Source organism: Aulonocara stuartgranti (assembly GCF_965226115.1).
Source record: "Aulonocara stuartgranti genome assembly, chromosome: 16".
In the NCBI taxonomy this organism is placed as follows: domain Eukaryota; kingdom Metazoa; phylum Chordata; class Actinopteri; order Cichliformes; family Cichlidae; genus Aulonocara; species Aulonocara stuartgranti.
The window spans coordinates 23,486,389-23,615,157 of NC_138952.1; the positions used below are offsets into that span (position 1 = coordinate 23,486,389).

The 128,769-nt window shown below is 42.1% G+C and overlaps 2 protein-coding genes and 1 long non-coding RNA gene across 5 annotated transcripts; 1 reads left to right on the plus strand and 2 right to left on the minus strand.

The window, feature by feature from the left end:
• Nucleotides 1–7,380: 7,380 nt before the first annotated feature.
• On the minus strand, nt 7,381–115,027 carry LOC309691292. 2 transcript variants are annotated; one of them, XR_014271942.1, is made up of 4 exons: nt 114,874–115,027; nt 110,307–110,427; nt 12,687–12,751; nt 7,381–12,376 (listed from the first exon to the last, which is right to left on the minus strand). It is a non-coding gene; the product is annotated as an uncharacterized lncRNA (long non-coding RNA). The 2 variants fall into 2 exon arrangements; XR_014271943.1 differs by lacking the exons at nt 7,381–12,376; nt 12,687–12,751 and adding an exon at nt 75,811–75,869.
• On the plus strand, nt 15,735–108,181 carry dachd (dachshund d). 2 transcript variants are annotated; one of them, XM_082508914.1, is made up of 11 exons: nt 15,735–16,898; nt 62,699–62,814; nt 69,206–69,358; nt 82,660–82,832; nt 82,978–83,113; nt 83,276–83,407; nt 99,125–99,270; nt 101,396–101,543; nt 102,249–102,392; nt 103,500–103,568; nt 107,621–108,181. In XM_082508914.1, exons 1-11 carry the CDS (start codon nt 16,342–16,344, stop codon nt 107,656–107,658), a joined length of 1,812 nt encoding a protein of 603 aa, XP_082365040.1. In that variant the 5' UTR covers nt 15,735–16,341; the 3' UTR covers nt 107,659–108,181. The 2 variants fall into 2 exon arrangements, with proteins under 2 accessions (XP_082365040.1, XP_082365041.1); XM_082508915.1 differs by lacking the exon at nt 103,500–103,568.
• A 9,027-nt stretch (nt 115,028–124,054) lies between the features above and the next one.
• gpr18 (G protein-coupled receptor 18) lies at nt 124,055–127,711 on the minus strand. The gene is made up of 3 exons (XM_082508917.1): nt 126,474–127,711; nt 125,699–125,748; nt 124,055–125,408 (listed from the first exon to the last, which is right to left on the minus strand). Exons 2-3 carry the CDS (start codon nt 125,731–125,733, stop codon nt 124,397–124,399), a joined length of 1,047 nt encoding a protein of 348 aa, XP_082365043.1. The 5' UTR covers nt 125,734–125,748; nt 126,474–127,711; the 3' UTR covers nt 124,055–124,396.
• Between the last annotated feature and the right edge of the window lie 1,058 nt (nt 127,712–128,769).

Below are 128,769 nucleotides of genomic sequence, written 5' to 3' on the forward strand. Positions count from 1 at the left end.
TCCATGCTCCTGTGTTGGAGGAAAGAAACTTCAGAACCCTGATTTACCTCCGATGACAGCCACGCGGTCCCCGAAACAATGTTTCCAAGGCTACTAGCGAATGACGAGTGGTCACGTCTGTACAGCCGTCCCCATTGGTTTGATTTATGTGACCAGGATCCAATAAAAATGGCAATCAAATCAACCCAGCCACTTTACAGGTAGAGGGCTGTCTGATTGAGTTGTCGAAGGCATGGCTGAGGCTCAGAATGATTATGCTAGGAAACGGAGAGGGGTCCATCTCTTCGCGCCCAACAAGGACACCATACATCTCCCCATGCAGCTTTCCTACTCCACTGTGAAATGTATCCAAAATAACTGCACACCTACTGCTTGCCTGCCTCCTCTCTCTGAAGGTTATTTGTCGTCTGAAGGACTCTCCCTGTCAGAGTATGATGAATACCATGTACACAGACAAGAGCAGCGTCAGGTCCAGGATTAGCCGGAAAACTCACTGATCTGTGAATAACCTAAAAAAGAGGAGCTGAAGATTAGCAATGATGCTTTTAGGAATGATCCATCAAACTCAACTACCTCAGTCACTCAAATGAATCATCGCACTTGATTCTTTAACCCAGGCGAAGTACGAGTGACTGCCGCACTCCCTGCAGGTCACAGAGATCATTTTGAGGATGTTTATTAAATCAGTGCTATCAATTTTCTTACTGATCATCTTTTATCTGTCCTGTCCTTGGGGATGATTCAAGCACACAATGATGTTAAAGGTTGCGGTATTCAGCTTATGGCTTTCCCATTCAACCTCCAGAGTTCCGCCGGCAGTATTGAATTAGAGGCAATGCTGCAAGATAAAAACCGATACCTGAAATATCCCCCATATTTAGAGGGCTCACGTTAGCTCACTTCTGTTAACAGAGTTACTGTACAAAGGAGAGCAAAAAAGAGCAAACAATAATCATGTGAACTATTTACCTTGACTTTGAACTAATGACAACTTAGGCAGGCCTGTTTACTGTGCATGAGGAAGCACACATTCAGGAAGTAAATTGGATCAAAGTACAAGCAGCTGCTTAAGTACTTACTCGCTTCGATAAGCAGAGTGAAATCACCATCATTGTTGCATTAGAGTGACTTGCCTCAGTCACCGGCAGGAAAGCAGGCAGGAAGAGGAGAGGGGAGCTGATAGTACCAGCTCCATGTGTCATGAAGGAGCTGCTGGCTAACAGCCAGCCCCAAAGAGAACAATTGAACATCACTGTAGAGTCTTTTTGTGTTGGAAACACAATCACCTTGTTGGAGAACAGAAAGCATTGTGCAACAGGTACAAACACATCCTCTAGAACAATAGGTAAACATGTGGAATTTAAAAAAAAGAAAAAAGAGCCCACACATTTCAAGATTTTTATTATGTTTTTCCTTTGTGGTCGTGATGGCAACATGAGTGTTATTTAACTCTTTAAAAACCAAAAACTCTGTCTACCTTGAACTTTAAAAGATACGATAAGCTTTCGATATTTTCTCTTTAGGGCGGCTGTAGAGAGGTAAAAACAAAAAACCCTCCAATCCAAGGCCAATTTGAAATGACATCATCTTATGTTTCCACTGAACTCTGAAGACCTTTCCTCTCCCGCGATGAGGACACAAGGAAAGTTCAAGGATTGAGCAAGTCAGTTGGACTAACATGCCACGGAACAGGAAATAGCCATTCATTGATTTTGTGTGTGTCCAGAAAGATCAATTTTATTCTTCCTTTGTTTTCAGACTACAATGCACTAAAGCTCCTGCAGCAGCAGGATGTTTTTCGTACAAGCACGGCCCAAATGAAGCTATAAATCAAGTGTTGGAGCAGAAACACATAATGTCATCCCCCATAGACCCCGCTATAGTACCACACCTCGAACTCCTTCTCCCTGCTTTCAATCCGTCTGTACAAACAGTCAGAGATCGTCCAACAGCTGCATTAATACGACTGCTGGATTAAAGAAAAGGTAGCGCGGTGGAGTTCTATTTCGAGAAGTTCATGTTAAGACCGCGTTGTTACATTCACTCCTTTATGAGGGTTCGACAGGCGGTTAGCTGATTAAGTGTGTGTGAATGTGCGCACAAGTGTGTGTGCCTAAACTGACACTTTAATTGTATTGCACTCCTGCTATCTGGTGCCGGAGTTAACTCGTAAAAGTGAAGTCTCAAGCAGATTCCCAGCATCTGCCTATTTAAGATTCATAGAAAAGACCATCCACCCCAATCAATATCTACTTGAGATTTAAGTTGCATTATGTGTCCCTTTCATAGGCATGATTTAAAACATCAGCACAAAGTATTCTTAATTTTATTGCCTGTCGTAAATTAAAATTAATGACGCTGACATCCACAATTAACAATGAAAAATGCAGATTCTTATAATTACTTTAGCAGTAATATTGTTTTCTAGCTCGGGCTCAAGGTGCTCCTCACACGCTCCTCAACATTCAGTAAAACACAAAAAGACAGCTTCATTACATTTTATTTGCTATAGGAAACCAAAAAAAGGGTCTAACAAAAATCCACAGCTCATTTGGGAATATCTCGCCATGCATAATTAAGCAAATTTGATTGGAATTAAGCATGACTTCTTTTGGTTGGGTTTTAATGAATGCAAATCAGGCATCTACATCCCTAAGATTAATTTCAGCCAATTAAAAAACAAAGCTTGTTGGAAAGTGTAAAAGTGTTCAAAGCAGGGCAGCAAAGCAGTTTCTCTCTCCCTCTCCCTTTCCCCCTCTCTCTCCTCATCTCATCTTCATAACTTGCACTCAGGAGAATCCCACCCCCCCACCCCCAACTTTGATCATTAGCATGAAGTTACAGGCAAACATTATGAATTCAAATGTGGCAGAAACGCACTGCCAAGATCTTCGTGCCTTTTTTAATCTCAAAGTTGCACCCCTTAATAGTTTTTTTCCCCTCCACAGTGATTGTTTGAGGACCGAGGCTTTAACGGTGACAGGACATTTAGGATTAGCATTTTTGAGAAAGTATACAAACACATGAACCTGAGCGTACTCAAATCTGAATTCATTTCTCGCCTGTGACGCGAAGGCACACTTTAGAGCATTAAATATGTCGTCGTCCTGGCTTTTGACAGCAAAAAATATGATAATTATTCTGCATTAGTGTGCCCACAATAATGTTGGCAGAACCTAAAATCAACCTTTATCAGCGCTCAAGAGCATTCAATCCATCTGACTTAAGCACTCAGGAGATCTCATTGTGGCATTTTCCATGTGAAAGCACCATTGCACACCAGACCAGTGACAAATAACACAGCTCACACCAATAATAAATGCCAGTGTCAAGCAGAGTCTGTGGCTTAGGTAGGTGTCATTATGACAGCCTCACACTACCCTTCATCTCAAATGTCTTCAAATGTTTTCTTCTCTTTCTATTTTTGCACCTACAACGTCACTGAGTACATCCTGATTATTTAGAGAGTTGCACGTAAACGCTAATGATTGAGTGTAAGCAGGCACCTTCGGGCTAATGCTAATCTGCCTGCACATTGCTCGGAGACAGGCGTGTACATTGATTTGATCTCTCACATCAAAAGACAAACAGCGGTGCAAGTCAGCACTTCCCCAGTCAATGTCATTCCTTGAAGTGATTCCCCCACACGTGCATCTTTATGGGCCTGGGGAGGAAGGGAGGGAATAGTGAATTAGGCAATCAGATCTATTGGCATTTCTTTAAAGGAGATTCATGGTGAGAGGAAAGGGGGAAAGTGAGGAAAAGTGTTTCCTCGTTCACCTGCTAGCCAGAGCCAGTTCTGAGAGGCTTGCTGTGTTTAGATTGCATTAATCCCTCTGTCTCTACCTGTTACAGAGCTTTCATTAATGTTGTCTTTTAACATCAAGTCTCCTGCAGAGTGGGGAATAAGTTGCGAGTGCTCAGAACTCTGCAGAAAGTTCAAAGCGCCACAAGAAACCCTTTATGTGTTCCCTTAATCATTCAAAAGCCCATCCTAGTATGCTACTTGTGTAGCTCCTCCATATGACGAGAAGAATTAATATTTGGCCTCTGATGCATTCTTTTTGAAAGAATAAAGGAATGTGAAGGAAAGCATTATCTATTCAAGGAGCGCAGGGAATACTCTGGCTGCGTCTCAGTTCTGTTGTAGCTGCTGCGTCTCATTTTGTCTGTGGCAGATCACAGGGCTGCAGACTGCTACATTTCTGAGGGAGAGTGGAGAGTGGGAAATTGTACTGTTTTATTAGAACCCTGTGGGAGAGTTTTGTAGAGGCAAGCATGTCATTGAGCCCATTTGCATCATGCCAGCAGTGAATAGATATCACAACATTGTGATACTTAGAATGTGATAGAAACACTCCCACTAAAGTGTGATGATTTTATTCTCGGAGTAAAAGCCCCTGGCGCAACTGCTCGTGATATTCTTCCACGCCGAGGCTCCAGATTCACCAACTTATATTTGGATCATCGCTTGAGTGCGGAAAATATAAGCCATAATAAGCATTATTTCACTTCCACGCTAATCAGTCGTCCTTTCACTTCTTTGTATTTCTTGTCTGTTCGTCGTCCCCTTCGTTAATGTATTAACTCTGACGCCTCTGGCTTCCCCCCCCCTCTTTTTTTTCATTCAGTAAAGCCTCATTGCTATAGAGCTGGCCTTATGCTTACTTTATGCACCAAGGACCACACATTCAAGTTCACTAGAGCAGACCTACGTGCCTTTTGAAACATTTGGACCGCGTTATTATGAAAGTTTAGTGTTCATACATTTGTAACTGCAATTGCAACTCAGCCATCAGTGTAAAATTTGCCATTCTAAGTTTCCTGAATGCAGCGAGACACAGAGAGAGGGAAAATGTGTGTACCCTTTGTTTTCACACATGATAACACAACCGAGATTATTATTCAGGGGTTAAACCCAGTGAAAGGCTGATTCAGAGCTCTTGTTTCTGACTGTCCTACTAATAAAGAAAGAAGGAAAAAAACTAGAATAATTTGTATTAAGTATTTAAAAAAGCCTTTTTTTTAAAGGCATTTTGATTAATTTTCCTTAAATTGCATTGAACTATTTAAAAAGAGGGTACTGTGAAAAAAAGTCTGTCTGATAGATGTAGGGATAAATTGTAAGGAGTGAAGAGATGTTACTAAGAGATGGGAAGCCCAAGGGACAAACAGGAGGACAATGCTGTCTCTTGGGAGAATTTTATGCTGCTGAAGTGAATTTGAATACATAAAGGAGAACTCGGGTAAGAAGAAAAGGGGGGTACAACATAGCCTGTGTTCTCCCGGTCCCTTGTGTGGGAAAAGAGGCAGATTAGCCTATGTGTTTCTTTTTTCCATTCTCTGCCTGGTCTCAACTACTAATTTAGCATTTTTTATGTCTCCAATTGTGCCATGAGTACTTTAGCTCAAGAGCTGCATATTTAACCCCCACGGACCGTTTTTTTTTTCCTCAGATGTGTTGTTCCTTAGTGATAGTTCATTTCTTTCTAATCAGAGTATGCGCTTCTGCTAAGCAACTCTGCAAAAGGAATTATTGCACTAAAAGAGCTTCTACTAAATAAGTTACATATTTCTGCTAAGTTAGAGTTAGAGGGTTGCACTTTTGTCATATAATGACGCCTTATTATACCGTTTACACCCTGGTGATACATGCTAAATTGGAATATTTCCAGTCATTACTGCAGTAAACCCCCCCAAAAAACACTAGATTATACAATACACCAAGAATCAAAAAAGGAATGCCATGTATTCATATCAACACATTTCCCTGCACAGGCAGGCAACGCCCCGCACATTCTCCCGTCTTAGTTTTCCTGTTTGGTCTGCCCTCTTTACTTTGCCCCTTATCTGAGCATCATTCATTCCTCCTCTGTGATCCTGCACTTGGCTGAGGTCTGTGTGGCTTGGCACCCACCCGTTCTTCCTCTACGCTACCAAAGACACTGATCGGCACCGTTCTTTGTTTTGGGCTAAAAGAAGAGGGATTGGAATTCGGGAGGCCATTAATTGTTAATATGCAGTAAACTCACCTGTTTGCGTTACACCTTTACTCTTACTTGCCTTGGTCCTGGCTCATCCACAGGGATCCAGTGGCCAATAAGCAACAATAATCTAACTTCTTAGTTGTGCCATAAATGCAAATTTCTAGAAACTACTATTGCTCTTAGTTGTTGGTATTTGTAATAAAACAAATATAATTCTGTACTCTATTAGAAACAAAGATTGTGCTTTTGTAGAACACAATCAGGTGAGTGCAATGTTTAATGTGATCATTTTGGGGCTAATGTTACAGTAGTACAAGTAAGCATGAACTGGAATTCACTTGATTTCTTCTATTCCTGTAGAGGTCACTGTTGTGTGGTGTCTTTGTGTCAGACTGGGATACTACCAGCAGTAGTAGCACCTTCCTTCATGAAGCCTCCACTAAGTACTGTGACATTGAAAGAGATCAAGAGAGCATAAGTAAGAGAAGGATTACAAAGTCAATTCTGTTTTCCAAGCCATAATGTCTACTACAAACAACATGATTTTAAAAGGGAAAAACTTATTCGATGCTTAATCTGTGCAGCGTTGAACAGTAATTATTTTTGGTGCCAGTATTAATCACGCTGTACCCGCAGTAAGTTAATTTGGACCAAATAAAGAATCTTATGTACATATGTCTGAAGGCATCTTAGAGTTGTAGGATTATTTCCTCTATGGAAGAAACACATTATGCTAATCACAAAATCCCAATATTTGTGTATCTGGGAGATGATTGTACCAAGCAATTATGTGCAGGATTTATTAGAGAGAACACAAATTAGATACTATGAATGAGTTCATCCCGAGCATTTGTATGTGCCATTTAACTCCCAAATCCATGTTTATTAAACTCCAATTGCACATATGAATCAACTCTTTGGCATTAATCATGAAGTACAAGGGCCCAGATGGTACAGTCTTAGCCAAGCTTGAATTAATACGAAAGGTTGAATCGCTGCTGCATCAAGCTTCTCTCAAGGACCTTTGAAGAATGACATGAATAATCATTGTTGTTGGATGCATAGTTTAAGTCGGCAGAACACGGTGACCTAATGCAAACTGAGAGATATTAAAGAACGTGGCGGTGCCATGCCAAGAGTTTCTGATGTATTGCATTTTGGATACTAAAAAGAGAAACGACTTCTCGTATTTACTCACAAAATACATTCTAATTATTATATCGCACACTGTAGAAGCACTGACCTACTGTGAAGCAAACACGTGGACAAAGAAGCACACTTACTGCTACAAATTGCCGATTATTTCCATGACTGATGGCTGTTGATGCTGCTGGACTGGCAAGCAGCTTCTATTTGGCTTGGCCTGCTCAGTGTAAGATGTATTGGTGTTCATGTTAATGACACAATGATTCAGTGTGAATACCGCCCTTAACTTATTGGGCATTAGCCAAACATGATTCCATTAAAAATGGTTTCTTCTCTATTACTACAAATGTTCAGCTGTGTAGTTTTAGCTTTATGAAGCTGTGGGAAATTAGGTAATTTTACACAAACCTAACCAAACCTCATCTTGCATTACACACAAAATAAGTGTAAGTTATATAATGTTTCCTCTCAAACTGCCTGCAGTTGTCTGTTACTTAAAAGACAATTGTATAATTTAACGTTTCTGTCCTATTGTTCATACTTTAAACATTGCACTGATAAGCTGGTTAGTATTTAATATACACTGCTTCATACTAGGACGTTACGCTGTAAGTTTGGAAAAATTACATATTAAATATAATATGTTTAATAAATCTTGGCCTGTATAAGAAGACTCTTCTGCACACTGAGGAGCACACTTCAAAGTTTGACAGTTTCTTAATGTAAGATACAACTTAAAGTGCTGTAATTTAATAAATAATGAGTGTTTGCTTTGATGCAACTGCACACAACAGCTTCAACATGACATTAGTAATAGTTTTAATCTCAGTTAATGCACAGCATTCATACATTTATAGTCCGTCTCTTATATAAGTTTCTGCTCAACTGCTCATTACAGCAAATATCTGTTCTTATAAACATGGTTAATAGGATTTGCTGAAGTTCAGTCAATGTATCTGAATGGGGAAGAAAGGTAATGTAAGTGACTCTGAGTGTGGCGCGGTTGTTGGTGTGCAAGAAGCAGGTTGAATATTTCCAAAAACTGATGATCGCCTGGAATTTTCGTGTATGATCATCTCAGTGCGTGGTCCGAAAGAGAAGAAGGAAAAACACGCAGTCAGTGCTGGTTCTTTGGATAGAAACTCTTTGATGACAGCAGAGGTCAAAGAAGAATGGGTAGACGGCTTAGAGCTGATAGAAAGGCAACAATAAAAAGGTATGCAGAGAGGCTTCTCTGAATGCACAACACGTCAAAGCTTGAAGCAGATGGGCCACAGCAGCACAAGACCACACTGTGTGCCACTAATGTCAGCTAAGAAAAGGTAAATGAGGCTATGGTGGGCATGGTTTCAGCAAAATTGAATTAGACCGGACTGTAAAAGTGTTGCTGGTCTGATGAGCTGCACTTTCTCTGTGGAGCCATTCCACCTTGTACCATCAATTCAGGTTGGTGGTGATGTAATAGTTTGTTTGTTTTTTGGCACACTTTGAGCCTGTTAGTACCAACCGAGCATCAATTATTTGCCACAGCCTGTCTGAGAACTGTTCCTGACCATGTCGAGCCCTTTGTGACCACAATGTGCCCATCGTCTGATGGTTATTTTCAGCAGCTGAGTCACGAGGGTCATTCATGTCATACTGTGTTCTTCAACATGACAATGAGTTCACTGTACTTAAATGGCCTCATTAGATCTCAATCTAGCAGAGCACCTTTGGGATTTGGTGGAACAGGAGAATCACATCACGAAGGTGCCGCCCACAAATCTGCAGCAGGAATGTTTCTGGGACTGTTTTTGAATCTATGCCACAAAGAATTAAGGAAGTTCTGGAGGTAGAAGTGGGATCCAAACCTGCAATAGTAAGCTATAAGGATTAGCCAATGAGGGTAAGCTTCTCCATGTATATCAAGTAAAGAAGAAGTAGCAGGAAAGTGGGGAGAATCAGTACAAAACAGAGCAACAAAGGGTCACGTGAAACAGGTGTTTAAATGCTTAAATGGCATATCTGTATAATGATAATATATGTAATGTCATTCTCTTTTTTTTCCACTATATGAACATTCCTCCTCCGGTTTGCTTTGGTGTCTCCCTTAATGTATTCCCGCTTAGCTGATTCCCTGATTCCTGATTCCAAAGGACATTGCATCTCATTTCTTGTCACTTGTCTCCTAAATTCCTAAAGGTACAATTAGCATTTTGTTTGACGAAATGTTGAAAGGTTCATAGATTGATATTTGCAAAAATGTAGCGGGGTGTTTTTTTCCAAATGCAAATTATGACATTTATTAACGTTTATTACGGATGCTCTGTTTATGGATTGTAAAACTCTGCATAGATTTAATGGGAATAAAGTAAAATTACAACGTTTAAATACAATCAGTGTGGCAAACCAGCAAGTGTGTAATTTAGTGTTGTGTGGCAATGAAATGTTTTACGGGCCTTGATTTATGTCCTGTGCATGGCATTTCTAATGAGAGAGACTAACATTGCAGTACGCCTGTGTTCCAGGAAACTACATTTACAGCAGATCTTTTTTCTCAAGAGTGTTTTTCCCCTGTGAAATAATGTCAGCACTTTCCCACCTTCAAAGTCCTTTTGTTTCCAGATCTATTAACAATTCTAATTGTACAGGAACACTTGTTAAGTAAGGCTGGTAAATAAAGCAGGAAACGCATTATTTCCTTTTAGTGCAGATTAAAGGTACAGCTATGCTGGGTTGAAGCACATTAATGAGGTTTTAAATAAAAATGCTGGCAGGGAATTTACACCGCTGACTGGTTTAACTGCAGTAAGCAGTTGATTTTCCTTGATGTTAAAGGGGAACATTATTTTACCCACTAATGAAAAATACATCTTTCCACTTTCCTATCTGTTAATTAACATGTTTGCGTTAAGGGAATTTCAAAAAGGGATACAATTGCTTTCGATCTGATTAAAGTAAGTGATACATAATAGAGAGGTTGTTTTCCTTGGGTCCTTCTGTTAATTGAATAGCTTTGTATGACTTGGAATGTTTTTCCTAGTCACAACAATTTGCTGGGACCTAGCTGCTCGGGATGCCCCTATCTTAATTACGGATCGCTTTCCAAATGTGGTTCAATTTCCTCAGCAGGACAGTTTCTGTTAACTGCTATTTTTAAGGCCAATAACAACGTCAAAGCTAGGGATGATTAAAGCAATTAAAGTTTCCCTTTGTTTTCCAAGCGCAGCGAGATAGGCCTGCCTGTTTGTACAACATTTATTAAACATTTACTAAATGGAATTGAATCTGTCATCGATGAAGTTTTCCGGGACAATTACCTTTTAGCATGGCAAACACTGTTTCACTCAGCTAACGTCTCTCAGCTTATGGCTGTGATTAGCCATTTGATTTCATCAAGCCAAACTAAAAATCCTCCAGCAGGAAGAGAGCGAGAGAGCGCGGGGTTTAAATATAATTTTACCATCGGAATTTCTCAATTAGCATACCACATTTTCTCCATTAGATAAACTGCCTTTAGAGAGCTGGCTGGTTTAATCTGTTTAATGTCCGTGTAAACTATAATCTCCTGATTCTAAAACGAAATCCCTTAAGGACATAATTCGCATACACTCTTCATAAGGCAGTTTTTGAAAGACATGATCGAGTGCGGCTTTTAAAGGGGGATTGAACGGCATGGGTTGTTATGCCTATCATGCTTTTCTTTTTCTCAGGCACACAGATTGTTCAAGTTGTAGTTTCATTTGCACGAATTTGGCTAATCGTTAGTTATTGTGCTTATACAAGCTTGTCCTTGCTCGATTCTCACTTACACACTGTATAGCTTCATGTGAGATTGTTCCAAGAGCGTAACGGTTTAGGTTATTCCTCAGCCGTCAGCTGAGTAACTCTTCTAGTATTGTGTAGTCTGGAGTCAGATGTTGCATTAAGTCACTTCTTGGCATTTCCTGCTCTGTGAAAGACAATTTGGAAGGGATACCTCAGTATGACTGCGGTGCAAACTGTAACCTCAGATTGAATTAAAGTGCAGGCATGTACACCACTGCCAACCACAGTGACGTAGAGCATGTAGATATAGAAATCAGAATTTGTTGTTATCCCGCTGAATGATGAGCAGAGAGAAATCTGAGTGTTTACATGCATATCATTGCTTTCCATCATACACTGCAGGCTGTATGAATTAGGGCCCGCAAACACAGCCTCATTCTCCTTGCATCACGCCAAGAGTCACTCCATTGATTACCCTTCTCCGCTCCCAGGAAATGGCTCATGCATCTCGTGTACATTATAACAAATGTTCTCTTTGCATTACAATTGAATTGTGATTGTTATGTTCAATCAATGGGGAAAGGTCACGGGATCGCTCCTGCCAGCGCTTTAATGGAGAAGTCGATGAGGATTCATTTTAATCACTGCGACTGTGGCAGAATGAGCACAACACTGAGAGACTGTCAATGGGCCGGTAATTACCGCTGTTTATACAGGTTTCTGCTTTAGCAATTTAGATATCCACAAATCTCTCTGTTTCTTGCACCCCAGTTATATTGGAAGCTGCGTGGCATCAAATGAAGCACTAGAGGATGTGGGCCGTGACTACTCTAATTGTGGTACTATTGGTGGGGCTGGTGCTTTGAAAATGAATTGAGCTCCATTTGCTCCTTTGAGCAGTTACATTACCAGAAAGCTGTTATTGCGCGAAGGAGCATTTCTATTAGCTCGGCTGAGTCCAAACAATTGGGTGAAGAGGTCGAAGACCGCGCATCTACAATACCCAAACTCTCAGCGCACGTCTGTCAAGGTTAAGTGTACACACAGCTTCTTGCACCGAATTACTTTGTTTCATATTGGCAGTGTTGTTGAAGAAAATTGCTGCAGGATAAAGAGACGAATTCAGTTCACCAAATCCTGGCCGATTGTGACGTTTTATCTTTCTTTTATGACTTTCAGAACTTTTCCGTTTATTTCTTTTATATTTCACCACTTTGGTTAACAATACTGACTTTACCTTCGCTTTATAATTCAATTCAATTCAATTTTATTTATATAGCGCCAAATCACAACAAAAGTCGCCTCAAGGCGCTTCATAGATACAGAGAAAAACCCAACAATCATATGACCCCCTATGAGCAAGCACTTTGGCGACAGTGGGAAGGAAAAACTCCCTTTTAACAGGAAGAAACCTCCGGCAGAACCAGGCTCAGGGAGGGGCGGCCATCTGCTGCGACCGGTTGGGGTGAGAGAAGGAAGACGGGATAAAGGACATGCTGTGGAAGAGAGACAGAGGTTAATAACAGATATGATTCAATGCAGAGAGGTCTATTAACACATAGTGATTGAGAAAGGTGACTGGAAAGGAAAAACTCAATGCATCATGGCTTTATACATAAAAGAGAGGTCAAAATAAAATTCTGTAAGGAAATCGTGAAAAAAAGTTTAAAGAGTTTCTATGTCTGATATCTGAACGAGAGCAAAAAAGTTTCAATTTGCTCTCATATAAAACAGACAAAAAGTAACAAATGCACAGATGAGAGGAGCTGAGAAAGAGTTGTGCGTGAAAAATGTAGTAAGTAATACCTCATTTGCACTCCACTGACTGGTTAATGAATGAGCCATTGTAGGTCAAAGGATCATATTTTGCTCTGTAAATGAAAAGTAAGGGCTTCTGAACAAACACTCTCTGATAACTCAACAACTCGACAGCAGGTGTGAAAGTCCACTCTTTCTACATGGAAAGACACTGATGCAGACTGTGCCGAAAATTATCACTCATCCTCCACCATCAGAAAGTGCTCTCTGACATCCCCCCGTTCACCCCAAGTGGCATGTTTGTGTTGGCCGATGTCTATGGATAGATGGGGTCAAGGCAGTATAACCTTGGAGAAAACAAATATTCATGATCAATAAGAGCTTTATTCCAAGCATCTAAATGATTCTTATGTCTGAAGCTGCTTTTCCTCTTCTTATTTGCCCATGTGGAAAAGCACTTTGAAGATTTATGCAGACTGGGTAAAAGGACAGTTTAAAAGACTACACAGTATCACTGCTTTCAAATGTCATGTAATCATAGGTTAGGGGAGAGTGCTGGGCACAGAGAGCTAAGTGATGTTACAGATAATGAATTGCCTCTGAAATATAATACATCGTAAGTATGATTCTTTGTTCCCAGCTCTGTACACCAACTCTGTACAATTAAAGTTATTTATCTTTCTCGTTTTTTTTAAGTTCATCAATTATATTGTGATACACTTAATGTCCATAAGAGGATGATGTATGATTGGTCTAATTATTTCTTATTCACCATGCTTTCTAAAGCATATCAATTTTGTTAATACCATGTAATTAAAACACGTCAGCGCGCTACAAGTTGCTGGCTGTATTAATGACTATGAAAATTATTTTAATTAAATAGCCAATTATAGAAAAATCCTAACCATGAGAATTGACATTTAAATGAATTCAATTTAAATTGCTTTTCAACATTGTTTTATCAAAGCTTTATGGGGTGAATAAATTATTACATCAAACAATATACTGTGTCATTGATCATACACAAGTCCTGTCCCATATCCATACATTTTCAAACACTTTCCTGATGCCATTCATCATACGGGGGGGTGATTACATTTTGACATAGTCATTTGTTTACCGCAATCTCATCCACATGTTCTCTACTTCTGTGTACTTTTAGGAAAACTGTGTTAACTGTTTATGTTACTTAGTTAACCAAATATTAGGCCACAGAGAACTCCTTTCATGGGGCTAATTTGAAAGTGTTTCTCCAAGCTCCCAATACTTAGGTCACCAACGCCTGAGGAAAAAGTCGAGACACTTCTTTTTTTTTTTTTTCGAGACACAAGTAAACTTTCTAAAAACCATTTCTCAGCTTCTGAGAAATGGTTTCCTTTGAGATTGTGTTAAAATACATGATTTCACATCAGGTAAGGATTTCACTTTTCACCACTTCACGGATATGTTTTTGTGCTATGTGGCTGTTTTCGTAACTGGATACAGACACATCCAGTCTGTTTAAAGGGCCTTTGTATCTAAAACATCATACACATCCGGTGGTGCCTTTTAATACCTATTAGACCACTCAAGCTCATATAGTTTCCCTATTTTTTTCTGCATACTCTTAATGAAAGTCATTTTTCAGACATTACAAGCGCCATGATTTGCAGTTAACCCATGCAAGCAAGAGAAATAGTGGGCAAACTGTTGTGACATTCATTGTATATAATGAAATCTTAATATGGTGCATATTTAAGTGAAAGGTTAGCAACATAAAGGGCAAATGGATTGCCTGGCAATGAATTTTAAGCAGCTATTGATTTTACACTACAAGCTACCTCTTCCCTGAATGATAATTTTGAAATGGCACACTGCTTATCTTAAAGCTGATCTAACAGGACACAAGAAATACACAAAATATTAAGGCAAATGCAGACAGATAAGCAACAATCTTTAAGATGTGCAATACATAATAAGTGCTGATGTGCTCACCAGAATGAAACTAACTGAAATCCAACTAATGGGAAATACATTTGTCTCAAAAAGTTTGCGCAAACAAAATAATAAAGCCGTGACATATATGTATAGTATACTTTATATAATTTATCTTACAACCAGTTTGATATTTAGAAATCTCGGGTAGTTGGGAAATGGATTACAAAGAATTTTATAGTGATGTACGCAGTATCCAAATGTCCCAGGAAATCAATAATGGCCTGCCATCTTTTAAATAAAATAACGTCTGATTTAAAATAATCCGTACATGATTTAGTGCCCTGCATAAACTGATTGATTTGTTAGGAAAGGCAGGAAGTCAGGTTTTCCACCTCATGATGTACCTTAGTGGTTGGAAATAAATGTGCAGTTAAGTGTATATGAGCTGCAGCAAGACACTTGCACATGGACTTGACCCTGCACATTTCTGCAGTGCTGTTATTTTCCTCCTCTCTCTTATCTTTCTTTCCTGCACTTCCTGGAGTTTATGGCTTTGTGTTCTTACCAGGTTAACTTCAATAGTTCAGTTCTAAAATATTATAATATTGTTTAATATTTTAAATCTTTCATTTCTGAGGTTTTACCTTTAAGTGCATGAACTTTTTAACCCCTAACCTACATGACATTTTTTTTTAATATTCACCTGACTCCTGTGAAAAGTATCATGGGGTTTGAGATGGACAGTACATAAAACTGAGTGGATGCACTTAAAGTGAAAGATGATATAACGCTGTTGGAAATCAGTCTTTACTGTCTGACTTCAATTTGCAAAATTACCAGAAAATATGCTACCTTTATGTAATCTATACATTAACTTTTTAACCCCTAACTCACATGACAGGGTTTATATATATATATATATATATATATATATATATATATATATATATATATATATATATATATATATATGAAAGCTTTATATGCAATTAACTGCACATATTTCTTACAAAAAAATATTTCACAAGACAAAAAGTTACAGCCACTTTGGATGTGCACATAAAAAGACCAAACATCCTTCCTCACAGATGGAGTCGGCTGAACAGTGATTCATATTGGCGTGCATTCTTGGTAAATATGACAAAAATTACCAAAAATAACGTGCGAATTAAAAGGGTTTTTTTAAGCATTTGAGGGTGTTTTTTTTAATAAAAAAAATTTGTTTTAGTATTTGCACGAAAATGAAAGCAAAAGTTAAAAAAAAACATTACCCCAATCTTGATCGCCATAGGTGAAGTGAGCTTTGCATTAATGTTGGCAAAAAGGGATTTAAAAACTATTTGTTTTAAACATACGCTTTTCTTTACAACTTATGATCCAGCATAAACGTATTTACTTTGGGCAATGAAATCATTTAACAGACGTGAAACGTGCGAGCAGTGGCCGGAGCCCAGTTATCTGCTCTTCAAAGGCTCCCACTGTCCCCTAGCTCCTCCCTCTCTGTACCGTGTGACAACAACAACTCATCCACAGAGCGGAGCTGCACTTTTCAGCTCATTTTCCTCCTGTCATTCCTCCTCCTATCTTTGATCATTGTCCCGCCGCTCGCCCCCCTCCCCAAAAGAAAAAACCCTCACTCAGCACGCCTTTTTTTCGGTAGCTCTTTTTACTTTCCAACTTATCTGAGGAGCTAAACTCTCGTGGATTCTTTCATTTAGGGGTATCTCGGCAGGCTGGGTTTTCTACTTTGAACTTCGGCTACTCTCTTCCCCTCTTGTAGGTGACCATGGCCGTACCGGCTGCTCTGATCCCACCAAACCCTCTGGTCCCACCGCCTCCAATCTCGACTCCTTCCGCGACGACGTCCCCGCCGTCGACAACTTCATCACCATCTCCATCCCTGGCCCCCCCATCGGGACCCGGACAGAACCTGTTCAGATCAGAGCTCCTCGCAACCAGCAGCCCGGGCATCCCGACCCCAACCGCGGCTCTCCCCCCGAGCAAACCCGTGTACTCGACCCCGTCGCCTGTTGAAAACATACCGCAAAACAACGAGTGCAAGATGGTCGAGTTGCGCGGTGCCAAAGTCGCCTCTTTCACCGTGGACGGCTGCGAGCTCATCTGCCTTCCTCAGGCTTTCGACCTGTTCCTGAAGCACCTGGTCGGCGGACTGCATACGGTCTACACCAAGCTGAAGCGGCTCGAGATCACGCCGGTGGTGTGCAATGTGGAGCAGGTCCGCATCCTCAGAGGGCTCGGCGCCATCCAGCCCGGCGTGAACCGCTGTAAACTCATCTCCAGAAAAGATTTCGAGACCCTGTACAACGACTGCACCAATGCGAGGTTAGTGGCGAGCTCTGTTGTGGATTTTCCTTTTTCTTTTTGGGGGGTTTAAATGTCCGCACACACGGCCGTGCGTAAAGGCGCAGGAGGTAGTAAGGGGGAGACATTTTGCCTTTGCAAAACAAGCGGTCAGAGTCGTACGATTGTCTTAGCCGAATTTAATAATTGATTCCTACACGGAGTGTGTGAAAATGCGCGCGTGTGTGTGTCAAACTCCATCCCAAACACCGAGGCTGGTGTGTTTGGGCAGGAAGAGACCGGCGCACTTCACCAGTGGTAAAGAGAGAGGGGAAAAGTTAAGTGAAAGTTTTTTAACACGTGCAAGGCAAAGCTGTGCCGTGATGGATAGCCTGTCTCCCTCTGAACAAATGAATCGATAATGTAGGCTACACCCTGGTTGAGTTTCACAGTGCTGTTGAATAAACTTTCGCTATACAGCTGCCACCACAAAGATACAACTACAAATAAGAGCCTTTTCTTTTTTTTTAAAACTCCAATTTCTGTTTAATTTTAGACAGCTTTTAGCTCAATTTTATTTTTTTAATGACTGAAATAAAACTAGGCTATGCCTCATTATTTGTCCTTGCCACAGGGGGTAGCATGATTTCAATTAGAACTTGAGTTTTCAGACAGTAAACAAGAAGGAACCAGAGTATTAAAAAAAAAAATAAAAGGGCCAGCTTTTTTCTTGTATGATTTTTTTTCATCCCCCTTTAGTATTGATGACATTTCTCAGGGAGGTTACAGTGCACTAATGGAGGAGCTTTCTTTTCTTTTTGCACACTGTAAGTGCTAAGGATAATTCATGAGAGCACTCAGTTATCTGTCTTAATTAAACATACTTGATTTCACTAAATCAAATGAGGCAAAGGACTATGAGTGTTTAAATAAATACATTAAACCATTTTGACCCATTCAGTTATTTTTGGAGTTTTTTAAAAAAATATCTTAAAATCAGTGTGATTTAAAGCGAAGATCAATATTTGATTAAAAGCCTTTAAAAAATATTATTGTCCTGTTGCTCCTAGCTTTGATGTATCGCTCAGTCTCACAGGATGGTTCAGCCTGGTCAAATTTACCATCTTACCTGTCAGTATGATTGATTCCATATTGATCTCCTGGCTCTAGAAATGAGCTGGAAATGCAAATATGATGGAAAGGCTCACATCAGATGGGGAGGGGAGGAGGGGTAGCAATAAACACTTTTGAGTCTCAGTTTTTAAAGCATGCATCCTCTTTTTTTCCCCTATTTTTTGTCCCCTCCAGAAAAAACCCCAACCGTGTGAGGTCGAACTTAATTCAGAGTTTCGGATGCAGCGTGCAAATATTCACACAGACGCGTACACACAAGTTGCTGCGCAAGCATGTTTTTTCTTCTTCTTCTTCTTCTTCTTTATTGCCAGTTTGTGTCATTAAGAAATCCACGAGTGTTAACATGTAGTATATTTGAAGCCTCAAAGTGTTGCTGTAACTAAAAAAGTACATGTGGGCAAAAAAACAGCAGAAAAACAAACAAACGAAAGAAAAAAAATAAATCAAATAGCACGCACCGCACAGGGAGGAAGTCTGAGAGTGATGTTATTACAGTGACGAGGCTGCTTGTCGTGCACTTCAGATGTTTAAATTTATGTTACAGCATTGTGTTGCAGTCTATGCTATCAGTAAACACCCCCCTTTTATTCTCCCGTATAAATATGCTGCAGTCTTATGTTTCCATCCCACTTGCAGTCGTCTCAAAAATCTCACCTGTGCACTTTGGCGCTTAAGCTTCATTTACATAAAGCGTCAAGAGAGCAGAGCCCCCCCCCCAATACACACACACACACTCCAGACACGCACACACACTCCGCAGAGAGAAGCATACAGTGCGGTGATCCTCCTCTCAAGCCTGGCGTGGGGCTTCAGGTGACAAAGTACGTGGTTGAACTCTCCGGGTTGTCAATGGGGGGATGGCCAGCGATGGGGTTAAAGGATAATGCAGTGCCTCGCGTCGCTTTAATGACGCTAAAGTGCTGGGCTATTACAGGCACATGGACAGGACTGTAATTGTCTCTGAAAGCAGCCAGGTTCTCCCTGTGCTGGGCTGAAATCAATCACTCAGACCCGGCCTGCCTGCCTGCCTGCCCCATTTGGAGAATTACATCATGGAAGAGCGAGGCATCCGCTGGATAAAAGGCTTCTGTTACTTAGAAAGAGTTTGATTTTATTTGCGGGGATGTGTGCTTTGCTCTCCTTGTCGTTGAATAGCTAGTGACAAAATGATCGGCCCGAGTCACGGGGACGCGGGTTGCCCCGTAGGTGAGAACAGGTCCCCTCTCCGAAGTATTTGCTCTCGTTTTATTTCTTTATTTGCTGTTTGTGCTCTCTCCAGATAAAAAGACGAGTTCACCGGTTAACCCGCTCAGGTTACACAACAACAGCCCGCTGCCCGAGATAGTTTAGCTTTTCATCTCTCCCCATTACCACGATGTCACTACTCTTTTTATACAGTGGCAGAGTGATAACAATGAAGTGAATAATACTCCTATACAATGGGCCCTACTTTTTCACATGCTGTTTTTCCCCCCTCCCACAGTCTATTGTGCTAAAACAACACTCGTCTCATTTTGTACACAGTGTGAATGTGAATAGCATCACAGAGCACCACTGCATCCCGCTGTTTTAGTTTTGATGTGGACACAAACAAGCTCCAACCAAATTGTTCCCCACCATGCTTACTTTAGCACAACTCAAAAAAAAATAAAAATAAAAGCAGAGCTGTTCACAAAGGCCGTGTTGGATTTCCCCCCCCCCCCTTTTCCTGTGTTTTATAAAAAGATTTAAATAATTAGAATTCATTTTCATTTAAAGTTCTTAGTTTTACAGTGAGTGTTTAAACTGTGTCTGCTTACCCTGTAGTGATTATTGCTCATCTTTAAAGACACTCGGCATATAGCGATTCTCGGCCCCTTCATTTTCTTAAGGACTCTCGTGCCAGATTAGCCATGTTTGCTCTTGCTCCCATACTGATGCAGGTTCTGCCATCTCATTCCCCCCCACACACACACCCCCACCTCCTAACCCACCCCAACATTATGACTCTGGCCTCTCCAGGAGCCCTCTGTTTCAGCTACTTGTTTTCCTTTTCATTTTCCCCGCGGTGGGATGAAAAAGGTTCTTATTGCTGTGTGACACTTGAACTCTCTGAAAGGTTATTATAACACGGAGGGTGGGGCGGGAGCGGGACTTTGGGGGGGGGTGTTGATATCGCATATCTCTCATTGGTGTGCTTTGTGGAGGCAAGGCTATCCGATGCTGGGGCGCAAGAAATACAGCAGTTAATTGACAATCATTGTCTACCTCTGAAGGTTAACCACACGCCCCAGACGATGTCCCACCGCTGGGAATGCGATGGCTTTTTCACTTACATGCTCCCCTTAAATAGATTTTTACCTGTCTTGTTTCAGTCGAGCAGATCCTCCTCCGAAGTGTCGCGAGTGACAGGTCACGGCGAAAGCCCCTTTTTCCTTTAACAAATGCGTCTAATTGATACTGATATGACAGCGAGTGCTACGAGAGCTATCACCTCTCTTGTTCCTATTTCAAGAGTGTTTATGCCTAAACACACATATTTGCAAATGACGGTAATTGTTTTGTTTAGCGCTCAGTGTGAGCTGCCACTGAGGGTGCCAGCTTGTCTCTCTCCCGCCTCTCTTCTGCTGAGCTCTCTTATAATATATTTGTTTTCTACAAGGCACGGATGTGTTTACAGGTACTCAGGGGAGATTTCTGGATTCCATTCAAATCATTCCCAGTCAGAGTGGGTGCCGAGATACCCGTCACCCAGCAACCACATCCAAGAGGGAGCCTGGGCGATAATAACTTCAAAAACAGAGTGACAGATGCCTGATTAGAGAGAGAGAGTGAGAGAAAGAGAGGGAGAGGAAGAGAAAGAGAGAGAGATAGAGAGAGATAATGGTATACAAAGCTGTTTAAAATACAAATCTATTGAACTGCTTTCTTGAAAGCCAAATTGGCCCTCATATTGTGCTTTGCTACTTTATTGAAGTAAAAAAAAAAAGAAAAGAAGAAGAAGCATTTAAGGTTCTTTCTCGTTCTTTCTCTGCTTTTTTTTTTTGCATTTTAATCCTTCAGTGGGGCTCTGCTAAATTTGATTAGGTACAGTACATGTGCTCAAGTCAACTGTGCAGTTGGCAGATGGTGGCAAGGTGTTTTGTTTTTTTTCTTTTCCCGCAAAACAAATAGTCTCCTTGAAAATCAGAATTGCTTTATTGACTTGACATTCACTCAGTTGGAACAAGAGCAAATTAAAACATTTTTTTTTTGTTTTTTTGGGGAGAAGGGCGTCCACGGAGAAGCTCAGTTAACAAAAAAGTTACATTACATCAAGTCCTCACTGCTTTCCGGGATCGTTTTTCTATAGCTTTAAATGAAGTGGGAGGCAAGATTGTTGAAACCACAGATTTCACTTGTTAGAGAGGCTTTGTTTGACACTGTCTAATGTCATTTGTGGATTTAGAGGCTATTTGCATGGCAAAGAGGCCTGTATTGTTAATTTGCCTGTTGGACGCATTAGTTGTCCATGCTCCTGCCTTATTTGCATGCCTTTACTGGAACAGCAACAGCAGTTTGAATTACCAATTAATTCCTTTGCGAAACGAAGTGGCTTAAAATCTCAACGCCGACGTCCGTCAGGTCTTTCTGCATTGATCAGCGCGTGAAAATGATTTATTTGCTACGTTCCTCAACCATAGACATGCATTAGCTTAGATTTTTTTTCCCCCCTAGACTTAAGCTGTTTAAAATCTCTCCATCTATCCACGAGTAATCTTGCACATTAAGCTCGGTTTGATTTTTTCCTGATGATTTCTTTCACCTGTGAGTGATTGTCTAACACGCCAGCAATAGATTTTGGGTCATGCTCATTTCCATTCTCCTCCGTCCTCGGTCACAGCTCCCCAGCTCGTCTTTACTTACGAGCTCTTTCGCATTACAGCGCATTTAGGGAGCACAGCGGAAGTCACAGACGCTCGTACCAGGATGTTAAATGCTACTGACAGAAGTTAGAGGGAGCAGATGAGATTTCCTGATTGGAGGAGGAATGCAGGGCCGTGCCTGGCTCTGTCTAATATGGTCACATAGAGAAATTGATTTTCCTCAGAAATTAATTAATTTTTCATATAGCCCAAAGCTGGAGTTTAAAAAAGAGTGCACACTTGCTGGTTTCCTATTTTCCCTCTTTTTTAAAGAATTATTGCCTAATCATATTAATACTTTTGCCCCAAGGATGAAAAGATAATTGTACAAATGCATTTGGAAATATGTATCACTGAGTATTTATGATTAAATTATGCAAATAACTCCGCTCTCATCCTTCGTGGGCCCAGATTGTCTAATTAGGATTGATATGGCGAATAGATGTTGGGGAATCTGAATACAAGCATGTCCAAAGAGCAGAAAATTGAAAATGACAAGGCTGGAATCCTTAAAAAGTCTGTTGGTTTTTTTTTCTTCTTCCCCCCTCCTCTCTGTCTAATTCAGCGTAGCTGTATCAGGAGTTAATTTTCCCCGGCTTCATTTCTCGTCTGAGCTGACAGGAAAAGGAATCCATCAGGGAAGCAATCTCAGATGGGATTCCACAAATTTCCTCTCCTTGTTTTTTTCTCCCCCTCTTCATTTTCGTGGAGGCTATCGGGGATGAATCTTCTCCTGAGTAAACATGCAGATGTTATTCCTCCAGTGTCAATGTTTTTGGAGCTCTTTTGCTCAATGCAGTACTCCTCCTTAATAATTGGAGGATATTAAGAGAAGAAAGTCCTCCAACAAAAAGCCCTTTGTACTTTTTTTTTTTTTTTTTGGAATTTCAAGTAATGCTCATCATATTATACAGCAGTTTTTTTCATTACAGTGGGAGTAAGGGCTAAGAATCTGCACAAGCCGTCTTTTGTCCGGCATAGAGCAATTTAAATTAAATTTTCTTTTTTTCGTCTCTTTTGTTTTTTCACGTTTGATCTAGAATTGTGAGGAGCTGGTCAACTAATCATAAATGAATTTCATAACAAAGTTAAATTTCTCAAATTCATGTCTAAATATGTTCAACATCTCTTTAAAAAAATAGGCACACAAAAGAATTGTGCCTCTAAAAAAAAAATCCTAGCAGGAATGCTTAACCGCAGACAGACAGCCACTCTGCAATGACTCTGCTATGAGCCAACAGTTACATGTAATTTAACAACAGCCGTGTTCCTTGCTGGGCTCAGCGGTACATCACAGAGAAGAAACCGGGGAGGAAATGACATCGCTTTCCACTCTTTTTCTTCTTCTGTTGTTAGCTTCAGATGAACAGCAAAGCACAGGAACGGCTCCAGTGCCTCCAACAGTATCTATTAAAGGGCTGATTGTTATCTAATCTTTACCTGGCGCTAGCTGGAAAAGCCCTGAAGCTAATGACACTTGAGACTAGCAGCACATTCTACGGTGGTTCAAAGCATCTGCTCAGTCAATACCTTGCGATTAAAAAAAAAACAAAAAAAAAAACCATCCCCACAGCTATTTGCGTGAATTTGAATTCACTTAGACACCAGAAACACTTTATGCAGTCAATTTGTTGCATTGAATTATAGCGAACAGTGTGCATAAAATAAGCTCCCTGTTGAGCCAGCAGGCTAGATGCTAAGCTTCTCTCATGGCTCTGGTTTTTGGAGTTTCAGAAACTCTTGGGGATCAGAGTCTGCAAAGAGGGAATGAAGAGTTGTGTTATTTTTACATTTTTAAAAACACTTTTGTCTCACTTGCCGCGATTATTTGCGAGACTACCTTAATATATTAATAGGTCATATCTAGACGAGACATCTAACAACAGAGATTGATGTGAGGCGCTGCTCGACAGATTGCTCCAGATCTGTCTTTCAAAAGATGAGAGAGAAAGAAGAAAAAAATCACCATAAGCTCGCTAATAAATCTGCCCAATCAAAAAGTGGTTGTTTTTTTTCTATTTACTTAGGGTACCTCTATTCTCAGTTTCAGTTCTCGCCAGTTCAAAGTGAACCGTGCACAGCTCAGTGTGCTGTGAAACAATGAGGTCTGCAACTCTGGCTTTTATCCACAGAGAGAGCCACACCCAGAGCTGCTTCCTGACGCACACCTGTAGAGGTTATGAACGGGGGTATCAATATCTCCAGGTCAACACATTTTCATCTAACACTGACATCTCTCTCTGCCTCGCGCCCCCTCACTCTCTGCCTCTGTGTCTCTCCCCTGTAAGCCTAGTGAGAATATCGGTGGGAGTCTTTATTGGTTGCGGCGCTTGGGTTTCTCTCCTCGCAGACTCAAATGTCACCGTCTCCCTGATGTTTCTTTAAAATCGCCTGTGCCACCACTTGCTGTGGCGCCTGGCTATTATTACCCGCCTCTTAAAGAGTGACAGTCGGGTCCTAAGAGACGTGACACAAACCTCTGTGGATGGAGCTGTAGTGCTGCGTCAAGCCAATGCTCCCGGCCAATCAGATAGCAGGAAACAGAACCACTGTACACCTGGTAATGCTTGTGAGTTTAGTTTAATACTTCATAATAAAAGATTTTTTAAAAAAAGCAAGTTGTTCATCGTTATTGGAAACAAATACAGCTTGCACGTGATTGTGATAACTTCGACCGTCTGAAGCTGTCAAACTCTGCCCGTACGTGTGCTAATCCCTTGAAAGTGATGCGCTGCAACAGTCGCTTGTGTACGTTGCGAGTAATTCCACAGTAGTGCAGAAAATACAGTGAGACACGTTCTCTATGGAAACAAACATGGTTATGATAATAAAGCGGCCCTTGGCTGAAATGGTCTGTCCACATATATTAACCCTGTGTGTCTTTCACATTAGGAGCGTGTGAGCGTGTTCGCCTGCGCGCGAGTGCGTGCTGGGCGCTCCGTTAGAGAGTGTATGTGTATGCGTGTGTGTGTGTGAGAGAGAAGGAGAGTTAGAGTGTGAACGTGAGAGACAGAGGGAGAGAGAGAGAGAGACACCCTCGCACAACTTCACATATGAATGGTCTTGTGTGAAAAGGAGGATGAATTGAGTCAAGCTGACATAGCATGCCAATAAGCTTTGTCTCATTTCCAATGCTGTATTCATTTGTGCCACAGAGAGATTTATTGCATGATTGACAATTATGAGAGGGTGACCTAGTTCTTTGTGACGGAACAAAAATGGTTTTCATCAGTTGCCTTTGCTGTCTTTTGCATTGTGTGTGTGTGTGTGTGTGTGCATGCGATGCTTCTTGGTAAAGAATAGGGATAGCCTCCGTGCACTCAGATACTTTCTCCACCCCCCCCCCCCCCCCAACTATTGAAACTCATGCATTTTTCTAGTAATGGCTTCATATATTTTGCATAGAATCACATCATCCACTATGTCTGTCCCACAGCAGAAAAAAAATGAATTTCCTACCCCATTAAGCAATGTGAGCTGTCCAAATGGATCACGTTAAAGTGACATTTTTACGAATGCTCTTCAATCTCTAACTTTTTTGGGGTGAAAATGAAAAAAGAAAAGGAAGTAAAATTGTTGTAGCTGTGCTTCAACCTCCCTGGGCTGTGTTGTTTTTTTGTTACTTGATCACCCAAATCACAAATATACTCGTCCTCTTTTTTTCTTTTTTACTGTTGCGACTGTCAGTAAAAGGCCTTTATTTGTGCCACACGTTTACCGATTCCTTCCCTCCTTTATGGTTGATTCTACCTGTCTATTAGTTGTGTGTTTGTCTGTGTGTGTTTGTCTGTGTGTGTAGCTGCGTGCGAGTGTGTGTGTGCCCAGTCAAGCTTAGATTACTACGACTGTGAGGAGGAAGTCTCTGCTCCTCCTGGGACTCCTGCTTGACTGGCCCCACAAATGATACAAGCCAGGGTTTAGTTGGGAGTTAATATCCTGCAAAATTGTCCTGCACAGCCTCGGCAGAATGTGGATGATTAAATGACACAAGCATATCAAAAACATTTTTCTCAGACTAGTGGCTGTTAAGTGTCGCGCCGGTGCGGCCCGTCTCCCAAGGTTACCATTAAAAAGAAAGGAATATTCAGAGGGAAGTGGATGTCATTGAGCTTGTGCGTGTGTGTTTGCGCGTGTGCACCGAGTGGTTGCGTGCATCCTTTAGATGTTTCGTGTAATGCCCTATTTGAGTGGTAATAATATCTCAATAGGATTTCAGGGTCTCATTGAGAGGTTTGGTAGAAGGTTGAGAGGACATATGCTAATTGTGCCTGAGAAGACTCGTCGCTCTCAGAAACATATCCCACTAGAGTTTTCCTTGTACACTGCACGCCAGACTTCCCCTAGTGACAAAAAAAAGAGGCTTGAGGCTCCAAAGCGATCCATTTTATCCTTTCTTTTTCAAGGGATGCAATGCTTTGTTTTAACCTCCGCAGGAAAGGAGATGAAAGGCAGCGTAATAAATCCGAAAGGTCTTTCTGTAGTTATCAAATGGCCTTTCACTCCTGACCTTTAAGATGCCACAGTAGGAACTGGAGACAATGCTAGAAATACAGATCGGATTTCAAAGATCAAACACCTCTTTGTATAGTTTTACTTGCGCGGAGAAGAAAGAACAACCTTTCGCAGCACATCATTTGAACTTGGGGAGGGGGGCGAAAAAAATAAAAACAAGAAAATATTTGGGGAAAAGAATGAACAGCCTTGTCAGCACCTGCACAGATCAAACACTTAAGAAGTTTAAGTAGCGCAGCGCTGAATTGAGTTTTGAGGCATTTCTTTACTTTTTTCTTTCTTTATCAGATGCATTTTGTCACAGAAATGGGCTTTGGATGACGAGATTTAGAATCACTCGAGGCTAATCTCTTGAGTGGGTCCGGATCTGTGAGTGTATAAACACGTATTTACAATACTCTTTGACGTGTAATGCTTTTTCCACAGCATAGCCATTTATTTTTCCTAGCAATGAACATTAATGACTAATATTATCTGAACCGATACCTTCCTACAACAATTGTAGAGGCCAAATCAAAAGGCAAGCTTTTAATGCATATTTTTTCCAGAGTTGTACTTACTGAACTCGAAACTTTAAGCGCATACGCAATAATATAATCATCTGCCATTATCACGGACGCGCTACGGCGTTGTGGACATGTGATGCTGGAGGTTTGGGATCAGGTTATTTGAAATGACAAGCTGCTGCACTGCAGTGACAAGCCAACAATATCCACCAGCCCATTTTTTTTAAAATAACAACTATAGATGGGCTGACTACAGAGACTGCTAATCATGCTCTTAGATGTACGGCGTTATCAGGATTCGTGATGGCACCCAGCATTCCTGTCATTCTCGACATTCTGCGTAGGGGCACTCACAGTCTGAGCGCAGAGTGTCAGTGCCTGCGGACCCCAGAGGGCTCTGTGTGAGCGTCCCAGCCGAGACCCCGCTGGGCCGGGCCTGTTGACAGTTCTTTGGCACTGTTGTCTCAGCAGGAAGACATCAGTTGGAGCAACAGAGAGGCTGTGGATGAAGGCTGTCTGGTCAGCAGAGAGAATGGAGTTGGAGAAGATTAGGCTTCACCCACGGGTCATTGTGTTCCCATAGCAGGCCCGAGCCCGACGGCCCCGGTATTGTTAAAGGGAAAGGTCAGGTCCAACGACCAGGCTAAGCCTATTAAGCAACCCGCTCGCCTTCTTCCTGGAAACCTGACTGTGCTTTCTCTTAACTACTGAGCAGGGGGAAAAAATCAGCTTTGAACAGCTGAGGTCGGCCATATCCTGATGTGAACTGGAGACCGCTGCTAATTGAAAAGAATATTACGGTACACTGTTATGGAGACATTGCAATCAGGCTTCTAACACCAGGCAGCAATTTCATACTGGATGTTTCATTTTCTTTTTTTCAAAGTGCCACTAATTGTCTCACAGAGTCCTCCAGTTGGTATGCTGCGAGGCACACGTGTTAGTCGGCTGGAGGTTTGCTGACAGATCCTACCAGTGTCGAACAAATCCTCACATTTATATCCTCTCAGTACTAAATGCTTATGTACCGCATTCATAAGGTCGTCTGAGCCCTAACACACTCCCATAAGTCTCCTTTAGCTGTAGTGATGGCTGGTGTCAGGGATGTCTGCTGAATGAAAGGAAACACGGGCAGATAGCGTTTGATCCGTGATGGAGATGAGTCCACATAGGAGAAGAGCTGGTGATTAATAATGGTGCATCTGGGTAAAAAGGATGTCATCCCCTGGACGTCTAATGAAAGCTCTTGAACATATCTGGGAGAGGCGATATGTTGACAGTGGATGATGCAAATGAGGCTAAATGTGAGAGGAAACCTGAAATGAATCACCCCGCCATCTCGGCGTCGTTTGTGTGTGCGTGCACGCGCCCCGACTAGCAGCCAGCCGTTTACGTCGTACAAAGCTCGGTTTGACACTCTCCCTCCTTTGTCTCAAACTGCTAACTGTATTTAATTTCACATCTTATCGGGCCGGGCTTTGTCTGTCTGTGAGTCTCTGCACAGTGGAGGCGACCCCCAGAGATAAACTCTGTCAGGCTCTGGGGTGATTTATTAAATTCTGATTTCTGTGAAGGACTTTAATGTCGAGGGGGTGGGAAGAGCGAGGAGGGTGGTGGATGGGGGTGGGTGGGTGAGTGGGAGTGGGGGAGAAAATATGTCGCAGGTGTCTCTGCCAGCTCCGGGCACTGTTCTCTCTCCATTACCAGCATTGTTAGGTATAGAGGGGCTGGAGAAAAGAGAGAAGTAGGAATCTATGCTGAATTTCCTGTCTTTGTTGTGGCACTGGGCTTGTTTTTCCCCTCTGTTCCAGGCCTGAACAGCAGTATCAAATCTTACATGTTTGGACTGGAGATGGCAAACACCGTGTGGAACGTGGGTCAGATTCTCCGAGGGCTCGACCCAGCTCCGTTTAACAGTTAGAGTTACACACTGATCTTCCCTTGGACACTTCAAATGGGGCTCTCACCAGCTATACAAATCTATTAGGGTAAATCCTCTGCCCCCATCGGTCTCCTTATCTCCTCATATATTCGAATAAAGCCCGATGTCAAGACTTGTGCCACATTTTTTTGACGAGTTCAGCAGATTTTATGGACAGCTCTCACGGCCTATCTGGACCCAGAGCTTGGAAATTATAATATTTTCTTCTTAAGCACACTTCACAGGTCAAATGTGACTGTGCTCATGCTCAATGTGTTAATTTTAATATCATTTTATTCATCTCGAATGCATCAGCTCCTCCCTCTTGAAGCCTATTTTACATTTCTCTTTCATATCACCTTAATCTAAATTGATGCGTTATCATACATGGATCTCAGAGGAGGGGATCAAATAATGGCTGTCAGTGGGGCATGGTGAACTGTTTTTGAACATAATTTGGTCCTCTACATTATGGAACATGCTTTCAAGCGAAGTCACAAAGGTGCTTTTCACATGACCCTTCCTTTGTGAGAATTGTTTTTAAACAGAGCTCTAAAAGTGATGTGTTTCTTCCTCTGATATCTCTGAAGCAGTCTGATCAAAAGGTAATATCGGTGAGGGTGCTGCTGGTTCTCGTCGCCGTCTTCTTTCTTTTTTTTGTCTGCGTGACACCTCGGTTCTCAAAAGTGATGGCTGCATGGTAAAGAGTTGTGGATTCTATATATTTATTTATTGCTCGTATTGAAGAAGTTAATAGAAGAATGTGGGCTGTGATGCGTGAAGGGCTGCATGGGACAGGACTTCTCGTCTTAGATGCAGAACTATAGAAAGCCCGGCTGAACACATATATCAAGCCGCACAGACGTGCGGCTGCACAACTACCCACACATACCAGCGCTTTATATCAAATAGTTTACCCCCTCTCTTTCTTTCTCTTCCCATTTTTCTTTTCAAACCGGGACATCTCCCATTCTCAGGGTAGCTATTAAATCAAAACTAGAAGATGAGTTTGCAAAAGCCAGAAACTCAATTCTCAGTTCTACTTGTGCTTCTGCAAAACTAAACCATCAGACCACAGCAGCCCCTTCCTTCTTGAAAAAAACCCCATCTTTGTAAGATGAGTTTAAATACACTTTTTCCTCTCACAGAAGCAGAGTTTGTTTGACCTAGTGTGCAAACCCTGGTTAGCAGGTTTGATTGAGCGGTGCCGGGGATCTTAGGGCCGACTCCTCTGATACCTACATCTCCCATTGTTCTCTGCGAGTCAGCATCTTTTGTCTTTGCCACTGATTTGTCTTTTGATCTGTGCGAGTGATTTATCTGCATGGAATCGTTTTTCTCTCTGTTCCCCCTCAGGAAATTTGGAATGAGGCTGGCCTAACCTTGCCAGGGCCAAACAAAGCCCGAGAGCTGATCTCATGTATTTTGATGCTGTTTGTGAAAACGACACACACACACACACACACACACACACACACACACACACACACACACACACACACACACACACACACACATGCAGACACAGTGCTCAGACTTTGAGAGGGGTGAAAAAAAAAGAGGGAAGAGTGAAAAAAAACCCGCCCCAATGGTGTCCGTTGTTTTGTGTTATTCTCCAACAGATGTAAGTACCTTCAGCACAATTTCCATTTGGAAGTGACATGTTTTTCAAACTCGAAATGATTAAATGGTAGTAAGTGGATTTAAGTGGACACTTCTCATGCAGGCTACTAGGCAGCTTTTATACAGAGACCCTCTGGGAGCGCAAACTCCTGCTCGCTGAGGCTGAGATCACCAGGTAGGGCTAAAAAAACGAGCCCCCACTTCAGCCACCCGATGTCTTCCAACTGCAACAGTTTTCCCCTCTGTTTGCCTGGTTAAGAAACGCCAGAGGTTGAGGTGGGGTTTGGGGGTGTGTGTTTGTGGGGGGGGGGGGGGATTGGAGTTGACAACCCTGAGGGGGTTTGAGCTGTTTTCCTTGTGTGCTTCTTTTTTCTTTTCTTTTTTTCCACCCGCCCTCATGTGCAGCTGTTATAGCCTTCTCCCTCCTCCTACCAGCTGCCAGTGAGAGAGAAAGAGAGACCAGGAGAAAGACAGGGAGAGAGAGTGAGAGGGTATGGTGGTGGTGGTGGTGGGAGTAAACATAACCACTCAACACCTGCTGCCCGGTGAAGAGAAAAGGTGTGTGCAGAAGAGAAGGGGGGGGGGGGGGGATAGAGATAGGTGGTTAGGGAGAGGCGACATGAGTACAAAAGCAGAGAATGTGTTAATGTGGGAGTGAGGATTGTGAAAAAACAAAGATTAGAGGAGAGGCAGGTGGTGTTGGTGGTGGTGGGGGGTGTATATGCAGGTAGGCTACAGTATCACAGTCTAAACATTTTCTAAGTGCTCCCTTATGCGTGAAATACGGTTATCTTTAGCGGTTATCTTGGAAAGAACGAAAAAGAAAGAGAGAGAAATATATAAATAGATATCTTTGTTCCAGAGGCATTGCTCCAGATGTTTACGTGCTTTGATCAGCACTGTTTGTGTGAGGCCGGCGGTCCGAGCCCCGTTTTCTCCGAGATCTCACAGAGAGGGGAAACTTTTTTTCCTCCGCAGCCCTTAATTGCTTTTCCATCGCCGCCCCGTCACCGGCGTGAACGCTTCCACGTCCGGGACGGCGGTCGGAGAGCACGTAACGGCGTGGAGAGCGCGGGGTTTGTTGCGAGCGTGTTTACACAGTTAATGTTTCGGAGATAGCTTTCTTCTCTGCGACGGTTTACCTGTAAATTTAACAAATACTATCGGGGAGAGGGGGGAGAGGGCATATCGCTCGGGCGCCGGAGATAACGATCAGCGGCAAAAGTTTGTGCATGCAAAGGTATTTGATTTCTGTCCAGAAAATGCAAATACAGTTAAAACAAATGAAATAAGCAATCTGTTTAATCAGCCATTTTTTTTCTCAGTATCAGACAAGTGCACAGTCCCCCCCCCCCCCCCCCCCCCCAACCTTCCCATCCCTCACACCCCCCTTGCCCCGTTTCTTTTGGGACCGAATTGTCAATTGGCTGACATTATCTAAACAAGAAATATTAAAACTAATTAAAGAAATGTCTCTGGAAAATCTTGATAAGGCTGAGGTTATTTTTTTCCCCCTCTCTCTCTCTCAGTCTGTGACTGCTGCTCTGTGCTCTGTTAGGAGACTTGCCACAGGCTTGTCTGCGCAGAGGAAGTTATGAAACTCCTACTGCCATATCATTTGCACAAGGAAGTTTCAGCCTGTTCCTCTGGCTCTGTTGACTGGAGTCCATAAAACAGCTTTATTAAAAATGACACCATTCCACTCTGTATTTGCTCAGTGGCTGCTCATCTAGATTAGGTCACATGTTGCTGTGTAGTGTGGACAACAATAGGCAGAGTTTATGACAGATAGCAGCTGTCTGGGCCGACTACACTGCGATAACATATTGCATACTGTACATCTCTAAATCTGCTGGCCTCTCGTCGAGATAATCTGCTTCTGTTTTCAACAGAAAACTGTCTCGACCACAATTCAAAAGCAAGTCAGCACTGTTCCAATTTCCTGTAACCAACTGCACAGTGATAGTAAATCATGAAGCCGAAGTGACACGGCAAATGCTGTACCAACTCGGCAGCGTTTGAGGCTACTTCTGAAGAATTGATGTAACACCCTTACTTTGGATTGCACAAGTTGAATGCTCGAGTTTGAGAGTGAGGAAACACATCGAGGTTTCTCAACCAAAGCATAGTTTCATCTTGATAAAAAGCCCCAAAAATCTGCACGGTCGAGAAAGCCTTAAGTGCCTGCGACATACGTGCCTGCTCGCAGCACACAGTGACGCTTGCGTGCCCGTGGATGTATATCACAACAGCACAGAGGGAACGCAGAAAGGGAGGGGCGGGCATTCGGAATTATGTTATATCTGCCTCCTGTTTAGCTTTTTCCCAGAGCCCCAGGCAACTGGAAGGCATCAAGGACACCTGGGTGCAACTTTATTAAAGTATGAAATGAGAGGTCAGTGACGCGACGGTCCCACACATGACATCCTGCTGCTGGCCCTTTCTTCCCTGCCTCCTCCCCTCAGCCCAGGGCTCTGATGACTCCGCTATGAAAGTCTGTTTCATTAATCCCCCTGAGGGACCCCTCAACTGCTCTTTCTGCTGCTGATACAAATTTAATTCCTGATAGGTCTGTTAGATGGAAGCCACGTCTATCAAGGCTTTTAATTAATGTGGCACTACTCTCTGTGTATCGCAGTGTTTATCTGAAATTCATGACCAGGGCGAGGACGGACGGGATTGTTCAAAGATGGCTTGTTTTCCCTTTTTGGTTGAAATGTGAATTTTAATTAGACACGGTTGTTACTCTAAGGGGTTGTAAAAGGAGGCTCTGTGCTTGTTACAAGGAGGCATGTGTGCGCATTGTGTGCGTGCGTGCGGCTATGTGTGAGTGAGTGTGGTGTAGCTGCGTGCTTTATGTATTCACTTACTGTCGCACCTTTCCAGCATGTTTATTTTTCTTTATTAATGCTCAAGTATTTTGAAGGAAAACAATGTTTTGAATAGGTTCTCAGGAAACTACCTACGAAAGTGCAGTCGACTAAATTCTTTGGGCTTCACTGTAAATCCACAGCCTGACAATGGGCTGGCCTGACAACTGTTTGTATTGGCAGGCTATTTCCAGCCTAATAGCCGTACAGTATCATTGTCAGCCTCTTATCATGGCAGCCGCAGCCCTTTCTGACACGCCGACACCTCAATGGTATGTGCGCGCGTGCACGTGTGCGTTAGTATGTACTTGTTTGTTTACGGACAGTGCATATCTGTTCTCCCCCCCCCCGTCCAAAATGGGTTTGTCTAAGAAAAAGCAGCGAGGCCCGATAAGTTTTTTTAACCCCCCACACCTCCTGCCTCATGCTTAGCAGGCTTGCCCCTCTCTGTGGAAAAACAAAAACAAACAAAAAAAGAGTCCAGCTCTGTCCTCGTTCTCTAAAAGCATGGGCAGAGATGAGGATTTTGATGGGAGATTATCATTTCTGCTCGTCTTATTACCATTTTCTGTTCCTCCCGAGCCTCTTTCGTGTTAAGGCTAATTTGTATGGTGTCCTTAATGGTTGTGTTTGGGTTAGATCCGACTACCACAAAGCCTTTAATTGTGAGGTTTAACATTTTGCAATTAAAATCTCCCCCGTTATTGCTCTGAGGAACGAATGAGCCCTCTTTGATGTGCTTTAATCAGCCGAGATGTATTGTAGTTTAAGAAGCATAAAGATGGCAGATACATTTCTGATTTTAAATTGACACACTCTTCCACCTTTGAAGATGATAGTTGTGTCTTTTTTTCTTCTTCTTCCGTCTTTTTCTTCTTGCTGGCATAAAGCAGAGAAAGCTCAGTCCCTTGAACCCCACTCTCAGATTCTGGGGCACAGATCTTTATCTGCCGTTCTAAAGTGGCCAAACAGGATTAGGAAGAGGAGCGCCTCTGTTTCACCAGGACCAAGGAAGCGTACACGATTCACAATTCACCAGAGCCTGACTAAAGATCTTAGATGCACACTGTGACTGTATCAGCTGTTGTTTTCTCACCTGTTAGAGGAGCTTTCAGGCATTCCCTGCAAGACATGCAGATGCGATCAAAAGAGCACACTCCAGGAGAAAATTTTCCTCTAGATGTTTTCACTTTCTTTCTATTTTTTCTTTTTTTACTGCTAATTTTCTGTTGCACGTTATAGCAAAAGCTGGAGAATGTAGATTATGGTAGCTCTCTCCTGAGGTATCCTTGTTTTGCTGTATTGTTGTTGAACAAAAAAGCTCATTAGGATGGGGGGGCACACAAAAAAAAAAATTCTTATTCGGGAGGGGCGGGTGGTGGTGGGGAAGAGGTGACAGTTGGATGAAGGCTGATTGGGAGCATCTGGAGGCTGTTTTTCAGAGGATGTAGCCCTGAGTGAGCAACCCTGGCATTTAAGTACGACTCGCTCCTAGAAACTAAAAATCTCCCAGCAAGCAAATTAACGGGAGCAGGGATTTGGTAATAATGGAGGTTCTCGGCTTTTGTTTCACCGTGACAGATGGACAGTGTGTGCTCAAATTGAATTCGGCTTTAATTGCATTGTGGCGTTTATAATTTATCTGCTCCACAGATTTTGTTTACAGGTTTATGGGGTCTTGAAATGCATGTTTGCTCTCTTTTTCTCCTCTCTTCCACTTTCCCCCCTCGTCCTGTGTGCGTGTGCGAGCCCGTGCGCGTGTCCCCGCCTGTGTGTACGTGTCGGCCAGATCCTTTTTCATCCTCCACTACAGCGGGATAAAGGACACTGTAATTCTCTGAGAGTGTGGTGTTCATTACCGTAGCAGTTTGCCCTCCAGGGTGAATGTGTTCAATAAGCGAGATTGTCTTTTTTCCAATATACACTTAAACGGTATAAGATTGCAAATGTAAGCTCTGTAGTGGCCGTCTGCTCCAGTGCTCAGTGTTCAGATTATTTGGATCACTTGGATAGGTGAGCATATTATAATTGTTCACACGGACACCGGAACATACATGTTAGCGGGAAAGAGGGTCACACAGGTGCATATATGTGTATATATCTATATATATATATGTTGAAGTGCATCCGTGTCCAGGTGGGATAAGTGGCTGTTTCTGTCCCTTCTATGCAAATACAGAGACACATTTGTAATTTCTCAGAGACACACCAGCGCTGCAGCTACACATAATATATCAAGTCCGACACGCTAACCTAGACGAGCCCTGGACGTGAATATAAAGCCGCTGCTTTGTCTCATTAATTTGTGCAATCTTTTAGCTTTCTTTCTTTCTGTAGACCTCCTGCAGCGTCCTGCAGTGGCGATAAAGATTATATGCTTGTCTCCTGCTCCATCTAGCTCTTCTCTCCTCTCCTTATCCTAGCCTCTGCCACCCTCTAATTGATGCACCCCTGCCAATTTACACTTCAGCCCTGGCTCTGACCCCTATTAACTACCTGGCCTCACTCTCCCAGGAAAAGCACAGTGTTCAGGGAGAATCCTCCTCCCCCAATCAACTCCTCTTAAAGACTGGCGCTAAACACATTTTCATAACCAGCCGGAGAGAGCGCGAGTGAGGGCTCGGTGCTCTCTCGACAACTTTTATCTGGATGAGTGAAAAGGATAAGCCCGAGCTGTGCCGTTTGAAACGGGCTCTCGTCCCCGCGACACAGCATTTTATCACCGCCAAGCCTCACGGCCATTTGACAGAGGTTATTTATTTATTTATTTTTTCCCTCCTGTCCCACTGTCCTAGTAACACCGCACCAGCAACTTGTCACTGTCTTTTTTTCCAGTTGTCCTAGATCGGGAGTATTTTGAGGAATGTCCGCTCTGCTCCCTGTACCTGTCCCAGAAGTCGGCCCGTGTGGCTTGTGGGAAAGACAGAGGAAGTGCTCTGTGCGCTTCAGCAGCAATCCAGCTGCATCTCTCTCCCTCTCTCTCTATCAGCTCAAGCTTATTTATGGCGGACTTTGCCTGGCTTTCCTGTTCCAGGTTTCACTCGACCTGGTGTTATGTCATCGTGAATATCTATCTATCAAGAGTCCAGACTCTGTGCTGATTAAAGGGCCACAGATGATTGTGTGTGTGTGTGTGCTTGTGTGGGTGGGAACGTCTGATTTTTCCATGCTTATATTTAGATAATATGGCCATTTCAAGCAGAGGTATATTTGGAGAGGTGTACGCTGTGATGTGGACACCTATGAGGGGTTAGTCACGTAGTTATGGTTGGGGTTTTTTTTTGCTGCAGACATGGTATGTGTACAGGGTAATGAAGTAGGGAATCATTCTGTGTTCTCGATTAACAGTAATCACAAAGCAACTGAAGCGTGAAAAATGAATTTGTTTTTTCCAATGCAAAACAGTTTCAGAACATACAGAGCAAACTTATTAATTATACACTGCTGTGGAGCTAGCGCGGTATTAGCACACAGCCTCGTTGTAGGGTATAGCACATTTCTTCCCACGAAAGTTGAAGCGTTTTCTCTCCCCCCACCCTGCACAAGCTTCACTGAGTAGGATTGTGGCTGTTTAGCCACTTTTCTCTGGGCAAATTGTTTTTGTGACCCATGGAATGTTAGAGGAAATGCTTCTTTCTCATTGGCGGTCCCCCGGGTGGGGAGGCCATGGCCCCTGTCATCGGCCCTGCTGCACGCACTCACACACAGACGCACACACGCAAACACAGGATCACTCTTTGCTGGAGGAAAGCAATCTGCCACAAAGCAGGGACCTCCAGGCCTTTTTATAGCACCAGTACTTCCACGCCAGACTCCCAGACGTGACATCACAACAAGCAGAGATAATTTCCAGTGGCATCATCATAATCGCACGAAACACTTGGAAAGACGGCGGCATTCTTTCGCTTGATTTCCCGCCGTATATTTACTCGCCGTCTCCCTTTCTTTTGTGTTTTCATTTCATTTTATGTACAGACTTATCATTAATTAAACCTCTCTTGGTGGAAATAAACAGACTCCAGACAGTGTTATTTTTTTTTCCGAGATCCCTGAAAGAGAAGTTAAAAAGTAATCATGAACAGTCCCAATTCAAAAAGGATTTCCCTAGAACGCGCAGTGAAATATGCTCCTCAGATCAATTAAGTGTTTACAGCCTGTAAGAATCAGCAGCACAATAGAGAAGCTGTCTCTTCTGGACCCTGGAGGCTACCGTAGCAATGTTTCATTAAGTGCACTCACTCCTGTGGCCCCCTATAAACACACATTAATTAAGGCACACAGAAACACAGTCTCTGAGCTTGCACTATGGTAATGATGATATGACCCCAAAAGGAGAGGTGCACCAGGGGTCAGGGAATAAAAGCAGGGAGCGTTTAATGCCAGAGCTTGGCTGATGTGCAGAAACACGGTCTTAACTGGTCCAATTCAAATTAGGCCAAGATTTGCTTAACTGGCTAATTTAGATGTGCATGAATGTAGATTCATTTCCAGCCGTGAGTATGGCTAGGGTGTGTTTTCTCCTCCCATAAAATTAATGATGAGGGTCAAGATGACAATTTTCTTTATGTCAGCAGTCAACTCCCAATATAATAATTTATACACACAGACAAAATGACTTAATAATAACCATGTGATACTCTGTGTTGTATTCTCATATAAAGGTCCAAAAGTTTATTAAATAGCACTGCCAGTCATAGAATGAATAATCATATAACCATCAAACGGGGCTCTCATAAATTTAATAAAGAGAGAAGCCGAATAAATGTTTTACAAATGTTCCTGCTTTGTGAAATTGATTTATTAAAGCAGGACCTGTATTTAAACCCCAATTCCAACTCGCCCCGTAGTCATGCTGCAGCCAGCCTAAGATCAGTTCTTTCTCGTTCCTTAAATCATTTTAGCCGCAATAGCAGCGCCTCCCACAGACAATTCACGTAGATCTGACAGTGGCAAATGGGTGTCATCAATACGAACCCAAACACTGATATTTTCTATGTTGGGCTAAGTGGTGAGTCCCATCCCATCCTCTCAAGATCTGCAGCTAGAGGCCAGGGGGCTGGTATCCATCTTCGTAACAGCGACTGTGTTGGAGGAGTAGGTGAAGGAAGAGGAGGCGAAGAGATGGAGGGGAGGGAGGCAGCATGTCAATGAGCCTGCCCAGTGTCACTGAGCACCACACAGAACAGCCATCTGGAGAATCAAAGACTCCTACCATCTGGCTGCCTCACCCACTCTCTACCCCCACAGAATAAGAATCAACCAGATACTACATTGCCATAACGCTCATTGGCCTATTGGTTAAAAAAAAAAAAAGAAGAAGAAGAAAAAAAAAAGAAAAAGTCGGGTAAAAGTGCATTTAAGTAAAAAAAAGAAAAAGAAGAAGAAAAAGCTAGACCTAACCTTCCTTCTTCAAGCCTTCGTGTCTTAATATCTGACCTGAAAATGAACACAAGCTCATCCTCCTGCCAAACCTGATGTTCACTAATTCCAGCTTTGTCTCACGTGTCCTCTCAGGCTCATTTTCTGGAATGTGCATAGAAAAGTTTTAGAGCAGCACTGTTTAAGATCACCATAGTGCTTTTGCAACGAAGAACCAAAGCAGGATAAAACTCGAACCATGCGTCAGTCTTGATACAACCTAGCATCTCAGTTAGCATCTTATGCTAAGCCTGCCTCAGCAATCCCTTAATGTTGCACGAGGAGACGGAAATGTCTGCCCGAGTCTTCGGTGACTCCTCTCAAGTTCTGCTTAAGAAATTCTCGAAACTGTGACGCGGCGAACACTCAAAGCGAGGTCTTGCTGAGTGGGCCTTCAAAGTCGCGATTTAAATTATGTATGCTCTGTAAGTATGTATTTGGCAGCAATGAGTGAGAGGAGAGGAGGAGGAGGAGGAGGAGGGATGAACACTGAAAAGTCGTCAGCCATATTCCAAAATGCCATTTCCGTGTTGCTGAGGTACCATTGTTTACAGGGCTTTGATGGAGAGGTGCCCTGATCGCCACTAGCTGTTTCTCTACCTCTCTCTTTTTTTTTCCTTCCCCCCTCTTAGTTTGAGAGAAATCTCCTGACGCTGAAAAAATGGGCAATGATGACATATGTGGATGCAGGCCTGTTCATATCTTTGTGGGGCCTTTAGGGAAATAAATATCTGAGAACATTCAGTGAAATGAAGCTCACTCAATAAATCACCATGACACAATAAACACTTCTGGCACATGAGCACCCCCCCTACCCACCATCCCCTGGTGCCTAGCCCCCTCGCACACGCACACACAAGGCGCGCGCACACTCACACACTCGTACGCTCTCCTCTCAGACACCACCTACCTCTCCCCGCCTCTTCTTGTGCTACCAAATGGTGCCTCCCCACAGGCCACTAAATCAAATCCCAGCACAAATACAGTGGGAATTTATTTGGAATGGGCTTTTGTTCTCTTTAACGCCTGATTGTTAGGCCGACTAGGTCGCATGATAAATTTTGAGCAGGTTGTTTCTGTGCAATAGCTGTGTGTTTGCTGCCCCCTGTACCTAACGCCGATCATGCTGCCTGTTAAATGCAACTCTTTTGATCATTTACACGCACTGAACATAATTATTTCACTGAAAAGCTGTAAAGGAAATTACTTCACAAAACCCACTTCTTTAAAATCAATACTGAGACACTGTCCATCTCTGGAAACGATGATGGTGCTTGCTGTCGATCAGCCAAGTATGTATCTGCTTCATAAAAGAATGCCTGGAAATGGTGAAAAATGGATACAAGTGTTTAAAAGAAAGAGACCCGTGACAAAGAGCAATGAGACGAGCCTTCAGTTTTTAGCTAATCATAACACAGAAGAACCGTGTGACTTAATCATACACTGACACTTCCACTACACAGAAGAGACAGAAAATTGTGGATTGTGGACCGATAAGAAGACTCAAACGCTTCCCAAGTTATTACAGTGCAAGCTGACACGTTCCATGTTGTTTTCCACAGTTTGTGTTTCATTCGAGGTTTGATTGAGACTCTGAACCACTTCAGTATGTGTTGCCATCTTCTTCTGCATGAGTAAAACCACTTGACTGGAGAATTAGCACCCACAGGTGTTTAGTTGATACAAGGCTGCTAGATTAATTTCAAAACTTTGGGGACCCAAAAATGCAACCCCCTCCCTACCAAAAAAAGATTTGGAGAGGCCAGGCCCACTATATGAACTGTATCTTAAAACATATGCTGTACTACATATGGTAAAGCACAGGTTTTCCGGCCAGTGTTGGTATGTTAATGGGACTATTTTAGGGGGAAAAATGTAAGAAAAAAGACAAGCAAACAAAATTCAATTCAACAGTAGGATTTAGATACTTGTAAATATTGTATATTTTAAGGTAGAGACCCTACAGCAATCAGATGACCCTCTATGAGGATGCACTCTCATCCGCATGGTGAAAAAAAAAAAATCCTATTTAAAGTCATTTTTGGAAAAAATAAAGCAAGCAGAATTAAAATGTAAATATTGTCCCATTTTAATGTTAATGTGCCTGCTTTATTTAATCGAATTGCCACTTCCGGTGCTGCTGATTCAGTGCATCCATCCAACAGAAAGCTGCATGAACCAGAATTTTCCCTGGTTGATTCTCATGAAGTGTGCACACTATATTTGGATGGATCTTTGGCTGCAGGCGCAAGAAAACTTTGGGTTAAAGAGGACAGCGCAGTACATTTAACGCGATTAGCTTTTTTTTCCCACCCCTCCTTCAAATCAAATGATTTATTAAATGGAAATAGAAACCATGGTTCAGGTCTTGGCAGTGCTAACTGCGTGTCCGAACACTTTGTGAGTGACACTGTTAGGAAGACGGAGGGCTCAGCTTTTCCTTTGACTCACACACATCCAGTCGGTCTCCTGTGGCAGCTGCCGTTTATGCAGGGGTAAAATAAGCAGTAACACAACAGACCCTAATTGGTTTATCAGTGTTTGCTATGGCAACCCCCATGGAAACAGGCCCTTAAACAATTATATTTTTAAACTGCTGGCCAGGATATATTTTGCTTTTATCTATGGGTACGGTGGATATGATTGCTCACTGTTATAAATGGCACATAGTTAGTGCGCGGAGAGAAAGACATTGTTTACGCTAGGCCTCATGTGGTGAATCTGTCCAGTGTAAGGTAATCTGCAGTAATAAGCTCCATTTGTTTTGTTTAGCTTTTAAGCTGAGGGAGAGAGGAAGGGAGAGGGGAGAGTAAAGAAAAATCTAATTTCAAATCCTACCCACCTTCTTATCTCTATTTGTTCAGTTGTTTTTAATGCCACATACTGAAAGAATTTCAATGGCTGTTTTGCCATGAAGTCATTTGTTATCCTTCAGCGGGCTTTCGTCTCCCTATTGTGTGACAGCCCCCGAGTGCTCGAATCCTCCAGATGGAGCAGGTCAGACACACACAGACTCGCTTACATACACAAGGATGTACACACATACGCGCAGGCGCGTGCTCGCGGGCAGGTTCACACACTTTCCTTTTTTTTTTCTTCGGTGGTTGACATAGATCTCCTTGGCTTGTGACATATACGGAGATGATGATGCCATTTCTTTTCTGTCTTTCCTGTACTTTTCTGTTAGTTGGTAACGTGGTGGTTAAGAGCTGTCTGGCAGTCACGCGGCTCGTGGCGTGTTTGCAAACATTCCAAAATGAAAATATTTCGCAACAGTATTCTGAATTTTTCCGCATATTGTCCGTTTGGCTCGGAGTTCGTGGAACGCGTCGCAGAACAGATGCGTCAGACTCATCTTATTTTGCTATTGCACTGATCTGGTGAGGACTGGGCCAACAAAAGCAGAACACAATGTGAAAGTCTTTATGGCGGAGATAAAACACGTTGGGGTTCCTTTCATTGATTTGCTAAATAGAGTTATTAAGTTACAGCCCTGACAGAAAAATCTGTTTCTGACTTTGTTTCCCTCCCTTTTCTCTCTTTTCACATGTGGTGACCTTGCTCGCTTCCTGTTTGGATCTTCTCATGTACAGGTTGGTAATTTTTATATTACCAAAAATGCAAAAAGCGAATCTAACCCAAACTATCTCCTATTGTAATACCATTTGGTCTTTGTATATTTTAAAAGAACTTAAAAATTATTTTGTCTTTTTTATTTTATTTTTTTAAAGCTACCTTTCCCATACGTTCTACTTTATCTCAAGCTACTCCCTTAATGATTGTTGTAATTTAAAAAAAACAAGATCACTTTGTAATGCAATACTTGTATTCTCTGAAATGTCTCGTTTATACAGATGGGTGACAAATTAAAGGAAAAACCTGAGAGCATTGGGTGGCCTGGTTATCCTTTGTCTGGGAAAAGGGGGCGGGGGCTGTATTTTGCTTCCATGCTTAAGGTCCACTTGTCCACTTCACTGTAAATCACTTAATAAAGTTATGATCACCTTCATGCTATGATGAAATGTTTCTGTCCCGATTGGTCTCTTCCTGGATGACCATGTAGAGCAATTGGGAAAATGATTCTGCCCTTCACAGTCACCAGATCTCAACCTAATTAAACACCTATGGGGGAGATATTGGACTGACTTGTCAGAGCTCTCCATTGCAATCCTCAAAACACAAAATGAAGGAATATTTTTTGAAGAATTACGTCCCATCCATTCAACAGATGCCCAAGAAAGTGTAGAGTCGAAACCGAGACGCACTATAGCTGTCCCGGTTTTCCAACATCCAATCAAGACACTTTTAGTCTTCTTTTTTTTTTGGATTTTCCTTTAATTTATCACCTGTCTGTAGCTTGATAGTATGCACTTTTAGTTTCTGCATGATGGTCACCGTAAAGCAGGATGCCAGGAAAATTTACTGTAACATGTAATGTGAAAACAACAGGTGCATTTCAGCGATCGTTCACTTTCTCCTCCGCCAGCGATGGTAATAAAGGTAAGAGCAGGTTCCATAACAAGGAGAACGTAATAACTGTAACAGCCATCCTTAAATGATTTGATTGACTCACGCTAGACCTCATCGCTCTATTTTAAACCTAATGGAGTCTGGGTATAATTTGACCAAGCCTTGATTGACAGCCCCTTTCTCTATCTCAACAGTAACCCCTGATGATGTACATTAGAGTCGGATTAAAGCAAGGTGCTAACGCATATTAAAAAATTAAGCCAAGCCAGTGGACTGGCAAAGCTCCCCCCTTTTTTTTCTTCATTGTCCCTCCTTTTGGTTGGCCTGGCATTAAAATTCAATGGCATCAAGTAGTGATAGGGACTTGTTAATACAGCTGCAACTTGCCCTTGTGCAGGAAATCAAATGACACAGTGCAGCAGGCCACGGAGGAAAGACTGAGAGGACATTATACAGCTTTTACACACAGCCGCAGAGCCTTGCAGTCGAGAAGCAAGGCTACAACATCAAATATAACAATGCAGCCTTCATAACTAGGTGCTTAATTTGTCAAAATGCCTCACTTTTTTTGTGCGGGGCGTATTTTAGTGCGCCTCGAGCCCTTGGCATATTTAAGAGGACCCTGGTAGTTTTTCCTGCGGCAGGATACCAGCCTTATTGTACTGCTTCAGCTGCTGTAAATAGTAGTAAATCCTCAGTGTTGCAGTTATTCTAGCATGACACCAAAGCCTCCCACTCAAAATGATTGAATGTAACTTATTTGATTCTGCTTCCCCTTCATTTGGGGATTTTGTGAAGAGTCTGGTTTGAAGACAATGAACTAACAAAAGATTGTTTTAACAGCTGCATGTCTTTGATTACACGCTTCTTTGAAGTATCACTTTAACTTAGCCTTTGAACTTGGATAGAGATCAGAAATGAATCGAGATTCTTTTTGATGTAAGAGGAGGGGATTTTATTGTTGAAATGTTCATAAACTGCTTCCAACCGTTTAGCGAACAAGTTCAGTGTTGATTTTTAAATTGCGGCAGGAGGGGAGGGGAGGGGAGGCACGGGGGGTTTTTTTTGGAGAGAGGAAAGGGAGGGAGGGTGCCGGTTTCGTGTTTACGTGCACCCGATGGCAAGGATAGAAAAACAACTGCTTTTATTCCCCTTTAACGCAATGTGGAGTTCTTAGAGGCGGTCTTCGAGCAGCTCCAAATTCTCAAGCTCTGCCTTTGCTTGTGTGGCTCATTAGGACAATATGCCATCCATATGTTTCTCTAAATGATCATTATATCAGTTCTCCCACTTGTGAAAGAGTTGCACGTGCGCTGAATTTGAAGTCTTAAACCTTCCTGTAGCAGTTATACTTAATCTTCTTGTCGCTTTTGACAGCAATAATAATGCGCATTTGAGGTACTTTGTTGTTTTGGACAAAACTCAAATTCTATTAAAGGATTAAGTAATTGAACACTAATCTAAAGGACTCGAGGTTTCTGTTCTTTGGTAATGCCTTTAATCTTGGCACAGTTTAGGGAAGGCAGTGAAGTAGTGAGTCACTTAGGGAAAAGCAGATTAGTTCAATTTCATGTGTTTTAGGGGAGAACGACACTAGCTTAGATGGATTATTGTTAAATCAGTGAAATGAAATGTAATGACGCAAGAACGCACCTATTTGCATAGATGCGTTTGCACAACAGAAATTAGCAGCGTAAAAAAAAACAAGTCGTGCGGGTCCGCTTCCAAAAAAATGAAGCTTTGTGAAGCTTGACCCCACCCCCCAAAAGAAATACACATTTTTAAAAAACAAACTATCACCTGTTCAGCCATTCTTCGTCATTTACAAATTAACCATGCTCCAGATCCTCTACTATTGTTCGATTTTACTGTTACCAGTAACAATAAAAAAACAAAAGTTGAAGAAAATTCCTTGCCCTACATCTGTCATTGTCACTGAGAGACTGGCCATAATGCTTTATTTATACTCTGCTCCAGAGATACTGTTGTAAATGTTCATTGATTCAAGGGCAGACAAATATAACCCCAATCCCCTACATGACCCACATAGAGCAATATGTGGAATTATTTGAATAACACTACAGGCACAAATAAACCGTATTACACATTTTCTTACCCTTGCAGCTAACTCAAATTACATTTTGAATGTCGTCCACTCAATCTCCCCTCGTCTTTTGTGCTTTCTTTGATATAAATAGGCAGACATTCAGGGGTCTAAAGAGTGGAAGTTAGAAGAATTAAAAAAAAAAAAAGAGAAGAGGAAATTTAGATATTTTTAAATGATGTCCTACATTTTGTCAGCTAAAATCAGGATATTGCCTGAGCGGGGGAGAAGCCATGTTCTTCAGTTGTCAAAAGGCAGTAAGTAATGATTAAAATAGCAGTGTGAAACGCGGGGAGATTAAAGTGATGCTAATGATAAGTGAGAGAAGAAAAGGGCAAGCTATATTTTAATTCCTGGGAGAATGGTTAATGACTTCTATTGCCTGAGATTAAACTAAACCTGTCTCATCAGCTTTTTCTGCTCGCTGAGGAAAAAAAAAAAAGAAAAAAGAAAAAAAAGCCCCCTGCACTTTAATTTATTAAACTCTTTTAAGGAAGCACATTGATCTACATAGGTTAAACTTTCAAAATTTGGGTAAAAAGACGCCCCATAAAGCTGTCACACAGGGCAAAGCTGTTGAGTTGCTCAAGGCACACTATAAAGAATTCATTATCTCCAAACTGCCACATTTAATCAGAAAATATCAATTATTTAAAAGGGGAGGTTTGCTCCTGTTTAGAGCATCAGGTTTTACTGACACACTGAATTACACTGACACGGTGAATATATTTTTCTGCTGTCACTCTGATGGTGCTGTGAACTTTTCCATTTACAAAACCCCTTGTTAGTATATATATATATATATATATATATATATATGTACACACCTTTGGCTGAGTAAATGTGCATTTGGCCACTGTAATGGGCTTTTTTGTAATCACATCAGTGGAATACTATAATCCAACAAGTAAAATATTTATCTCTTGTTTTCAGCTTGCTGAAAGGGCTGAGACTTGTGCAGTGTACATTTTTCGCATGGCATTAACACCGGCGCACTGGTGACCTCTGTAATGAAATGTATGGTACTGTTGACATGGCATTACAGCGATTCAACGCTGTTCATTAATCTTTGTTTTGCTAGAGTCCGTCTGGCATGTCCTTCGCCAAGGTGCGGAGCAGTGCCAGAAATTGTAAGGCTCGCCACATATTTCTGATGGCAATTAGCATGCATTCCGATCCACTGAGCCCCTCGCATAACAGCCCAATCCTTACAGCGGCCAGTCTTTATCAGCAGCCGGGTGATAGGAGTCATTGAACATTCTGCTGACAGCAGATTATTTTTTGTTTTTATACAGATGTCAGGCTTGAGTAGGTGATGTTTTCCACTCTTACTGTTGGTCTATGGGCCCCGCTTAGACTCTCATTTTATTCATAGATGACAGAGCAGTCCGGAGTTTTTACCTTTTCTCACTCTTTCCCTCACTCCGCCTTGTTTGGCCCGCCTTGTATGTTTACTTATCTCAACCTCTGTCATTCCAGGTCTGGAAATAGGCCTGATATTTAAAGCACTGACACTGACTGTCATCCCTTGGAGGACAAATAGCAACACTCCAACAGCACTAAATCCCGTGTCCCCTTGAATTCTCACTGGATCTTTCAGCAGGAAGCAGGCCTGCAATTAATAAGCCGTTTAGGTCTAAAATCACTGATCTTCCCAAAAAAAGAGGGGGGGGGGGCTATTCATACAGATAAAGAGAATTTTCTACAAAAGCCAGGAAGGAGAGGAAGTCCATTTTTTAAAAGTGCCAGCTGATGGCTCATGTATAATCGTAGTAGCCACGATTCTGATCGATATCATCAATGGCTACTGCTGCAGTGCAGAATTTGATCCAGGAGTCTAATGCTAATGTTCACGCCTGTGTCAGACACAATGTAATCTCTTCTTTTGGGATCAATGGCATTTTTTTTTTATGGTGTCATCGCTTTCCTTGTGTAGGTAGTAACACTATTCTTGAACCACATTATCTGTGGCGCGCAAAAGGCTCTGAATACGCTGACAGTTTTTTATCAGCATTTCAACTGTGAGGACTCAATAGAGGCCAGCTTCTTTTTTTTTTTTTCCTGGAGTCTTCAGAGTTCATTACACTTACAGAAGTTATCCTTTTTTTTTTCCTTTTGAATGTTAACAATTTAAATCTGATTTGCCTGGAGTCAGATTAAAGCATCCCTGTATTATTTTGTTGACATATTCAGGATGAGCTGAGCCCCCCCCCCAACTCTTAAACCCGTGTTGCGTAAAGTAATATCTACGTTTCTGGGGACGCATTACAATAATGCATTAAGAAGTCACATTAATAATGCACATATTTTGTCACATATTTATAACTATCCCCCAGACATCAACATGTCACAGTTGTTGTTAGATCCCCTTTGGTTTCAATTAAAATCTCGCTGAGGCAATAAAAATAGCCAATTAAATTGGAGCAGCCTCTTCAGAGGTACAATTGGTCTGATTAGATTAACCTTGAACATCAATTAGGGTTAAAAATAAGCTTAAATGCATATTAATAACTGTCCACCATATCCAGTGATAAACTATACTGCACTTGCATCACTCATCTCCCCTGTATTGATTCAGTAAGTGGCGTTGTTTTCACTTGATTAGCTATCATTCTCATTCATTTCCTCTCGTGCTTATTTGTAGCTTAATTATTTAGACCGGAATCTTTATTTATTTATTTAAATTTTTTATAGTGCTCTTGTTGCGAAACATTGTGACTTCATTATCTAATTACAGGAGTGTGTTTCCAAGTTACAACAGACAATGGAGATGTAATGATGTATAACAGGCATCATCCTACGAATCAATCAGCGCTCCAAGTCTCCAAAGCGGGGCCACAATCACGACTTCTATCGCTCACTCTCCTCTCTTTTCACACGCATATTCTCACATATACAAGCACTTCTCTGCAATAGCTGGAGTGTGTCAAGCTTTTCTCACCACCTCCACCACCACCGCTGCCTGGCTGCCTTCAGTCATCCCACCTGGTAAACCGAGAGCGGAGCATCCGCATGCTAAAAATACGCCTGACGCTAATGTCACACCCTCTTGCCACTTCCAGCACCCAGTTCCCAAAGCCCACACTGGTGTGAGGGGAGGGAGCCGAGCAGACGTCTTTGTAATTCTTTTAATAACATGTGTAAATGGGAAAGGGGGCCTATCGGTCTCTATCAGGCCCGGTGAGTGGACCAGAGCAGCTGATACCTCCTAGGGGCTGGGAAATGCCTGATTCATCTAACGGTTGGCGAAGCTGATTAATTTCACTCTTCCTTAAGAACGCATCTCGTCTGGACTCGACACGGCAGAATCTCGCGGTCATATTTTTGATTCTTCTCCAACCCTTTCTCCCCCCCCACCCCCCCACCGTCTATCCCTTTGCTCTCCTCTCTTCAGCCTCTTTCCTGGGCAGCGTTAGCAGCCGCGGCCACCCTCCTCCTCCTCTCTTAGCGCCCTTGGCAAATGAAAGGTCAAAGACGCTGCAGTGATTAATGAGCAGTAGACTCTGGGATCTCTCTGTCAACCCCCCGCCAGTCCCCCCCCCCCCCCACTCCCGCCCTGCCCTCCCCGTTCCTTGCATTATTTCATCTGCTAATCTCACACAACACTACTTAGTACATTGCAGAGAAAACAACATTGTGTGTCTCTGCTGAGCCGCGTAGACACCGGCCGATGAACAGAGAACGAGGAAAGGGGGAGGCAAGGGCAGCGCTCCCAGGATGATTTTTCGGGCCGAAGAAAAGGTGCTGTAGTGTAAATGCTGGGGCTCTCCACTCAGCTTTTCATCTCAAGATGTTGCCACCGAGTCTTAATGATTTTGGTAGTGTGCTCTCAGCACAAAAAGTCTACTTCAGAAGCTTTGGCAGCTTTTTATGGTGTAATTGAATGTGAACGTCACAGCTCCTTTCACAGAATAGATGACACTCCATGAGCTCAGACCAACTGTTTATTTGAAAAAGTAATGAAATATTTACTCTCCATTGCAGTACAGATTAGCAGCAGTAATTGACTGTGACAGAGGTCTATGCACAAGTATGTGCACATTTTATAGCGACAGGGAGAGGGAGCGGGAGAAAGAGAGGGAGAAAGAGTTGGAGGGCCCCTCGTGTTTGAATGCAGATCTTGAGGGCACAATAGGCCTGTTAGTGAGGCTGAATTTCTGCCTGTCACTTTCTCTCCACATGTTGCTTTTTCTTTCAGAGATAAGTGGGCCTAATGCTGAACAAATAGTGGAAATCAGAAGCCACTGAGAATCATTTGCCTCTCCTTTTCCCATGGCTCCCAAACAGACACCCAGACGCACAGACGGAGGGAGTGACGATGGGAGAAGGGAGAGAAAGATGGAAAGGCGGGGGTGGGACAGAAAAAGAAAAGAAGAAGAAGAGGAGAAAAAAACCTCAATGAGCAAAAACAATTTTGTCACCGCGAGCAGATCCAATTGAAAAGTCTCCTGGATGGGGAAGAGCTGGAGTTGTCAGATCAGGCCACGGCATTGAATAGATCCGAGCAGGCTAAATTGGCATCAGGTGTGGGCTTCCCCTGGCCGGTGATAGGCTCCCACATTGTGTTGGCTAGACATTTAGCCATTTTCAAATATAATGGGAGAAATGAATGCAAATGAGAGAGTGGACTGAAATGTATTTAAATGCAGATTGAATGGGGGGCTCTGTGTAGCGCCTGATAACAAGTTGCTTTAGGAGAAGGGCCACATTGTGTTGGATGATCCCTCCAACCCCCACCGCTCAGATCCCCCACACCAGCAGTCCTGTTCTCTCTCCCTCTGTCGCACTTGTGTCTCATAAGGGGCCATTGTTCACTGGGTAAACTCTCTCAAAACTATTTACATTACTCATTTATTTGCATTTCAAATATTTTGGGTTCTTTCTCTTTCTCATATATAGCCGACGCACATGCCGCCCGCCGCCTTGGGCTGCCCAGTGAAACAGTAATAAAAGGACAGGGGGGCTGTGGCAAGAAAAGAAGCAAAAGAAGAAGAAAAAAACACACATGAAGAAAAAGCCGGAAAAAGGAGGGGTTCATTCATTAATGATAATGTTCCTTATGTCCATAGCCTCATTAGAAGAAGCAGAGCAGCTAGTAGTATGCGTTTCACAAACAAGTTCCCCCTGCCCACTGCCGGCCGACCACTAGCCCACGGCGATCCATCTTCTCAAACGTCTCCTTCCCATATTTAAGGAGCTCTCGTTACAGCCTTTCCCAGACCTGTAAATTTATGGTGCACTCCGAGCGGTTAGCATAATTGCCGGGAATGCAGTCATTTCAGCGGGAATGTGGGAATTAGGGCAGGAGAGAAAAGGAAAGCTGTTGGTGTGTTAATTGAATTTCATAAGAATCCTTTCACAGCAGCAGCTTTGCCTTGTTCGTGGGGCAGCGTGGACACACAGGACTCAAATTGAATTTTCACGCTAAACATTTTTACCCCCTAGTACTAATAACAAAAAAAACCCCAAAACAAAACAAAAAAATCAAGTGTTTGTCTAAATAAACCTTAACACTAGGAATTAGAGACGTAGCTTTGCTTTAGCAAACAGTTCATTTTTCATCTCTCTGATCTCACAAATAGAATAAGTGAAGAATAACAGGGGGGGGGGGGTGTTCTCTGACGGAAAAAATAAAAACAGCTTTTCTTCCTCATCTGCATTTAAAGTACAATTTACATGCAATTAAATTTGATTAATTAGACACACTAACCTCTGCCTGTCCTGTGTGCTCATAATGTATCATGCATTTCAATGTCAACCATCTCATGTTTGCTTCAAAACTTCTTCTTTTTTTCTTTTTTTATCGAGAGCCGTAGTTATGTTTCCTTTTACACAAGGGCATTAAAATATTATCCCGGTATTTAACATATTTAACTCTTTGAAGTAATGCAGTCTTGGCTTAAGGGTGCCTACTTGAAGAAACAAGTGCAAGCGTACGCTCTGCACTCTGTTTTTTATTTTGGTTTTTTTATATCCAGAATGGCATTTATGTAAAGTTTGCCCTGTTAGCGTAGAGGGGCAGCTGGGGCAGCGACTGCAGAGATGCTTCAGTGTCCAGAAGTTTCCATGCAGTGATTAATAGGAGAGGTAATGTAGTGGGGAAATGAGTAAACACTCCCTTGCTCCTGGCTTTGTGCTTCAACGGCTTGATGACAAGGGCAGAGCAAGGTGAGAATTAAACAGACCTGCAGAAGAAGAGAAAAAGAAGAAAAAAAAATGGGAAAGAGCAACGGGCTGGAGGGGAGGAGTGAAGCATGACAGACCTGGGCAGTGAGTAGGAGTGTGGAAAAAAAAGGGGGGGGGGGGGGAGAAGAAGGCCGCCTTGACAAAAAGTAGAAGTGGAAGTTTCTCCTGAAGAAGAATAATTAAAAGCGCTCAAGGGAGGGCAGTTTTAATTTCACATGTAAGGGGCTAAAGATTTCATTTAAAGGCGCGGCGAGCGGAGAGGAGGTTAATAAGATGAACAAAGCAGGGAATGTGAGAACATACAGTGTGAGGAAGCGCGTTGGACTTTCACCTGACACGTTTTTAATTATTGAACCTCTGATATTTCTCTGTTGAAGAGAGAGGGTGTAAAAAAAAAAAGAAAAGGAGAAGATTAACTGATTAATAGTCATAGTGACCAATTACTCACTCGCGAGGAAATAGATTTAACTTCACCGGAGCAACACTTGTCTTCGGTGGCAAACGTCAGAGTGAAGCGCTGCTTCCAACACCAAAGCTAAAAGCGTACTCTGGGTTGCTCTGGAAGTTTCAGTGGCTGCCCACTGGGAACACAACCGGAGCGTTGCATAATGCCTCCTTCTAAAAAAGTGAACTTGCTTCTACAGTCGAATACGCACTCTTGATCACTGAAATCTCACTCCATTAGTGCTATCTGAAGTTGATGTATCCCAATTATCATAATAAGATCGGCTTGGTCCCGTACTCCACGGGACTCCAAACTCTCTTACTGCCACAAAATGATCAAAAGGACTTTGTGAACTAGACCCAGAGTCCCAGCTGTGGGCTGCTTTGTTTCAGTAGTGGTGAAAAAAAGAACTTTAATTGAATACGATGTATTTCTTTTGCTTGTACTTTTGGGCCTAAGCAGTAAGAAGAGATGTGCCAGCTCATCTTCACCAGTTACGCACGTGCAAAAAGGCGCTCCTCTTTTCTCAGATAACCATTGAAGAATATAATACAGTTCGGTGTTTGCCGAAGCGGCACCGCCGGCTGTGGACTTCCTCTCCGTAAAGCCAAACAGTTTGCTCAACAGGTCCCGGGGTGTGTCCACTGCGCTCCTCCCTCTTTATGAAATCCCAAATATTGTCAGTGCAGAGCATGGGAATGACTGTAACACTCCAATCCCAAAATCCCTTTCGCCTCCCGCCACCACGTCACACTGCGCGCACACTGTGTTTGACACTTATGTATTATATGTTTATCAGTCTCTAATGAAACACTGACAAGTTCCCTACACAAGGGATACTGTGTTCCATTAATAGCCCTTAACGAACCTTGGGCACTCACGAAAAGACTGGTCCTATTGCAGCTGACAGCAGTGGGGCCCTCAGCCCCGGCCCCCTGGAGAGAGAAGATATTAAGCGTTAGCAGCGTCTGCGCTCCCTCCTTCAGTCTCCTTCTCATTTCTCTCCCTCTCTCTCCCTCTCTCCTATATGCATCTGTCTCCCTTGGAAGTAAAAGGTGTCTCATTCCATTTCTTCAGGCACACGTTACTTGACCACGGTGTTTAGCGGCGAGCTTGACAAAGAGAACAGTGTCAGTTAATTTGTCAGAGAGCATTTGTGATTGATTTATTCATCTAGGGCTCAACAAATGTTTGTACTGTGATGAATTCCCCGAACCATAATTTACTCTTAGCGCAAATTAAAGTCAGACCTGTGATCGCACACATGCCTACAAACACGTATGCGCCATTTAATTAGAAAGGAATAGTTTATTCGGACTTATTGATTTCAGTTGAAAAAAACAAAACAAAAAAAAACGTGTTGAAGAGATTTTTTTTTTAATAATTTCAGCTTATTGGCAAACAAACTTTAGAGTTTTGTCGCCTGATTGCGAGGTTCTCGTGCTTCTTTTCAAACGTGACAAAGCCTCTTTCTTTTGCCTCGGCTTTGCTCTAAAAAGCTGCGCACATGATGCCTGTGATCTCTCTATTAGAATGTGACAAAACATTTGTTCTCGCTAGAAATAATGGCCTGTAACATCCTCTAATGTGATTCACAGTTTATTTGCAAGTCCATCGCCGTGTTGAACAAGGGGGTTAGAGGCGCGTCACACATATGGATAATTTTAAGCAGATGCATCTGGTGTGGCTACCACGCTATGATTAGTTTCCAGAGCGTCTGTGAGTGTGTAAACCATTGCCGACGTGGATGAAATATAGCCCAGGTTCACTGGGAGTGCAGAGAGAAGAAATGTACCCCATCTGTAATACACTGTGTAGACTAATATCAGCTCCTTTTCTGTGATATTGCAGTGAGATATCGATCTGGTAAAATTGTCCCATATTGGAGCTGTCTGTTGTGATATTCATCATGCTGTCACCTCTCCCCAGCACCTACGCGTTATTAGAAACCCGGGTTTGAAGAGGTTGAAGGGTTTTAGTCTCCGAGATGTAGCAAACAATTCATCATGAGAGAGGGAGAGAAGGAGAGCGGGAAAAGAATTCAGGTGAGGTGGTTCTCGGGTAAGATTTATGTCTCGTCAAGCTGTACATTAAGAATTATATTATCAAGCGAGAGCACACCGGCAGCAGCAGCAGCAGCAGCAGCAGCTTCACTGCTATTTGCTGAGTAGGCCTATTTGCTGTCCTGCCAGGCTTAAATGGAGTTTTAGCTTTCAAGAGAAACCCCCAAAGTCTCGAGGAATGTAGCGTCTCGCCCAAACAGAGTTATTTGTGAGGTGCGCGGCACCTTGTCGAAAGCAGTTGTCATGTGTGTGTGGGAATTTCAGCGAGCCTGACGTTTTATTTTGTGCTCCGTGCCAATCACTCGTCAGAAACGACGCCTGTAACTTGGAACGTGCCACCTTCAGCTTGGCCCACACGTCAGGTTGGGACTCCGGGTTTGAGTTCTTGTTATTTCCTCTCTCTTCGCTCGCAGTCAGTGATTCTTCCGGAAGGATCACAGAGATGTATACAGACGGAATCCAATTCTTCCGTGTCTTGCAGAGGAGTCAGGCTTTGATTCGTCTTTAACTCAGTACAAATGCTCGTCTGGGGATGTGCAGGCTGGGGGTTCGCTCTGAAGTTGCTTCTCTCTCTCTCTCTCTCCCTCTGTCTGTCTGTCTCTCACTGGTAAGAATGTGCGTGTGTGTGTGTGCGTGCAGGCTAGGCTGTGCTCTGTTAGCCACAATGTTATTGCTGTAAACAGCATTTAAAGCACAGCTGGCCAAATTGATCAGGACCTGCGTTGGAGTGAACTTGAGCAGCCAAGAGTGGGGCTGCATAAACAGGGCTGCTTGTATCTAAATATGCAAACACTCTCCCAGCAGTCGGCACTCAGGGGAACAGACACTGTTACTTCTAATGGAGAAACACTGAGGAACAGTGAGAACCAGGCCTGAGCCCTAACCTTTCCATGTGTGCACACACACACACACGCACGCGCGCACACAGAGGAAAAAGAGTACAGGAACATTTTTCCTGATTATGTAAACATTTCTTTTCCTCCCCAGATCATTTTTGGACTCCTCCAAAGTATTTACTTTTCATTAATTATTGAAAAAAAAATGAGGGGAAAAAAACAGAATAAACAGTAGATAATTTTTGTTTAATGTTTCACACAGGATTCCAATCCTCAGTGCAATTAATGCTAATCACCACGGTCTTCCTGTTTAGCTTGAACGTGGAATGTGTTTGTGAGCCGCCGCTGTCTCTTGTGCTCCGTCTCTCGTTTTCTCTGCGCCTTTTTTCCTCCTCCATCTCTGCCGTTAGCCACCGTGTCTCCTCGTGTTATGATTACATCACCCTTTCTGTCTATTGTGTCCATTTGGACCCGTAATTAATCACATCCGACAATCCGACGGTCCTATTCCCAAAGCTTAAAAGCCCTATATATATATATGTATGTATATGTAGAGATAGAGTGAGAGAGTTAGATGGAGTGCATCAAGTATGTTGGAGGTGCTTACCATTTGTAGAGTACAGTATATTAATTGCTTATCGGTTTTTGATTTCAGAGTCATTTAGAGTCAATCGAACGTATAATTTTCACAGCTATTGTTCTTTGGGGTTTGTTAATTGTCACCCCACTGGCAGAATTAAAAGCAAATTAAAAGCCTTAACTATTGACTCTATCTGAAGTCACTCTCCACAACAATTTCACAAAACAATGGGGAGGATTAATGAAAATGCAGCTTGATTTCTGTTCTCCAAAGCTTTTGCTATGGGGAACCAATTAACTACCCTTCAGGATGACTTTCACTTCTAACTGCTGGTCTGTTCCACTGCCAGAAACTGGGATTAATTCTCAATTAATCCCTCCACCAGAACAACTCTGCCTTTGTCTGCTGGGGAGGACATGAGCATACAACACCGAGGTTACCCCAAGCCTGTTTGGTGGAGGAACTCCACCCCTCCTAAGATTGATACACCCTGTAGACTAGCTCTTCTCAAGCTGAAAATAAGAGCCATTAAAAGGGAATGGTTGACAATGATTTTTGTTTTAGGATTTTGAGCTTTATTAGCCATGCATATTAATGAGTCAATTAATTCCATTCGTCCTCGCGAGTGGCCTGTTTGTGTTTGCCTGACCTTTTATCTTAGATGCGTTCACGCTCCGCTTGGTTTAAGCACTTACTCCATACTGCGTTTCCCATAGCCTCATGTCCAAAAAGGGAGTTTTTATGTGTTTAGCACTAAGATCCCCCCCCCCCCCCCCCCCCCCCCCCTTTTGTTTTCTCACTGCAACTCTCTTTCTCATTGGTCCACCCTCCCCCTCTATCTTTTTTTGTTTTTTCTTGAGCTTTCTCCCTCTGTCAGAATGCCTGCTGGATGTATTCTTCTCTAAATGTGACAGGAAATATGCTATTATAGCATGCCGAATATTTGCCTGATGGGATTTGCAATAAAATTACTACATTTCCTTTCCATTAGGATCTTTAAAACCCCTCTCTCTAATTTATGATTACCATGGCAAAAAGACATGTTATATACATAAAGACCAAAGTAGCCTCCAGTCCACATTTAGCCCATCCTGCTTTCAAAGTTAGTTGAGAGGACAGGAGAAATAATTGAAAAGTGCAGCTGGACTGTGTACAATCTTGTAAGGGATGCCTAGAAAATGAGATTAATCAGTGCACAGACATTGTGGGGAAAAGTTTGCAGTGAATGCCTGACAGTCGTGCTCTTTCTCTCATTTCAAATGTTGGCAGGCTAGCAGGCAGCTCCAAGGGAAATGCGCTCCTTTCATACTTGAGTAATTGATGAATTGTATGCAATATGCAAATGAGAATCCATAAATCTTATGAATGACAGCTTAATTTATGTGAGCCTTAATGAATGCAGGATTAGATTTTAATTAAATATCCTCAAAGGCACCCTGACTGGGTAAGTTTTAAAAGCCTTGTTTTGAAGACTTGTTTCATATGCATCGCAGTTCATGAAAAAGAGAGATCAGTGAGAGTGGTTAGATGAAATTTCCTAGCAGTTTGAAGATAAGACCTGTTCTGTTTTGCTAACCAAAGGCACTTGCAATTAATAAATATTGGAGCCAAATCATATCTACCAATCTCATTTAGGCTTTCCTGGAACTGCTCATTCTCATACATTTGATTAACTGCATTTACTTTAAGCGCTATCTGATTTCTAACATTTGGTACAGTATCTTTTTAATTAAGAGAATCATCCATTAGGCATGGAAAAGTCAACCAATTAGGCTTTCCTCATCAGTTCCCGTGATGTAGGAAGTCTGCTTACTCATTATCAGAGTCTGTTCATGTGGTGCTAAGCAATCTTAGACTCTGTAGTTATGGGACGTACAATTATGAAATCAGCTTTTAACATTAATGATGCATGGGAATAATCAGCAGTTTATCGCATTTCAGATCTTTTTTAGATTCGGTTTCACAACCGAAAGGCTTCAAACGGCTCTAATAGAGAGCGATTACAGGACTAAGCTCTTTATAGCTGCTGTAACATCGGTCTTCTCTCAAAGTCTGCTTGTTTCATTGCACGGGCTCGAGGACAGCGGAAGGAGCAAAACCGGCTCCGAGTTCCCCCGTACCGTCAGACTCTGCGATCGTCTCACCCAGCGTGGTCCTAATCAGGCCTGAGCCCAGACAAAGGCATCAGGAAGGCACCCACTCTCCCAACTACCACTGATCTCAACCCCGCACATTAGTCCACACAGGGATCAGAGCACAGACAGCACTTTAAAAGGGGTTTTAGTGGGATTGATGCTAACTCTCTCCCGCCTTTGATTTCACACCATTTGATCTGTGATATATTGTTCCGTAACAAAGGTTCACAGTTTGCAGGCGGATGCAGCTGTTCCTAACCCTAATAAATAAAAGTCTGTTTTTCTTTCCTTTTTTTTTCTCTTTCCTCTTCTCTCTGCTCGCACTCAAACTCGCTGTAATCCAGCTATCTAGATCAGATAAGTGCCGTGTGGCTACCTGTGCGAGGCGTTGTTTGACAGGTGCAAGGGGGAAGCTGATTGAGATAATCCAAGAATAGGTTCAATGCAAATACAGATACAAGATGAGGGTAAGGATAGATGGATGCATGAAAAAGATGGATGAGCGAATGCATTCCCATGTATCACACGGTGACTCTGAGATTATGATCATCACAACGAATAGACTGCCAAGGTCAGCAGGAAATATAAATCATCTTTTTTTTTTTTCCTTCTTTTTCCCCGTTTTGTTGAAAGCAACATATAGCCCTGTCATTCTCGCTGGTTTTCATTTTGTCAAGTTGCTACGCTTTCTTTGATACACGCACGCTCGATTCTCAGCTAATTTGATTGTAGATTTTGAGAAAATCTCGAGAAATGCTACGCTGCTTATTCACCCAGAGATACTCGGTTTGAGAGAACGGTCGACACTTTTGCTCAAACAGTGATTTCGATGAGCAAATGTAAAATTCTTTATTACTCTTAAAGTTTAATCAACAAACAAATTAAAATTAAAGAGCACAACTTCCTGTTCCTTCTGCGTTTGCTAGCATTACACTTCTCTTGTCCAGCAGACCAAGTTTTTTTTAAACACAACTCATTTCTCAAATTAAAGTTAAGCATCGCACTATTTTTTTCCCAGACAACAATGTTATCTGACCTGTGGGGATTTTAAATTGGCAGTAAGACAGCACAGACATGTTATTCCTATCTTTTTTTAAAAACATAGTTAACCTCTCAGGGGAGTTGTGCGCATATTTTTAAACCATTTGATGAACTGAATTAAAAAAAAAAAACAAACCTCCAAAAAAACCAATGCACTCAGCATATTCAGGCCCCTGATGGGTTCAGGGCGTCTGAATTTCTGCCTGACCTGGCACTTAAAAGGTAAGAAACTGCTTTGTTTTATCAATAAGACCTTGTTTTCATGGCTGGTCACCACCCCAGCAAACCAATCAATGGGGCATGCTCTGCTATCGCTGTGAGAGAAATGAAAAATAAACCCCAGATAATCCTTCAGTTAAAAGGTTACTCAGGGCGATAAAAGCTATTTTGTTAATTTATTTACTCTCTGCACTGGAGAGATAAAGAAAAGGAACAATTAGGGAATTCTAGGTGAGAGATTTTAAAAGGGCAATGACATTGGGTTAATATTTTATAAGACCTGATTGGCAGAGACCTGGAGAGGCCTTTTGTTTACACAAGCCCCAGACGAATGATTCACTCGCTTGTTTTGGCCAACCGGGCGGAAATGGAATAAATATCTTCATCCTTAGCTTTTAGAAACGTCAAACAAAAGACTGCGATAAAAGGTTAATGGCTCAATCATAACCACCAGGAAATAATATTATGCTCTTTCTCTGCAAACTCGAGCCACTATTGACATAATCAGGTTGAATTCCTAAAGATATCCGAAGATGGGAGGAGCGGATGACTTCTGTGTGTAACTGAATCCACTAAGGGAGTGTGCTCACTTGGGCTAAACATTACATTTGTGGTTTCAATTGATTTATAACAGATCGTAATCACTGCATTAACAGCGTTCTGGGTAATAAGATCTCAGTCACTGCTTCCGTTATCAGAAACGAGACTGATGGCGAGATGTCAGAATTTTGCCGTGAGATCAAAAAGCATCCTGATATCTCATTCGATATTATGCCTCTTATTATACCTATCACCCCGTGTTGGCTTCCTGTAAACGGGGTGAGAACGTGAATTTAATTATTGTGCTTTTATTGCATTGTAGTGCTGAAATTGGACTCGTGTGGAGTGTATTGTTGGGCCCCGTGTAATCTGATTGCCTGCGCAGCGTAGTGTGTTGGATAGTATCAGGTTCCAGCCGACTCTGCTGGGTCAACACACGGCCGGGCCATTAAAGGAAGTCTGGTTCAGGGAAAGTTCACCAGTATTTTCTTTTCACCATAGCAGCAAAACAAGAAAAAGGGAGAGAATAGATGTGTAACATATTTGTGGCCCCAGCCCAAAGCTGGTGGGGCCTATTTTGCTTCCTTAATTGAAGCCAGAGAGATATAAGGGGGTCTGAATATCTTAACCATAAATATAAATAAAGCATGAAATAAAATTCTTTCATGATTGACCTCTAGAACAGAAATAAAGTTGTCCAAACAAGCCCCAATTTGGAACTCAGAGGCTCTTATTTCCTGAAACGTTTCGATTTTTTTAAGCAGAGAGAGAGAGAGAAAATTTAAAAATAAAAGATTAGAAAAGACAACAGCGGATAAGAAATGTAGCAAAGGTACACAAATTCCAATCATAAATCCAGTTGTGCTATCTTTTTTTCTGCAATAATGGCCTAGTTTGGAGCTGTTTCTGTGCCAGGCTATTTAGGGAATCAGCATCTGCTGCTTGATAAATAGCCTGGCTCTTTTGTTTGAGGCCAGGTTGAGTTCCTCCCTGGACCCGGCTTATTAGCCTGGATGGTTCTGACCATCACAGATCCGTATGCCTGGGAAAATGTGGCGCAAATCGTTCGGGAACATTATACACGTGCAGTCTTTGGAAACGTTGAGCAGAGGAGCCACTTCACCCCCTCTTTAATAAAGTGTTTGCCATTTCTGCAAATGTAGACGTCTACTAAGCCATAAGGAAAGGAGACAGTAGCATTAATTTTCTGAGAGGCTTTCCTGTTGCTCGGAGGTTCCTCAGTTCAAAGCTCCATTTTCAGCTGGTGTATTGCTTTCATGGCTCGCTGGTGTTATTTGTGTGCAGGCTGTAGATGAAATGCTATCCCTTTAAACACACGGGACAGAATCTCTCGCAGCCTATCCAAACATTACCTTTACTTAACTGGGCCTTTGTACCCGAGTTCACATCCTTTGACATGATCTAAGGTTGATGTGACATTTTTTTTGTCCATTTGAGGGTCCTTTTGCTTTTAGTATTGTTAGTAAAAAGCCTTTTACCCATCACATACCCTCTATTGAGGTCTTTCATAAATAATTCAGCCAGAGTACAAGTGAAAGTGATGACAGCAAAACTGTCTGCGATCTCTCCCTCTCATAAGATCAAAGAGGTTCTTCTATAGAAATAGGAATTACGTTTCCAGACGTTCCTAGGTTGAGCGGGCACTCGTTTCTCTTTCCACCTCCCTCTTTTCTCCCTTTCCCTCCTCTCGCTTTCTGCCGCTCGCTCTCCCTCTTGTTACTTCTTTCTATCACTCTCGTACTTCCCCTCCAAAGGGACACAGTTGGGTGAAGGTCTGCTTTTAGTCCTAAAACCTCCATCGCCACTATATGAGAGAGTCAGCACATTCAGACAGATAGAGTGAGTGCACTCTATTAGCAGGAGTGAGGTAAATAAACCTCGCAAGATATGGCTGAATAAATTTCGACTGGCGTCTGAACTAAAACACACTGCGTCATTCTACAGATACCGCCTTTGGGAAATACAGTGAAATGTACTGTAACACAAACAGCCTAGTGCTTGATAAAGTCTAGAGAAAGACATTATTGTTACATTGATTGAATCTAGATTGTTCTTGCAAACACCTTTTTTTTTCTTTTTAAAAAAATGGTGTAATTCAGTCTTCATATTAATTATGACTGTTTAAGTGTGAACTAACTTTACCTGCAGGAGATGAATGAACAAAGAAATGTCTCATACCTCAAAAGAAAAAAAAAATATGTATATAAAACTGATATATACATATCACTATCCATCCAGCTTTTCTCCTGTAGTTTCAGAACACTCTGGAAACCTTTTGGTGTTTTAAAAACGAGTCAAACTCACTTCTTGATAGAGAGCGCTCGGTATCCCGGTAAAGCTTGAAATGGACTATTGTATGTGAAATAATGTATGAGGCCAATATGTCACCTGTGTCACGTCACCATAATTCATCTTCAGCTGAGACATCCAGCCCCTTGTTCATAAAGAATATACCTCTATAGAATCTCGGCCCATTACATGCTCATTGTGTTGTTGTTTTTTTCAGCCTGTAGGCTTTTCTTTGTAACTATAAGCCAGCAAAGTAGGTATTGATTGAAACTCGAAGCTGTATTAATAAGTGAATGAGTAAGATGTGTGGAAAGTCAGGGGTGTATCTGCTTTGAAGGCCTTTTCTCCTCCACAGTAAGGTGGCACAGTCATTTATCACGGCTGGATCTGTGCCCCTCGTTTGGTGTAATAAAACTCCCCCATCAGAACCGTCCAACAGGTCTGAATCACTCTGTCACACCACCTTCCAGCTAAGGCACGCATTAAATCAAGCAAGCAGAACATTTCCTAAGGCAGCCATTGCCTTTTAATTTCCTGAAGAACCTTAAAATATCATTCATTACCAGAACTACACATATTTGGTTTTTAAAAGTCTCATAAATCAATAGTGGCCTGACTGCAATAATTATAACAAGTTAACATGTAATTTCCAGGCCGAGGGCCGCGCGCTGGATTTTAGCATATGCAAACGAGGCAATTCAAATAGTGTGGGGATATTAATATGGAGGAACAGGTAACGAGGTACGGGTTATGAATTATGCATCAAAAAGTGGTTGATCTTCAATAAAGGAAATGAATTCACCGTGTAATCTAATTAGTTATGGAAGTCTATTATGTTGAGCTGCAGAAAGCAACTGTCCTTGAAAAGAAATTTATTTACAGTACATGTTAGCTCTTTGGAATGGAATTGCATTCTGGAGTGCTCCAAATGTTAACACTCTCCCACCACCGCCACCACCACAAAGCACCAGACCAGCACTACCCACACGGCCCCTCCTCCTCATTTCTCACCCGACTTCTTCCCTCTTTCTGCCCGGTGTTTCAGCTCCAGACCCGGCCGGCCTCCGAAGAGAACCCAGAGTGTGACATCACCGGAGAACCCCCACATCATGCCCCACTCAGTCCCCGGCCTCATGTCCCCCGGCATGATCCCGCCCACAGGTATGGTTTGGTCTGTATCTCTCTGTCACTGTTGCTAAGGCTCTGATTCCCTCTGTCTAGGTCTCTTCCACACACACAAGCGCACGCATGCACATGCACGCTCAGCCTCCCCACGAGTGGCCTCCCCGCAGCTTGTCCTCGAAATGGCAACCAGTCCAAAGTGACACATGCATCCAACCACCAGACACCAGCCGCTCACTCGTTTACCAAAAACAGATCCTCTGCTGTCCACCCCCCCCCCCTCCCCCCCTCGCCGGAAACAAAGAGGAGGAGAATAGATTGGAGTGGAGATCTTTTCTCTCAGATTATTCCAGTAGATGTTGCATTTTGCCTTGAGTGCATTCTAATTAGTGCGATTAAATCCACTCCACTGGTATATGTACATAGGCAGTGGTGATGCTAAAGCAAGCTTATCGCCACAAGAATCAACAACAACCGTTTGTGCCCTAACTTACCCCCGGGCCAAGTCTTATTGCAACTAATGCTTTTGTTCTATTTGTGGCTGGCTTCATTGTGACTGCTTTGATGTTGGTGGCTGTAAGTGCTCTGCTTTGCATATTCTGCTCTCCTTAGTGATACGTCTTTAATGATATTACGCTGTCGAAAGGAGCTTTGTGCATTCTATTTAACCGACTATTCATTTTTTTTTTTGCACTTTTGCAAAGAGATAAAGCACCGCAGCAGATTTTCCATAGTGAACTTGAACACTTTTAATGATCCCACTGAACTCATTTTAATTCTGTTTGTTTTCGTATTCGTTTAAGAGCCACCCACTTTGAAATTCACTACTAAACGCGGGTGCCGGTTCAGTGCAGGCCAGTGCTTTGAACTGTGGGAACAGGATGAGGTCACTGGCTATCTGCGCAGCAGTATAGAAGGCAAACTTAAAGGCTGAAGTGAACACAGAGAGGGACAATGATGAGAAAGACCCATGTTATTTAGTGGAACATAAAGCAACAGAAAAGCCTTTTGATATCATCCCCTTTAAGCCCAGAGGGACTCTATGATCTTGACATTTAGTCAGGGTATTCAGGGGGCAGCAATAAAGTAATTGAGGTTTTCTTTTTTTTGGTCTTCTCATAACTGCCTTAAGCTTCCTAACTGTGGCGAGATGGAACTTTTTGCACCAGTTTCTGTGTCGTAATTAAACCATTTATTGTTTTGATGATAGTATTAAGCATTAAACGTCAAGGAAGTTACAGACTTTGACAGATTAGTAATTAAGTATAATTGACCACACATAAGTTAGCATCTAAGTAGGCGACTAATTGATCTCCCTGTCATGTCCAAATGTTCTGATTGATGATAAAAAACGACATTGAGAGACTGTCTTAAATAGTTACACCATCGTGTCATGTCACATTAGTTCATTTTTCAGATGAGTTAGCGCCTGCACAGAAAGACAGAATACGGGCCGACAGCTCTTCCCGAGGCTTCACCAATTCTTCGAGCCGCCCACAAAATAGCTGCGCCCTTTTTCATTTGGGCTGCGGATGAAGAGCGCACAGTGTTTGGTTCACAGTAACATGTCATCCCTCTGCTGATGTTCCAAGGAGATAAGCAGCATTAACAAATATGGTAATAGTGGTTAACTATTGCTCAAACTGGCAAAAAACGTTTCATCTTGAGATCGAAGCAGGAAGTTGTTCAATTATCTCATCTCCCAGCTTTAAAGAGCAGCATGACAGGCACTTACTTAACCGTTTTACAGTTTTCCCTTTTATTTTATTTCTTTTTTTCCTTCTTTTTTTTTTGGCGCAGCTCTTTTGAAGCGTCAGACTTAAGGTCATAGATTTAAGTTCGGTGGCTGTATCGGTCACATGTGAGAAGTGCATGAGAACAAATGTCGTCTTCACTCATCAGGACCAGAGAGTGGATGTGAGACACATTGTTAACATACACCAGTTCCATTTAGAAATGGACGTTTTAATGTGCTGAGTTAGTGCTTAGTTTTACACTTAAGGACATGTGTGAAGGCACACGTGTGTCTGTGTGAGTGCCTGAACGTGTGCATACTTCATGCCCCGAGGAAGGGGGTGTGGGGCAGGGGTTTACGCTGGAGCCTTTCCAGTTGCTGATGCATTACAGGCAGATTGGCCCCCAAATCGGATTATTTGCTGTGGACTGACACCACACTGAGATGACATCTCCTTTAAAGTGGAGAGGTGGCCTCCACTCACACTCTGGCCACTACTTAAGCAGCAGCTTCAATATAATTCATTTATGTCCTGGATATGGCTTCAATCTTTTGAATAACGCAAGAGTACTGCATTTACCATTAGAGAAATGAATGTCACCTACATCTTACCGAGGTGCATCCTGTACTTTGCTGATAAAAAAAAAAACCCAACAACAATATTTCCTAATGCCTCCTGGCATTGCCTCGCTTTAAGAGCGACACAGAGAGTTGCTTCTTCTTCTCACGAGTGCTGTAAGTGGAAACATACAGTAATATTTATCCTCTTTCAGTGTACAATTAGCACGTCATCCCCTGCTGCAGAGTGGATCATCTAATCCATCGCCACTTCAAGCTGCTTTAAAATAGATCCAGTATGCGCCAGGTAATTTAGTGTCAGTTCTTTGTGCCTCTGCCCCTCCTCTTTGAGTCCGCCGCTTGTCATAAGGTTAGCACGCTCTGTAATTGATACTAAATTTGTCATGATGTGGATAGCACAGTTCAAGTGGTTTAGTGTACCTAAGAGTCGCGTTGTTCCCATCCCCAGTTTGTCATTGCTGTGCTGCCACCAGTCCATGCATAAAATTAGGCGGCCATGCTCATTGACATGGAGTGTCTCTTCCCTATTTATCCTGCTTGCCCGTTTTCATTGTTGCCCATGGTGCAGTCCCTAACAGAGAGGAGAACAGAAACACAGCAGATGAGCTCTTGTTTTTTGTTTGGGGTTTTTTTTTTTTTTGAGAGGGGGGGGGTGAGTTGCAATCACTGCAAGAGAAAGTCGTAAAAGTCGGTCTTTTGTGTACTGATGTGAAGTTAATCTGATTTTAATTTAATTATAAGAGTTAGTTGCGGAGGGCACAGGCATTGGGGTGTTTGTTGTAAGAATGTTCTGACATTGGCGCAGGTATGGGGCAGCTAGCATGTTAATTAATGATGAAGATCCTGACAATATGCAGAGGCATGACAGCGTTAAGCCAGTCGGCTGCTGCTTCCTTTGCATATTAATAGATCCTTCATTATTATTTAATATGACAGCTGCTCCAAGGGCTACCATCAGACCTTGTCTCTGTTATTTGCTGTTTTGTGCTCCCCATGTGACAGTACCATGCTATTCTCTATTTGTTGAAATGTTCCCCCCTTTCTGTTTCCTTGCTGGTGTGACTCTCAACATGCGACCGTGATGCGCTGTTAGTTTTGTGCTCTGGAGGATTCGGACTCGCCGGCGCGTCTATATGAGAAAAGTGTCTGAATCTAAAGGTGACTTTGAAGGACTATATGAGGCTGGATTGTTTTGTTTGCATAGTAATGAATGCAGATTAGCACCGAGTGGGATTGGTCCTGTTGACGTTTAGACTTCTAGTGGCTTAATAGACTTGTTGTTGGGCGCCAACATCTCCCTGGCTTCCTTATTACACGCGCTGTATTGAGGTGTGCGTTGTGTGGATATGACAATTGATCCGGCGAAATGAAGCAATTATCAGAACAAAGATTTCGATTTATGGAGTGTGTCACTTAGTCAAAGACAGGGGTGGATGTTGCGGGCGAATGATAAATGAAAAATGGAAAAGTGATCATTTCATCCGTTTCACAATGGTACGAATCAATTTCCTAGCCTTTATTTTCTCGCTAAACGTTTGATCAAAACTCATCACCTCCTACTTTCCGTTTCCGTTTTGCTTTAGTGGCTCTACAGTTTAGTCGACTAAAGAAAAAAATTATATTATATATATGTGTTGAGGACAGATAGGCTGCAGTGCAATAAACCACCGTATTCCTACAAGTTAGAGAGCATCAGAAAGCTCCATTGCTGCACTCCTTTTAGCAGCACCTGATTTGTGGGGGGAATTTATCACACAAACAGCCCAGAGGTGATTTCAATATTTACTCGGCAGTCTGTTCTGCATACGTCTCATTTGGAAAACAGTTGACTCTTGCCCATTATACACAAATGAAGGCTGACCTTCAGACTGGGCAGAGGCCACATTCATTATGTGGAGAAGTATCACCTTCTTATGAGGCAATGGCTGTTTTCCCCCTCCTCCTGCCCAGCCTATGCATATGGAACAGCAGCCAGGGCCCACTGCAAACGAGAGGGCCCTCGCTGACATGATGTATACTGTACGTCAATATGGTACTGATGTATTTTAAGATGCAAACAAGGCTTTAAATTATATGCACCTCCATGTCAGAGGCTCAGAGTGACTCTCACCATCTGCCTATCAGCTGGGGATGAGAGGAAAGGGTGTCCAGGCCGGTATGCTCTTGTGTGCGTGTTTGTCATTGTGTGTGTGTGTCTGTTAGCGCTTGCATGTGCTGGCATGTATCTATTAGAGCCACGTGTTTGATTTCTACCTCTCCTTGTACTTGTGTCTCCCCTCAAATGCATGGCTAATAGCTGCTTTGAGTCCCATCACGGAGACGTGACAGCTTAGCGATGATAAACGGAGACGCCGCTTTGTTCTGCGTCAAACGTAAGGCAAACCTGCATATCAAGTACAAGCAGCACCCAGTGAAAGGGCAGGTGATATACCGTATTGTGGATATGAGTGATTCCAGTAATAGGTACATATCTTTTTCTCGCCATGCATCTTTGATTTTGTTGCTGGGGCTGGCGAGAAGAGTCGTGGGACTCTCCTGAGACACGCCAAGCCTAGAGGAGCTTTAGCACTATCTGTCCCTGCTGTTTGAGACCAGCCTCATGAATAAAGATTTCAGTCACGTTCAATACACCAGAACCCTGGAACTACCACAATGACAGACCAGTGCTTTATGATCTCTGCAGTGTGCTCAGCATATGTATGGCTGTAATATTAGACCTACTATGTCAATCACATCAAGTTCATTTTCATTAAAGTGGATGACCACGTCTAAACTTGCTATTTCGGCATGTATTTTGAGATCGCAGAGGGGATTCAGTGATGTCAGTATTCATGTAGTTTAACGAAGCAGCTAACTTTGGCCTCAAGTAAATCCATGTAAAATTCTCAAATACATTCAAATTCAGTTCAATTCAATTCAGTCCAGGTTTATTTATTTAGCGCCAAATCACAACAACAGTCACCTCTGAAAGAGCTGTATATTGCAAGGTAAAGACTCTACAATAATACAGAGAAACCCCAACAATCAGATGAGCCTCTATGAGCCAGCACTTGGTGGGACAGTGGGAAGGAAAAAACAGGAAGGAACCTCAGGCAGAACAAGGCTCACAGAGGGGCAGCCATCTACCACAACTGGTTGACTGGTTCTCTCTTGAGAAGCCTACTAAATAACCCATATCATCTCCGTACAAAAAACCAGTATGAATATTTGAGTATATTTGAGCCAAGCTCATTGCCACTTTTGACCTGTTGCCTCATCAGTTTCGTACTTCTGCAGACCACAGAACATTTTGAAATAAGAGATGATACAAAAGTTCACATATTGCCTCCTTCTTCATTCCTTAGTTAATTTTCACTCATGGCCCTCTAACTATTAAACTTGCTGGTCTGTCTATAGGATTCCATTGTGCCCGATGACTCGCCTTGACAGTGAGAAGAGCCCTCTTATTATGAGGCACGACAATGTATTGCTGTAAGAAACACGAGCAGCACTGTGAGGTATTATTCAGGTCGATTAGCTCTGATGAATGCATTAGACGGTATCACTGAAGTACCCTCCACAATAAGATTCAGAAGACGCAGCTCAGCCCCTATGTCTGTTCACTTTAACCCGCTTTACTTAATGTTTAATGCCTGCCCCCCCCCCCATCCCCCGTCGCTGTGTCACACTGCATCACTATTCCTCATTCACTATTATAAGCTGTACACACAAAGTGCTTGCATCATGCGCTGTTATCTTGACTGCATCTTTTTCCATCAAGGTACAAATACATCAATACAGAGCGGCGAGGAATGCCAGAGTCTCTGAAACATTCATAAAAATCATATGCTGCCACACACACGGGGATCCATCTCATCAGCATGATAACCCGCTGTGAAGATATCCCCTGTCAGAAGATGAAAAACAAAGTCGTGATCTCGCAGGAGCTTATTCCCCATAGTGTATAAAATTATTCATTGTTTTATTATTTCAAAAGTCTGCCCTCTGTTTTCTTTTTCCTTCATTTTTTTATTTGCCAAGGAGGCTTTTTGAAAGGTTTCACAGGTGCAGTGGCTCAGCCACAGCAGACATGTAGCGGTCTGTAAGCGCACTGTCTCCTCTGCCTCTTCTCTCCAGGCCTGACAGCAGCGGCGGCAGCAGCTGCCAACGCAGCCATCGCAGAGGCCATGAAGGTCAAGAAGATCAAGCTGGAGGCAATGAGCAGCTACCACGGCAACGCCAACCACCACGGGGTCGACGGAGAGAATGGAGACCTCAGCTCCAGTGTCGGTGAGGATGCCCTTCATACACGCACACACTGTCACAAATACATCTCGCATTAGTGGGAAAAAAATGCAAGCCGCACACAAACACATGCGAAGACCTGCACACTTGCCACCGTTTCAGCACACGCTCAAAGAACTCATAACTGTTCCAAGACTGCACAATTATCTGTTTAAAAAATTAGACAGAAAATGTCCAGAGAGGCAGGGTATTATACACATCTCAATCCTCGGCCGTATAAAACGAGAATCAACACATTAGGGGGAAAAATGCAGACTGGTTATTAAACAAGTTCCATTTTTGTCAGGGTTGTCAGTAAGTTTGAGCAAATTTGCTTTGATTTGCAAGAGTGAAAGCTTATGCGGTTCCATGCATTGTTCCAAAGGTACCCCAGCAGGCAAAAAAACAATGCTGGCAATCAAACCCTTCATTCTCTCTTTACATGTATCCTGCCTCCTTTCTTTCCAGCCGAGGCTAAAAAGTCCAAAATAACAATAATTCCAGAGCAGGTTTAGACTGAAATATCTCAAAGAAGAAGGTCGTTTCTACACCTCGTCATTAAAGCAGACACACTGTTCTTTGTGTCAATGGAGCTTTGTCAAAAGTAATAAAAAGGTTATACGCACACAGAGGCACACACAGACACATAGCTTGCCTTAAACCGAAGACTCGCACGGTGTTCTTTCATGAGATGCTCTTTCCACTGTGCTGCTGCCTTCTCAAAGTTTATAAAGCAATAAACTATTGATTTTAGTTATTTTGTATGCACTGGGAATGCCCGCTTTAGTAATGTAAGTCATGTTTTTCCGAAAGTGTTTTATGTTGAAAGAAAAAAAAAACAACTCCTAATAGCTAAGTGAAACTGTGAACACAGTTTCCCAAAGCTATCAGCTTTTAACAAGGTCTAATTGAATTGCTGTGAGAGCTCTGGTTTTTCACTATGTGCCATTTCAATTAATTATTAGCCCTAAAATGCAGAAGGATTTTTTGCAATATCACACATGAGCACTTAGTGTATTAAAGAGAATGATAATGTATGTTAGCGCGGATTCATGAGCCCGTTCCGAATTATAAACCAAGTGTAATCCCCGTAGCTTTGCCTGCTAAATTGAGGTTTTGATTCACTTACTGTAATAAATGGCTTGACTCCTGAACACATTTCGACAATAATACTTGACACCATGGAGCTTGTGGCATGCGAGATGAAAACAGGATGTGTTTCTAAGCAGATTTAACAATGCGAAATGCATAAAGTGTGAGGTCATCACTCCGAGAGAATGGAGTGTGTAAAAAAAAAAAAAAAAGAGAGAGAGAGAATACGAGCCTGCGAGGTCACGGAAATAAAGATAAATGTGAGTACTAACAGCAAGGCTGTGGCAATGGAGCTAATAAGAAACTGTTTTATCTTTTTACAATTTAAATTGTAACCTTGAGCCCACAGCCAGCCACACAGGCTCCCGGTAGAATCATAATTCTGGCAAGGGGGAGCAGTTCTAGGTGTGGGTGCATGGGCCACAGCATTAGCTCTCTGAGTGAAATATATGGCAGTGACGCCTCTCGGCCCCATCCACAATCAATTGGATTCTTTTCCTTTAATATTTACTCGCAGCGATGAGATGCTCGTCTGCATGGTGATGAACAGTCTGCCACTGGCGTTTGAAGGTGACCTGTCAGTGAGTATGGACAAATCTCTCGCTCGCAGAAATGTAGAAAATAAATCATTAGGGGCAGGCAGTCAGACAGGGGCCCCTCTCTCTCCCTCACTCTCCTCGGATTTAAATCAGCTCAGATTTATGATTTGAATTAATGCTTCGTTTGGTCAAAGGAATGGTCGCAGAGACAAATGATGTTTGGTACTGAAACCATCCTAATATTGATTACTGGGTGTCGCAGCAATCTCTTGTTTATATCAAGCACTCTCCTGTGACAGGGTGGCCAGCAGGAGTCATCCTGATAATACGCTGGAGATATATGGCCCGCTCTGCACTGCAGAGCCATGAAACACAAGCTAGCAGCATGTTGTCTTCTTCATCTAGCCCCAGACTTTGCTTCACATGTTTTATTTTTAATGAAGGCATTTTGGGATTCCACAGTTGCGAGACTTAACAAGGAAGCCTGATTACAGATTTTACTTCAGATTCCATAAAGTGGCTCGCTCGGGTTTGATTTATGAGCTTTTTTTTTTTTTTTTTTTTGCTTTCTTATTTTTTTGAAGTGCGAATCCCTAATATATCCAGCACTTGAGCCTATTATCCAATAGCTATCGAGACGTATAAATCAGTTGACTGATGTAGCAGAGGGGGAAATGCATTTGGCTGGGGCTTTTGTTGGGACTGGACTGACTGTTGTTCAGAGTGCTGACTGGGGAATGACTTCATGCTGTTTTTAAAACAGACTCAGACCACAGCTGCTCTGAGGAAATGGACTGGCGTTTTATAATCAACCGGCTTAAACTAAGACCCACACAAACGGATGTGTTTACTTACACAAATTATGTTACCATCCACGATAGGAATTGATATGATAATGAGCATCCTTCTGATAATACCACTAAGGACATAGATCCATTTAATCAGAAAAGAGCCACTACATCAACCCGTGGAGGGGAAACGAAAAAGAAAAAAAGCCTCCTCGGGCTAAAATACAGAATACAGGTGCCTCATCTCAGTGTTTGTCTGAAGCAGTTCTTGTATTGTGAAGCGCTTAAAGCAAAGCACAGCAGAGCCAGCCAGTGAAGGACACTCTGTACTGTTTGTAGAGTTGGATTGCCCGCCGCTGTCTTTGTGTTGATGTAAATTGAACAGGCTAATGTTTCTCCCTCACATTAAATATTCATCACAATTAGACCTTCCTGTTTGCATCAATGTTATTAATTATAAGGAAAAAAAACAGCCAGTTCAACTCTCTGCCAAAATAACCAAACATCCTGAGTGAGAGATGGAGAGAAGGAAATAGATATGTATGAAGAAGGGGAGGCAGGAGAGAAGGGTAAAAAAGATACGGAGATGGAATGACATCAAAATGTAAAGAGAGGCAGGATGGTGTGTGTGTGTGTGTGTGTGTGTGTGTGTGTGTGTGTGTGTGTGTGTGTGCGTGTGTGGGGTCTTTCTTTGATTTTCCCTCGCACTCTTTAGTTGGGCAGAGGGAGAGCTCTCAAAGCACAATGTGGATTGTTCCTGCGCCTCTCAGGAAATGCCACAATTACAGATCACAGACCAAGCAAAACACGTGTGGCGCTTGGCCTTGAGGGGGATAAACAGCCTGTCATTCCCTCCCAGTGCATTGACCCCAGCCACAACCTTCATTACTGGGAGAAAAAATATTGTCAGCTGCCCACTAACAAACACCTGCCAATTCCAAGAGAAGGAATTGGGTTTGTTTTTTTTCCAGTTACAGAAGGGGGGAAAAAAGTGTTTCTCGGAGCTTCAAAAAGAACCAACAAAAAATCAGGTTGAGACGATAAGGCAGGGGTTTCACCCTTTGTCCTCTTTTCTCTGTCTCACTTACTTCTCTGTCTTTCACCCTCTGTCTCTCTTTGGCCACTGGGTGCTGCCCTGCCACTCATCTGACTCCTCACCACACAACTCTAATGGAGCTGAAATCCTGTTTGTAATTAGATATGGGAATTCCACTGTCATCAGCCAGATGATGCCACGACATGCCGGCTAAACAACAGCGCGGCGGTAGAAGGAGAAGACACAACTGTCACTGCTAACATAATCTACCAAAAAAAAAAAAAAAAACTCTTCCGAGTCCGCACTGTAACATCGCAGCGAAGCTTTAAAAGGAGCGATGCATGAAAACCTGAAAAGCCTTTGTCTCAACATCTGTGGCTTCGGTCCAGGCTGCCTGCGCCCAACAGGGGCGGGTGGGGGAGTGGAAAGCCTCATGCTAGTCTGAAGTTTGGACGGGTGGTGACAGGTACCTGGAGTCTTGCCTGACTGAGTGAGGAGTTGAGGGAAAGAGGTTCTGGGTGAGATGATGAGGAAGCATCATTCTCTCTTTCCAGGGTCATCAGGCTAATTTCTGCAAGCCCTACCCTCACGCTTGCATGTTTGCATGCGTGCGCGCGCGTGTGCCTGCGTGCGTATGTGTGTGTGTGAGAGAGAGAGCGAGGAAGAGGGGGCCTTGGCCCCTGAGAGCGCTCTGTGAGGAGACCACAGCTGTACACTCCCAGCAGCTAATTGGTCCTTATCTAGCTGTCCCATTCATCTTCATTTTTTACCAATTACTGAGCATTATCTGTGTTCTCAGTTGGGTATGGGACTTAATCCTTTTTGGTTAAGCTGGTGCTACAGCTTGCAAATTTCAAATGGAGGAAGGGTGGGTTGGTGGGTGGTGTATTTGGATGTGGGAGGGGAGGTGGGAGGGGCAAAAGTCGCAGCAAAAAACAAACTCCGAAACTTCCCATCATCCCTCACGGGCGAGAAGCAATCAATAAACAATGACATCACATGAAGGGGAAAGGGGGTGGGGAGAAAAAAATGGAAGGGATCAATTATTGGCGTTATAATTCAAGTCCTTGTTTGCAAACGTTGCAGCCGCATTGATTAGGCTGTTCTTGTTGCACTCGCCATTATTGACTTGTTAAGGCCATATTTTCTCATCATCAGTGGTTTTACCTTTTAGGGTGGGCGGGGTCATTAATTATTTAGCATGTATTTATTTTAAAGCGTGGCGAGTGAGAAAAAAAAAATCACCGTGTTTACGCCACAAACAACACAAAGTATAGTACACTGCTCATCCAGAAGGTACATCAAGACGCCGCAGTCTGGGGCAGTTAGCCTTAATTTTCTGAGATCAATGCATAACTAGACTCCTCTCTATATGGGGTCCGTGCTTGGCCATGTTGCAGAGCTGAGTGGAGTCAGGCTTGAGACCATGCACTAATTACTGGAGTGTTCACTGCTCTGTTGGATAGCATTTGTGCAATTTTGGAACATATAAGAGAGTCAGTGTGCTTTGCGATAAGCCGCTAAATAAGACATTAAGATGACAGCGCGTGTGAGTGGAGAAATGATAGTCGTCGAATGTGAGCCGAACACGGGGCTAAAATGGGTAGAGGTGACGTGCACCCGGGCGTATATTTACTGGACATACAGGCATGCGTGTCAGCACACACAGACAAAGCCACGCACACAAAAGCAGGACCCATATAGAGAGACACTGCTCTTGCACTTTGATAGGGATCTGTTTGGTCACATTCTCTGTGCCAGCTGTCAGCCCAGCTCCACTGCTGCGATTTAATTAGTCTGTTTATGTCCTTTCTAATAATAAAGCTCTCTGGGTGGAAGGACACGTCCAACTAGCTAACTACGCGCTCCAACCTGCTAGCTGCATTAGTGCTGGTGGCCCAGCGCAGCTGAATGTGGGCCATGATGGAGGATGGTGGCAACTTCCTGCACCTCTCCTCTAGAACAGTGGCCCTCAGGCTCAGATCTAGTATCACCCCCTACTCAATCCTAACCTTAACCATTAGGGGATAAAGCACATACTGACCTGATATGAGTGTCTAGGGGCAACTTCATCCATCTTCCTCTCTAGCTCTCTTGTGGGAGCCTTTGTCAGCCAAAGCTCTTTGGAGAGACTAGATTGTAGCCATAGGCTGAATGGAATTCATTTCACGAACATATCATAACACCTCTTTTTACAGCGGCAGGTTATTGTCTTGACTAATTTATGCAATTCAACATTTTATTTGGGTTTTCTCCCCATCTTCTTATATCAAGGGTCCTTCTCCAGACAAAACAGGATTTCTTTGACCTGCCAGCGTTGGGCAAACGGGGGCTAGTGGTGGTAAGTGAGCGAGACAGAGAGTGGCAGAGCAGACAGGCAGCCTTCCAGTCTGAGTGAAGAGCTTGATGGGTCTCCGTCGCTCTCTTGGGCTTTGGCCCTCACCATCTCTCTATTAGGCTGCCAGGCTCATGGGAGCCAGGTGACAGATAAGTGAAGAACGACACACACATTTTAATAGACATTTCAAAAGATAAACCTGATAATCATTTCTCTTTTTAATGAAGTCTAATGTCCTCGTTCTAATTCCGGTTGCGTCGGCTGTTAAGCATCAGCGTAACACTTGAATATGCATGATTGGGAAATTGTGAGGCGCACCGATGTAGCTACAAAACACACAAACGCAGACAACGGCAGAAATAGATTACAATAACAGGGGGAATTGATTAAACATTATTTCCGTAATGATCCATATCAAGTTCTATCATCTTTGAGTGGCAGCGGAGTTGCGGCGCTACGGAGAGGAAGAGGCGGCGGCACTCGACAAACCGTCATGGACATATTTGTTTGATTGTCTCTTGCGGTTAGCTCACAATAGCAGGAGCAGAGCTATAAAAAAACAACTGACCAGTCGAGTTGTCATCCCTCATCAACATTAGGCCTCATTCCTCATTAATTGGATAGATTAATTTGGAGCGCTTTGATGCCGGGGTGATGCATGTGTTCGGCTGTCCCCTCCTCACTATTCTCTGTCAGGTTGAATTTAGCCAGGGAAGGGGCTGACCTTTGAAAGTGAAGAGATCAACACAATTTGAAAAGACAATGTCACTTGCTGTAAATGTGATACGTGTAATAAATGACATTCAACCTTTCGGTGATGATGAGCTTTCGCAGGTCGGAGCAATGTGAAATATACGTGGTGTGTGATTGCGTCGGATGCGGAGCCGTTTTCACATGCACAGTTAAGATGGCGCAGCGTTAGAGGCTGGATATCATGCGCTCTCATTTCCCCGTGATTATGTCTAAGAGGAAACATTAGCATAGAGTAATGATATTACTGTGTGTACACAATAACAGTAATGGCAGCGCGGTGATGACAACAGCGAAATGGCGTTCTCTTTTAACTGTGATTGCACTGTAAAAATGTAGCATTGCCCGGGAAGGATTCAAAAGCGTTTCGTGACAGAAAAGAAAGTTGGTCGTGTTCCGCAAAAGCACTTTTTTCCCCCCTTTTTCTTCTTCTTCTTCTCTCAATTATGATATGGGAACCCTCATCCAAATAGAGCTATCAGCCTTCCTGAGCCCAGACATCTTCACCATCACAAAGCCTCTCCTCTGGGACCAAGATAAAGATGGAGCGCGTGAGCAAGTTCAAACAACGTAAAGGAATTTCACAATCAGCACGCCCTTCAGAGGGTGAACAAACAAAGGAAGGCGTTTCTTGATAAATGATATTTAGAATCTCCAGACAAATAATCAAACAAATATATATCTATGTATATTTTAACATGTTGTCCTCTGCCTCAGTTAAAGTCCACACTGAACTGCATTTCAAGGAAACCTCGCGCTGACAACGGTTGAGCGTTACTGATTTTCTCTCTCGAGAGGTGCTTGTCATGGAGGAAGTGAGAGCGCAGGAGGTAGTGATGCTAATTTTGTAATTAAAACAGATGATCCGATGACCACATGCAAACCGATCCCTCCCTACCACCACCACCATCCACCCCTCAACCCCCATCCCGGCTAAATTGATATGATGGCAGAGTGGGTCGTGATTGATAACACTCGTCAATATATTTCATTTCAGGAGCCTTAGTCAAATGACAACTGGTTGTCATTGACTGAAAGCAATCTTTTTAAAAGGGGGAGCCTTTGCTAAGTATCAGATGAAAATGATTCCTCTGTCTGCTTGGGTGTCACTGTCTGTAGGAGCTTTATTGATTGGGCTTGAATATATTGCAGCCGCAGTAGTAACAGCTGCTAGTAATATCTCTCCTCTCCTTCGCCTCTCCTCTTCTGCTCGCAGCACTTTCCGTGCCACCGCTTATTGTGAGTGATCCAGCGTCGGAGCTCCTGCGCCGATTCCGCGGCGATCCTCGGAGTGACGTGTGGCAAATGTGAAGTGAGCCTGGTTCCGACCCAAATTAGTGAATGCCTCCCGTGTCCTAATGTGTCCTGAAGGCCTGGCTGTCTTGGCCAACTGCACACACACACACACATACTCCCGCGCATGACTGCGTAAACTAAAACCCACCATTGTGTCGCCCGCCCCGCACGCTCTGTGTTATCAAGCACAAGGATGTTGGCATTGGTTGGTAAAGGTCATTTACTGTAATGAGATTTGCCACATGCAAGCATATGGCTTGATTATTGCCCTGTTCGTTAACATTTTCAGCAAAGAGACAAATAGACAGCTAAAATGGGAAGGGGGGGGGGGGGGGTAGCACAGGTGGGGCGGTGGCGAAACGTGTTCAGCACCCCCCACCACCACCACCTAAAAGATAGCGAGAACTTCTTCCACAACAGATCTGTCACGGAGATGATTGATCTTCCAATTTTCATAAGGAATGCGCACTATTAGAGCCGAGGATTTAAATTATCCTATAAAAGTTGCCTGCCTTAGATTTTTATGCGCTTAATGGACAAACACCTCTGTCTGTCTCCTTGATAATTTCTACCACATGTTACACTCCAGCGGTTTGGGTTTGGAAAGCAATTATGTTACCTCATGAAAGCAGAAATGTTTTCTTATCATGTTTTCTTTCTTTTTTTTTTGTTACATTTCGTGATTTAGTTCATCAAAAAGTCTATGCCCACCTCAGTTGCGCGTCTTTGCCTTGGCACGTCGAGCGTATTTTGTCTGCTGATGCGTTAATAGCTTGTTATTCATCCAATCGTTACAGCTCTTGAAATGTAAAGCATTTTTCTTTCCCGCATGTGTTTATATGTTCGGCTGGCTTTGCGCTGGCGCGTAACTTTACACAATTATCCATACTGCATCATTGTCTGAGCGTGCGGCCGTGTGTTTTCATGTTTACCTCTCTTTGTTGCTGCAAGATGTATTCGTTTTATGTCCCCGTTTGCAGTGTGCGTGCGTGTGTGTAGGCATACGTGAGTGGACAGCAGGTATTTAACAAAGACAAGATGTTTGCTTTATTATCAGCATTAACTACGTAAACACAAAAAGCTTCAAAGTTTCATTCAATGACACTGAAGGGCTGTGGGTGGCTACATCAAAGCTCGAAACCTTCCCCTCTCCCCCCATTTTAATGAGAAACAGGACTCACCAGCCTTGACTGAACCTGCCATCTGTGTGTGTGTGTTTTCTTGTTTGCCTGTGTGTATATGAATGTGGGACTAGCAAGCACATGGAAGCATGCACTTGTGTAGTCTAAAGTGGCACCACAATTCTAGACGACTTATTTATGGAGGCCGTGTCTTATGTTTGATCTGATGCATACACACCCCCCCCCGGTCCACCTACTCCGTGGCAGGACTTCCTTTTCCCCCCCTTTTTTAAAAAGGGAGATTAACAGTTATAGTAAACACGACTAGCTGATTAGTGCTATGGAGACCTCTAAATGTCTCGCCGCGTGACAGACACTTTTTCATGAGCCATTCATTTCCTTTTGGGACCAGTGTGCAAATCCTTGATACGACCACAACAAAGACTCTCCTTGTGCGCGCCACCGTCTTTACCTTTGTCGGAGAAATGCATACACAACATGGGGGCATTTTTACAAGCGCAATTAAGAGGGAAAACGGAGATTGTTTTTGCGGCGGCGAGCTGCGTATGGATTGTGCACTGAGTCAGTCCATTTAGCAGCTTTGACTGGAATGGCCCTGTTCAGTTTGACAGATCAGAAGAGGGAAGGAAAAAATATCTCAACACCATGAAAACCAAAGGCTTAGCAGTGAGCAAATCAGCCCTTTGTCTTGTTCAATTCAAATCAAAGGATAACCAGGAATGTTTGTTTGACAACAGCATTTACAATGCATTGTTCTGAAGCCCAGAGCCTCCCAAACAAAGACAGATAGGCTTTAAACAAGTCATTTAATTAGCACCGGATCCCCAGCTTTGGCTGCGCCAACCAATTATACATTCCTGAGGCATGTGCAGGTCCTATTTCACGGGAGTGAGAGGCAGATCCTCTCCAGCCCTGTCTCTTACAGTACATCTCTCCCCTTCCATTTAAGAGAAGGTAAATAGCCCAGACAGACAGCTTCATTAGCCAGCGTCTGAAGAGCGCGGGGCCGATTGTCGCTTAAATAGTGCGCTTTTACTGCAGGCCCAGCCAGCGACCTCCGATCAATTACAGCTGACATTATTGTTTGTCGGGAGCTTTTTTCCTGGACAGAGGGAGTAAAAAACGAGATCAGGCCTGAGCTTTGGCTGGAAATGTAATCTTCCCCCTCTCTTTGGTTCTTTCGCTCCACAAACAATAAATCATTCAGTTGAAGAGATAATAAAGTGCCAAGTAGGAGCTAGTTTAATTTTTGTCAGGGGAAATCTGTCCACAACAGAGTTAAGGGTAAGGGGCCCGGCTGCTTTCTCATCCCATTTTCAATGACAATGGCTTAGCTCCTCTCCTCTTATTTTTCTCCGTAGGGTTAGATGGCCAAAAAGGCTGAAGTTCTGTGTCGATGAGGATTAACTGCGGCACAAATCACCAAAATAAATCACTGCTGGCGTTTTAATCATTTTTTTAAATCGTTCAACAGTCAATCAATCCATTTTTTCCCACTTTTCTTCAAATCTTTTTTTTTAATAAGTAACAAACCTGCCATTAGCCGTGAGGTTTGATTCTGATGTAACAGGTTTTTAATCATGTTGCTACCAAGGGCTGTTTTAATTCATTCAATTCATCCTCCGCGATTCAGATCTTTGCTTATCCATGCGTGAACTCCCAAGCACTGCACGACATAATAGCTGAGCTGTTTATATTGGTATTAAGTGATTTGTAGTTTTAATGATGGTAAATAGGAGTTCACCTTTGCAAGTCCCTCAGGCTTACTTCAGGTAAATTACTCCAAATGCATTGTCTGCCCTTCAGGAAAGAGAGAGGTGGTGGTTGGGAGGGGGGCTTGTGGGAATTCACCTCTCATCAGGTCTGAACTTCTATTTCAGAGATAAACAGAAAACTGACAAATATGTTTCTAACAGTTTGCCCACTGGAATATCTTCACAATATCACAGCGATTAATGAGTCTCTTCATTCTGGTTTTTGAAAAGGACAAAAAAAGAAGCAAAAATCTCTGTTTATTGTTACCTACGTAAAAAAAGTTGTTGCAATTATTCATAGTCCTTTCATTTAAATGAGAATAAAAATCAAGAAAATGAGAAGAAATTGCATATGAATGCGATGAAAACACTCTAACTGTCTTGTGAAAATGCCAGATTCCTTGAATAAATGCATATCCTCCTCACCTGGCTCCTTTCAGCCATAAATAAAAGGATTTGGTGCACCCTTGTTGGCCCGTGGCACATTCCCCTACAGTGGCCTGAATGGGTCTTTATGGGAGAAACATCGCTTTAGGATGGGGTGACAAGAAAGGGGCTGGACGGGCACTGAAAGCGAGACTAATACCCCCTTAGAGCAAACAGAGGTCCTGTGTTTTCGCGCCAGCCTGTCAGTCAGGTGGAGACACATCAATGAAATTCACATGCCATCAAGAGAAAGATATGACAGGGAGATAAGTGGCGGTATGTTACTAACAAAGCGCAGACCTGCGTTGTTTTAAGTGACTTTTCACCTCTTTTTCATACTTTATTGATATGGTGAAAATCTACCTTTATGTGTGTGTAGCTGCGTTTGATTGAATGGGCGTAATAGAGACACCTCAAAGGCAGAATAAGTCTCTTCACTCTGGCCCTTGAGTGGCCTTGAAAGGCTGATAGGTAGCCTAGACCTCTCCATGTTGTCCTACAGTAAGTACCCCCGCAATCAGGCCCTCTGTGGTGTTTTTTAATTGAGCTTAGCCTGCTGAGTGGTAATTGATTCAGTCTGAGCTTCAGCAGAGGCGCTGATACAAGGTGCTGCTTGGCTTCCGCCTTTCTTTAATCTCCCCTGCTTTATATTGTTTGGGAATACTTGCCACTGAGAAACTGCATGCCACCTTTCTTATGGAAATCAATGCTTCTTTTGGAAGGAGGGGAATGACAGAGAGGAGTACTTCTCATGTCCTTTCATTTTCAACCAGTGTCCTTCTCTTTAGAGGCTTCGCCATGCAGATCTCCTTGCCCTTTGGCTACTGATGTTTTGTCAAAAAAAGAAGAGTGGAGTTGTTTTGTGGATAGCTTTCTGTAGTGTGCTATCTTTTTTTCTTCCCCTCCTTTTTCTCTACACAGCTTTCTTTTTTTTCTTTTTTACCTTGAACCGGGCTGCCAAGAAAGACAGAAAAAAAAGGAGTTAAAAAAAATCTACAGAGAGGCTCGATCAGATCCAATAGTGTCTATGAGGTTTTCTTTAAAGCATTTGAGGAAAAGCATCTGAGTGGCGGAGGAATGAGACCAAACTGTTCCCAGTCACTTTTGATCCTGCCAGTTCAAAGTCCCTGTAGAGCACGGGCGGGGGGAAGGAGGGGGGTGCCACGGCTGGGGAGGGGAGGGGGATACAGACACCTAGCTTTGACCCTCTGTCTGTGCTCATGTCCTTTGAAAGTTGGCTTGTTTTCATTAAGCCATTCAGAAGTGCAGTTCAGGGCCACTATTTGACTAGCTACAACCCCCCCTCCACCGCACCCCACCCGCAGTATCTTTATTAGACTTTCTTTACATTTTCTCGCTGCTAATGTCTTCAATTTCCCCAATTAGGCGTCTACTGCCAGACAGCAATTGAATAATTTAGAACATTTGTAAGATATCTCTGATGTTGTAATGGAATAATTTGTGTGTTCGTATAGAGAAAAAAACCCTGAAAATCACATTATTGGGTGAGCTGAATGCGACCTACTCTTTTTTTTTTTTGTCTCATTCTCTTCTTCTCTTTGTCTCTTGGTCTGCACTGTCGGCGGCTATAATTAGCCTAAAGTCATTGCCGTACTGTAGCCTAGCGCTACTTGTTTGTCATTAGCGCGTTTAACTAGTCATTTGGGTAATGACTTTCAAGATTGCCCTCGTTTTTACCGAGATATTTTTTTATATGTAAATATTGAGAGAATTTCCATAATTTGCCCCTTTTTATTCATCATAGAATAATTGATGCATATTTATTGCAGTGTAAACTTTGGTCTTTGAATGACTGTGTGTATAGTTATCGTCCCCATTTTCTTTATTATTATTGCAGTAGTATCTATTATTAACACGTGCTGTAAAACATTTATGTGTATTGTGTTAACATGGAAAGATACCCGAGACGTGATTAATCTGAATTATTCCTTTCTTTTCCTGGCGCTTGGCTCTGTAAAGCTTTAGTGTTATTGGACACCAATTTTAAAGGGGATCTCAGTGGTGGGAATTACTGATTGCTGAATTAACACCAGCAGGTTCTGAGTTTTCAGCCAAGTTTCCCCTGTGGGTAGCTCACTCATAATATGCATCATTGAGTAACCAACGACCTCTTCCTGTGTCTCAGGCCTGGAACTCCCCTTCATGATGATGCCACACCCTCTGATCCCAGTCAGCCTGCCCCCAGCCTCTGTCACTATGGCGATGAGCCAGATGAACCACCTCAGCACCATTGCAAATATGGCCGCCGCAGCACAGGGCCAAAGTCTGCCCTCCAGAATGGTCACCTCTGTTATAAAGGTAAATTTTTAAAAGAGAAAGCAAGCAATGTCATAATAACAGCTGGCTGCTGTAAACACAGTTCCCTCTTTCTCGTGGCATAACACTCGAGCCTGCGCTGGATATTTATTTTGCATGTGTGGTTTTGTGGCTGTTGGGATTGCAGGAACGTTTGCCGGACAGTCCCTCCCCTGCTCCTTCCTTAGAAGACCACAGGAGGCCAGGTAGTCACCCATCGTCCCACCGCAGCAGCAGTGTGTCCAGCTCCCCAGCCCACACAGAAAGCTCCTCAGACAGGATACGTACGTATTATATATTGCTTCACAGCACATTTATTAACACAAATAAAGAAAAAATAAAGAAAAAAAAACCTCTAAAGGGCTTTACAGATTGTACAGATGGAAGGTTTAAGCTCCTGTCTAGCTAATAATGGTTTGTTTTTTTTTGCTGATTTTTTTATGCAGCCGCACACCACAATGGTCTCTCCATGAACCAAGCCTTGCTTGGCCTGTCACCCAACATCGCACCGGGACCTAAAGAGGGAGACCTGGCCCATGACATGAGCCATGAAGCAAAGAGGATGCACGCTGATAAAGGTGAGTCAAGTCTCAGCCCCGTTCTGTTCAGTTCTATGTATGTACTGCCGATTCATAACAACAGTTGCTTCAAGGCACTTTATATTGTACACAATTAAAAGGACAACCCCAGCAATCAGACAATCCCCCTATGAGAGGCACTTAGCAACAGTGGGAAGGAAAACCTCCCTTTTAACAGGAAGAGAGCTCCAGCAGAATTAGGATCAGGGAGGGGAAGCCATCTGCCATGACCATGGGAGACAAGACCAAACACACACTATAGTCGTGCAGTAGTGACGTATAAACAGGGGAGGAGTGAAAAGAGGTGAGTGCAGAAAACTAGTCCACCAGGAGCTTGAGAGATGGTTCAACAGGAGAGGGGCCTGAGAGCTGAAGGCTCTGCCTCTCATTCTAAGATTTCTTGTTAGAAAGATTTTTTGGGAGAATGTTAGTCTACAACTACATGCTCTATAAGTGTCTGAACAACTGTTTTTCTAATATACTTTAGACTTGAAGGGCTTCAGTCCAGGCATCTGAGCAAGTGTTGTTTAGATGAGGGATATCTTGGCTATCTAGTTTTTCGTTATCAGTGTTTCTTCTAGCCTGACAGAATGTTTTGGAGGTAGGGGAGGGAACTTAGAGCTAGTGAAACATGCCCATATCTGAGGAAACAGATCAGACGAGAGAAGAGAAACTATAGTGTGTCCACAAATGACAGTAAAAGTAGTATAGTTGAAATGAGTCAAGAGCACATAAAGTAAGTAGAAACACAAAATTCTTATGTTATTTGTTGTTTGTTGGGGTTTTTTTTTTTACATATTTTTCAGTTTCTCAATTATGTAATTTAAATTCTCGAGAAAGCTGAACAGTTACAGTTTGAATGGCCACAATCTCGGGTATTTCAGTGTGTTTTTCAAACTTCCTGACAGACATTTTTTTAAAATTTACTTCACACAATGCAGATGCATTACTGGGGACTGAAGGAATTGCAGTGATAAGTCTGAAGAAATTTGCATGAACAGCCAGCAAAATTAAGCAATGTTTACTGATAATATTTAAAGGTGCCATCAAGTTAGTGTGGACCTGTAAATCTTCAAGTCTGATATCAGCATACATTAGAAGAACTAGCAAACTACATACATGCACATACTTACATATATGGGACTCACAGTGGGCTAGACAATGTTTATCCAAAGTTTCACCAAGATCAGTCCACTCATCCAGTAGGAGAACATTCAAATCATACATTCATACATACATACAATATATAAGCAATACTTAATTATAATATAATGCCAGCGTCTTCTAGGCAAAATTACCTTCCCTTTAGCTCCATCCATTCCTATTTACTGAGATGCAACTAATTTCTATGAAACAGTGTCAACAAAAAGTGAAGAGATTCTCTGTGGATGGGCTTCATTAACACTCTTACTAAACAGACCATTCACTAGTCTCACTAATAAATGGTGAAATCTCTGTATGTGTGTGTTGTGCGGCTTTTGGTTCTTTGCATTTTTCATCAACTGTTCATCAGATTCTCTTCACACTTGGCAGGTAATTGTGGAGGTCGAGGCAGCGCCGTGTGGACTTTTAAGTCGTTGGGATGAGCGCTCCTCACATTTTGAGTAAAAGTTATTTTCTGTTAAAGTTTTACAGCAGTCAGACAGGCAGCTGGAGAACAGGCAAGACAGGCAATGGGCATTGGGCCCAAGGCCATTAGGGAACCCCTGAGGGCTGACAAACTTTACTCCACAGCAATCTCTCAAAATGTGGCAACCGCAGTGACCGCAACCTACTCCCCCTTAAACAAGCAGTTGAGGATTTGCACTGACATTTCAATAGGAAACCTATCCAGAAGGCCTCCTTCTAGCTATGGCATCTTTAGTGAGCTGCAGGCGGAGCTCATTCTCTCACTGCAGCTCAAAACTCAATCTGTATGAAAGCTTAATTCCACACGATGTTGGGTTGTTTTTGGAATGCTTGGGATGTGCATTTTATCAGCGTAGGTAAAGTATGCAAAATAAAGCCATTAATAAAAATCAAGCTCTTGTTGCACAATCAGGCTAATGTTGGGTATTTTGCATTGAGTGAATGCATCATTAGAGCTGTCCTTTTATAAAATCAGTACTTGCATTGCTCATCTTAGCAGTAATTTAATGCTGTGACATGCATACACAACTGTGAAAAGTAAAGTTAAGTCTTTCAAGGCTATATCATATATCTGCATAGCAGTTTGAGACCAGACTTGCGGAACTGTTGCAGATCAGGTGTGTACAGTATTTTGCTGACCAAACCTTTTCCCCCTGACATGAATGACTGAAGTCACTCTGCTCACTCTGCTGCATATGCCTGTTTTAAATAGGTCATACACTAGTTTGTGTAATTTGTCAAGAGCAGCAAAAAGTTTCATAAACTCAGATTTACTTTTTGTACCAGCAGCAACATTTGCCAGCATTACAACTGTCATCGTTGCACAGATTTCTAAAGAAACTTACAATCCACAAGGGAAAAGTCTGCATGCCATTATCAAAAGAAAAGTGTTATATTTCTAGAGCTTTATGAAAAGGGCCCTAAAAGTCCATTTGAGTCCTTGAATATTGGCAATAAAATTGAGAAATGTTAAACCTTTAATTTAAAGATTGATCCTGCCCTTCATTTGTCATGATGTCAGACTGTGCTGCTGCTTCTATGGCTTCATGTCTCTGTTTAGTGCGCATTGTTGCACAGGCACATAGAAATAAGTTAACTGCACACATGTGTTTTGCTTGTTGGATCTCTTTGAAAGTGTCTTTACCTGGCTTTGGACGTTTTACATTTGCAACATCATATCAGCCCCCTGTAATGCACATGCTGCGATTTAATAACACCCCTGGAGTTCTCTTAATTAACTACAAAAACATTTAATAGTGCAACTAAATGTCAGCTAGGTCTAATTTCCACACAGATTTTGCATCTCAGTTATTTTATTTAATTATTTATTTTTAGATATGATATTTGTTGCCACACATATCAATTGTTTTTAATCTTTCCTACCAAAATAAAATGCAGAATTAGCCGATTAGCCTTTACGCTATTAATTGCTTTTATAAATTCATTACGATGTTGTTGATGAGAATTATGAAGAAGAGGAAAATGAGAAAAGAAGCAGATAGAAATCTACTAAGCATGGCAGATTAAATACAAAATGAAGCAAATAATAGATTTCAGTATTCTCTGTTGGTTTTAGCGGAGCTGTGCTGGGTGATGCAGGGTGGGGTGAGGTTGATAATGATAATAAAACCACTATGGAAATCATTCGGCTGTATGTTCCCTGTTGGCTAGGCTGACGTGAAGATCAGTGTTAGACCTTCACTCACAGGGTGTGAAGCAGTGAATAGTAATAATTAGCAGGATCATGAGCTGAATTTATGGGTCACAGACCGTCTAACTGCACGTGTGCGAGCATATGTGTGTGTGTGTGCGTGCGTGTTCGTATGTGAAACAAGGAGAGATTTGCACTAACGGGGTAACGCAAACAAAGAACGAGGGTTTAACCGAGGATCCGCACACATAAATCAACTGAATGTTTCCTCGGCAGCAGAAATCTTCCTTCTCAGCTGAAGTGCCTCCTCCACACTCAGATAATCAACACAAATGACTCTAATTTCTTCACAATATTAGAGGAGAAAGCAAATGACCGAGCAATCCGCGGCAGTTCTAACTAGTTGACCCGCGCACATCTACTAGCAAACACACGCTGTATTATCTTTGAGATTGTCAATTCCTAATATGTCACTGGACTTGATTAGGATTCTGAGCTCTTCAGTGTGTGCACCAGAGGTCTCGGGCTGTGGAAAACATTTTTATAAAATAACCCATTAATGCAGAGGAGTGCAACTAAATTAGTTACCAATTTGCTGAGCATGAATTAATGAAGAGAGCTTCTCCCGGCTCCCACAGTTGTAATTTTCATAATAACCCCAGACCTTTATTTGGCAGGTTGTTTAGTTTTTTCGTTTGAAGGTTTTCATTAGTCTAATGAGGACTGTGCAAGGGCGAGCAGTCAGCACAATTTACATGAGGAAGCTATCATAATAAATGAGGCAATTTGAATAACATGCACAGGTTTATGCAGCGAGATAAGAGAGATTGTAGCAGCCAAATACAGAGGTAACCAATACATTAGAACCAACTAATAACCAAAGTAATTCCAATAAAAGCTTTAAGTGAAGGGAATAAAATTAATGATAGATATATTGAACTGTAATGATATGATACACGATGCATTGGATTAATAAAATAAATGTGTTCCATTGTTAAAGAGGGGAGAGGCCTCCCCATCCGAAGCTTTGTTTATGGCGAGCTTTTTAATTAGGCCGTTCATCGCATCAGTTTGTTTAGATAAATGAGATAACATTCCAATGGTTTAATGATATCTCTCCACTTGTTTGATCTTTATGATCCTGGCAGAGCATTAAATTAATCTCTTGCAATGCACTCTAAGAAGGGGAGCAGGTTGGCTGCAGAGGACGGATGCAGTGCCCCGGCTCATATGGAGACTATTTAAACAGTCAGACGCCTCAGAGACAGCCCCTATAATGCCTCAGCACTCACATCCTATGAACGTGCCTCATCTTTTTCATGTCATCTCTGGTGATGAAGGACAAAGGCTGTTTGTTGTCGTATAAAACAGACACTTCCCAAAGTTGTGTCACCAAGTGCAGCGCAACCAGATGGTAGGGCTTTTTTTTTGCTGTTGTTTGAACGTGATTATTTTTTGTCCAAATTTTGCCAAAGAAGAGAAAAAAAAAAAGAAAGAGATTAGTCGATACGTTGGGGGGAGAAAAAATAAAAAGGCTAGTAGAAAGCTAAGTGTTATCTCACATGTGACTAATTGAATTGCTTCAAACAGAAAGTCTGCGGCGATAGCTTCCGACAAGCCTCTGTCTCGTGAAACAGCAGGTAGCTGACAAACAAGGGGAAATTTGAAAGGTACAGAAGCCTTTTGGCTGTAAACTTACTTTGGACATCAAACACTGGCTATCATTTTATTTCCTTGGGGAAAAGGTGTTTGAAACACAAGCCATATGTACAGTATGTATGTTGAAGAGTTTTCTGTTTAAAAAAAAAAAAAAAAAAGAAAGAAGAAAAGAAAAGAAGAAAAAAAACATGTGGCAGTTTAAGCAATTTCCCATCAACAGCTCTAACCCCCACCCCCAAGTGCAGGTAAACATGCCACATCTCTTTTGCACCGAGCTAAAAATGCCTGACAAGACGTGCAGAGGCAAGTACAGTATGTAAGGCGATTCTGTAAACCATATTTTAAAAGCGGCTGAATCATTAGTAATATGATATTGGCACTTCACTGGTGAATGTTATGTATACTTGTTGACACAACAGGAGATGCGCTCCTAATCTCCTCTCAAGCATAAATGGAAGCCTGTGGTGCATTATGTCACCTAGGTGGTGCATCCTCTCCTATACCTGCTATCATCCGAGCAGTCGGCGATGCACCGTGCACTGGTGTGACCACAATGGACAAAGTTGATTTGTCTCGCCTTTTGTTTGTCAGGACGCTGCTTAGGCGCACTGTCCGCAGCCCCAGCTCGCACTCTCAAAGATCAAACCGAGCAGGTAGAGCTGGGCGATATGAGATTTTTTCATATCACGATATGTTTTTTTCATTTCAGGCGATAACGATATCTATCACGATATAAGCCAAATAACTATATTTGTAAGATTTAAATGTGCCGTTGCTCACAAGTAAAATGTGAAATAATCAGCAGCTTGTTTTTATTTAAATATTTATTTCCCATAATAAGTTCAACAGGGTAGATGTACTTAAGGAACATGAGACTTTTTCAGATAAATAAAGGCAAATATTGCAAACTACACAAAAGGCAGCCACTAAAGCGTTTAAGTTTCAAAATAGAACAAACAAAACAGACTAAATTGTCAATTCCACTTAGAAACAAAATATTAATTCTAAAAATAAATCTTAGTTTGTTTTACAGAAGCACAGACAAAACTGACTAACTTTTGTCAATATCAAATAAACTGAGAACTAAAAGGAAATTCTCAATCTCTCCTTTTCAAACAGTTTTAACAGTTACTTTAGTCTGACAAAAGCCGAATGACGAATTAGCGCTTCCAGTCAGAGACTGAGGCTACGTCCACACGTACACGGGTATCTTTGAAAACGGAGATTTTCCGTTTTCGTTTTAAAAAATAATCCCGTCCACACATAAAGGCAGAAATGAAGGAAAACGCTGCTATGAACATGCCAAAGCAGCAGGTGGCGCTAGATTCCTAACCGTGCCGAAATGTTGGCCAATCAGAAGTCTAGAAGCCTCGGTGGGAAAAAGTAAACAAAGCTGGGGCATAGAAGCAGAACCGAGTCGTATGTGTGGACGGACAGTAACTTTGTGTATATGTAAGCATTTATTAAACACTGCAGAGAGTAGAATTAACAGTAACAGTATTGTAGAAATTCATTTCACCGAAACAATAACGTGGCGCACAGTGTGACGCATGCACCAGTTTATTGTATTTCCCGACTTGCTTTCGGCACAATTTACAGTGCACGCTACTCTGTTTTTTGTCAGACTTGAAATAGCCGAAATACCTTCACACTACGGAACTTCTATGGCTCTTCCGTTCGACAATCTCTCCGGCATTGGAACCATCATCTGTTTTCTCTTCGGTCACGCTCGGTTGATTTTTCTAGTCGGCACACTCATTTCCTCCATTACCCGCTGGCTGCTTCCCAAACAAACACACGTGCGGCTTGGCACTTGTGCTGTACGTAACAAGTCACGCGACGTGATGCTGCGGCTGTGATTGGTTCGGCTCTGCGCTACTTAATTTGGATTGGCTGACCTTCTTTTTTTTTTTCTTTTTTCTTGAGGACAAGAGCGGCGAGGTCTATCGCGATAGCTTAATTTCTCTATCGAGTCAAAGTTATATCGCGATACATATCGTTATCGTTCTATCGCCCAGCTCTACGAGCAGGTATGAGCATCACAGTCTGTTTCCATACAGCTGCTTTGGCCAAGGACCTGTGGATGCTCATGGGTTCGTGTACAGAGAGCGAGCGAGAGAAAGGGGAACGTAGTTTAGAAAAAAAAAGATGAAAAAAGACAAAAGAGTGATTTCTAGCCTTTGTAGTCTTTGTTCTGCTCCTTCTTTGCATAAGCATTTGCAATGATAAAAAGGCAGGCGGGGGACTCTGGGTCAGGCAAAAGTTTCGGCGTCAGTTTTGTGCTCTTTTCGTAAATATTCCACTGACACCGATGGTATCGCCGTACAGTATCATTAAAAGTTCGAGCTCCTTCCCTCTCATCTCCCTGACTTTTAATGTATAGTGTTTTGCTCAGTACCTCCCGATGTCCTTGGAATCGCGAGCTTCAAACACATGCTGACTACCTGACTTTCCCTAAGTCAGGAGGCAAGATCATTAGCCATCACAGCCCTGAAATGTGACTTGGCAGACAATAATGCTTTATGATCAAACAACTTGTCAGTGCGTCCTGTTGAAATGAAAGAGTGCAAAAAAATAATTCAATAGAGGATCAATCAAATTTCCTCAGCCCGTGTGAGAGAGAGATTGCTGATGGTGCAGAGAGGGGCTATTCCTCGAGGACATCGGAGTTCATTTGGATATTTGTTCTCCCCTCTCATGAATGTTCCATTGCGTGACACCATCTCCTGCTAATCACATTTCACTGAAAAAAGGGGGGGGGGGGGGGGGGATGCTTTTAGGAACGTTGAAAAGAGAGAGGTTCTTTTTAATCTTTGAAATGCCTCAAAAGTGACAGAATGCTTTCTCCTGCCAAGACGTGAGCCTCGGATGGGGAGATAAATATGCTGTGGTCAGCTAAGTGTATCTAGTGAGCAGAGAGGCAAATTTAATAATGCATTATCATTCACTGGCGAAGGTGAAATCTCCCTGTCCATCAGAAGGCTCAGGCCTGTTTCATGTTACCCTTCACTGCAAATGAACAAGTGCTTTACTCAGCCATACTAGAGATGCACAGTAGGCACCAGTGCTTTACTATATATGCTGCTCAGGACCGTCAGGAAAGCAGGGCCCCGTAATCAAAGCAATCATCTATCTGTCTTGACTGGAGACGTTAATGCTCACGCTTCTTTATCCTGATGAAACTGTTGTTGTTGAACAATAACCCCGTCTTTTTTTTTTCTTTCTGAGAACACAAGGTGCGTTTTACATATCTGAGCATCTGCTATTATGCAGATTATGGGAACATATTTACCTGAATGCCCTTGGACAACAGCACTAAACAATTATGAAGATTATGTACAATGCAGAAAATTTGCGATTCAAAACAATGCCTATCGTAGCGGCGGCAACTGTTGCAGACAGATAAGGTTGACCCTGAATGTGTGTTTCTGCGCTTTCCGAGACATTCTGTGGGGTTGTTTGTATAATTTAATATTTACATGTAAACAGTAATTAAGCGATGCTACCAACATGCCAAGGCCAGGCTCTGCCAAGGTAAACACCAGCCCTAGTAGTTTGCCACAGTCCATCATGTTTACAGACTTGCAGAGCTGAGTGCTGTTTGTGTGCTCTTCCTTGGCAAAGCCCATAAAGCACAACCGATTGGATGCCGAGTGTTCAACACAGTCACTCTTATCGTCTGGCAGTCTGCTCGCAGACTTGAGGACATTGTGAGTCAAACCTTTAAATTTTCACTCGGCGATAATTACGCCGCTATACTTGAGCTTTTATATCCTTTCACTGAGAAAGTAAATCATTCCTAATAAAGAGAGGAAGAATGGGGGGCGGAGGGAAAAGTGCTCGAGGACTAATTCTCTTCACTCCCTCCCTCTCTATTCTGCTTTTTGAAAGCCTTTCTCTGAGTATTCCAGTCACCTTGACTTTGCAGCTGCAGCCTTATAGTCTGTTGCTTATCCTGCCTAACCCCAGCCTGTCAATTAGGTCTTTAAAAATTAATCTCTTTAACTGGAAATACCATGCCAGCTTTCTTCCGTCTGTAAATGAAGTGTTATTAATTCACACAGCGCAAAGCTACTGTTATGAATAATGTTATCAAAACAGATTTCCACACGTTTAACACGTCGCTCCTATTAAAACCCCTTAAGTATTTTTATTACTGTGAAAACAGGACCGCTAATGGATTTGCATCAGTTTTTTGCCGCTTCCTCACCAGGCAGCCGCGGAACAAGTGCTCCTAAGCAAGGCCCTCTTTAAAAGTTTACATTTTCCCATTTTCTCTTTTGTTCTTTCATCTTCATTTAAAAAGAGAAGGGGAAAAAAAGAAAAAGAAAAGAAAAGCAGCTCAGTGTATCCAGTCTGGATTAGTGCCAGCTGTCGTCGACAGTCATTCAGCAGTAGCGGCAGAACGGCAGAGCCTCTCCCTGTAGGATTGCAATGCCAGGCAATGACACCAATGTGTCTCCCCCCTCCCACTACCCCTCCTCCGCTTCCCCACCCTACCCCACCCCTTCCTCCCAAACCCAGCAAAGCTCTGATCTAGCAGCAGGCTATCTGGCCAACCACGCCAAGCTAATACTTGTTCTATTAAAACCTGGTGATTATGGGGGATTTCCTCTCTGTTTGTTTGTTTGAATGCTTAATTATCAATATGTAATTGGCATCTGTATTGTGATGTCGGGCGCATATTCGGTGGCATATTTTGCTGGAATGTAAGTTGCTATCGGCTGGAAACAGGACTCCCCAGTCACCGTCTAAGTTAAGCTGCATGAGAAGTTGCTCTAATGAATTAATAAATGCCAAACAAAGGAGAACTAAACAAAGAGTGAGAGAAATAAATGGCTTGATGATTAGTGGGTCAGGCAGCTTAGCGGGGTGTACAGTACAAATGATCCCCCCTCTGAAATGTGAATGATTTGGGCAAAATAGCCAATCGATAGCTGAGGCCAGTTTAATCTCTGGGATTCTTCTGTTAATAAATGGGCCCGGACAATAGAGGTCAATATGCAAAGACAGTTTAAACACCTTCAAAGCTGCTCGCAGTGATGTCCTTCTCCAAGCATTATCTTCTTGACAGTTTGGGCTCAGAGTCGATAGGTGAATTACAGAAATCTATTCAAGTCTCAAGTCAGCCCCCCTCCTGTCATTTCCCTTTCTGAGCCACAAGTTTATTTTGCTCCGCCACCACTGGCCTGACTTAAAACCAAGAGCGAGGATTTTAGCCCCTCAATCTTTCGCCTTAACCAACTCGCTCCTTTCCCCTTTTGTCCATCCGAACTGCGATCGTCTCTCTCTACAAAATGCCATTTTGCCTCCGCTACTGTTCTCTTTAAGAGCTCATTTGAAGCTGTGCGCTGGCAGAAACAAAAGTCCTGTATGCTTTTATGCAGTCATCACAGTCAGCCAAGCCTGTAATCCTCAGAGGTCCGATAATGACATAGCCCCTGCATTTATTACATGGAGGAGAGGAGAGAGGGAAAACGCTGACTTTGAACAAATGAACACTCTGACCTTTATGCAATAAATATGACATGGGCCGCATAAAAAGACAAGATATCTTCCTCCTGAATGGAAGTCAACACAGATCCTGCTCCCTTGCCTCTTGCTCTCGCTGTTTCCATTTCTCTCTCTCCCTGTTTTTTCCCCTCCCCTTCCTTCTCCAAGCTAATAGTTAAACAAAGGACAAAATCTCTCTTAACTGCACCATAACAGTGTAATCTGTGCCATTATGCACAGCGTACCCTCCAAAACATTTTGGGACAAGCACCTGTCAGTATTCTGATCCTTGTGTTGTTTCTTACGTTTGACCACAAGCCGGCATCAGCGACAAGAGCGTCATTGGGTATATTTGTCCCTGCTAGGAGAACACAGTTTTAACAGACAGAATCAACCTTTGACTGTGTCTTTTGTAATCTCGGCGCGATCACAATCGAGGGTTGCGATCTTCTTCTTTTGTCACCTCAGACCACCTCTGTGACAGTAAAGGATTTATGGTTATTTCCTCCATGCAGCCTGTCCATCTGTGGCTCTATCTTCATATGGCCTTGAGAATACGATTCAATTTATTAAAGCAAAGCAATGGACTCATTACTTTAAAAAGGTGGCACGAGCGAGCGGGAGAGAGAGAGGGGGGAGAGAAAGCGAGAGAGGGAGAAGTGACACACTGAATTGGTTATTAATGGAAAGGCACAGCCATAGGGCAGTTGAAATTTAATGATATCCTACAAGAAAATATGAGGGTGTCACTCTCCAAAAAGTCATGCTAAATGTCAACATTTTAAGGTCCCGGTGCTAATTTTATGCCTGTGCACAGTAATGTTTTGGAGAGCATTTAGGAAACACGGCCCAGTGGCCAGCCTGATTATCCCACTCACCTTCTCTCCTCTCTCCAAATGGGTTTGTGCAGCAAGCGATTTCATCTCTAAGTGAAGGGAACATTAGGGAGGGGAGAGAGAGCGACGGAGGAAAAACACGCGGTTTGATTTTCATGCTGTGATAAGAGAGTGGGAGCCAAATGTTACCTGTTAATCTAGCCCAAACCGACCGGGGCTCTTGACTTTGTCCCCCAGCAGGGATGGGGCAAACACTCATTTTCCTCTCTCCGTGATGAAAAGGAAATTAGCTTAAATGTGATGAGGGCACATTAAGTGTGTGTGCCGTGCGTGCGTGTAATGAATGTGTATGTCCGCTTGAGAGTTTTGCATACATCCGAGCATGTGAGCCTTTCCTCTTTCCTCGCAGCATATACGGCGTGTCACACACACATATGCGCGGCATATGCAAGGGATAGTCTTCCGAAAGAATTTGTCCTGTATGGCTCGTCAAACACTTTGCTTAGGACGAGCATGCTTGCGAGCCATCCAAATCTTCCTGATCGCAAGCTATCGTGTACATATTTTATTCTGCGAGGAAATGAAACCTGCTTTTATCGCATTTGCAGGGGTTACAGTTGTTAGAATCAGCATACGACATGCTACGCTACCTGTTTAAAACTCTCGCAGTTACAGCTGACTTTTCTTCTTTTTTCCTTTCCTCCAGAGTGCAGACATCATGTGCAAGATCAGCTAAGGCTCATGTTTTTTTCAAGTGCTCAAATTGCATGCAACTTCTTTTTTTTTTCTTTTTTTTTTTGCCCAGCTCTGCATCGCCACGTTCGTACGAGAAGACAGATATTTCCCTTGACAAGATTTTTCCGAACCTAGTGCTTTAAGTGCAGCTTGAATAATGCTGTGTTTGCTGCTAATGGCTGTCCGAGAGGTCATAACTACTCCATTTGAAGGAGGCTGGTTTTCTCCGCAGCCCTGGCAGGTCAAATCAAATGTAATTGTGCAGTGAAAAAGCATTGCCTTGCTTTGTGTTTCCTGTGCTGACAACCTCCAGGTTTAGCATTCAGTTCTCCTGCTGGGAGGAACACAGGTTTGCAAGGACAAAGGCTTCACCTGTCAATATATCACACTGACTGGCCAGCCAAATGTACCTCTGCTCTCCCTCTCTCTTTCCCTCTCTCTACTATCTCTCTACGTCTCTGTCACTCTTTCATTCTTCTGTTGCAGCCTCCTCTACCTCAGACCGTGCCTCACCTATCTATCCATCCGTCTTCCGTCTTCAAACATCTATCTCTCTGTTGCCGGCATCCTTCTGTCCTCTTTCTCGCTCACTCTTTTTGTGTGTCTTTTTTCCCCCCCGTATCTTCCTCTCCTCCTGCTCACGCTTGCCTTCGTGTGAGTACTCAGCTGAAATGTCCTGAGGGACCCAGTTTCAAACACAGAAACCAGAAACATATGGCACATTTTCAACTCCCAAGGTCAATTACAGCTATTTATCCAGAGATTGCAGCTAAATTTCCCAAGGTTTCTTCTAGATTTACCACAGATTGCAATGTGTGTCTGTCACATTTTAAATCAGGCCAGTTTCCTCTGCTTCCCTCCACTCCCTGCGACTTTCCATCAAATGTTTCAAAGGCTTTCAAGTGAGTTTTAGACATGTTTTATCTCTGGTTATCATGTGCCCCATCTTTTTTGCTTCAGTTTTGTGAGGTCCAAGTGCTGCTTGCAACACAAATCTAATAACATGTAAATTGGAGATAAGCCCAGATCCCTCCAAGTGATATTTTTTACATTCATAGTTTGTCAAGTCAATTCCTGGGCCCCTGTTTTAGCAGCACAACACATGAGGAGTGAGAAAATTAACTGGATAGGTGATTCATCATTGCTAGCACACTGTCAAGGACTCCCTCTGCAGCTATTGAGAACAGGGTGGAGGAGGAGGATGGAGAGGGGAGGAGGGTGGCAGCGGCGGTGGTGGGGGGGACACGTTGTTTTAAATTATGGCATTTCATTCAGAATGCATTGTATTTACAGCGTCCCATTTTTATTTGTGGCTCCTATTATCCACCGAAACAGTTGTGCATGAAATGTTATTTGTGACAGGGGTGACCTGCGAGTGTTTTTCCACACAGTATTTCATAGTCGGGGGGCCTTAACTGTACCTTTACCGTACGGTAAGCACAAGAGGCTGTCACAGCTGCTGTTGGCAGCCTTGCTAGTGCAGAAATATCACCTGGAAACAGAGTACTCCATTCCACCGGCCCCCATCACTCCAACGCCTGTCGCTGTAATTAAGTTGAAGTCAATGATTCTGGAGCGATGGTGAGAAATAAACATGCAAACACGTGCCAGCATTTGCAGCCAGGCACAGAGAGAAATGTTGGGTGGGTGGGTGGGTGGGTGGGGGAGTTGGGGTGCTTTAACACTGGAAGCAGAGGAAACCAGCGGATTTACATCGTGTTCATTGGAATTTACATTTGAGTTTCATTAAGCCACTTTTGATTATATTGATGAAATTAGCCACTTATTAGATCCCCCAAATCCCCCACCTTTTTTTTTTTTTTTTTTTTTTGTGTGAAAATGCCACTATTTATGTGCAGCTCCTGGTGGAAATGTTATTTGACAAGAGGTGCTGTACGGTAGTTTGAGTCTGTCGAACAAAACACGCTGTTTGCTTTTCCCAGAGCATGACAGGTTGTTTCCCCTGCAACAAAGCCATCAAATATTCTCTGTGATCCAACATTGTGTTGGAGGGGAGGCCTGCTGAGTGGGAAGCCGGAGTTTGTTAAAGCAATGATTTATGATTAATGCCAACACTAAATAAGGGACAAAGTGCCTACAGTACAAATCAATTACAAAGCTACAACAGCAGACCTTTCCCCGAGGTCTACTAACGTCTCTAGTTGTTATGGAGATTTTATTGGAGGTGGGTGATGCATGCATATAATGCACGCAATACATCTATATCAACCTGAGCTGGAGCCAACTGTAATGCTTTTGATCTTTGATTAGTTACTTTATTGAGATAAAATGGGACTTTCATGTCGTGCCACTGTATAAGGGAGGGTGCATTTTATATCTCAACCCAGACGCCCACCTCGGAATGCAGACAGGATTGCACCAAACAAAATAAATTACCGCAGGAGTGGCTTCTTAAAAGTAGGCAATTCATTATTTTTATGAAGTCAAATTATAAACAAATTTTAATCCATTAGGCAACCATCCATTCTAATTAATCAACAGGAGTGAACTCCATCTGAAAAAGGAGAAAGGTTGTTTACTCTCTCCACGGACCAGCGGTGCATATTTCACCATCTTCCCCACTCAGGAAGAGAAGGGGGGAGAAGGGGAAAAAAAGATCTCCAAATTACAAACCTAAACTGTGAATCCTAACACTCGACTTTTGGCGGTGAGATGTTTCCAGGGCATTTGCAGATGCTTGAAATAATCTCCAATGTTTTTGCTCAATCTGCTCTGAGGATGGGTGAAATAAATACTTTAAACTAATTAATGTAAGACCAGCTGTTCCCAGCACTTGGCTGGCGTTGGTGAATATTGATGGGAGGGAGAGGCAGGGCTGTTCAGCTCCGCTCGCTGTTTGTTCAAGATTCAGCCTGCCACATAAACAGATATGAATACTGGATGAGAGCAGAGAGGTGCTGTGCACAACACAGCCAGGGTTCCACATTACAAATAAAACTTTTCCCCCCCTTTCATTAAATTAACAATTAAACAGCTGATGGCGCAGGCTTCCTGTGGAGACCTTTTTAGACTTGGATGTGTTTAATAAAGTGTCTCTCTGCAAGATGGTAACACTTAGAAATTCCTGGCTTGATAAAAAGCTCACTGGGCAAAAACATGTGTCAGATCTGATGGGGCAGCAAACGGCACTGTCTGACATACTGTTTTAGTTTGACCAGGCTGTACGTGTTTCTGCCGCTCTGCCTCCTGCTTTCTCTCCCCTCCCTCTAAAGCTCCTCCTTCCTCCTCTGAGGCCCGGTGGAGAGGCTGGACAGCAGATGGCAGGGCCCTACCCTTCTGCCGGTGATGAATGGAGGATGATGTCATCTTAAGTTTGACAGTCACCCACGCGTGCATACATAAAGGAAGCCCAAGCCGCTGGGGTCAAACTGCTGGCCTGCTTCTGATTTTTTGGAGTCCACATGACATCTCTTAAATGGGGGAAGCTGGATTTATGTCCTGGTTGATATTGTTCAACTCCACCATTCAGGCTGAGAGAAGAGGCAAAAAAATATGAAGGAATGTCCAAGGGAGCAATCTGTCCACTATATTTCTGAGTGGAAAGGATAGCTGGGATTGGCTCCTAGAGATCAATACAGGCCCAGCCATTGCTGCTGGTCAACTTGATTCAGGATCAATATGTATTAGCTTACCAACAAAAAAGCTGCTTACATATATGGCCACTTACTTTCAAGTTACTGTTTTTCTTTGCAGAGGACAACCCAATGTGCACTCCAACAGCAAGAGATAGCTACGAGCGGTTGTCACTGGCTGGACAGACCCTGCCTCCGGGATTCCCTTCACCTTTTCTCTTCCCAGACGGCCTGTCATCAATAGAGACTCTCCTTACCAACATACAGGTATTGTTGCTCACTCGTGTTCTTGTAGTAAACTTTGCGTTGAACCTTTGACCTCAGATATGAGGGCCTCTACGTGGTCAGACTTAAAAAAGCCTGGAAAGGTTTCCAGCTGCACCCTACTAGATCAGCTTTGCGGGATTTATAGTTTTTTTTAAGCCTTACTGTATCTCGTCGCGGGCCTTAGTTGAATTCCACAGTTCACCCTCACTGCCTTTAAGAAAGTTTTTCTGATTGGCTGGCCCTTGCAAACTGAACAGTAGGTGGGTGGAGCTTCGATGTTCACAGCTAGAGCTATGTGCCTGGGACAAGCATATTAAGGATGTGAAATTCTTATAGATTTTTAAAGGTACAGTGCGTAAAATGTCACCACTAGATGTCAGCAGATTGCAGTCAACTGAATATTGTTTTATCCCTCCCAATTCAAGTTCATAATCCTAGCTACAGTGACCGCCGTACCACAGTGTTAGCTTATAACCTGCTGTTGTTGTTTAGCCGGCTTGTTGTCAGGTGTCCGGAGACAGGAGGGTCTCAGGACAGTGATAAGTGCAACAATATTAGAAATAAATAAGCACATTTCACAGTTCAGGAGATGAGGTGAAGAATGATTATGAAGTGAAGATGTGAAGAAGTGAGAACAAATTAAAAAAGAAATGATGCAAATACAAATGTAAAAATGTTAAGTGGTCATATAAAGTTTGAAAGAGCAATTTGTCATCTTTAAATTAAAAGTAACTTATAAAGTGTACTATGTACGTGGCAGGTCTAGCTACAGGCAGAAAGGCGATGTACATAAATAACCTCAAAACATTTCTTATTGTACCTTTAAAGCTCTTCACAAAATCTCTGTCAGTATGTTCTACTGTTTAAGTTTCTCTGCAATATTAAGGCTTCTGATGCTATAAGTCAGTGTTACAGAGTAAGAGCTAATTTCTTTGTCCGAGAAAACTTCATGACACGAAGATTTGAATGGACAGTTTGCAGACCTTAAGCACTATCTGCTCAGAACTCCATTTAAGCTGCAACTCAAACACCCTCAGTCAGAAAGATGAATGTATTTGCCTTCTGTCTGAGTGTAATGATGTGTGTACGCTGCTGCCCTTCTCGTTGCACTTGTACCGTTGGCACCAGAGTCCTGCTTCTCTTTTGGCTCTGCGTGGTAATTAGAAAGGCACAAGTAAACCCACTGCGAGCTCCCAACACTCCTCTAAGTCATCTTTGATAATGATCTTCGCATTGAATATTTATATACAAATCAACAAAATGAAACCAAGCAGAAAATTAAGATAAAGCAACTTAGAATAAATTGGGGTTAGAGGAATCAACAATTAGTACGCTATAGCCCAGTGCATTGGATATAATTGCATGTGGATGGGGACTAATTGTGATGAAAGTGCCACTTCTATACGTGCACAGAACTGTGCAACATGTAATTCAGGACAGTCAGGAGTATATGATGAGTTGCTTGTCATTTTTGTTCGTATTATGAACCCCCGCTGTGCTGTGTAAGTCTGTAAAGTTACAGCAGAGAGAGAATAAGCTGGTGTTGTCCATAGTAATCGTTTACCCTCTACTTAACCAAATTCATCTCAAGTGTTTCCTGTTTTTCTTCTTTTTCTGACAAACTTCCCTTTTCTTAACGTTTGCTTCCTTTAGCTCTAACTTGTTAAAGCTGTCAACAGTTGTATTTCACAGTTTTGACCAAAAGGGGTCAGACATATGCAGCACTCACATCAGTATTCTGTATCTAAAAAAAACAAAACAAAGAAGAAGAAGAAAGAAAATAACTACCCCACACTCTTGTAGATCTGTACCCAGAGCTGTGGAGCAAAAGGTTGCACTAAAAGGCACCGTCATGGGTAAGAGGCTAGTTCAGGTGACAGTCTGACTGAAAGGAAACGTGTAGAAGCAGTCAGTTTTTGGCCCTGTGTTCTGCTTCAGCGCTGTGGGCAGTACAAAGAGCTGCTGTGACATACTTTCAGTGTGGTTTGCTGTCACTTCATCTTGAAACTCTTAAATAGACCACATCATTCTCTCTCTGCCCCCCCACTCATCCCTTTTTTGCTGTATATCTCGCTGTGTATATATTCATTGGTGTGTGTTTCTGTATGCGTGTGCGTGTGTGCAGGGCCTGCTCAAAGTGGCAATTGACAATGCGCGGGCTCAGGAGAAGCAGGTGCAGCTGGAGAAGACAGAGCTGAAAATGGAGCTGTTCAGAGAGAGGGAGCTCAGGGAGACTCTGGAGAAGCAGCTCGCCATGGAGCAGAAGAACAGAGGTACTGCCTGACGACTGCCTGGCACTGTCAGCCGTGTGTGTGTGTGTGTGTGTGTGTGTGTGTGTGTGTGTAAGAGAGAGTGAGAGCAGGTGGGTGGGCTTGTGCACAACTGTGTACAGTGTTCTCATGTTCAGACTTCACAGGCCTGTGCTCATGTAGATATGATCGCTCCTGAATGTATATAAGCAATTCTCCATGTATGTTTAATGCTTCTGATTAAAGCAGACATAAGCTTCTGTGTGCTTCTGTGGCTGCACATAATGTGATAGCATAGCTCTGGTTTTCCCCCTCTTAGTCTGTTAACATAATTGGAAATACACACTCGATACAGATTTACTCTCAGTCTCATGTAAAATGCATCACAGTCATATGCTAACTGTATCGTTTATGTTTAATGAGAGAAACTCATGAAAAATATCCCAATAAATTTTTCAATTAGCTTTAATTCCCTCTAGCAGTTTACTAAGTCACAGTGAGTATTTACTCAGAATCTCTTCTTTAAGGAAATATCTTTATATATAATAAAATATTTAGGATTAATTGAGTTTCCCTTTTCCATAATAGTGTGCTACACTGACTAAAAAAAAAGATTACCATCTTTCTGCTAGAGTATGGTGATAATCACATTTCATTTGAAAATAAGGCACCGCTAATTTGCCCCAGAGCTCATTTTATTTTCCCGCTGTGGTCTTTTCCTCGTCTTAGCCATCATTCAGAAGCGTCTGAAGAAGGAGAAGAAGGCCAAGAGGAAACTCCAAGAAGCTCTGGAGTATGAATCCAAAAGGAGAGAGCAGGCCGAGCAGACCCTGAAGCAGCCCTCGCCCTCTGACAGCATGCGCTCACTCAACGGTCAGACACTCCACAGTGAGACAGTGTTGCTGTACATGACTACTTAAGTGTGGAATTTAGAGGGACAAATAAGGAAAAGAAATCAAATGCTGGAATTCTTCCCGAGGAAAAGTGATAAAACAAAACAAAAATGATCTATTATTTATCCACATCAAATATTTTTTAGTTGCTATCTCATTTCAACTGCAACTTTCCCACAGTCAACTTATACATTTGCTTTCTGTTCTCATTATGTCCTTCTACTACTATTACAGCACCCAGTCATTTCAATTATCATTTAATCTACCTCTTGATTAATTGATTAGTCATTTAACATGTCTAAAATATCCATGGTGACATATCTTTACATGATTACCTTTGTTCTGTCAGAGGCAAAATACATTATGCTGACTATGACACGCGTTTAGAAGGCTGGAACAGACAACATCAGCATTAATTGATGAACAAAATAGTTCCAAATGATTTATTTTGCTCTCTATCTGCAAGCCGATTGGCTGACGTTTTCAGCTCTAACGAGTACTCTACACAGGGATGTATCCCGGTGTAAGCACACAGACAAGCACACCTTTCCAGCACCTTTGAGGTACAAGTACATTTCCTCAATTATTGATCACTGTGTTTATCTGACAGCTCTAAGCTGGCAGAAGCCCAGTTCCATTTGTAAAAGAAACGTTCACTTCAATGCGTCAGTCATTAATGCACAAGCTCAGCCGTATCAAAGTGGCATTCTTTTATCATTAGTTCACTGGTCTGCCACTAGCGGTGCGCAGTATGGAGTTATTAAGGCAATTAGAAAAAAAAATCAAAACACGACTGTTCATATTAGGTGCAGGTGTAACGTTGCTTTGCTAGCTTTATTTCATCAAGCCACGCTGGGGTTTTTAGTTTAAAAGATTGTTATTTCAAAGTGTTAAATCAAGGATTTCTTTCTTTCTCTCCCACCCTCCCAAACACTGTTGGTAATTAAAGCGAGAAACGGGACGCATGCGGCTTAGATAGAGATTGACATCTTAGTCTCTTGTTTTGAATGAATGATGCTGTGAAAGTGGCATTGTGATAGGTGGATGTCAGGGATGTTTAACGGCGGTGATCCCTCTCTTCTCTCAGAATCTCTGACCCCTGAGATGGAGAGTGACCGCAGCAGTGGGAGAACAGATGCTGAAAGGACAATACAAGGTACAGGGGCTCAGATGAGACAATAAATCTCCCTCTCTTTCTCTGGCTCTCACTTTTGCTCTCTTCCTCTGTTGTCCCCCCACTCCCTTTCTCTCTCACCCTCCTTTGCACACACACACACACACACACACACACACACACACACACACACACACACACACACACACACGCTGCTTCAGTTTATGAACATTAGTGTTTCTGTGCCTGCTGTTCAGACATACAGCTCACCATCTGGGCCACAGCACTAGGTCAAGATCATTGGTTTTCTGTAGAAATAATATTGTTCTTTCTCTTGACTTTTAGTGGGTGTGATGCTTTTAGGGAAAGAGGTAAAACTCGCGTGGGATAGAGCTGGAAAATAGCGAAAAAGCTAAGCTGTAAGGTCGTGGAAAAAAAAAAGACTTTAAAAAAAAGTTGTTTATTTACAACTCAGGCGGCATTAATGAGTCATAAAACCACAAAAAGCAGTGGAATCCCTCCTTTGATAGTCATAAACGGGGCAAATCAATCCATTTTATGAATAAGCCTTGTACATTTTTAATGGTTTGTTTGTTTGTTAGCCTTGGGGGTGCAGTATGTGTTTGGGGAAGGGCGCTCCAGCGATAACCTCTGTAGACTGTCTGCTATCTGTGTTTACCCAGATACAAGACACCTCACAGAGGTTGAATATCCTCATTATTACTCGAACGTAATGCTTTAATACGCCTCAGCTGCATCTGCTCAGAACCGCCCTTATCAGTGGGAGAGGTCCCAATTTATCCAGGAAAATGCTGCACGTAATTTGCTGTGAAAAGTGGGGGAATGTTCAGTTTTGTGAATAAGTTAGGTCCCTTTAACTCTTTAATGTATGATTAGTCTACTTGAACTGATATTTTGTGAAAGGGCAAAAATAAGAGGAAATGTAGCAAGAGAAATAATGACTTCTCCTTAATTAAATGTCATTCAGTCACTGCGGGGATCTGAAACAGTTTGATGCCCCCACCCACCCCACCCGAAAAAAAGAAAGGAAAAAAAAAAAGGGAAATCCATATGTCATCATTTAAAAGATAACTTCCAGATACAGCGCAATTATAGCTCTCTATTTCATACCAAATTAGTATATTTAGCCCCCTTTAATTTCTAATATTTCACACTTTCGTCAAGAGCCTGCCTCTTTGTGATGTAATTGTGTCAGATTCAATGTGTTAAAGCTTTTGCACTTAAAGTGACAGCAGCCATTGTCCTGCTGCGATGTAAAGTCTGGGTCGAAATGATTATTTTTCCTCGTCTAATCCCGGTTCGAAACACCATGATGGGAGCGTAGAGCATATAATTTTTGTGGTCTCTCAATCACTCTGATCATTGCCTCGAAGAGTGGAATGAAGGCGGAAACCGAATAACAGGCTGCACTTTGTGTTTTGTTCAATTAGAGAAGCATTTGTCTGCCACCCATGTCTCCTCTCCTCTACTCTGCAAGCCTCGCCGTATAATTAACCTCAAATGGCAAAAAATGATGTTGATAAATTACACAAGCAGAAGGGGGAAAAAAACAAGCCTATCACTCGCATGAAAGCCGAGAGAAATGTGTGGGTATAGTCTCAACTCCAAACTCAGGGAGGCGAACGGGGAGGGAGAGGGAGCGAGAGAGAGAGGGGTGGAAAAAAAAATAATGAGGGCATAATTTTAGAGAACTAATTATTTCTATTTGTCTTTTGTCACACTTCTCTAATTCTGCGATATTAACACAGTCTGTGTTTATTAATTGCTTTTACAGTGTTTTGAATCGGGTCCAAGAGGGAGCGTGGCTCTTTTCACAGGCAGGCGAGCTACTGGGACTGTACCTCGCCAGTACTGCCTGGCAACGGTGCGCACGCGAATATCTTCCCCCAGTATCTTCTCTGGTTCCCTGCCGCTTCCCCACTCGACGTGTTCGGCAAGTTTACACGACCCTGCGCGCGGAGATAAAGTTCTTTGTTGCAAGATTAAACATCAAAACAGTTAAAGTGAAATTAAAATTAAATGAATGAATGTCACTGAAGCAAAAAAGACTGTAATTAATGGATCCCTTAATTGTCTTCATAAAATATTTGCATGGGCATAATTTGCATAATTTACATGTATTAATTAATCTTTCAAAGGAATTTTATGCTGAGAGAAGCCAAAAATTCCCTTTGTTTTATTTAGCATCTAATGAAATATTTATTCTCTTTAATGAACTTTTCATCTTGATTTGAATATAAAAATACGAAAAGTTTTAACATATTTTAATGAGACAGCCTTTCATAAAACAACGTGTCAAAACGTCGCCAGTCTTTCGGGGCTTTTTTTTCCCCCCGTCGCGTGTGTAAAGCAGATGTTTCAACATTTGCGCTAATATCAGCGCCGATTTCAGGAAGTATTTGAATCGGGGAGATTTGTTTGTCGAGTTCCCACCTCCCACTCCCCCCCCCCCCCCCCCCCCCCCCCCCCGCTTTCGTGATCATTTCATCTGTCAGGAGCAAAACGCCGCGATGTTTAAGCCCCTCTCGACAGTGTATTAAATGTCATCCTCTATCAAATAATCGCATTCTCTTTGTTTTCATTAACACCCCTATAAATTGCTCCAACTGTGAAGCTGGGCAGGCAGGCAGACAGACTGCGAGGTGATGCTTGATCTGCTGTTGTGGGCTTGTGTGCATGTGTGCGTCGAGTTGTGCATACCTAACCCACACCCCCCCACACACACACTCGCACAAATTCAAACACCCCCACCCCCCTCCATCTTTGGCTTTCTGTTCTTGCTACTGCTGCATTCATGCTGTAATGACTTTTACACAGAACTCAGTGGTTGTTGCTTGAATAGAGGCAGCCAGAGTGCAATGCCTTTGAGACCTACAGCAGTGCTGGGTAATTAGCCTGTGTGTTTGTACACCCCTCATCCTCCCCCCCCCCCCCTCCCCAAACACACAGTACATACACACACACACACTCATACACACAACAAGCTTTTGTTGTCTCCCCCGTCTGTGCACAATTCATAAAACACAGCCTAAAAGGGAGGGCAGGACTAATTGATAAAATATTGATAATGTAATGAGCATATAGATGATAATAAAGCACCCCAAAAATGTGTGTTAAAATAACAGCAATAGGATGTTTTTAATTAGCGGAGGTGAATGCTGTCTCTTCTGTTTCCAAGACATCGTAATCAGGTGCATCCTCTGCGGCTCGGCGGAATAGTAGTCAAGCGCAGTCTCTGATGTCCTGCATGGCTTGTGTCATGTCCGACAACGCGCGCCGCTAAACGCCTTTGTGCGCGTTTCTCTTTAACATTGAATTATTTAGGCGCACTGCCATGGAGAGGTGTGCTTCTTAAAGGCATTACCGTGGCACTCTCCGGCAGAGGAAATGTGAAGGTAATAAACGTCAAACATGCTCCTGAGCTGTGCCTAACAGATGCTTTTACCAGCTCAGTGTCGGAGCAGCGCTGCTCGCTCAGGCGAACACTCAGACAAGAGTGTTTGCCTGAAATGGACAAAGCTCGTTAGGTTGGAGGTGTCTGGAGATAACGTAGCAATGGAATGTCTGCCATTTCTAATAAACACCATTCCCATGCAGGAAATGTCACTTAGCGAGCACCTTACGTCGTAAGTGCAGGATTATGTTCAACAAGGATATCAGTTTAGATGTGTTAAATATGTGTGATGAGTCTCGTGCGTCATTGTTATAACTGCTTTTACACTGTTGGCATTAAAATATGCATGTACGCTCTGTGTTTATATATCTATGCTGATGTAGCGTGCCACACTTTGTATTGGTGTTTTCCCTCTGATATCACCAAGTTTCTTGTAGTGGTTGGAAGTAATAAAGTAAAAAGTCTGCATGATATTTAACCATATTTGTCATGGCTGCTAACTTAATCTTATCCCCAAATCAGTTTATGAATTCATAGCGGTGCCGCTGAAATTGAAAGACTACAGGGCAACATTTCAAAGTTAGGTTTCATCAACAATCGCATCCTGAGTAGTGCTTTTTACGTCAGCGGGATGTTAGCTGTTGGCTAATCTTTGGCTTCTGTGTGTTCTCTGTTGCAGATGGAAGACTTTTCTTGAAAACCACAGTGATGTACTGATAAGGCCACGAGGAGCTGGAGGAATTTAAAAAAAAAAAAAGAGAGAGCGAGAAAAAAGGGGGCGGGGTGGGGAGAAAGAAAGAAAAGAAAACTCACGAAGACTTTCGAGAGCCCTTATCCAGGCAGATTTAGTAGTGGAAGGAAGTCAAGCTGCTTGTAGGAGTTCAATGGACATGCTGTGTTCACCCCAGTGCTGGACAAGGTTGAGTTTGAATGTAGAGTAAGGAGTCTTTTTTTCATCGCAGAGGCCAACTATGAAATAGTTTGACGAAGCAGGTTTTGACACAACAGCTTGGCCAACGTGAAGGATAAACATATATATTGAGCACAGTAAAAATGTACCCATGGTACATGGTTGGTAATAACTCATAAATTCACAGCACTGAAGATTTTTATACTGTATCTCAGCCAGCGAGAAAGCTTCAAAAAAAAAAAAAGAAGAAGAAGAAGAAATCCGACTGAAGTTCTGTTTTGTATTTCAAATTGAATTTTGAGAAGCTAACGAGATGAACCTTTGTGTGTGGGCGGGGTGGGAAGGGGGAGGGAGGGGAAACGTGAGTTTATCCATGTGTTCATCAAAAGAAGAAGAAGACGACTGATGTTTGATTTTCATGTTTTCTAAATTAGATGATAATACAATCAAGTTTCCTTTTTACATTTGTTGTACATACGAGATCCGATGATGCTGATAGGAAAAACTCACTCCAGTCGAACCCGAGTGGATTGATAAGGTATGTGTATATAATGTTAAGAGGTATTGTGTATGCAGTAGAACTATTAGGCAAACAATACCGCCATTTATATAAACCTTCAGTTTTTGTTTTGTTTTTTTGTTCTTTTTTTTCCGTTTTGTTTCGTTCTATCTCTGAGCCGTCATCCTTTCCTATAGCTGCCATTTTGGTGAGAAAGCATGCAGGCATGTAAATGTTTGTCCTGGAATTATGATATTTAATAAATCCTATATTGTGCTGAACAAATACTAGGGTTGACTCACTCAAGCCCGGATGATTTTAAAAACATAATTAACAAATGTTTCACTTTCAAAAATGAGGGTTTTTTTGTTTTGTTTTTTTTGCTGTCAATACTACTGTAATCTTTGTAACAGAGGTAATATTTCTTGGAATTTACTGTACATTTTTGTCATGAGGCACACTCAGAAATCAGCACCTCTCGATGCGTTTTTTAAAAAAAAAAGAAGAAGAAGAAAAAAGATGAATTATTGTCGTGTCAGCTTGAAAAACAATCAGTCATGATGCAACCTTTCAAATCTAAACGCTATTTGATTACATTGCTCTAATCCCTGTTTGACCTATACAAATACACTTTTTTTATTTTAGTTTTTTTTATAGTGTTTCAAGATATCCCGATAAGAAAAGATTCATAATTTTACTGTTACTTTCCCTAAAGACTTTTGGAGTTTTGGTGCTGAAACACCTGTGTATATTCTCAAGACATAAACTGATGTCAGTCCTTTAACTGCAAAACAGTTTAGACCTTTTGCGTTATAATCAGGAGAAGAAGGAGGAGGAGGAGGAGGGAGAGTGTCCCATGTTCACAATGTTTGTTCTTTTTTGTTCTCAATGGAGTGTCTGTTGTCACTGATAACTTATATAACTTCTTGAATCATCTCCTCATTGTATTTCAAATTCAAATAAAGTTAACATGTTGATGATAAACCCAATGTTTGTGACACGGTTCTGTGCCATTGACGTGTTTGAAGCGGTTGCCCCACAATACGCTGATGTAACATTTCCAGATTGCACATTGATATTGCTGAAACATAAACACACAGATCTTTACCACTGCGATACCCAAACATGATTTTATGGAAACATGGGGGCATCTGCTTTCTTTGAGGTCGTATAGTTGTGTTCATTTTAGGGACATTTACAATCAGCCTTCAGACTTTTAACTCTTTTCTATGTATTAAGAATGAATGAACATATTGTTCTTTGCTTTTTAAAGCAGTAAAAAAATGTGTATAATCAGATGATGGGAATAACTTCTGTACAATTTCCTTTCTTTTCACTGACTCCAGATGCAAGTGCGAGTGTGCCCTTTGACTTGTGTGTGTGTGTGTTTAATGCATAGGCTGATCTTAGATAAAAGACGCAAATGAGGGTGTGACCAAGCTCACTGTAAATAAATTACTTCATGTGTACTTCCGTGTGTATGATGCTAATTCACAATATATTGCCCTAAAATGATAAACAAAAACACTCCCTTTAACCAGCCCTGCACGATGAATGGCCATGCTTCGTAATATCCGCATTAAAAAGCACTTGGGGTCTCGCTGAGCTGTTGAGAAATCATAAAGCTGTTATAGTCGTGCTGCCTTTTTGTTTTGTGAGTGTGATATTGGCAACGTTTCGGCAGCATAATATGTTTTCCTTGTGTGCATGCTTTCTGACGCAGTCGTGTCCACAGTGGAATAATTTCCTTTGCACACTTAAAGTACTAGCTGAGGTAAGCACAAATTCATTAAAAGTTTTTGAAAGCTGTCAAATCGTGAGGCTGCGACGCAGGTTTTAGTCATTAGTCACAATCGGTTACTCATTTGATCATTTTTCACAAGAAAATTAGAGGAAATACAGGTTCCTGTAATTATTTAACAGAAGCACTTCACCTGTATTGCCATTATAGCTCACCTGGTTGAGTAGGTGATCCATATGCTGAAACATCGCAGATGCCTGCGAGGCTTGAGTCTGCACTGGGCTGTTTTCTGCATGCCATCCTCCGCTTGCTGTTTCCTGTCTGCTCTCCACTGTCCTTAAAAATAAATATAAAAATAAACCTAATGACCATGCACTTGCAAGGAGAAACAAAGTAGCTGCGCATACACAAACACACACACACACACACAGTGTACACTCCTACTGTACTAAAAGGGGACCGTTGTTTTACACAGCTCATGAGTGGACCACTTTTTTTTAAGGAAACAAAAACAAAATTGAAAATATTATTTAAATGCCCTTTTTATATAATATAACAGAAAATACATAGGTCTTAGTCACAACAGATTATTTATTTACGGATAGGGAAATACAGGTTCCTGTAATTCTTTATTTAAAGTGTTTCACCTGAGTTGCCGCCATAGCTCACCTGGTAACCATATATTGAAAGACTGCAGGGGTGTAGGTTTGAATCTGTCCTGTCCTGTCATCTGTTCCATTTTGAAACACACACACATACACACAAGTACATGCCTACAATACCAAAAGGGAACCGTGGTCATAAGTGGACCACTCTTTTTTAATGTTTTGTTGTTGTTGTTTTTTTTTTTTTGGGGGGGGGGGGGGGGATTTTGAAGGAACAAATATAAAATGGAAAGCATTAAATAAGGGACTTGTTTAATTAAAAAAACCAAGAGGAAGGCAGCAACCCTGGATAATATTTCTTTTTTTTATGTGGAGCTGGATATCCTGACACATTCTGCACTACATCTAGTTTTTAGTTGTACGAACAAAAATTCCATGGGACTTTTGTTCGGAATAAAAACAATTAATAGGTAGATGCTTGTACAAGCTTTTCTTGATTTATTGCTTTTGTTTTTGATTCACAACACCTATCCACAGGGATTATTTTCAAGTAACTGTAACAGGTACAGCTCTTAAAGCACATAAAAAATATAAAATCGACATTGAAAGACAAATTTCTCTAGTAAGCAATTCTGAGTGAAATGTGTTGACACAGCATGCTTGGCCCATTCCCATTTTGCATGCTTTTTAAAGCATGGCCATAACACAGCCACAGAGATGAATAATTGACTGATTGCTGCATAATTCAGTGCTGCATTGTAAAAATTCAAGGCCTAAAATATTTCAAGCTTTTCTTCTTTTTATTAAAAATGAGGTTAAAGTTTCAATCAACCTTGAAAGAACAATATGACACACAGTGGGCAATCAATCATGAAACCATGCTTCTCGTGGAGTTCAGACTCACACTGGCTGTCAACGCTCCACTCAGTAAAAACTTAAGTTCACTATCGTTTGAAAGAAACTTGCATAACGTCCACTTGATCCATCAAATGACTCCAAGGTTCCTTCTTTGCGCTGCAGTGAAAGATTCACTCTGCTCACCTCCAGTGAGCTTCTGAGATGTGGGCTGTTCTCAGCTATTACTCAGATATTCTGTTTATTTCTCTATCTGATGCATTTTCCTGCACTTGCATGTGAGAGAAAAGGCCCCGCAGCTACATGTTTCATATCACTGCACATTTTGTAATAAATTCAATTCAGTACAAATATGACCATGAGGCACAAAGACTTTAAATACCAAATGTGCATTATAGATGTGCTGTTGCCTTTTTTTTTGCTTCAACATAGTGCGGAAAGCACACTGCTGATTGCATATTCAAAGCACTGAAAGCCTTGTGAGCTGTGTGTTTTACTTACTTGGCTCAATGTGTCGATGCGCTCATGAAGACATCATGAACACATGATTATTCTTGCATGATCCTTTTGGTTCATCCAATGTCACAATGCGACTTGGTTGATGTTTTGTGCTTGCATGGTTAGCTTAAGATCGGCAACAGATTTTTTTGCACTTAAAGGATGAAAAGTTTCACAAGTGAGAAATGAAGCTTTATTTATGCTTCAACGTCGTGTCAACTACATAGTTAACCCCAACTAATTCCTCGCTCATCATCCCAGCCAGGCGATGACCATTTAGTGAAGGCAGTAATATTGCATGTCTCTTGATAACTCAGTGGTGACCTGGAGTCTGTGGAGAGGCATTAGGAAGGTGCAGGCTGATCATCTGAAAGATGGGACTAATGTCACCTAATCAGATAGACCATTATGCATTAGTGAAACTACAAAACAGTTTTATCTGACAAGGGCCAGGCCACATTACCTAAATTAACATTTTGCAAGCATGAACATGGAAGACGACAGAAGCGAGAGGAGGGCTGTAGGACGGCGGCCTGTGCTTAGACATTCGGCAGTAATTATTAATTTATGATTGTCTCTGGTCTTAATGAAAATGAAAGCCAGGAAAGAGAACAGGGAGGGATAATGTGGCGTGAAATTGAGTTTCATTTGTACAGGGGCCACCTTTTAACTCTGCGCTTCTTAGGCGGAAATGAAGCCGAGCTCTTCCCCCCCTCTCTCTAGTGAATGCATTTCAGATTTTTTTTTTTTTAACTATGTTTCTATCATGCCTTCCTTTGAGTCTTCAGTCAAAGCGTGCTCATATCCTCTCATCCTTTTGTGATATTTGGGGCCAACGCGGCCTTTAACATCTCCATTACTCTCATAAGGCCTTTTCAAAATGACACAAGGCTCTTTGATGTTTGATAACTATGTCAACAAGTTTGTTGAATGGAAATGTCTCTACACAGCACCACCTTAATGTCAGTGAGGCGATGGAGAAAGGTCTCAGACCAGGTTGGTAAAAAAGGGTGATGTGCGCCACATTGTATGGAGTATTTTTCTTTATTTTATTTTTTACTAAAGGATTGTGGAGGGCCAGACTTATGTTGTACTGGTGAGGTAATGGGTTAACACCTGGAAAAATAAATAAGGGTTTTTGCTTAAATATGTGTATGCATGATGAAAAAACCCCTCTGATGTTGTAAACACAGGAACAGATATTCAAGTCCAACATTTAATGACTGCAGTTACTTTTTTTTTTTCTTTTAAAGGAAGTCATAATACATCACTAGCTTAAAATTCTTTTGATATTCAACTTAACTGGATACAGGCAGTTACAGACAATGTGCACCATATTAAAACTCCTGGGCTGAAAAATTAAGTCAGTGCAAAACGCCATAAACTACATTTTCTGGAATGGCCACTTGAGGCTGGTTCAGTCAGTTTCCACAGACACTAATGTTAACATGACTGACTTTAGAGCTTGTGTTTACAACCAGATATAGGAACGATTTCAAAATGATATCACGATATTTCCAAAAAATCTGTGATGATGATGATGATATTTATGATGATGTAGTGTTCTGATGTTTGCAGCTTGCAAGCAGCACCAAATTATAAGTATAAGTAAATGAAGGGCCTTATCCATCCTTCTTTTTAAATGAGCTACTGTCACTGATGACACACTACCTAATTCAAAGTGTGAATCCATTGACACAAGCACAGCATTATAATGCAATAGCTGTGAGACAGCATAGCCTAGTTAGTGTTCTTGAAATTTTAATATAGGTACACTCCTTAAAAAAATGAAAGGAACATTTTGAAAACACACCAGATCACAACAATCGTGTTGAATAGCTATCTTCAAATTGACTGGCTATTGTGTTAGGAACAAAAGGATGCCGCATTGATTCGTGCAAATGAAAATTATTAACCTACAGAGGGCGGAATTCAAAGAGACTCCAGAAAACAAAGTGAAAAAATAATCCTTCTCTCACTAATTTTATTGCAGCAACTCAAAATGGTACTTAGCAGTTTCGATGGGCTCCACGTGCTTGTATGCATGGAGACAATGCCCTCTTGATGCTATTTTGTAATTAAGAAGTATTCCTTTAATTTTTCTTTGAGTAGTACATAAAACAACTGCGTAATACTTTAGTTTAACAATAACTAAAGCAACTTAACCTACTAACAAATCAGTATTGTCACATAGTGAATCTTAAAGATACAGAGCTTTTAAACCACCTGCTAAAGCCATGTTTTCCACCATATGACCACATCAGTAATTCCCATCTAACATCAGCTCATCCTGTTTACTTGTATATTCTGCAAAACTCTGCTTTGTTGGAGTTTGTTGAAGTGGCTCCCTGTTTAGGTAGTAAATCCTTACTCACTGTCAGACATGCCTGGCTCATAGTTGTCTTGTTGTGTAGACATGTTAATGTTGCTATAGCAACGATATCATGATATGACATTTTTATATCATTTTAATGTTTATATCACTGTTATCTTGGATAGTATGATCTAACACAGGCCTAGCCTCGGTTTCTATAACTGATTTACTTGTAACGCGTTACTGTAATCCGATTACTTTTTTCAAGTAACGAGTAAAGTAAGGGATTACTATTGCAAAAACGGTAATTAGATTACCGTTACTTTCCTGTAGGAACGCTGCATTACTGCCTTACTAAAACCGTGAATTTTCTTGCAAGAATCTCTCATGACAGTGACGTAAGCAAGTGCGACGTTTGTGACAACAGCTGTGTGCAGATCAACAATGGATCACATATCGATTGTGGGAGAGAGTATGAGTGTGCAGCGTTGAAAACGTGAAAGTACTGACCTTACTTTGAGTTTGATTCCATAAAAAGTGACAAAAACATTAGCGTCCGTTGTGCGTGGGAAGAAAACTTCTTTTTACAGCGGAAAAAAAACCCTAAACTTCCAAGCATGATGTAATGTGAAATTCACAGAGAAACTCGCGGATTTTTCAACTGACCGCGGCACACCTGCACCAGCGTAAACCTCCGCCTACCCGACTCTTGCTTTACATGTGAAAATAGAGCAACAGGACCGCTGAGTCTTTGACTTTATTTATTTTCTGCTGTGTTTTACTTGCATCTATTTGAAAGAGTGAGTGTAAACACACACACACACAAAAAAAAATATTTTGTGTGCTGGAATGTGCAGAAAATAGGTTTAAATATTAAGTCAGAGAATGTTGCATATAATTAAATTTTTGCTTGATGCATAAAGTTAAAAGATTAAAACTAATAAAACAAGTTTTAAAAAGGGACCTTTCCATTTGATTACATTTTGTATGATGGATTATGTAGAAAAAGTAGAATTGGCCTCAAAGATCTATCGCTTTATCACCTAAGGTTGTAAATTGTGTTTTTAAAAAGTAACTAAGTAATTACTTACTTTTGAAAATAAGTAATCAGTAAGGTAACGGGATTACTTTTTGGGGAAGTAATCAGTAATTAGTTACTGATTACTTTTTTCAAGTAACTTGACCAACACTGATGATAGCTATGGGTTTTTATTTTCCTATTTCAATTTGATTAATTTGTGGAAGCACTACGCCACAGGTAGATGCTGACTGGGTTTCACTTTGGCTAATTCAAATCATGAATTAAACTTCCTGACTGTGTTTGTGGTGTTGGTGCCTTTCATAATATAATTTTCTGCCAAATAAGATGTATTATTATCAAAAAAAAGTACAAACAGTCTGTCCAAGAATTTATTTTTTGGTAAGTAAAATTATACTTATGTTATGTAGCACTAATTAGCACCAACATCAGCATCATTAGCACTCTTTTAAGTTTATATCATGGGCCACAATGATGCAAAGTCCAGTATTACCTCTGTTTTGGGGATGGTACAGTGATGTGGTGCTTAATACTGTTGCTTCTGGGTTTAATACAGGATTCTGCCTTTCTTTGTGGACTCTGCATGTTCTCCCCATGTCTTTGTGAGCTGTTAGCAAGTACTCAGGCTGTCCAAAGACATGCATGTTAGGTTAACTGGTGATTATACATTTGGATGTAGGTGTGAATGTGAATGAGTTACACTGGATGGAAGAATGGATGGAAGAAGAAAGAAAATTCTGAAATGCAAAGAAGCTAGATCATTAGAACTGTGGGGATCCTGAAAGAGATGGACAGAGGTGGGTTCTTTAGTTAAAGCCAGTAGGAGTACTAGCTGTCACATGATCCATAGTCAATAGGAAATTTGATTTCTGCCACAAGGAGCATTATTGTTATTCATACAGAGAAATGTGAAGATTTAAATCTATTCAGTATATAAACCTAATATTCATTAAATCTTATATTACCTCGGTAAACATGAATAAATTATTGAATATGTGGCACACATTAAATGATTTGATAGTTTTATGCATTTATTTAACCTTTGTACGCCGTGTCAAAAAAAATATTTTGGTATTGAAGGAAATTGCCAAAGTAATTAATTACACCTGCGGTGACAACAGAAGGTTATTTTTTTCTAATATAAATGGAGAGTGGACCCAACCAAGTGAAATGAGTACTCTGAGGTGTTGCTCCTAGGCTTCCTAAGGTGAGGGACCCTGTCCTGCCCTCAGAGGAAATATAAGAATTGACGTAAGTGGTTCATGTCTTCTGTTGTCTGACTTTTTCACTGTATTTCAGATTAGTACACCGTGGAACTACACAAAAGTCGGCCTCTGCAAGCCTTTTAGCACCACCACCACAGTAGCGTATGATGGACACAGTCATTCCTTTTACTTTAGTTTGTTCCTGTGGCATCATAAAGAAAAAAGTCGGGAACTGTGTCACAAACTCAATATTTAGTTTCAATACTGGGGCCCTGAAAACTTGAAACATGTATCATATGTTGGTGTTTCTGTTGCTAAAATGGTAATATATATGTTTAAAAAGGTTTAATTCTGTAAATACACTGAGGGTTAAAACGTAATTCTAAATTGGTATTCTAAATTCATCAACATTCCCTTTGTGATGTGGTTAATATTCTCAGATGAGAAAAGTAGTAGGTTACCAAAGTAGCTCCAGTTGGTGATTTATGTCTTTAAGTGAGGGAAACAATTCCTAACTCATTGAATTGTTTGGTGTGGCTGAAGCCTTAATACCTATTAGTTTTCATGCTCCTGCATTCATATCATTAATGATTTGGTTTATTTATCTAAAACTTAACATGAGTATCATCTGTCACTGACATAGAGCAAGTAAAGCAAACAATGGGCTTAGAAATAAGAAGATATATTTGCACAAGGGAATTTTTGTAGATCCATTTCAAGTTTATGAATAAATTAGAAATTCGGAAAGTGATGTAAATGATTCACATCTTATCTTGTCTGACTTTTTCACCTGTGTTTTCAGGACATTGAACCAGTATCATTTGTTACTGTGGAATAACGAGTTTTTGGCCCTGGAACAGATACATTTTTTAAGCGGCCACTGTTTTTCCTGAAATATCAATACAATAGTGATTTATATCTGAAGTGCATCTGCAGGCTCTTGCAAAATTACTCACAGACACAGTATCCGAATCACCAGGGTTGGTTATATTAAGTCAATTACATTTTTACAATTGTGAGCGAGGGATGGTTAATTTAGTTTGACCCAAGAGCCACCGACACTCCCCCAGATAACAGACAGATGAGACGAGTGACCACAGGCATAAGGGAGTGTGTGTCTGAGTGTGTGTGAGCCCACTGGATTAGTCTTCATTTGATGCCTCTGTCATAAGGGAGGGGAAGACTGAACGTTGGCTGGCAGAGCAAAGAAAACACACAGGGTCAGTAGAACACACACAAACACAAGCACACACTATTAACCTCCCCCCAGCTCATCAACTTTATTTTGCAATCTTCCCACAGAACCATTAGAATACCCCGAAGAAATGACTTTCCAATTAAAGGGGATCTAGAAGACATTTTTTTTCTTTCTTTTTTTTTTTTATATCCTCAGCTCCTGGAGTCCTTTATTCCAATAATTTAAATTGGAATTGATTTTTCAATTTACCCACTGACTGTTATGGACACAGAGCATAGGGCCAAATAGAGCTACGTTGTTAGAATTTGTCATGACAGAGCCAAACATGCAAATTTGCACATTTGTTTCATTCCAAGAAAACAATCAGGGAAGACAACAAATTTAGGCCTTGTGTGATTATAGAATTTACGCATTTATGTGGAAAGGTTACTGTAAAAACGACTCACATTTTTGTTGCGAATTAGCGCGCACGATCGCATTAAGAAGTTCAGATGTATAATTTATTGTAATGTTTAACAGGCATTCTATTAGTGCTCAAAAAACTTTAGCTCAGGCCAAAATGTGCCCAGTACACCACATTTCCCACAAGCTTCTAGAGTGGAGTAAAACAGTAGTCTGTTCCAGACAGGGAGCTAGAGCCGTACACGTTTAAGTTTGACAAACTATGCCAATGAACTCTGCAACAACAGCAGTTCCAGCTGCGTTCTAATGAGCATTTATTGTGCCTCTACAGCAGCGCTCGCTTTGCAGAGCCTGCTTCAAAGCGAACCAGATTCTACTTGAGCTGTTTTACAGATGCGTCTCGAAATCCGAGGCCGTTCTTCTGTGGACGAATGGTTCTGTCTTTTGCTCCTGACAGCTGTGCGGGCTTGTTGTTCGCTCTCTCCTGAGTTGTTTTAATAAAGTTGTGCTGCAGGACTAGTGAGAGAAGATTAATGGACGCACAGGAAGTGTGGCAGTTGTGAGAGGATGCAGGACAGAGCGGGCCAGCAGCCATCTGTTCCCTCTCCTTTACAGCTCTCTTAATGGAGAAGCAAACCAAACAACATGGATCTGAGCCCTGCAGACATACACACACACACACACACACACACACAGAGGCAAGCACACACACAGACACGCACACACCTCTATTGCACACAGCTAAACACAAAACATCACTTTATATGACAGAGATGAGAGCTAGGCTTTTGTCATTGTATTCCCCCTTGTTGGATGTGTGCGTGTGCCTGCTGGTACATTTGTGTATATGTGTGTGTGTGTGTGTGTGTGTGTATGTGCTTTTTTTCCCCCTACCTTTCAGCGAAATAAAGTTGGGTGTGAGCCACGGCTGTGAGATTTAGATGAAAGACACAGCCTGGATGGAACGTGATTAAGAGATATGTTCTTGAGGCAAAACAGGACTTGGCATTTGCTGAGACAAAACCTAATCAAATTAAAGCAAAACATGGCCATTGTTGTGGAGTGTGTTCTCTGCTTGTGTCACGTTTGAAATGAAACAGTGTAAAATAGATATGGGCTTGTGTCTGCGCTGCATCACCAGCCCAGTGACTTTATTCAGATTTACACACAGGCACTGACTAATGATGGTTGTGCCCAATGATGCCTAAAGCACTTTATAGAGCTGTCTGGGTTATAAAAAATGTTTACTATGATGGAGCAGAATGGCTCGCTGAAAGAGTATTATTGTTTACAAGATATTGTTTTCGATTAATTCACTCAGCAGAATTGTTAAATTCTCTATCCAACAGGCATGCCAACCTCCAGTTCCTTCTTCCGTCAGTAAGTAGCCTCCAGTCTTCCTTCCGCGGGCTCCCTCTCTACACCAGTGCTCCATATTTATTATTAGCCTTTAATGAAATCTATAGTCCGACTGTTTCTCATTTTGTTTGTTCTCAATGAGCGCAGGCCATGTCACGTTAAATGACAACATGCATCGTCTCCCTCTTTTTCCCAGTGAAGACATCTGTACGACATGATGAAGTTTCCTCTCTGAGTATCAATCCTGTAATTGAGCTCAGGGAGAGGAGACGTGATGTGCACACAGAGGAAGTGAAAGGCCTCCCTCGCTCTTCATTCCATTCCTTCATCCCTCCCTCTGTTTCTCCCTCTTTCCTACACACACACACACACACACACACACTATAGACTAATGCGGCATCCTACTTTTATGCACATTTATTCTTCTCTTCCTCTTTACCTGCTTGTACATTCAATTTGTCAGTCAGCTCTCTTTAGATGCACATCAGCTGAAATAAGTGCATTAGCATTAGCTGCCATAATATTGCTTTCTGTTCAGAGAGCCCTGCACTATGGCAAGGAGCTCTGCAGAGAGGAGAGATGCAAGTGGCATCTCATAATAGTGTCTTCAACAAGCATTTCACAACACTACATCCTAAGTGAGGCCGTGTCCTGGAGCTACGGTGTCTTTATCCATGTCTTTTTATCCGCCTTGTAATGTTGCTTTCTCATTCTTCTTTGACAATACCGTGGATCATGCGGAACCCGAAGTGAGACCGGATTAAATATTAACACAACCTGACACAGTCCCCACTGGAGCTCCTATTCCACTTCACCTAATAGAATTAAAAAACTTTGCCATGTGCATGGAGCAGAACAGTGTTGTGAATGTTATTCTTTACAATGACTTTGAACAAATCTTATATAGATCTACGGAGAACCTGACAAGGAGGAGGCCAAGGTTTCCATTCAACCACTTAGCTGAGCTGGGAGTTGGAAAATACACATACATACACACAGATGAGGGCCTTTACATTATTTATGGTTCTTAATGGTGGCTGGCCGTGTGTGTGAATCAGCAATAGAACAGTCTGCTAAAATAGACACACAGATGTAATCAAGGCCATACATTTCCTCTCCTTCTTGTGCTAAATAGAGGGTCAATTGGAGGCAGTTTAGCAGCATTTGAAACTCTTGCACTAGATTATCTCCTTTTAATAGAGACAAAAGACAATGCAGAAGTAGACTGCAGTTGCCAGAGGAAAAGATTACCTCTGAGAGGCTATCCTTGCTAATGTGCATACCTCACACAGTTCCTGCTCTTCATAAGATATGATTGCACGTCCAAATACAGATAAAAACAATAGCTCATGTGCTTAACCTAGTTTTGTCCACAAAAGGAATCCATTAGTCTCATTGTGCAGCCCTTAAGCTCAGTATCGCAGGGGGGAATCCGCCGTTGCACCGCTACATCCACGCACATGTGCCTCTCATTTCCTATGGCAGTCCAGAAGTATCCTTCAACATCCTATTGTAAAGTTTACCAGGGGAGAGGTTCAGCGTATTAAAGTGCCCTGAGAGAAACGCTAAACGATGTAAATGCAGGCAGCTGCTGGCTGCTAATGCCATACAGTAGATGAGGAGGCCCAGCTGAGGCTGGATGTGTACAGTATCTATATAACATTATAGGCCCTCTTTCATGTCCTTGTGCTCTCTAATGGGAACAATATGAAGACTGATGGTATATAGTAAAACTGTGGAAAACATTGCTTCAAACAAAACTGTTACAAAATCCACTAGGCACCTTTGTTTCGGCATTAATTTGAAGTCAGTCAACATTTTATTTTACATTATTTGTCAGACAGTTAAAAAAACCCAAAGTAAACCAAAGTGTTTCGTTTGGTTTGGTGGCTTTAATTTTAACTACTAGTAAATGGAGTGGCAGAAAAAGCGCATTTCCACAACTGAACAATACTTCTAGTCAGCAGTTTGTCCATTTCTCACGTTTTTCTTTACAGCACATAGCATGCAGGTGTCTCTGTGTGAATATATTTTAGTTGTATTGGAATTTTGTTAATGTTTTAAATGCACAATCTTTCCATGCATCCCCCCCAGGCTACAGTACAACTGTAGCTCTAACTACTCCTTCTTTTCTCCTAATTCAGAGGAGTATTTTCTCCCAGATCTGCTTTGACTTTCAGGATTTAATGGAACACACATGAACACGCAGCATCAGAAACCAGCTCTTTAGAAACACTTTTAATCACGGCACAGATAAATATATAAAAAAAGCACAATCTGAAAAACAAATGCAGCAACACTGTCTCTGATCATCATTTGATAGTGTGCTGACACGCAAACTCTATTAAGCTGTCTTCAAATATGCAAAAATGATATGATTTTACAATGATTACATATTCACTTCCCCAGCTGGCTGGCTCCAAGCGTCTCCATTTGTCATCGACTATTGTGTCCAATTATATGATTAGCTTTGAACACTCCAGCACTTCGAGAGCTCTCGTGTGTTCTGCCGCGCAGAGTGATTCACAAACAAAGTCATTACAACATGTATTCACACATATCAAATAACAAAACAGATGGCCACTGCGCCTGCTGCCTGATTTGTTTTCCACACGAGTGGTGGGAAAAAAAAGAGAAAGGAGAAAAAAAAAGTATTTTGTGCGAGCTGTGTTTAATGCTGACTGTTTTTATTCCCAAAGAAGAGCAGCTGGCTGTTGCGCTGTTAGATCAGCTCCTATGAAAGACAATCTTGTTTTCATTAATTTCTCTACAACAAAGGCACTTGTTGGGAAGATTTAGAATTACAGTGGGTAAAGCTTCCGGATAATTCATCACAGGGACTTGACAGGAAACTTAATTGTTTTAAATGCCAGTTGCTGTGAGCACTGTGGCTGGTTTGTCTTTGATGTCTAACAGGTGGGACACATAGACAACCCTCTGATGTTTCATTTGACCTTTGACCTCTCCCTTATAAATCCACTTGTAGTCCACCAGCCAATAAACCTATCACCATATGATGAACTGCAGTTCCCAGAATTCCACGAGATTGGAAATTTTGATGTCTGCCTTCTTTTATTTAGGACAGTGTAAATCTAACCCTTTCATGCCATACACACTGGCCTCTTCTTCATCTGAATGCTGTTAACCAATCAGCCGAATGCCACGTGGACCATCAGTGCAGTTTATCCTTTTACTACTCTGAGTATGAATACAGCTGGACTTGCTTGTGAAAAATCAATCAGAACATTAACAGAATCAGGCACATTTTAAAGACTTTCACAGTTTAATGGGGTATATTTAGCCTGTGTTTGCAAGTGATCAGCTATGCAATAACTTTGCTATCTGTGATTGCACCACAGGGTGCTCTTACTGTGTAATCGAAAGCGCCACTACACTGTTACCCAGCTACACTGGCTTACTGTCTGACCCAATTAAGATTGCGTTGTCGCGACAGAAACAATAACTCAATTATTTTAACAACTGGCCACACCAAAATCAATTCTTAGTGATGTTTGGGCTGGACACCTATCAAAATCGTCACATTTCTTCCACTTACAGCCACTTGGCAGAGACAGAACTGTCACGCATTCACGTCTAACTCATTTCCTTGTCTGTCATTTGAGGAAGAAGACACTGAGAATAAATTACTTTTGCGACAGAGACCTGACACTGAAGTATCTCCGTGTAGAAAAAAAGGTTCTCTCTTTTAAGCTTAAGGTGGTTTTAAATCTACCGAATAGCCTCCCTGACATCTCTCGAGCATGTTACTGTAAATGCACTCCAAGCGACTGAATCATTTAACATCCAATCAATACAATTCACATTGCACCATAAACACGCTTTGGTCTGATTCCTGTTTCGGAAAGCTGCTAGGACTTCTGTGTAAATGAGGCGCACTGGTTGTTTCACGGGGAAGAAAAACTGAAGTGTTGGCTTTTGTGAAGCTGGATGTAATAAATGAAATCCCCCAATGAACAAAGAAAAAGACTTTTAAAACAGAAAACAAAAATCTTGCACAGTCTGCTTGACAAAAGTCAAGAAAGCACTGTGATGGCCTGCTCTCCTGGGTTGATGGGATCTGTTGTAGCTGTGCCATGCTGCCATCACCTGGCCAATAAATTTACAGCAATTTTAACAAAACTTGTGGTGTGTTGTATGTGCTGCACCACAGGTTGGACTTTCCCTTTTTTCTATGCAAATCTAAATATAAAAGCAGCCGAAAAAACTTTGCTCCTTGTGTGCATGACATCATGCCGCAGCAATGGCAACATTTGCTCACTTCGCCTCTGCAGAAACCGAGGTGCTGCAGAGGTAAAGTTCAAAACACCGCACGATAACAAACCAAAGAGACAATATGTAAAACCCACCATTGTTTCCTGTAAGTCCCCCACCCCCACCCCCCGTGGAGGCTGTCAGTGACGCTGCGAGTAGGTTGAGAAGAGTTTCAATGTTCACGTACAACAAAGCAGACATTGAGATACTGTGTGCTACATCTTAAATGAATGTGAGCTTTATTTTCACCTGCACACATCACACCTGAGACACAGCCACTCGTGCTTTGTCTGCTAAAGCAAAGATGCACAAAAAAAAGAAGAAAAACACCATCTCAAGTCTCATGGGTGAGTCAATCAGCTCTGAACACAGATGTTTTTTGCCACAACAGCAGCACTCCCATACTGTGAGTGTAAATTACACCTTGGAAATTAATTGCAAGTTCTTGATTTAGACTTTGATAATGAACCATGTACACAGCGATGCATTCAGTGTTACATTGTGCAAGAGCGCTCACAGTACGTATCGCAGTCCCATTTTGAAATGACTGTGGCTGTTTCATATCATTGCGCTGGTCATATTGCTCATTGATCTGATGCTGCCTGTGTGCGTGTGCCTGCTCTTTCGTCTCACGCTCCGCAGATAGTTCCTGTACAGAATCACGCTAATCACCCTGTCCTGGAACTGCTTGGAGACGATGTAGTACAGGATGATATCCAAGACTGTGCTTAGGTTCATGAGGAATGTGGTGAAGACTGCCCAAGTGCTATACCCCCCGTCGATGCCGTTCCCCAGCAAACGGACAACCAAACACACATGAAAAGGCACAAAACACACCAGCACTTGGATAATGAGCGTGATTATAATCCGGATGGACTTTTGCTTTACTTTAGGTTTGAGTTTAGAGGTGCGGCCATGAATCAGATTGTCCACAATGACGACATAGCAGCCGATCATTATGCAGATGGGGACGAGGAAGAAAAAGATAAGTCGCACAAAGTTGACGGGGTTGTCATGGCGCATGTGGATGATGTCTTGCATCTTGATGCAGGTGGTGAAGTTAGAGGCCCGGTCAGGGTCCTTCTGGGAGAAGAGCAATGGTACAGAACTGCCCATGGTCATGACCCAGACCCCAACACTGCCCACCACAGCCTTCGGGACGTTTCTCAACTCCTTGCCGTGCTTTGGCTGGACAATGGCCATGTAACGGTCAGTGCTAATCAGGGCAAACAGCCACAAAGCCATGCAAGGGTAGAAAATGGTGAAGGCTGCCATGATTCGACAGAAAAGATCTCCAAAAGGCCAGTAGTCCTGGTGGTGGTATACCATTCTGAAAGGAAGCAGCAGGATGAAGGTGAGGTCTACCAGTGCCACGTTTATCATGTGGATAGTGACTGAGTTCCTTTTCTTTGTGGTTAGGGCAAACACCCATAAAGCTGTGAAATTAACCATGACTCCAATGACGAAGATGAAGCAGTAGAAAATCAGGCCTGAAATGCGGTACTCCACTGGTCCCTGCTCTGGCTTCATAGTTGCAGACATGTTGGTGGAGTTTAGATCCACTGTCATACTGAAAGACAATGGCGTTTGTTTCAGTTGTCATTCATTAGTACCTTTGTTTCAACATTTCGGTTTATATATCACATGTGGTCATGTCTGATGCAGCTGTGGTGCTTTTAATATTCGTATGACACATCCAAAAAGGTTTTGGTACTGAAAAGGATGTACTTTGGCTACCACTTGTGGATCCCTAAAAGTACATCAGCTACATGGAGCTGAATAATTTCAATCAGCTACAAATTCTTAGAGTGACAGTTATGACCAAAATAATCTGTCAAAACAACTCAAAATATAACTTACATATATGGATTGTTTTGAATCTGTTCCTCATCCATCCACACGAGTAAAATCTGAGAAGAAAGACCAAAACATAAAACTTAGAAAAAATGTAAAACTAAGAGTCTTTCCTAACGTTTAGCACGATCAAACCGTCTGCTCTAGACGGGAATTAAAACGACACAATTAGATTTACAGAAGTGACACTCAGTTGAAATGGTGGCTTCTTCTAAATATGGACATTTTTATGTTACAGATGACAGCAGCAGCTGTTAATTTGAATATATATTTTTAAAATGCGGTGCAGCTGTACCATGCGAAACAGAGAGCTTTTCTATAACTGCAGACAACAAAAATCACCCAAATAAACAGAAAAAGAAAAAAATGAAAGCAAATGTTTGATTGAACTGCAATCTGTGGTTAGAGTCAAATGTGGAAGTGTGATTTGTATCCCTGAGAAAGTGATTTAGTATCTTGATAAGAAATCATGTGACTTCTGTTTGACATTTACCCATTTCTTTTCTACTGTACTCCACTCTACGTACTTTTTTTTATTGTATGTAAATAAAATTATAGAATATCTATCAATCTAGATATCCCACAGCAAACTAGACATAATCTAGATGAAAGAAAGATGTAAATGAAACAAACATATCATGTGAATCGATTTTTAGTAGCACCAAAAGACGCATACTGTACAAAGTAGCCATGAAACACGTCTGCCAATACTACAACCTTCAACGCTTAAAAGTGAAACAGATCAGGTAGCTTTGCCTGGACAATAAAAGGCTGCACTTACCACAAAAATCAAACAAACATCTTGACAAGCTCACAACAGCAGGTTTATGAAGCCAAATGGAGCTCATGAAGATGTCAGAATACCAAGCTCTCACGGCCAAAACAGGGAAGTGAATACTTTCTCTCTGAATTTGACTGTAATGGTGGCGAGACAGAAGAGGCTGTAAAGCCCCCTTCACTTCCTGTGTCGCCCGTGCGTTATAGTTTCTGCTCTTTTTTAGATTCCTTTACACTGTCTGCGTGGTTGGAACAGAAATGGACTACAGCTTTCCACAGTCTGCAATTACACCCCCTTAAAGAAAATGATGTGCCATTAGAAGTGGGAGTGTGTTTGGCAGGCAGAGAGATGGCAGATTTAGGGCGAGTTATTGATTGGAAAAGTGGGGTCTGTCACAGCACATTAGTTCTCAGGGGAGTAATCCACAGCAGGTTGCTGCGAGAAGCATCTGCTGCTGGAGAGAAGTAATTAAAAACAGGATGTTGAGGCAGTTGCCATATAAACAGGAAATAAGACGGTGGTAATAGACACTTCACGCTGATGCTGGGAGATGGTTTTACACCACATCGGCTTAATGGATGCAAAGCGCATAGCTCAGGTGAAACGCTCAAGGTCAGCGTGGACCCGGATTGAATACAGATTAATGCGTCTGATTAGTGTGTGTGTGTAAGGTGGTAAAAACTATCAATTGGGACGTTTGACTCAAAGAACTTTGTGAGAACAAAACTTCTTCTGTTCACGTCCTCGCTGGTTCATTCGCAGGGCTTAAAATAGACCGTTTCCATCACTCACCACAGGTTTTTTCTTTTTTGCGGCTCCCACAAAAGGTTTTACATGTTGCCCCGATGCACATTCATAATTGTGCCGTGCAGATTTGTCAGCTTTGATGCTAAACTTCTTCTTATTGTCAGTGGATTTTGGGTTTTTTTTAGTACTGCATTTTGATCACAGCTCATTCAGTCTAATTCTTATTCCTGGGAAATAATTATCTATCGGCTTGTCCTCTTGATGTGTCTTAAAAAAAATCTCGCACCAGATGGTACTTTGTGTTCATTGCAATATGTTGTTATGACAACAGTCTGTGTGATGTTTTCCTGTCTTTGATAGTTGTCATGTGGTTGCGTCAATATTCAACTCTATAGTACATGTTTAATTATTCACCTGTATAAGCAACAAGGAGTGTATTTATGCTTTCTCTATACAGATAACCAGACATCAACTACCTCTCCCCTTCTCCCTTTGCTCTTTTTAAACTATCTATTTTATACTATGCCATTTTTTGTAAAAGCATAAAAGTAATATTTCAATAAAATGATTATTAGGTCCTCTTTTGTAGCTTCCGTCTACATTTAGAATTGATATATGGCCCCTCTGAGAAGCACATTTTATTTGGTTAATCACCACCTCTCTTACGCTGTTTTACACTGCCCTCTAGAGGCTGAAAAGAAATACTACAACACACCCAGCCTGTGGCTTATTTATTCACTGCGGAACGTATATATTATTTTTACATTATAGAAAGCATTATATCAGTATATCATATTTTATTTGTAGTAAGTGCTTTATAAATTTAAGGATTCGCAAACTCAATATTTGTTCAAGGTGGCGCAGAGTTGAAGGGTTTTGTACGCAAACTTTCTTTGACCACATTAGTTAGCTGCGCTGTGGTGTAGTGGTTAGCAGTGATAGCTCATACCAAAAAGGTCGATCTTATGATGTACTTTATCAGCTGATGAGTCTAAATGTGAGAGTGAATTATGGTTTGTCTCAACCCTGTCCAAGAAGCACTCTGGCTCCCACATGCGCACTTTCATCATCAGGCCCCCCTTTCAGACCCACTGCAGTGTGCTAGAAGGCCTGTGTGGGACTCCCTGTTTCCCGTTTGGTGACCTTTGGTGTTTCTCGTTTTCACACACACTAAACAGTAATGACGCTCGAGTCATATAAAAGTAATGTTTAAAATTATAAAAAAAAAAATCCACAAGAGTCTATAAAATGTTACTTGTGCCAGTTTCATTAGAACAGGGGTGTCAAACTCAAATACACAGTGGGCCAAAATTCAAAACTGCAACAAAGTCGCGGGCTAACGTTAATATTTATTGAAATATATTTATTCCTCCAGATATAAGAATGAATCTTTTCTTATGGACTCAAACACGTTTTGCTGAAAAACTGAATATGGAACAAGCAAAGCTTAATACTAAACAATATATATATATATTAGCTGTATAATACCAGTAGGCCAGCTCTGATAGTAATTTGGTATGGCTTCGCGGGCCAGAGTTTGACACCTATGCAT

What these genes read in the sequence shown, in the direction of transcription:
- dachd (XM_082508914.1), top strand. Translation starts at nt 16,342, where the DNA reads ATGGCCGTACCGGCTGCTCTGATCCCACCAAACCCTCTGGTCCCACCG. An exon ending in GAGGATGCACGCTGATAAAG is followed by an intron (nt 83,408 to 99,124) that starts GTGAGTCAAGTC and finishes TTTTCTTTGCAG; the next exon opens with AGGACAACCCAATGTGCACT. An exon ending in TGCTGAAAGGACAATACAAG is followed by an intron (nt 103,569 to 107,620) that starts GTACAGGGGCTC and finishes TCTCTGTTGCAG; the next exon opens with ATGGAAGACTTTTCTTGAAA.
- gpr18 (XM_082508917.1), bottom strand. Translation starts at nt 125,733, where the DNA reads ATGGATGAGGAACAGATTCAAAACAATCCATATAT. An exon ending in ATTCAAAACAATCCATATAT is followed by an intron (nt 125,409 to 125,698) that starts GTAAGTTATATT and finishes ATTGTCTTTCAG; the next exon opens with TATGACAGTGGATCTAAACT.